The sequence below is a fragment of the Rattus rattus genome, chromosome 3 (genome assembly GCF_011064425.1).
Source record: "Rattus rattus isolate New Zealand chromosome 3, Rrattus_CSIRO_v1, whole genome shotgun sequence".
NCBI lineage: Eukaryota > Metazoa > Chordata > Mammalia > Rodentia > Muridae > Rattus > Rattus rattus.
In genome coordinates, this window is record NC_046156.1 from 61,751,617 (window position 1) to 61,863,838 (window position 112,222).

At 43.4% G+C, this 112,222-nt stretch overlaps 3 protein-coding genes and 1 pseudogene across 8 annotated transcripts; 1 reads left to right on the forward strand and 3 right to left on the reverse strand.

Moving 5' to 3' along the window:
* Positions 1-8,237: 8,237 nt before the first annotated feature.
* Positions 8,238-17,571, reverse strand: Ctsk (cathepsin K). The gene is made up of 7 exons (XM_032897739.1): positions 17,012-17,571; positions 16,434-16,556; positions 16,197-16,352; positions 14,141-14,359; positions 10,364-10,529; positions 10,067-10,172; positions 8,238-8,646 (listed from the first exon to the last, which is right to left on the reverse strand). The coding sequence occupies exons 1-7, from the start codon at positions 17,129-17,131 to the stop codon at positions 8,547-8,549; spliced, it is 990 nt and encodes a 329-aa protein (XP_032753630.1). The 5' UTR covers positions 17,132-17,571; the 3' UTR covers positions 8,238-8,546.
* LOC116896551 lies at positions 14,684-15,497 on the forward strand (annotated as a pseudogene).
* A 4,752-nt stretch (positions 17,572-22,323) lies between the features above and the next one.
* On the reverse strand, positions 22,324-79,049 carry Arnt (aryl hydrocarbon receptor nuclear translocator). Of its 5 annotated transcripts, none has more exons than XM_032897740.1 (22): positions 78,769-79,049; positions 64,705-64,816; positions 61,870-61,914; positions 55,425-55,469; positions 52,020-52,064; positions 49,068-49,281; positions 45,603-45,816; positions 44,251-44,353; positions 40,088-40,153; positions 38,982-39,067; positions 36,263-36,339; positions 34,938-35,072; positions 31,963-32,037; positions 30,778-30,929; positions 28,164-28,274; positions 27,936-28,023; positions 27,518-27,641; positions 27,244-27,346; positions 26,734-26,881; positions 24,121-24,283; positions 23,417-23,583; positions 22,324-22,716 (listed from the first exon to the last, which is right to left on the reverse strand). In XM_032897740.1, the coding sequence occupies exons 1-22, from the start codon at positions 78,791-78,793 to the stop codon at positions 22,627-22,629; spliced, it is 2,388 nt and encodes a 795-aa protein (XP_032753631.1). In that variant the 5' UTR covers positions 78,794-79,049; the 3' UTR covers positions 22,324-22,626. The 5 variants fall into 5 exon arrangements, with proteins under 5 accessions (XP_032753631.1, XP_032753632.1, XP_032753633.1 ...); XM_032897741.1 differs by having other exon boundaries at positions 24,121-24,280; positions 78,769-79,048; XM_032897742.1 differs by lacking the exon at positions 78,769-79,049 and adding an exon at positions 78,513-78,694.
* A 2,123-nt stretch (positions 79,050-81,172) lies between these two features.
* LOC116896554 (histone-lysine N-methyltransferase SETDB1-like) lies at positions 81,173-86,482 on the reverse strand. 2 transcript variants are annotated; one of them, XM_032897746.1, is made up of 7 exons: positions 86,361-86,482; positions 85,675-85,946; positions 85,018-85,061; positions 83,853-83,952; positions 83,050-83,175; positions 82,651-82,852; positions 81,173-81,487 (listed from the first exon to the last, which is right to left on the reverse strand). In XM_032897746.1, the coding sequence occupies exons 2-7, from the start codon at positions 85,799-85,801 to the stop codon at positions 81,475-81,477; spliced, it is 612 nt and encodes a 203-aa protein (XP_032753637.1). In that variant the 5' UTR covers positions 85,802-85,946; positions 86,361-86,482; the 3' UTR covers positions 81,173-81,474. The 2 variants fall into 2 exon arrangements, with proteins under 2 accessions (XP_032753637.1, XP_032753636.1); XM_032897745.1 differs by lacking the exon at positions 81,173-81,487 and having other exon boundaries at positions 82,434-82,852; positions 86,361-86,480.
* Positions 86,483-112,222: the final 25,740 nt, after the last annotated feature.

Sequence of the window (112,222 nt, forward strand, 5' to 3'; positions counted from 1 at the left end):
TCCTGCCTCAACCTCCCAAGTGCTGGGACTACACACATGAACCACGCCTAGCTTTTATTTAGGTTTTCTCTGTTGTCTGATTTATTTTTAATTCTATGTTTACAGACAGTTTTGCTATTTAGCCCTGGCTGTCCCAGAACTCGCTCTATGTCTTCCTGTCTCTGCCTCCTGAGTGCTGAGACCGTGAGTGCGTTCTTCCCTGCCCAGCCTTTTTTAAAACAAAATGCTGTAGTTTGGAGAAGGTAACTTTTGTGTTCTTTCATTATTATTTTGGGTGTTACTTTAAATTTCATTTTCAGTTTCTTAATTAAAAAAAAATACCCTGATTTTTTTTTTTTTTTTTTTTTGGTTTTTTTTGGAGCTGGGGACCGAACCCAGGGCCTTGCGCTTCCCTAGGTAAGCGCTCTACCACTGAGCTAAGTCCCCAGCCCCCTGACTTTTATATCTTGATTTTGTGTCCTGCAGCTATGTCACGCTCGCTGCATTAGTTCTGATCATTTTTTAATGCATTTCCTAGAATTTTCTCTACACGAGACCTTTCATCCACAAACAAAATAAAGCAAAGCAAAACAAAACAAAAAACCAAAATTGAGTACCTTTATTCTATAAATCCACAGGCCAGACATTGTGGTGCATGCCAGCACTGGGGAGGCTGAGGCAGGAGGATTACGGCAAGTTTGATGCTGGCCTGGGCTATACAGTGAGTTCTAGGTCAGTCTGAGTTAGGGTTAGAACCTGTGTAAAAATTAAAGGAAAAAAAACCAGGCTGGGCAGTGGCGACCCACTCCTTTAGTCCCAGCGCTTGGGAGGCAAAGGCAGGAGGATCTTGAGTTGGAGGTCAGCCTGGTCTACAGGGTAAGTTCCAGCACGGCCAGGAATACACAGAGAAACCTTAAATGTGTGTGTGTGTGTGTGTGTGTGTGTGTGTGTGTGTGTGTGTGTAATTGCTTCAGGGGCTAGAGATATGGTTCAGCAGAATGAGTTTATCCAAGTTCTATCAGAGTTTGTGTGTGTGTGTGTGTGTGTGTGTGTGTGTGTGTGTGTGTGTGTGTGTGTGTGTGTGTGTGTAATTGCTTCAGGGGGCTAGAGATATGGTTCAGCAGAATGAGTTTATCCAAGTTCTATCAGAGTTTGGATCCCAGCTCACAAATGCCTGTAATTCGAGCTCCAGGAGATCTGGTGCCCTCTTCTGGCTCCTGAGGGCACTGCATGCTCCCCGCCCGACCCACGCAAACTATAATAAAAAACCAAACCAAACCATTATTTAAAAGTCCCAGGAAAGAAAGCCTTTAAGACAGTAGGTACCAAAGTGAAGGACTGGATGACCGCAGTCCTGATAAATTCTCTTAATGATTCGCCAAGGCTTTCCAGTGGCAGAGGACGTGGAAACTCCAGGCAAAAAACCAACACCGAAGTCTCACAGAAAGACCTTCTTGACTCGGCCTGCAGGTACAAGTCAACCTGAAAGACGAATGGTGCAGTGGGAAGAAAAGACACAGACACAAGGAATGGAGCCAAGCCTGACCCTGGCCGAGAATCGAAGTTTATTTCTGTAGCTCCAGCTTATAAGCAGTTCAGCAGACAAAGCTCTTCTTGAGACAGTTCCTCTTAAACATAGACGGAGTTCCTCCTGCTGCACACACTGCTCTCTGACCTTGGCTGCACACACTGCTCGCATGGCAGCACTCTGGCTCTGCACACCTTCTGGTTTCAAGAAAGCCCGTGTAATTAAATGTAGGGCATACTATCATGTATATGTCTTCATTTCTTTCTTATCGTGCCTGTGAAGATTGTGAGAGCCAGCTGAGATTACAGTAATGAGAGCACTGGGACCTTGGACACAAAGCAATTAATCAAACTACTTTATGGATCAATAAAATCATCGAGCCATTAAATCAGTAGATGTGGGTGTGACTGCAGAAGCCAGGGCTGGAAAAAAATAACAATCTGGTTCAACGTGGCTTAGTTAGCCAATGCTGGTTTAAACGTCTAGGCAGTTTATAGTGAGCATCCAGTACAATTTAGAGAAAGGCTCGGTGAAGATAGGCCCTAGAGATAGGCCACGTGTGTCCTTTCCACTAGGGGAGGATCCCACCTCTGGTCCTGCTTCTGGGAATCTGGCCATACAGATAATACAAAGGCCACCTAGTCTGTTAGGTATGTCAGGTCCTGGTTGTGGGAATTTGGTATGGTCTGGCCCTACCAGAAAGTGTAAATTACCAGGTTATTAACCACCTACTCCCAGCCTTCTGAGTGGAAAGACAGGTTACACATCTTTCCTGTTGAAGAGACAACCCTGCGTGTTTAACATTCCTGGTCTCCCCAGTGCTTTTCTGTGAGCACAGGGACCTTTGCTCTCCCAACACAGGAAGAAGGGGAAGTATGTGTACAGGGAGGGTGGGAGTAGGTGACTGTTAACGAACAGAGCAGACTCTTCAAAACTTACATTTATTTATTGTGTGTCTGTGTAAAGGTGTGCACATACCACAATGTGTGTGTGGAGGTCAGAGGTCAAATTGGAGGGATCGCTACACTGCTCCTGCCACGTAGACCCTTGGATGGCTTGACGGTAAGTTCCTTCATTGCTGAACCATCTTGCCCACCGTAGAGTCGACTTAATATTTAAACGGTGTGTGAAGCTGCTTGGATGCTGACTTGAAGTAACTAACAGGAAAAGGTACTTTAAGCAACTGGAGAAAAGTTCAGAAATGGACTAAGTAGTAAACGATATTGACAAACCATTGTGGAGCCTGGAGAGACAGCGCGGTAGCTGAGACACTTGCTGTTTTGTAAGGGACCCTAAGTTCAGTTCCCAACCCCCATACCAGGAAGCTCCCAGCTGCCTGCAGTCCCAGCTCTGAGAATCCAACATCCTCTGACCTCTGCAAACATGCCCTCACACATACACATACTCACAAAAACAAAACAAGACCACAAAAACCCTTTAAACCAGGAGCAGGGCTGGAGGGATGGCCCAGTGGCTGCTCTTGCAGAGAGCATGGGTCCAGCACCCATGCGGCAGCTCACAACTGCCTATCACCCCAGCTCCAGAGGATCCAATGCCTTCTTCTGACCTCCCAGCACTCAAAGAGAGCACGCATATACATGAGTAAAACCTAAACAGGTAAAATAATGTTTGTTTGTTAAAGGCTAGGACCGTGGGCGGTGCCATCTCAGTGCTAAGGAAGCAGAGTGGAAATTCCCTCGTGCCCATGGCCAGCCAGCCCGGCCTACTTGCAGTGTCCCTGGCCAGTGAATGACCCTGTGAAGGAGGGACAGCATATGAGGACTAACTCACAAGGTTGACTTCTCACCTCCCACATACACACGTGAATGTGCATCCAAATGTGTGCAATCCCACCCCCTCGAGGCACTAAAAAGACTGACAAATTATTTTAAACTTCGTGTCAAAATATCAACTGTTAATTAGAACATTATTTATGACCTAGAATATGGAAAGTAACATTTGTTCAATGGGAGCTAAATAAATATGTCCTTCTTCAAACATTTTTCTTTACATTTACGTATTCGCTGTGTCTATCTGTGAGTCTGTTCTCTTATCTGACACGTGGGTCTTGGGGACTGAGTTGGAGTTGTCAGGCATGGTGACAGGAGTGCTCCCAAGCCACCTCACCAGTTCCTCAGAGGATCACAGTACAACTCACTGCTCCTACAAAAACAGTTGTTTCTGGGTCAAAACTTATTACCCCCATTACTTCCCATCATTTTGGAGGAATGCAAACACCCAAGGCAAATTAGAAAAATTTTAAAAAGATAAGATTTACCTCTGTGTTATACATTTACATACTAAAAAATTAAAGAGAATCCGTAAAAGTATCCCTTATTTGCTAGATATGGTGGTCTCAGAGGCCCACTGCCTATCAGCTAACCTAGGCCTAGTCCCGGGAGCATCTAACCTCCGTACAATCTAACCTGGGCCCAGGATGTTTTCAGCCTCTGAGACTTACTGGTGAGTCAGCTCACCCCTTTCTAGTCCTTTCTGAGCTCTGGCTGGCTGATTCAACTCTGCTGTTCTGGATCAAACTCCTCTCCAGACTGACTTGATTCAAGTCAGATTTTCTTTTGGCCTCTGAATTGCTCTGCTTGGCCTCAAACTAACTCCAGCGATCTTTACCTGTGTCTAGCTTGCTCTCTCTTCAATCTGTCTCTGTAAAACTCTCCTGGTAGAACTGCTTCTTCCCCCTTTCTGCTGCTCTACTCTCCCTCTCAACTCTACTGCACTGCTCTCCATGAATTCCACAAATCCCTGTACTGTACTCTCTTCTCCCGTATTGTCCCTTTCCTCTCTCTTCTCGTGAGAGTTGGGCATATCCTATTCTGTCACGTTTTTCTGCCACTCAATTAGACATCACTTTCAAACATGGGTGTTTCCTTCTACAAACTTATTTACTTGTTTGGAATTAGAGGTGTGTGTTACCAGTGTGCCTGTATTCCAGCCAGAGGGACTCACGGTGTGAGCCACATGATTAGAAACAGGTTCAAATATCCTGTAACAAGAATCAACAGGGAAATTCATAAAGAAATCGAAATAAGGCAGCTATGAGACAGAAATCAGTGTTTTTCAAATATATAAACATACCTATTTCAAATATACAAATATAAGAAAATTATAGGATGTATTAGAAATAACCCCATTTTAACATGCTGAAATGTAAGAAAAGCAAACTTCCCATAGAAACACTTATCAAGATGCTAGCAGGAAGCCTGCAAAACACCCCAGCATTACCTGCCACCAGGCCAAAGACCAGAGTTTGATTTCTGACACACCCATACACAGACACACACACTTTTAAACCTAAAACTTAAAAACAGAAAATCTAAAGGATAATTTTAGGCAGAAGTAAATTCTAGAACGAGATAAAAGAATTCTGTACAAATTCGTCCAATAGGGAATCAGGTATTCTATTAGCTTGTCCTCATCAGTCAATAAGCACATTCAGTTAAAAAAACATGCTCCGGGGTTGGGGATTTAACTCAGTGGTATAGCGCTTGCCTAGGAAGCGCAAGGCCCGGGGTTCGGTCCCCAACTCCGAAAAAAAGAACCAAAAAAAAAAAAAAAAAAAAATGCCCCTCTGAGGATACAGCTCAGCAGCAGAACACACTCGGGGGACACTAATTGCTTCAATTGCAATTTTGTATCTTTCCTGTCTACTAAACCTAAACTTAGGAAAGGTTTTGGAGCTGTCTTTCTATGAAGGACCCTCCCCATCTTTGAGGAACAGCAGAGCAAATGTAAAGACCAATGAAATAAAGGGTTATGTAGCAGTTTTCTGAGATTACAACATCCCATTTCAGAGGGAAGCTCATTTAAAAGACTCAGGATGTTCTAAGGGAGGTAAAACGTCCCATCCTGCTAGATCAGAAAGTGAACAAGTTAACAGTTTCAGGAAGTCCCTGAAGCTGACCAGATTTACTAGGCCCCTTACTCTTTAGATACATATACGCAATAAGGATGAATGGGAGACACTCAAACAAGCCAAGCTGCCTGGAAAGCACTCTGTAACCTGCTATGCTGTGAGCTCCAGTTTTTCAATTTATATGAGCTGTCACCCATGCTGGGGTGGGATCTGATGGTGGAGCTGCCTTTGATCATTTCAGCTCCTGTAAGTAACCTATTATCCATATTCCTCTAAGTAGCCCCAATACAACTCATTGGCTCACCATGTTGGACTTTGGTATAAGTACCTGTGCCTGTTGTTGGTTCCCAACCTGGGCTGCGTAGATGTTTATATGTCCCCAGGAATAGTGTCCCACATGAAGACACTCCTCTAGTCTCCTGCTTCCTCTTTTTGTTCATCTCTTGTTTACACAACTGCTAGAGGAATATTACTAAAATACAGATCTGATCATGACTTTTTCCCCAAAAATGTCTGATGCACACCAACTGCCAGTGAGTCTCTCTGGTACAGATTGAACATGCAAGGCTGTCACTTCTATTTCCTGGTTTTTTGTTTTGTTTTTTTTTTTCCTTTTTTTCGGAGCTGGGGACCGAACCCAGGGCCTTGCGTTTGCTAGGCAAGCGCTCTACCACTGAGCTCAATCCCCAACCCCATGCTTCCTTTCTTAGCTCCACTATGCACTTTGCATTGTTTGTGAGTGATACCAGTCCTAACAGTCCCCCAGAACATCAGTTTCATGTGATCGTTCACCCCCTCCACCCATTCTATGTGTGGTCCTAAGTCTCCATCTAAAACCTAGTACGTTAGTGGCTTACTTCTGTTGGTATGAGAAGAATACCATCCTTGCTGTCAGTGGTTGTTCTCATCGGTATTTATTACTGTTCTACTGAATTCCTGTTTTCAAATGTTCAAACTTTTTCTTCAAGACCATCTTTCTCTACAAAGGCCTGAGTTCCCTGGAACTCTTGCATGAACCAGGCTGGCTTTGAAGCTACAGAGACTCACCTGCCTCTGCCTCCTGCGAGCTGAGATTACAGATGTGTGCACCACACACTACGTTAGCACTGCAGTATTATTTATGCTCTAAAGTTTTTGGTTTTTTGAGTAGAGTCTTACTATGGGGTCTAATCTTGCTTTGAACTCCTGCTTCAGCCTTTCAAGCAGTTAAACCTGCAGGCCACGACATTCTTGAAGTTAGAACTAATTCTTTTCATCCTTTTAGGCTTAAATCTAACTTACTCTATCTCCACATATTTCCGGGTGGGTATGTAACCCCGCTATCTTGTAACTCACCGTAGATACCAGGCTGGCTTCAAACTATCTATGACCTCTGTGACATAGATTAAAGGTTATGCAATCCCCTTTGTACCTGGCATGTCCATTTACGGGACAAAAAAGGCGGTGCTGGGGTTTACAAAGAATGAAATAAGAGTGTATGGCAGGGGCTGCTGGAGAGGGGACCCAGAGGTTGAGAGCACTGGCTGCTCTTCCAAAGGCCTCAAGTTTGACTCCTAGGATCCACACTCCAGTCCTGGGGGATCTGACACACACTCCTCTGTCCAGTGTGGCAGCAGGCATGTACATGGTACACAGACTTGCATGCAGGTAAAACATTTATATTAAATTTAAAAATGTTTAAACAAGAGTACATGACAGTGAATATTCAGCAACGGCTAACTCTTCCTCATGGGATAACAGAACTAGTAGGAAAATGGGTGGTGCTAATGCTAATGTATCCTCTAGCACAGTGGTTCTCAACCTGTGGGTCACAACCTTTGGTGTGGATGGGGGGGTGTCAAAGGACCTTTTCACCAGGGTCACCTAAGAGCATTGGAAAACACAGATATTTACGTTATGATTCATACAAGGAGCAAAATTACAGTTATGAAGAAGCAATAACTTTATGGTTGGGGGGGGTCACCACAAGATGAGGGACTGCATTAAAGGGTCACAGCCTCAGAAAGGCTGCGGCCCACTGCCAGAGCAGCCATGGAGTCTAAGAATGATGACTGCTGCATCTGTAGCTCGGTGGTGCACAAGAGACCCTACAATCCCAGTCTGTGAAGCAAAGACAGAAGGATCTTGAGTTTAAGGCCAGCAAATGCTACACATGGGACTGGTTGTTTTTCTTGGAGAAAAAAAACAAAAGCTTTGACCAGGAGCTCAGTTCGTGGTTAGGCTCAGGTACGCAGTAAGCTTAGAAAACAGCATTATCTGTTTGAGACTTTGTCTGAAAAATAAAATAAAAATAAAAATAAAACAAACCCACCTCAGGAAACCTAGATTCAGAGGCTTAGGTACCTGTGTCACTTACTGCTGTGATCCTTCTGCTTCTGCCTCTGCCTCTGCCTCTGCCTTCCAAGTGCTAGGACCATAGGCACAGATCACTGTGTCCAGCGTCCCAGGCAGTTTTTTTTTTTTTTTTTTTTTTTTTGTTTTTTTGGGGCTGGGGGCCCAAACCCCGGCCCTTCGCCTCCCAGGCCAACCCCCTACCCCCTGGCTAAATCCCCAACCCCCCCAGGCAGTTTTAAACACTGAGGCCTTCTGAGGTCCAGCTGGTCCCAGAAATTTACCGTTCTCATGACACAAGTACTTAATAGACGCTGGCTAGCACCATAACCAACATAGTTTGAATGCAGTGTTCGTCATCAAATTGTAAACGAGATACTTTATTTCAAATGCAAAGAAGGAAACAGTTTTTTTTTTCTTTTTTTTTCTTTTCTTTTTTTTTTTTTTCAGAGCTGGGGACCAAACCCAGGGCCTTGCGCTTGCTAGGCAAGCCCTCTACCCCTGAGCTAAATCCCCAACCCCAGGAAACATTTTTTACATCATGTAAATTTGTCAAAGAATCATGAATAGATTTGTGCATCTCAGTGGAAGACTGAAATCTGCACTGGTGTATATAGAAGACAGGGGCTTGGGAAGGTCACCTTAGTCCTCCAGCCTGCTGGAGGACTCCAGCGTCTATCAGCACAGAGGCCACAACTCTCAGAAAATGCCCAGTTGTGTCCACAGAGAAAAGGGCCTTGGATGGAGAGAAGGGAAGCAGAGGTGTCACTCCAAAGCCACCGTTCACTTGCACCATTGAGGAAGGAATGTGAGAACAGATGGGCCGGCTGGCTTGAATCACATCTTGGGGAAGCTGGCCAGGTTGGTAATGCCACAGGCGTTGTTCTTATTCCGAGCCAAGAGAACATAGCCTTTGTTTCCCCAGCTCTCTCCCCAGCTGTAGAATCAATCAAGAAAAATAAAGCATCTTAATTTATATAGTCCTTAAAACGCTATATTTTGCTGATGTGTGTGTGTGTGTGTGTGTGTGTGTGTGTGTGTGTGTGTGTATTAAGGTGGTTTTATTTTAAGGGGTTTACAGTCAAACCAGGCAGTGGTGGCACAAGTCTTTAATCACAGCACTCTGAAGGTGGAGGCAGAGGCAGGTGGATCTCTGTGACTTTAAGGCCAACCTGGTCTACACATCAAGTTCCAGGATAGTCAGAACTACACAGAGAAACCCTGTCTCAAAAAATGAGCAAAAGTAAAAATAGAGTCAGGATGTGGAAAGAAGGCATGCCATCCAGGTTGGTCTCGTAACAGTCAGTGTTAACTGTCAACTTAACAGAATGTAGCATGGGTTGGAGATGGGCCTCTGGGAGAAGTATTCCCTGAACAGATCCTGCACTGTATAAATGGAGAAACCGAGAGAACATCAGCACGCACTCCTTGTATTCACTACTCTGCTCCTGACTACAGATGGGATGCCAAGTGGCTACAGGCTCTGGCTGCCCAGCTCTCCTTACCACGTGGGCAGTACCCTGGGACTGTTGGAGGAAGCCTTCTCTTCCTCAGTTATTTTCTCAGAATATTTTATCACAGCAACAGAGGACATGGAGACAGGTCTTAAAGATTCTAGAGATTGCTTCTGACAAAGATGACAGGCAGAGGCAGACGTCTCTGCGTCTGAGGCCAGCTGGGCCTACACAGAGAGTTCCAGGACAGCCACAGCTACAAAGGGAGACCAGGGTGGAGGGAGGCCAGGGTTGGTAGCACATGCTTTAGCCCCAGCACTACCCAGGGGACAGACGCAGAGGGAGAAGGAAGAAGGAGAGAGGAGGCAGGAGACGGAAGAAAAGAAAAGCAGGATGTAAGGGGTGTGTGAGGCCGAGCCTGAGGGACGAGCAGCCTTTGGGCCCGTGGGAGTGCTGGGACGGTGGAAGGGTGTGACAAGGAAGACAGACGGGAAGTGACAGACAAAGTGGGAGACAGATCTGGAGAGACGAAGTAAGACGAGGTTGAAGAGTTCAGGGCCACATGGAGCTCAAGGCTAAGCTACAGGAGAGCCTGTCTCAAAAATTCAAAACCAATCAAACAAACAAAAACATCGGGTCAGATGAGACCGCCAGGAATGAGCTGGTCTTCATGTCAACTAAGCCTGATGGGGCTGCGAGCAGCTGACACAGCATCTGCCCATTTGCTTGTGTGCTGCTAAGCATCTTGCCCAAGAAGCGGCTTCCAGCAAATGCTTTGGGCACTACTGTCTGCCCGACACATGCTAGCTCCATAACATGAGCCTGGAAGGAACCCTGGGAAGCTGGAGGAGAAGTTCGCTGCTACAGCTGTGGGTAAACGGCAAGAGCAGTGCCTGCTGTTACCTGTTTTTAATTATCCAGTACTTATGTCCCTTCTGGGTGCCATAGCCCACCACCAACATGGCATGGTTCACATTATCACGGTCGCAGTTTTCGTCATAGTACACACCTACAAAGCAAAACTGTGGATGAGGTTCTCGGCAGGGTGGGAGGGCCCCCATGTGACCCCCGTCTCAGGATTTACAGCTGAGACACCCTGTACTGCGGCGGCTGCCAGACTTAGCAGATGGAGTCTGACTGAAAACGAAGCACTCGATCGTCTCGGGGTCACACCCACACCTGAGAAGAGGGGGCTCTCACCTCTGCTGTAAAATTGGAAAGAGGTCAAGCTTGCATCGATGGACACAGAGACGGGTCCTACCCGAGCCACTGCTCTCTTCAGGGCTTTCTCGTTCCCCACAGGGATCTCTCTGTACCCTCTGCACTTAGCTGCCTTTGCCGTGGCGTTATACATACAACTTTCATCCTGGAAAACAAGAACAAAGGTGGAGTCAGAGAGAGTCAGTCAACTGGCAAGGGGTTCGTAAAAAATCCAACCAATGTTAGAGACAACCAACTGGTCGTTGGGTCTTAGCATCTTAGAACACTACGAAAAGAAGCTAGGTACCAGGATGTACACCTGTAATCCCAGCAATCAAGAGGCTGAGGCAGGAGGATTGCCATGAGGTCAAGGCCAGCCTGAGCTGCACAGTACAATCCTGTCTTAAAAACAAAAAAAGTGTAAAACAAACAAACAAAAAAAAAACCCTCAAGTGGTTTCCTGTTTTCTTTTTTCTTTTTCCGGAGCTGGGGACTGAACCCAGGGCCTTACGCGCTCTACCACTGAGCTAAATCCCCAACCCTCCTGTTTTCTAGAATTCACAAAAACCAACTCCAGAAGAAGACAATACTCTTTGTTTCTTTGTACATATGTATTTGTTTGTGTATTTTGTCTGTCTGTGTATGGGTGTGTGTGTGCACCAATGTGTGTATATGTACCTGTGTGTGTACACATTCTCTTGAAGGCTAGAAAAAAGCACTGGGTCCTGGGAGCTAGAATTACAAGTGGTTGTCAACTGCCTCATGTGGTACTGGGAGTAGATTAACGTTGTCTGGAAGAGAAAGCAAGTACCCTTAACCACTGAGCCATCTCTCCAATTCCTTGTTATTGTCATCTTCTTTTCTTTCTTTCTGAGACAGTATGTCATGTAGTCTAGGCTGGCCCTGAACCCACTACATAGCTATACATTGATGACGCTGAATGCCTGGCCCTTCTGCCTCTGCCTCTGTCTGCTGGGATTACCTACGCACCCCCTGAGAGACTATTTTCACTAATGCGGGACAGGGAAAGATAGTTGGTTTTTTTTTTTTTTTTTCTTTTTTTTCAGAGCTGGGGACCGAACCCAGGGCCTTGCGCTTGCTAGGCAAGCGCTCTACCACTGAGCTAAATCCCCAACCCCGATAGCTGTTTTAAGATTTATTTATTTTATGTATGAATATAGTGTAGCTGTCTTCAGACACACCAGAAGAGGGCATCAGATTCCATTACAGATGGTTGTGAGCCACCATGTGGTTGCTGGGAATTGAACTCAGGACCTCTGGAAGAGCAGTCAGTGCTCCCAACCACTGAGCCATTTCTCCAGCCCCTAAAGATATTTAAAATAAGATGTTTTTTGTTTTTTAAAAAAACACAAATTATCTCCTGCCTGTAGCGCGTGTAAGCTTCAGTGGGCAGGACGGTACCGGCTGCTCTGAGGGAGAGTTTGCCAACACCAAACCCCGCTCAGGAGACGCCCTGGCTCTCTGTACATAACTCAGGGGTGCTAGAATGAGGTAGAGCCTCAGCTGGATCAGAGACAGGATGAGCACATGACATGACATGAGAATAAACTGACCGCTAAGTAGTTTAGTTGTGACTCCAAAAGCACGCGTGCTTTGCAGTCTCACAGTATGGGATCTCATCAAGGTGGCAGCTCTTGCTGGAAATGTATTCTCCTGCACGCGACCTCAAACACCCTATGGTTGTACCTAAAAGAACACATCTCTAAATACCAACAGTGCTGCCAGCAGTGGATGGACGGTCTCAGGTTACAGTGATTGACTGCCTTAATTTCTCAAAGTCTATTTTCTGCCCCATGACTCTGGTATTAGACTGCTCAGATCAACCAGACAGAGTGGTACATCGCTGCAATCTCAGCGTGATACAAGAGGAGTGCAGTCTGTAAGCCTTGGCATTGCATGGTCTCAAAAGAGAAGGGGGGTGGGGGAGAGAAAGGCACAAATGAAATAAAGGAATGGACTTAAAAGAAAATCAGGGCCTGGCATGTTACAGACTTTGACCCCACCACTTAGAAGGGAGAGCAGCTGGATCTCTGTGAGTCCAGGCCAATCTGGACTATAATATCATGGATACACACACACACACACACACACACACACACACACACACACACACACACGCATACCAGGACATAGAAACTATTTTTCAGCAAACAGGATGGTGTAGTGTAGGATAAATCATGTGAGCTGAGCTAGAAGGGCAGCCCTGACAAGTACCAGTTCTTGCTGAGAACCCAGGTTTGGTTCCCAGCACCACACGGTATCTGTGACAACAGTTCCAGGGGATCGAATGTCCTTCTAACCTCTGGGGGCGCCAGGGAAACACATAATATATACATGCCAGGCAAAACCCTTATATACATAAAAAAATCTTCTAAAAAGACGTAAGCTGTCATTTGTTAAGTGAATAATTATTGGTTCTTTGGTATTACTTTTCTCAAATCTATCCTTAAATTGCTGAGTGGGAAATATATTTAATAATGTCAGTAAATCAACAGGGAGCAGATTAGACTTTACTTAGAGGGTCTGTATTTTCTATTTTGGGTTTTGGTGTTTTATCCCATTCTCTGTTCAGAGAGGGTCTCATGTAGTTCAGTCTGGCTACATTCAGATTCCCCAGGTAGCTTAGGGTGATCGTGAACTCCTAATCCTCCCACCTCTACCTCCCATGTGCTGGAATTCCTGGCATCCACACTGGGCCTCATTATCAGTTTAGAAGAAGTACAGATGACCAGGGAAATACTGATGAAGATGTGACTGTGTGTCAGGGGATTTCTTACAGACGGCAGGCAGGAGTAGTTTCTGGCAACAGTTTGGCATTACATAGTAAATGTAAAGATACACACGCTTCCACACCCAGGTGACTATGTTGCAAAGTAATGTCCCCTGGATTCCATCTCACACGGGGGCATGGGAAGAAAGGCTGCGCAGATAAGCAGACCTGGCCATCCTGTTGGGGGTACTGGCAAGGTGGCTTAGCTGGAAAGACTTTAGCTAAATGAGCCTGATGACTACAGTTTGGTCCTCAGGACCTAAAGGAGGAGTCCACAGAGTTTTCTCTACTTCACATGCATGCTATGGCACAGCCCACCTGGACACACACACGTACACCATTCATACAGTTACACACTAACAAAATTTATGAAATCTTAGTTTGGGTACGTATGGCAGTACATTGTGACATCTCCTTAAGTATCAGCGAGCAGCTGCCCTTTTAGGAAAACACACTGAGTGTACACTTTCACACTACATTCTCACCACTGACTGAGTGTACACTTTCACACTACATTCTCACACTGACTGAGTGCACACTTTCACACTGCATTTTCACCACTGAAACGTGCAGCTCCTCTCTCAAAGGTCCATATCACCAGGAATTCTTCATCACAGGGCTGAAGAGGTGGCTCAAAGTCTTCCAAGATGATGAGAATTTTGGCTTTCTACAGCAAATAATTCTATTAAGAAAGCAGGACAGCCATGTCTGGAACCCAGGCCTGTGACCCCAGCACTTGGAAGTTGAGGTAAGAGAAATTCAGGGTTGTTTTCAGCTACATAGTGAGTTCAAGGACAATATGGGCTACCTGAGACCTTCTCTCAAAAAAGGGGGGCAGCCTAGGATACCTAGCTGATTAGCTTGGGATACATAGTAAGATACTGTCTCAAATTAAAAGGAAAAGGGGGGTGCAGGATACAGTAAGAGAAAACAGAACCATGTCAGGGGAAGACGCAGCATAGGGCTGCACACTGCGGTGGTCTCACCTGCCCCACATACGGGTAAGCGTCTTCAGAGTCAATGCCTCCATTCTGCTGCACATATTGGAAGGCAGTGGTCATATAGCCGCCTCCACAGCCATAGTTCTCAGACACACAGTCCACGAGATTCTGGGGACTCAGAGCTAAGAGTTTGCCAGTTTTCTTCTTGAGTTGGCCCTCCAGGGCACCCGCAGAGCTGAAAGCCCAACAGGAACCACACTGGCCCTGAGAAACATACAGAGGAACTGTCAGTCATCATCCTTCACAGAGGGTGTGTCTTTCTGTTACCCTGATAAGACTTCATGCACTTTATGATGTCAGGCACAAATGCTCTTTGTTGTGAAGCCCTGTTACTGTCCCTGTTGATTAAAATTGTGACCACTGACTCCTTTAACTGACGTATAGTGGGGACTTTACAGTACAGCTCTGGAGACAGTCCTTCTAAACTCTAACCCTGACTTGGCCTCAGTCTCCTCACCTTTAAAATGGGAGTAAGTTGGACTTGGTGGTACATACATGTAACTCCATCACTTAAGTGGTGGAGGCAACAGAACGGAGACCAAAAACTCAGTCATAAACTAAGTTGGAGGCCAACCTGGGCAAGAGACCTTGCCTCAAAAGAACAAGAAAGTGAGTGATACTAAAGTTAATGAGATTCCTGTGTGCCCCGAGAGACTCCATTCACATGAGAACTGCAGACGCGACTTACGCACAGCAATCTCTCAGAAAGTGCGGCTACCATTAGCGTTTGCTCTCCTGGATTGCAGACCTTTCTCTTTCTGAGATTATACTTCTTAAGAATGAGAATTTCTCCCCCCGCCCAGGAGCTGGGCCAGAAGATGGCGGCCGCCTCGGAGCTGAGGCTTCTAGAGAAGAGTCTGGGACTGAAGCCGGGGAGTAAGTACAGCACTCAGGGCGAGCGACAGGTTCCAGTCCTACAAACAAACAATGGCCCCAGTCTAATGGGATTGAGCACCATTGCAACCCATCTGGTCAAGCAAGCCAATAGGGAGCACTTGCTGGGGAGCACTGCAGAAGAAAGGCACTAGTTCAGCAGTGTTTAGAGTTCAGGATCACTCGAGTAGATGGACACCCAGTAAGGAAGACACCAGACTCTGCTGAAGGATCTCAACTCCTATCTGGAAGACAAAGTCTACCTTGCAGGACATAACACTACCCTGGCAGACATCCTCCTGTACTACGTATGGGCTCCACCGCTTTATATTGACCTGACAGTTCAAGAAAAGGAGAAATATCTCAACGTGTCTCGCTGGTGTTGCCACGTTCAACATTACCCAGACATCAGGCAGCATCTGTCTGTGTTGTCTTCATCAAGAACAGACTCTATGCCTACTCCCACTAGGAGCCCCGCTGGGCAGCGGCAGGGTAGAAGTGAAGTGGAAAGTGTTCTTGACCATGTTACTAATGTGAACTGATATGACGTCATTGTCCCTTGTGAAAGCGCAAGCTCAAGTCTGAGTGTTTTACTTGTCCCTTAGATGAGGCTTTGTAATGTTTAATGTAAAAGTTCAGCTGTTATCCAAACAAATCACAATCAAATTACAAATCTCGCTTTTTATGAGCAAAGTTGATTTTAATAACAGTTGCAAATCAATGCTCAACCTTAAAAAAACATTGCTGTTGGTGTCATTATCTGGCTGTTCATTTTTTCATGTTTTTAAAATTCATTTTTCTCTTAGATATTTATTGTAGTTTATTTACTAAAACCTATGACAAATTATGTTGAGGAATCAGAAAGGGAAGATAGATATATTTGTTCTCAAAATATTTATGTGAGCTAGTAAATGTGGTTTTAAAAATCAAAAAAAAAAAAAAAAGAATGAGAATTTCTTGAGGATCAGGGAAGCACCTTAGATCTTAAATCTTTAGCCCACAGCTTAGTGTAAAAATGTTAAAGTAGAAAAAAACCGTAAATATACAAAATAGTGAATTAATACCGATTAATTAATTCGTTATAGAATGTGCTATATTCTTGTAGCATGAGATATACCACAGTTCAGGTCAGATTACCCCCCCCCCATTCCTGCACACAAGAAAGCACCTGGTTTTTGACTGGAGTAACATAGCCTTTCTTTCGATAGTCGATGGAGTCTGGGACTCTGCCTTCCCACTCTGGGGTATAGAGAGTGTCATTACTGAAGGATCTCGAAGGTGGCACTCTGAGTCCAGTCATCTTCTGAACCACTTCTTCGCTGGTCTGAGACAAAGGAGGACATCAAGTATGAGCAGGGACCAGTGTAAGGACAGTGGGTGGGCCCGGGGCTGAGAGGCAGCTCACCATATCTCCCAGGTGATTCATGGCCAGCTCATACGTATGGGCACCAAGAGAGGCCTCAAGATTATGGACAGAAATTTTCTTCAGGTTTTTTTCCCAAATTAAACGCCGAGAGATTTCATCCACCTACATAGGATAGTCGATAAATTTGTAGACTGTGGTTATACAGGTAGTTTTAGAAGAAACCATGTAACAAAACCAGAAAACATTTACAATCTAACTGGGGAACTATAGACACTTAAAGAATACAAAACCGTATGTAAAGCTCTAGAGAGACCAAAGAATAATGCATTACTATGAGAAGCATTCCCTAAAAGAGTGATCCCCACATACACACCACACAGCCCCATCTATGGTACCAGGTATTGGACCATCGACCCATTCCTCAGCTCCCCTCCAGCTAATACATGTGTAAAGCAGATAGAAGAACTGAAGCACAGAGGTTAAAGCTAGCTGCAGTTAGAGGATGAGGACTGCTTCCTTGGGGTAAAGCACTGAAGTGTCACTGAAGGGAATCTTGATGCTAAAGTATCATCCTGCGTCCCAGCCCTCCTGTGTGCTCCCCTTGCAGGCCCTGGCACCTTGCTGTTGTACTGCTTCCTGTGGGTCTTCTTCCACAGCTCCCACTGGGTGTCCAGCGTTTCCTCCGGGTATAGAGCAAAGCTCACCACGGGTAGCAGCAGAAACTTGAACACCCACATCCTGGTGAAAGGAATAATTAGGGGAGATTTCCACTGGCAGAAATTCACAGGTTGGCTTTGGATGTGCAAAGGTGGCAGGCAGGTTATCGGGAAAGTGGCTTTTAGCTATTTAAAAGCTATAAAAATAAATTTTCTACCAGAAAATTGTGTACACACACACACACACACACACACACACACACACACACTTAATCCTAAGGGATTCATAAACCTAAAAGTACACTACATACACACACAGACACATAGACACACACTTTCTTCATTTTAGAGCTGGCCTTGAGCTCATTATGTTGACCAAGATGGCTTTGAATTTAAAGTTCTACCCCGCTCCCCACTGTGCCAGGATTAAAAGTGTGAGCCACTATGCCCAAGAATCCCTTCTTTTGAACTATGAGACAGGGACACTTGTCTGTATGTGGAAAGCAGGGAATCACAGGCAATTCTCATGTAAAGCAGTAACAGACAGAAGTTGGGGGAGGTGCTGGATCATCTGACTTCAATCACTGTAACTCCGGGATGTTCCACCAACACTGCACATACTTTACACAACCACGGTGGGAAAGGCTCGTCAGCTCTCTTCCCCGGTATCCCCGTTAGGGTACACATGAACAGAATAAGCACAATGATGGCTACAGAGCCAGAGTTCTAGCTACAATGCGCTTCATGCTTTGCCTGCACCCAGATCTTGCTAGGAGAGGACAGGACCGTTTTGGTTCTTTTTTTTTTTTTTTTTTTTTTCCCCGGAGCTGGGGACCGAACAGGACCTTGCGCTTCCTAGGCAAGCGCTCTACCACTGAGCTAAATCCCCAACCCCTGACAGGACCGTTTTGATAGTATTTATCTATACTTTGTTCACTGTCCCTACATTTGCCCTATCCACTTCCCTTTCCACCTCCTCTCCTTTAGGCAGGAAACTGCTCTAATTTTAACCAGATGTCACGGGTAAGTCGCTTTTCTTTTTTGTTTTTTTTTCTTTCCAAACAGCGACGTGGCTGCTTTACAGGGGGAAAGCCTCAGGCGCTATGGAGATGGAGGATGGAAGGACAATATTCCGTAACGACCAAGTTCACAGCTCACGGCTCGCCAGGCATTTGCTCTGGCTCCATTAATTTCTTGTGATGGCTTAATTGCAAGTTCTTAAGTTTAGAAACTATTTCCCATCACCACCAGAGCATATGACTTGGGCAACACTGCAACATTTTTATGACTTTTGCAAAGCAGGAGAATATTCAGCAGAACATTTAGTAACTGGATTGTTACAGGCATGGAGACTGTTGTTAATTCTTCTTCCTCCCCGGGAGTCCGCTAACTCTTACACAGAACTCAGAAAGAGTGCGCTCTTGAGAAAGGCTTACAGAATCCTCTTCCTTTGCTTTTACCGACAGCCACATATTCCTTCTCATACAGACTCCTGGAGATTTCCAGACACATTTTGTTTAGCCAGAAAAGGACTATAGGCTATGCTGTTATTCGGGGAACTTAAATAATTTTGTCCCCAGCTCACAATATCCTTTCTCTTTTTAACATAAGGTTAACTGATAGGAATGAGACACTAAAGGACCCAGAAGTTAAAAATGTTACCTGCAGTTGAGAATCTGTTGTCTATGCTCTTTTCAGACAGGAAGTGTGGCTACTGTAATGGAAGACTAAGGGTGCTGGATTTATTCTGTAAGGATTGCGGAAGTCGACTCCAGCAGTGGCTGGAAAATCTGGATAAGAAAGGGAGTCAGAGATAGGATGAAAAGGGAGGTGGGAGTTAGGGAGGAAGGAACATTTGCACAGTGTGTGTGTGTACAGTATCATATGCCAATGTGGACAGCTGCTAAGTGTTCAGTTTCATCTGACTGTCCTTGGGGGCAAAAGTAAGACAGCACATTATTCAGACTGAGACTTTCGGGGGGAGGGCAGGAAAAAACACAGTCCCAGATGACTCCATCCCTCCTCAAAACGTCTTACTGACAGTTTCCATCTTTTCAACCCTTCTAGTCATGACCCACCTCCTTATCCTGAACCGTTTCCAACGTTGCGTCAGATCCTCTTCTGAGATGATGGGGGGGTGGGGAAGGGAGCACAAGGAGGGGGGATCAAAGGCTAGAAACGTAAGGCTCTAATTTAAACATTTTAAAAAGTTTGTGACTGTTGGTTATTAACCGCTTCTGGGCAGGGAGTAGTTTTTCTAACCCATTATGGCTGCAGAGAGAGAGGAGCTGCCCACAAAGTCCAGGTGAAATGGCTCAAAAGTGGCCAGAAAGTTGAGTGTGTGTGATACTGCAGTAATGCCAGCTACTCGGGCAGCTAACCATAGCTGTGGGCACACCTCTATCCTCTCAACATACACGCTGGGTGCTGGGGTAGATGTTTCCTTGTGCGGTCAATGCCAGATCACTCTACAGAGTGAGTCTGAAGCCAGCCAGAGCCATACAGTGAGATGTCATCTCTAAACAAGAGCATACTAACAAGTTCAACCTAGCCTAGGCAATTTAGTGAGATCCTGTCTAAAATAAAAATGCTGGACCATCAGCCCAGGAATGGCACCACCCACAATGAGCTGGGCTCTCTCTCTCCTCAACCATTAAGAAATGCCCTACAGGGCTGGAGAGATGGCTCAGTGGTTAAGCGCACTGACTGCTCTTCCAGAGGTCTTGAGTTCAATTCTCACCAACCACATGGTGGCTCACAACCATCTGTAATGACTCCAATGCCGTCTTGTGGCGTCTGAGGACAGTGATAGTGTACTCATATACATATAATAAATAAATTTTAAATAAGATTCTAGTTGCTTAAATGGAGGACAAAAGTAATTTACAGAAGGCTAAAAGAGGACTGAGGAACGTAACTCAGTGGTGGTCGGCTTTCCTAACATTCTGAGACTCAAGGATCCATGCCAACATAACAGTAAGGAAGACAACTGATCCAATGTAGCACTCGCTGTTTACAACCCTTGGATCTACATTAATGGATACACGTGTGACGCTACTGCTAAACTCGCAGGTGGTGGAATGTCGGATGAGTACTGTTTCGAGATCATTAAAATCCTGAACGAGGTCCAGTCACAAGAGTCTCCAAGTGCTTCCCCAAAACCCAGGCATGTGACAGGTCATCAGAGTCTGGCTTGGCCAACCACACCCACAACTCCATTTTCTTCCATACACCCTCGTGAGGGATTAGGAAATGAAGGACTTGGGGCACAGAGGATATCACCACAGATGTAGACAGCTTCTAGTTGGATTCCTGGCACACCCCAGGAGCTCTAGAATTACCAATGTCCACAGTGGAGAGCCCAGGTCCACATCTGAACTATTTACCATTCCCTTCCTTTATCTGGGAGAACACACTGAAGAAAGCCATTGGGATATCCCGCCCACAGTGGCTTCAAATCCAAGAACGCTCCCCAGCAACTTCTGCAAGATGAGACAACCCCCATCCCCAGACAGTGTGAGCAGCTGTCTACTGACTACTCATGATGTGTCAGGATCAGGTGGGCAAACGAGAACAGGAGGCTCAGTGGTCAGGGCCCTGTGCGCTCTGACTCCTGAAATGAAGACTCAACCGTGCTCTGTGCTTGTGTGTGGAGCTCATTTATGAATGTTTAGTTGTGCATGTCCGTAACAGGGTCAGGGAGCCGCAATCAACATCACACAACACAACACACTTTATAAAAGAAAAATACTTTGTTTTAAAATCTTTGCTACATGTCATTATTTTTGCCACTGTTAAGGCTTAGCACAGATGGCCAACAAGAAAAAACAATCAAAAATAAAACCCTGAAGGAAAAGCAGAACAAACCCCTCAGAGAAGCTTCTCCCTCCCCACCCTTCAAAAGCCCTGTAATAACTGTACATTATAATTCAGATCACATTTAAAAACAAGTTGATTATTAAAAAACAAGTATTTCATTGGAAACCCAACTTTTTGGTTCAGTAAAATGTGATATAAATATATATGTATACTGTATGTGCACATAGAATAAAAAAATAGCCTCCTGTCCACTCTGTTACCTGGCACCGGACTGGAGACAAATGGAGGGAAACAGTAACATTCCCTCAGCCTCTCCATGAGCCTCTCTACCTGGGCTTCTCATCCCCCATCAATACACAGAATAGATCTTTTCCACATTAATTTAATCTTTGACAGGAGCCGGTTTAACAAAAAAAAAAAAAAAAAAAAAAAAAAAAGGCTGCTGATGTAGGAGGCTCACCTGAGGACGGACATGGGTGAAAGCAGTAACCTGCTTCTATGGCTGTAATTATCAAGGGACCCTGTTGGGATTGAGTCCACCTAACACAGACTTATGTTTGTGCTCAAAAGCAAAACCCAATTTCAAGATTAGAGAAGGATTAAAGAACTCCAGACTTCAGACGACCTAAAGCTGTTTTGGTGACAGAAAGGAGAGGCTACTGTGCAGAAGGGCTTCTATTTGGTTTACACACTCATCGGTGAGGACGACTCGAAATAGCTAATCCAAGAAGTTGAGTTTCCATGCAGAAATAACCTCTCCAGAACATGTGTGACTCTGACAGAAAAATGCAGCATTATTCTTATGGGCAAGTCTGGGGTTTCTGACAGTGTTAATGTAGCCAGCCTATTTTGGTAATATCTGCAGATCTTCCCGATAAATTGAAAGCACCAAAGAGCAGCAGTAATCCAGCTTGACCACTGAATGTGTCTGTATTAGGCTAACCCTATCAACGGAAGGCTGGGTATTGGCTTACAGTTCCATTTTGGCTGGGTATGGATTTAAGTGCAGCAAAGACTTAATTTAAATACTCTTTGGCTGCAACACTAAATAGAAAAATACCTGGAAAAATTATTTTTCATAGGACACTTTGAAGAGCAAACAAAGATAAAGAAAATCTGGGACAAATTTTGCATATACTCTCTAATAGGGAGAAAACAAAACAGGAACTCAAAAGCGCTCTCTCTCTCTCTCTCTCTCTCTCTCTCTCTCCCTCTCTCTCTCTCTCTCTCTCTCACACACACACACACACACACACGCACGCACCGCACACGCACATATGCACTCACACACAAACACAAGTGTTCATGCTCTTTCTGGTCTCTTTCTGGAGACTGCTCACTTCTAAGGCTCCAGCATATACCCTACCATATTTTCATGATCCTCAGTTATGAGGATATTTCTCCCTTCCTCCTCTCTATTCAGAATTTCTATCCAAACAAGCCACAGTATCCAATTCATGGCTGCCGGATTCTTCTATTCTGCCCCTTGACTCCAGCACAAATCATTTCTGTGCAACTTCTGGTCAGAAGATATAAGGACAGGAATTCTAACCTCACCTATCCTCAAAATTTCAGAGGATCCTAAAAGCCTGTGAAATTCATTTAATTTCTTCTATAATGTTACTCAGAGAGTCAAGGGGTGAAAGGGGTACATGTCAGGGGTGAGGGAAGGGAAGGGAGAGGAACTTTTACTCTGTTTACAGAAGAATTGCTTTTAAAAACAGTGATTTCCCCACCCTATCCTCACCCCAATAGCTCTATTCAGAAAAAGGGGGAAACATAGTTAGATCAGGAAACTCTTCATTGTTGTAGGTATTGCTCTGGTCTCCCAGCATGGACAGCATTTCCTAATGAGAAAAGGTTAAACTTGGATCACATACTCTTACTTAATGAATTCCCTCCCAGCACCCACACCACCACCCACACCACCACCCTTCCTGAGCTGTACAGGTCTGGATGCCAGGTTCTCAACCTTCCCCTTCTGAGAACTCACTCCTCACCTCAGCCTCATTCCTCTGTTCCTTTCCTTCTTCCTCCTAAGTTCCTTCATTTTCCTCTTTTCTAGTCCTCAACATTTTCAACAGAAGAAAAATGCATGCCAACCTACACTATGCATCTAACATCCAGAGACTGGAATCTATCTAATCGCACTTGTCATCAACCAAACCCTTCGTTGCCTGCTTTTGGTCTTTCTGACTAGCTTCTCTAAGATGACCGCATTCAATCTTGCGGTCCTTCAAAGGAAACAGATATTCAGAGCTATAATTAGTATGTTCTACTTCATATATTTTTGTATTCTCCTATTTAAATCCATAACTACTTTGAGATGTAAATCTCTGTATAAAAGTTAAAAACTTTTCAGCAATCTTTACATGTTGCTTCACATCGGTAACTTTACCTTGTCTGGCTAAAGGGTGTGTTTATAACTGCTTCAATTACTGACATGTATCCTGAGTGTCTTCTCTCCTACATCCCTAGCCAATATATACGCCTCTTTCTATCTCTCTTCCCTGCTTCTCTCTCTTTCTGAAGTCTTTATCCACTCACTTGAAAGACCTCAGGCTGGCTACTTGGTTGTGCTGATGTTGGCTGAACATGTTGCTCATTGGAACTAGACCGGTGATGGGGCTGCTGGCCTTGCCACTGTGGCCAGACACCCACACCCTCTGCTGTCCGGGTCTGGAACTGTCCTGTTGTCTGTCCAGTCTCAGGAGCTAGAAATAAAGATACACAGAGTCAATTTATAGTTTTACTGGAGAGGAGAACCCAGCACACAACTACCTGTAAGTCAGTAATTTCCATAAGCTACCTTCTGCTCTTCTCTCCGCTAGTCAATGCCACTACTATGTCAAAACTCAGTCTTGCATTAAGTTTCATTCCCTAGATAGCACTTCTGAAGAATTCTTTGTTCATTTACATATGCGGTCTTTTATAACAATTTTTAAGATTCTTACTGTTTTATGAATGGTGAATGTGAGCACGTGTACTGTGGCTCATGGTGGAGTCAGCTCTCTCCTGTACACGGATTCTGGTGGCTAAACTCGGGTTATCAGGTTTGTATGTCAAGCACTTTGCCTAATGACTCATTTCAACAGGCCCTGTGAAAAATTTTTAATTTCAAACAGACCTGGACCATGCATTTCCTTATAATTCAGTCAGGACATAGAGTACTCAGGGGAAACAATCCTAACTACCAAGTCCTCCTTCTTTAGCAGTTTAATTTTCATGTTAACTTCCTTGTCTGCACTTACGAAAGTTGGATCCACGGTTAGGAAGAGTAGGGTAGGCAGCAGTACTGGGTGAGGCAGTGGGAGCACCCGGAAGAGACATGGCACTGAAGGAGGACGAAGTCTGAAAGTTGTTCACACCAAATTGTGAAGAACGAGTCTTGGCTGTAGCCTGAGTAGGCACCTGATAAAGCACAGGGGGACACAGAGCAAGGGGATAGTAACTGTGCACTGCATTCCTGGAAGCCAGTACTCACCAGCCACTACACTGTTATAAACACAACCCATTACCTGCCTCTATTGTATACTTCTGATTAACTCCTAATTCTTCCAAAAACTAATTTTTTTAGGCAACTAAAATAAAAGTAAAAAAAAAAAAAGAAAAGAAAATTACAAACTGTGATGATTATTTAATTAAGTTAACTGGATCATGAAACGGGAAAAAGACACTGAAGTAGAAGAGGAACTGGCTGATAAGAAGTAGAGGCCTCTCTGGTCTAGAGTAGAACAGGATATGATCAAAATAAATACACTATGCATGGGCCAGGTGTGGTGGCTCGCGCCTGTAATCCCAGCACTCGGGAGGCAGAGACAGAGGCAGACGGCCCTCTTGTGAGTTTGAGGTCAGCCTGGATTACAAAGACAGGTTTAGGAAAACGAGAGTTCTGTTACACAGAGAAACTCTTAGAAACAAAAACAAAACAAAAACGAAAAACAAAAACCAAAACTACTATATCTATCTATCTATCTATCTATCTATCTATCTATCTATCTATCTATATGAAAACATTATAAAAAATCCATTCCTATATATAATCAGCTCATAAAATTATGGTAATAGAAAGCATGTTATAAGTTTCATGTGTGTACATGTTCAACATACATGTATAGGCTAATGTGCATAAACATATGGGAGACAGAGATCAGCATGTCTTGACCTCATGTACGTGTGTTCATGTGCACAGTTGTGTATAATGGTTACATGTACACACAGATGTCAATAACACTGGGTGTCTTCCCTTATTACTTTCCACCTAATTTTTCATCATCATCATCATCATCACCACCACAACCACCACCACAATCATCACACTGACTTTGGAGACAGGGTTTCTCTGTGTAGCACTGGTTGTCCTAGAACTCATTCTGTAGACCAGACTGGCCTCAAACTCAGAGATCTGCCTGAGTTCCCTCCCACATGGTGGGATTAAAGGTTTCCACCTTATTTTTAGTGTGCATGAGTATGTATGCACATGTGACCACATGCATGCAAGAGCATGCATATTAGAGGATGACATGGAGGGGTTGGTTCTCTCTTCCCCCAAAATGGATCTTGGGGATTAAAGTCAGATCATCAGGCTTGAGAGACAAGCACTTTACCAATGGAATCATCTCTCCGGTTCCAATAGTAGAGTGTTCTCAGTCTACTCCACCCGTTTCTAGAATCTGTTCCCAAGAGCATAACCATTTCCTTCTTTACTGGAGTATCTGTGTGTTACAGAGGGATTTGGTGACAATTTAGGAGTTCATATCCATGCTCAGCTCTGTCTTTCAGAGTGCTTCTCTTTTGCTTTTGACTTTAAGCTTAAATCTGTATTTAAAGGGTCTTTTAATATAAATTCTAAATCTATCTCCAAAAGAATAGAAAAAAATTGGAAAAAATAAACTAGAAATGAAACCTTATTATTAACCTCACCAGAAGAGACTGCTGCTTGGCACAGTGGACAATGGCTTGCTATTTTCCATTATGTTTCTTTGGTGTTTTTCCATTCTTTCTTTTATCAGACAGTTTATCTCACTATGTTGCCCAGGTCCATGCTCCCACCTCAGCCTCTTCTGTGTTGAGATTAGGGCTATATACTTTGTCACACCCACTTGTACTGTTTATTAAGAAATTAGTTATCGCCTCTAACATTTTTTGTGAAATAATTCCTACAGACAGTTGTAAATACACGATTTTAAAAGTAACTTGTGGAAGACAATATATGCATGCTTGATTATGTCATTATGTCAGCAGCATGAAAACCACCGGTAGTAGCTATCTTCAACCTCACTGTACATCTTGGCTAATAAAGTCATGGATGGCCTTCCTGTGCATTTTTACACACACACAAAAGCTATAAAGAGAACAATTCTGGAGCCAGGTTTACATCTCATTCTTTTTAAACTTTAATAAATTTTTATTTATACAAGAGAAATATGCAGTAATAAATAAGTCTAGCATATTTACTATATATTGTATAGATGGATACTAAATTTTCATAAATAAATGAATATAATTGCTAATTTCCTACTTTAGGACTGAATTACATAGTCCTGACTCCAGACACGCCTGGATCGAAGCTGTCCACACTGCTGTGAGCGGGCAATGCTGTGAGCGGGCAATGCTGTGAGCGGGCAATGCTGTGAGCAGCAGCTCTGACTCAGGTGAGTCATGGAAACCACAGGCTCAGAGACTCCTCAACGTTACCTCTGGCATTTTAATTATCTGCTGCTCTCAAAAATGATGAAAATTAAAAGATGAAGAACAGGAATTGAAAAGGAAGGATCTAACAATGATAAATTTACCTGTAGGGAAAAAAAAAGACCCCAACAAACAAACAACAACATACAGGGTCAGACAGATGAGAGGGCTACCTGGGCAGAGAAACCTGGGCGGGTGCTAGAGGTCCAAGTTGGTGCTGATCCCTGGGTAGGGTTGGAGTGACGAGAAATCTGGGCCAATATCTGCCCTGCAGAAGATGACGGCTGGACAATGGTTACGGGAGGGGTAAGACCACTATTCCTAGGAGGGAACAAATAGAAAAGTGAAGGGTTAAAAGGGGACTCGGCCTCAGAAATTACGATTCAAAAGACAAATTCTATCCCTAGATTCCTGATTTCTTGGAGTGAAGGAAAACCTAATAAATTTAAAAACACAAGGAAGACTGACAGTCACATACTGACCACACAGAGAGATGGAACCTAGAGCAAGGCAATAGAATAGGTGCAAAAAACAGGAGGAAAAAGCAGCTTCTTTGTCTCACCCAGGTCCAGTAAGTTCTACTGCTTTGAAGTGACCAGAAAAAGCAAGGGAAGAGTGACACGTGGATTCAGCAGCTGAGTCCCGCAGAGCCCTGTCAAGCAGCACACACATATGGGGCTCACCTGAAATTTTCTGCCGGCCGGGGGTTAGGAGGGAATGAGCTGCCCTGGGAGAACAGCTGTTGGGTGGCAGGGACAGTGCTGGAGGAGATGCCTTTACTCTGATCTGTAGACCAAAAGGAGTTGGGGGAGGGCCATCAAGGGGCTGTCGCATATTGTTAATAAATTCCTATTTACTCATGAAGTACTGTAATTTAAGTGGAACTATGTTGGCTGGGCAATCCCATCAGTAATAATCAAACTCAGTCTAAAAGGAGTCTGTAGAAGAAACCCGCACCTGCACTGATATTGGGATAGATTTCTGAAAACCTCGGATCTCTGTCCTGCACAAAGAGACCTTCTGACTTCTCAAGGGGCTTGCTGTGTTCTGATCCTGCAGTTGCCACAGGCTGGACAGAAACCTATAAAATAAAATCATAAAAACAATCAATAATGTTCAATTATATATAGAACAAACATTCTCATTGGCATTGATACAGTTTTTAAGACTTACTTTTGTGTTTTTAATTATGTGTATGTGTCTATGTACATGAACATAATGTCTACAAAGGAGCTAATGGTACAGGGGGCTGTGAGCCACCCACTGTGGTTACGAGGAATTGAACTTGGGCCTTCTCCAAGAGCGGCACTCTCCTAACCAATAGATCATTCTGGCAGCTTCGAGATACATTTATAGGAGAAAGGTACATCCTCACCTGGGAATGACTATAGCTGGCCAGCCCATCTCTTCCTGGTACCATATCCAATTCTGTCTGCTGCTGCTGCTGCTGCTGCTGCTGCTGCCTATATGTCAAACATCCAAAGAAATTGGAGAAAAGAACTTTAAAAAATAAAACACATGCAGCAACAACAAAACTGTGACTGCACATCACCACATCCAGCTAGTGATTGCTTGAAAGGTTAATTATTTCACCATTTCTTACCTGGATGCCAGCTGCCCTGTACCCATCTCTAGGGATAAATTAGTTGTCGGACCTAGCTGTGACCTCTGGATTGTGTTAGACAATGTAGGCCGTGGTTCCTGGCTAGAGTTCCTAGGAAAATAAAGTAGACAAGAACACAAAAGGGGAAACAAGGCATGACTCAATACAATAAACTCCATATATTGATCTAAAGGTGAGCAATTACCAATGACTAAGGTGAGCTTAGTCAGTCCCATAGGTAACCTTGTAAATATTCAGTGATATATTTTTTTAAAGATTTATTATATGTCAGTACACTGTAGCTGTCTTCAGACACACCAGAAGAGGGCATCAGACCTCATTACAGATGGTTGTGAGCCACCATGTGGTTGCTGGGATTTGAACTCAGGACCTCTGGAAGAGCAGTCAGTGCTCTTAACCACTGAATCATCTCTCCAGCCCTCAGTGATATTTTTATAGAGTTTTTGTCTCATATTGCTCTGTTCGGTCTTATTGGGTCTTTCATTTATATATTTTGGTTTCTCTCTCTAACTCTCTCTCTGGGGTGTTTGTGTGTGTGTGTGTGTGTGTGTGTGTGTGTGTGTGTGTGTGTGTGTAAGAGAGAGGAAGAAAGACAGATCATAGAGTTGAGTAGGTGGGAGGATCTACCTAGAAAGCTAGAAGAAGGGGAAAGTGTGATCAGAATATATTATACAAAAATTTACAAAGAAGGCAGTGCTAGTGCATGCCTTTAATCCCAGCACTCAGGAGGCAGAGGTGGGGGGAATTTCTGAGTTTGAGGCTAGCCTCATCTATAGAGTGAGTTCCAGGACTGCCAGGGATATATAGAGAAACCCTGTCTCAAAGGGGGAAAAAAAAAAAAAAGAAAGCTTAAAATAACTTTAAAAAAGAACTATGTTCACACAATGGAATATTAACTCACAGCACCAGCAATGAATGAACTAGGAAACTAGACATACAAAGGAACCACTTTCTGTGATTTACATGGGATCTTTAAAAGAGGCATCTTTAAAGGGATAGTAAATTGGACATTTAAGACTTCAGAGGAAAGGGGAGAATAGCCAATTTTAGTGAGCTCAGGGTTAGGGTAGGGATGCCAATGCTCTGAAAATAGATGGCTCTAACAGTTGCACAACTGTGTGGTGAACTAAAAACTGTCTGTGTAATGGGTGAGATACATGGCCTGTGCAATATTCCTCAAGAAACCGTTTCAAAAGTTTAGAGCCAGCGGCTAGAGAGATGGCTCAGTGGTTAAAAGCACTTCCTGCTCTTACGAAGGGCCCAGGTTTAGTTTCTATCACTAGCATGGCTTCTCATAAATGTCACCACCTCTAGTTCAGACAAGTAGGTAGTGCACAGTCATACATGTAGGCAAAACATCCACACATACAAAGAAAACAATCTGTAAAAAAATCTAAAGAGAAAACCAAGCTGAAAGCTGGGCACTGGTAGTGCACACCTGAAATCCTAAGGCACAAGCGAAGGCAGAAGAAAAACGGGTGCTGTGCGTTCCAATGCATAGAAAGGAACAGAAATTAATAAAGGAGTGAGAGGAGACTATGCTCTGCAGGAAGCTCTGATCCACAGACCAACTCTAATCCATTGCCTGTTTTATATATAAAGATTGTAAGAGCACGGCCATGTTCTTCCTGTGCCTGTTTTCATACTACAACAGCAGAGTTGAGAGTTGCAGTAAAGATCGTACGGTCCGCATAAGGCTGAAATCTTTACTATTCTGTCCTTCATAGAAAAGTTTGCCCAACTTTGTTTCAGATGAAAATCCTCCTAGACTAGAGCAAAGTATTGGTAGATAAAACAAAATCCTGGAGCCAAGTGGCACAACCCCAGCACTCAGGGAGGTAGGTAGGTATCTGTTCAAGGCTAGCCTGGACTACAAAGTGAGTCCCTGCCTCAAAAACAAACACAAAGCCCTCCTCAAACTCCTGAAGTCGGGAAACAGCTCAGTCGTACAGCACTTTGCCTATTCTCTGTACAAACCCGAGTTTGACCATCAGCAGTACAATAAGTAAATTAACTAAGAAAAAGTAAAATTATAACTAAATAAATAAAACTTAGAAAGCTGAAATGAGAATCTATCTTAAGAATTAATCTTTGAATTTTACTTGCAATCTTTTAGAAAAAATATCGCATCAAGCATACTGCAGTGGGCAGCAGGCTGAGCAGCTCGGAAAGCACTGCCCACTGCTGCCCGTTCACACCGACTCTACCGTGAGCCAGTGAGATGGCCTGGTAGGAAAAGTGTCAGGCAATAGCTGACAACAATTCCCTGCCTGAGAACTACTTGGTAAAAGCAGAGAACCCCCCCCTGCAAGCCGTGCTCAGTGTTCATACACACTGTTCATGCCGTGCAGCTTACACATGGCCATCAGTAAATAGATATCAACAGCAACTAACACCTCATTCTCCACCCCAACCACATCAACTGCAGTAGAAAGGGAGTCTCAGACTGATGGCATTTAGTAAGTCCAAGCTGAAGAGAAGACAGGGTGATAAAACTAAGATTTGCCCCGCTACACCCCACACCCCTCATCCCACCTAGGGGTGGCTACAGGATGAAGAACCCAACCCAGGGAAAAGACTGAAGGGCACATACTTCACGTTGGTGTTGGTGCAGATAATATACTCAATTTCATCTGAATACGGGTTTTGGAAAGTAAAGGAGCTTGTTCTCATCCACAGCCATTCTCGGTTCTTAGCTCGGAATCGGAACATGACAGACAGCACTTGGCCTTTTAATTTCACCACCTGAAAGGGTTTTCATCCATCAGTGGACTTAAAAACAAAGAGAATTAAGTAATCATCTTGCCATTTCTACAACCTTAGGACGCGTGTCATTGTCTTGAAGCACCAGTCTTTTTCAATGTTCAAACGAGGAAGAGGAAATTAAGGGGGACGTATATCTATCAGGTCTCTTCCCAGAACTGCAGTCTGTAGGACTGTACAGTTGAGAGGAAGTACAGAAGTGACTGTTTCCATGTTTCCCATATTTCCCTTGAAGTCTGCTGCAGACATAATCAATAAACTGGCTTTGTAAGTTAGTACCAGGAATTCCAGGTGGGTGACACTAAATACACTTGACACTTATCAATCCCAGATCTTCAACTTAAAACAATAATTTTGGTTTCCACAAAGGCCCTGTGAGAAGTTTTGTGTTAATGCTTTAGTTCCTGTTCTTATGGAACAAAGATAATCTTTTAGTTCTCCATCTCTAACAATAAAGAGCATTAGCAATTAACAACTGTTTAATTATAATTATGTGTCAAATGCTGGCCTGTACATATATGTGCCTTATATCTTTACAAACGACTTCCCACAAGCTTCTACCTTAGTATTACTATACCCATTATATCAGTAAGGACAGTATCAAGACTTAGTTAACTTATAAAATGTAAAGAACTGTTAGCTAAAGCCAAGTCCATTTATATTCTCTAAGTATTTTCGAGAGCTCGTGCCTGAAAATTACAACTAGTTACATCTGAGTTGACTTTCAATTATATACAAAAGAATTCTGAGACAATTTTTCTGCTATACTCTAAAATAAGGTAGTGAAGCAGATATCTTAAATACTTTGAAGAGAATTTCTTGGATAAAGCCAAAGCAGAAATACCTTGGACTAGTTTAGTCTAGTTTCAGAGTTTTATACTTCTTAGAAATTAAGGTAAGTATAAAGAAAAGTATAGGATCCACAGTGCTCAGCTGAACAAGGATCAGTAAGCATCTAGAATAAACTTGAATTGATCAAAATATGTACTCAGACCCAAATCAGGAAAAATGTTACCTGCTGAAAGCTGTCTCTTAGAAGTTGTTGGTCTTCAGGATGACAAAATTCTACAATATTCTTTCCTAAGAGCTCCTAGAAGGGAGAGATAAAGGTAAAATATATACTTCTCATGGTTACCCCACCTTCCCATCTGCTAGAAGATGGAAATGTTATTTCTTGGAGAAAAAGGTAGACAGAAAGAAGAGAGAACCAAGGCCGGTAGATGGTTCAGTGAGTCCTGCCACAAGCCCTATGGCTGAGTCTATCTCTGGAACCCACACTGGGGGAACCAACTCCTGCAAGTTGTCCTCTCGACTACACTTGCACTCTATGGGTCATATGTGTGCTTGTAGAATGTAATAGAACAATTAGAAACAAAGAGACTTTTCTCACAAAATCATTTTACCAGCTCTCTGAATGATATCATTTAAGAGAAAATTTTTGCCAGGCACGGCGGTGCCGTACTCTAATCTCAGCATCACAGGTTAGGACAGAAAGGTTTCCAATTTGAGGGTAGTCTAGGAAAAGATGGGGGTTAGGAGGGATGGAGAGACGGAAAGAGCTAAACCTGTAGATAACATTAGAGGACCTGAGTCTGGTCCCTAGAATATACATTTTCAAAAAAGGTAGAAAAAAGGTAGGGGGTGGGACAGGGCAGGAGAGACGGCTCATCCTTAAAAGCACTTCCTGCATTTGCAAAGATCCCATGCCAGACAGTTAAAAGTGAAGAACTAAATTGGAGATTAACAATCCCTAATCCCACACTTCCTGTAAAGTAGATGTTATCAAGACTGTCGTAACCACCTAGAATCCAGTTCCCAGGGAGATCCAATGCATTCTTCTGGTCTCTGTGGTACCAGGTAAACCACGTGGTGCACATTCATACATTCTGGCACTCACATATATACATAAAATAAAATAAAAAATAGCCAGCCTGGTGGTGCACACTTTTAATCTCAGCACTTGGGAGGCAGAGGCAGCCTGGTCAACAGAGTGCTCCAGTACACCCAAAGCAACATAGTGAGACACTGTTTCAAAAGTGAAAATAAGAAAATAAAGTCAGGTGTAGTATATTCTCATAATCTTAGAGTAACCAGACAAGTGGATAGTGGGAGCTCAGTGGCCAGCAAGCCTATATTATTCAGCAAGTTCCAGGCCAATGGGAGATCTTGCCTCAAAACAAAAAGATGAACAGCAACTGGTGAACCCACCCTCCTGTGGTGTGCCAAGGACTTCTCATCTAAAAGGTGTTTCCAACTTTAGTACTTAGACATTAGGGCTTTGAGTTGATTTTTGTCTATGTATGATGATTTTGGGGGGTGTATATAGAATCTGGTATCTACATTACCATTTGTTAGATCTTTTCCCATTGAAATGTCTAAGCACCTTTGCTGAAAATCCAATTACCAATGTAAAGAAAAAGATTCTTTACCTACTCATCAGAACAGATCATCAGTACATTAATAGCACACTGTCTTGATAGCAACAGCTTTACAGGAAGTGTGGAATCTGGGTTTAAGCAAATGCTCCAGCTTAGTTCTTCATTTTCAAGACAACTTTTTTTTTCTTTTTCTTTTTTTCGGAGCTGGGGACCGAACCCAGGGCCTTGCGCTTGCTACGCAAGCGCTCTACCACTGAGCTAAATCCCCAACCCCTCAAGACAACTTCTTGACTGACCATTTCACATACCCATAGTCAGCTCATATAAATAACAGACCATGTAAGTCAGGGGTAGTTAACTGATATACTACTGTATGAGAATTTTAATAACCAATGCTACACTTACATTTTTTTTTCGTTCTGCCACTGACGTTTATTCTAAGAAACGTTCATGTTGTATTCTTTTTTTTTTTGATGTCCTTTCTTTTATTATTGTATATTTTTTATTTACATTTTGAAGGTTATTCCCTTTCCCAGTTTCCCAGAGATAAGGCCCTATCTCATCCCCCCCCTTCTTCTATAAGGGTATTCCTTCCCCAACCAATCCCCTTTCGTCCCCCCACCCCAACATTCTCCTAAACTGGGGGTGGGGGAAAATCCAACCTTGGCAGGACCAAGGGCTTCTTCTTCCATTAGTGCCCGGCAAGACCATCCTCTGCTACATATGCAGCTGGAGCCATGGTTCAGTCCATGTACATAGTCTTTGGGTAGTGGTTTAGTCCCTGGGAACTCTGGTTGGTTGGCATTATTGTTCTTATGAGGTTGCAAGCCCCTTGGGCTCTTTCAATCCTTTCTCTAATTCCTCCAATTCTCTAATTGGATCCCGTTCTCAGTTCAATGGTTTGCTGCTACCATTTGCCTCTGTATTTGACATGCTCTGGCTGAGCCTCTCAGGAGACATCTAAATCCGGGCTCTTGTCAGCATGCACTTCCTAGCTTCATCAATTTTATCTAGTTTTGATGGCTGTATATATATATGGGCTGTGTACCCAAGTGGGGCAGGCTCTGAATGGCCGCATTTCTTCAGTCTCTGCTCTAAACTTTGCCTCTATATCCCTTCCTATGAATATTTTTGTTCCCCATTTTAAGAAGGAGTGAAGCTCCCACTTTGGTCATCCTTCTTCTTGAGCTTCATGTGGTCTGTGGATGGTATCTTCAGTAAATTGAACTAATATCCACTTATCAGTGAGTGCATACCATGTGTGTTTTTCTGTGATATTATTCCATTAGTAACTATATAAATTACCAAAATATAGTAATTATATAAATTCTAGTTATACTAGAAAAATTAAAATAAGTTTTTAATTATCTGTACTGATATTAGTAGTAGAAACTATATATTTCTACCTACTATTTCCATATGGTTTTACAAACTATATTTCTCTATATAGAGTGATAGTCTTGGTAGGAAGTTCAGACTAGATTTTGCTAGCAAAATAGGAGCATTGCTTTTTCTGAACTGGTCATCTCTGGAATTAGATGGATGTAACCTCAACATTGGTAACAGAAAACAGAGGCCTAGGTAATAATAATGCAGATGCTATATTCCTCACCTGTGGCTGGTAGCCAACAGTAGCCACACAACGATGATCTACAAAAGTGAATATCCCTTCAATGTTATGTCTGGAGATGAACTCTGTTGGCTGACAGATGTTACTCATATCTGTACAGTTAGGAGAACTGGTTACCTAAGAGAGGAGAAATAAAAATGAACCAAAATAATACCTTTACCTACAGAAATACTTTTAATATCTTCATGAGTATCTGTGTAGATATGAAACTACCGGATTTAGAAACTTCTTAGAAATTTCACCCAGAAACGCAAAAATGTCAACCCCAATGACAGGCATAAACTCTAACTCTACTCCTACAAGCTCTCTTACCTTGTTGGTAAAGTAAGAAATGTAACCTTGAACCACCTACTTTCTATTTGGGTAGCCTGTGGTCATTATTCAGAGTGGTTCAAGTTTTTGAGAAACTTAACTGTGTTCATGAAAATAATCAAAATCAAGGGCTGGAGAGATGGCTCAGTGTTAGGAGCACTGACTGCTTTCCAGAGAACCTGAGTTCCATTCCCAGAACCCACATGGCCAGTCACAACTTTCTGTAACTCCAGTTCCAGGGCATTCAGTAATTTCCTCTAGCCTCCTCAGGCACCAGGCATGCAAGCGGTGCACAGACAAGCATGAAAACAAAACACCATAAATGTAAAATAAAAACTTCAAGATCGGGCTGGAGAGATGGCTCAGTGGTTAAGAGTACTAACTGCTCTTCCAGAGGTCCTGAGTTCAATTCCCAGCAACCACATGGTGGCTCACAGCCATCTGTAATGGGATCTGATGCCCTCTTCTGCTGTGTCTGAAGACAGCTACAGTGTACTTACATACATACAATAAATAAATTAAAAAAAAAACTTCAAGATCTTTTAAAATCTATTATAAAGCATGTAATGACATAATAAAAACCATTGTTCTTATACTGCAGAGGGACAAGAGAGGTTAACTGGGAATAGAAAAGTTAAGTACTGTAAAGCTAACAGTAACAATGTCAAAGGCATGGTGACTGATGCCTGCCTCTACCCCCAGCACCCAGGAGGCTTTAGTCCAAGGATCCCTTCAACCAAGGAGCTAGAGGCCTAGACACTACAGGGAAGAGTCATTAGCAGTATCAATAACAAAAAGATTACCACCTTCTCTCATGCTCTTGATTTTAGCTAAATCTAAGAGTGGCAATGTTTATTATAAATGCCATATTATTTTAGATCTTGAGTTTTATGCAATGTTCCTAGGTATTCACAGAGCAAAAGATAACAAATAAAATTGAAAAACATTTTTTTTCCTAAACCGCAAGGGACATAGATGTGTAGACTCATACTTGCCTGCAGCCTGCCAATGGCCACTAGGCAGAATTTGCTCCCCTGGCCAGCCTCTGGATCATCATCTGGGAGGGAGACACCTTCATGAAGAAAAAGGAACATGACTTGGAGAGATCACAAATTCAAATCCTTTTAAAGACAAGTCACTGAAGACTCATTAACACATTTCCCTGTAGAGATGCTAAGTATAAAACAATCCATTTAAAAAGGTAATCAGTAATACAGAAGGCATCCTAGACACTGCCTCATGTGTGTGCACATGTGCAATGCTGGATTACGGGCGCACACCAGCACACCTGGCTTTAACCACTTTATTTTTAACAAATTTGAAAAATGCAAGTCCCAACCAAACATTGAAAACCACAAACTTCACTTACGCTATGTGACTATGTCATACATAGAGAAGTAAACACTCCTGCCTACCCAGTGACTTTTAAAATAAACAAAAATTAAATTGTTCCCAACACCAAAAGGTATTCATTTCCACAGAAAAAGGGGAAAAGAATTTGTCCCTCATGGCATCTTTATCTCTCATTTTTATCTAGGACAGCTATACAGAAGAATCAAAGATCATACTACAGCAAATGTATGATTTCTATAGGAAGTTAACAGTTCATGTGCTATTATTCATAATATTTCATTTAACTTTTCTCAATTATTGGCTGTGTGCATGTGTCGAGTACTGGGGTGTGTGCTTTCCTTACACTAAATCTAACTCCTGATAATGATACACGGGATGATGTATTATCTCAAATTGTAGATGAGAAACCCACGTAAAGGTCAAGAAACTTACCCTAGGTTAAACTACTAACAATGCCAGAAAGCAAATGTTAAGGTTTTTCCAAATCAATGTTAATTTCTTCTTAAACTCTATCAACAGGGGCTGAGAGAAGGCTTAGTGGTTAGGAGCAGTGGCTATTCTTCCAGACCAGGCTCAGGTTCCAGCACACACATGGCAGCTCACAAGGGTCTGTAACTCCAGTTCCAGGGGATCCAGCACCCTCTTCTGGCTTATGTGTGCACCAGGCAAACAAGTGGTGCACAAACATACATACATACATGCAGACAAACACTACCACACATAAAATAAATAATTAGTAAAACTTGTCTCTCCTTTCTCTGCATTTTTGTCTTCTGTAAATCTCCATTTCTTAAGCACATTTCATAATGGGCTACATAGCATTGTTAACTGTTAATACTTTTCTGGTAGGGAAGTAATGAAGAGGGTGAGATCTGGAAAGCTGACAGTCAGTTTAAAAAGCTGGTCTTGTTAGGCATGGAGACCTAGCCTGTCATCCAGCACTTTTGAGATTGAGGTAGGAGACTGCCTTGAGTTCATGGTCATAAATCATAAACTAAACAGAAAATCTGATCCCCACACCCTACCACTTTTGCTACATCCCTTATTTGACCTCAAACTAAAATAAAGCTACTCCAGAGAAAACCTCCCTTTTAAAGTTAATGCAATCAAGCCATTCATTGCTCAAAGTTTCTCTTCCATTTCAGTTTGCCCAAATTAACTGCACTAAATACCAATGTTTCAAGTTAGGCACAGCAGCACATGCCCTTGCACTTAGCACGCAAAGGCAGGTGGGTCTCTGTGAGTCTGAGGCCAGCCTGGTCTACATAAAGAGCTCCCGGGCACCCAGGAATACACGAGACCCTGTTTCAAATACAATAAAATAAAATTCCAATGGGTTTAATTTTTTAGTTTTTGGGTTTCTTGCCACAGCTGCTTAAAGATGCAGTATTCAGTGTATACTATCATACATTTGAATGTTTTAAACCACATACAGTGACTGTCCTGTCTTGTTGTTTTTTCATCCTGACATAAACCAAATACTCTATTACTGAGCTATATTCTTAGCACTAGTAACTGAATTCTACACCATCTGCATCAGCTCAGGCCTGGCAATTTCAGGAGGAGGTTGAGGTGAAAAAACTGCAGAAAATCAGGAGTTCCAGCCCAGAAGTGAATAAGTATCTACTTTATATATGATATACGCTATAAATATAGGAATAAGCATCAGTAAAACATTTGTTTTTGTGTGTACATTTGCCTGTGTGAATTTATGGACACCATATGAGCACAGGAACCTGCAGAGGCCAGAAGAAGGTAACAGATCCCAAGAAACGATAGGCAGTTTTAAGCCAACATGTGGGTTCTGAGAGCTGAGCCCAGGTTTTCTGCAAGAGCAGAAAGTGTTCTTAACTGCTGAGCCCACTTTCAAGCCCCCAGTAAAACATTAAAAAAAAAAAAAAGTTGGGTGGTGGTGGTGGTGGTGGTGGTGGTGGTGGTGGTGGTGGTGGTGGTAGTGGTGGTAGTGGTGGTGGTGGTGGTGGTGGTGGTGCAGGCTTTACTCCCAGCACTGGGGAGGCAGAGGCAGGTGGAAATGAGGCTAGCTTAGTCTACAAAGCCAGTTTCAAAGCAGCCAGGGCTACAGAGAGACCCTGTTTTGAAAACAGACAAACCTATAAACCTATTGCTACTCTGTGATAAAGCTAATGCTGAGCTGTTTTCAAGTCTCGTAACCCACATGCTCACACGGACTATGAGATTAGTAACAGAGGAGAGGGCGTCTGTTTCCTGTCTATCTTTCTCTTAAGTTATTCTTAAGCACATTTCATAACAGGCTACATAGCACTGTTAACTGTTAATGAACGACTGCCAACTTACATAACCAAGTATACCAGGAGAGAAATCACCGCACACTTTCCCTACCTGCTGGCGGCCAGGCCTTGATGTAACCTGTGCAGTGGACTACCACAAAATGAGGCTCTCCTTCCTTCACAGAGCCAAGTCCATTCCTAGAAGAGGTACAGAAATCAGGGGTGAAATTCTACAGAGGAAACCTGTGTTTTAAAATCATTCATTTGTGTATTTATCCATTTATTACTGGTATGTATGTGGGTGCATGTACTACCTCAAGTCTGTGAAGGCCAGAGGGGAGAACAACTCTGTGGGATCCGTTCTCTTCTTCCACCCTTTTGTAGGTTGCTTCACAGCAAGTGCCTTTAACTAAAATACTTTGTTCTATTTTTCATTTAAATTGTTTTATATTTGCTTGTTTGTTGATGCGTGTCTGTATATGTCTGGGTGTGCGGAGGTCGGAGGACAACCTGTGGCAATCAGTTCTTCTAACGTGTGAGCTCCAGGGATTAAGCCCAGGTGTCAGGCCTAGGAGCAATCCCCTTTATCAGGTAAGCCACTCCAGAAGCCCCACAACACCAACGTGAAAAAGAAACAAACCTAAGTACCTTTAACATTAGTTTCTTGGATACTCAGAAAACTATCAGTCCCTGTTCTTTCCCACCAAACTGAACCAAAACACACCACACCAAACTACCAAGTTTTAGCCCCTGTTGGAGTAAAACACACAAGAAAAATAGGTAACGTACTAAGCAACGTTCTTGAGCAAGAGAAGCTTTTAAAGCTCAGAAACAATACAGGCAGAGTGGCGCGTGCCTTTGACCCCAGCTCGGGATCTCTGAGTTCAAGGCCAGCCTGATCTACAGACCAAGTTTCAGGACAGTCAGGCCCACACAGAGAAACCCTGTCACAGAAAAACCAGTCAACCAATTGATGGATGGATCAATCAATTAAATAAGTTCAGAAATATATTGTGAGACCATAAGTGACCATGAGGTAAAAGAAAAGGGTGAGAGCTGGTAAAGAAAATAAAAAACTCGGAGTTGGGGATTTAGCTCAGTGGTAGAGCTCTTGCCTAGCAAGCGCATGGCCCTGAGTTTGGTCCTCAGCTCCAAAACAAAAAACAAACAAACAAACAAAAAATTCCATCTCTTGATCTTCAATGCTTAAGATTTTACCTGCATCTGTTCCTCAAAAAGCTCAGTCTATTCATGGAAACAGGGTCCACAGAGCTGGTGCCACACCTGTCCAACAAACAGAAGATACAAGTTGCTGGCTATGAAAACCGTAACAGCAGGGTAAGAAGATCGAACTACACACTGAAAACTAGTAACAAGAAACGTCAGGCTGAGATTGAGAAACTGACTACGATTTTGTTTGTTTGTTGTTTTGTTTTGTTTAATTGGAGGCAGCACCTTCAAGACTAGGCTGGTCTGGAACTATCTATGTAGCCAGGAAGGACCTTGAACTTCTGACCCTTTGATCATTAGCACCTGAATGATGGCCCTACAGGCAGGTACCAACTTATCAGTCTTATATGGTGTTGGATATGGAACCATATTCCTAGACGGACTGACCACGTGCGTGCGTGCGTGCGTGCGTGCGTGCGTGCGTGCATGCATAGACAGAAGACAACTTAGAGGAGTTAGTTCTCTCCCCTATGTGGCTTCCAGTAATCAAATGTCTATCATCAGGCTTTCTGACACGTTTCCTTCCACTAAACTATCTATCTGTGGTTTCCAACTCAGACCACTTTTTGAAACAGGATCTTACATAACACAGATTGAACTCAAACTCATTATCTGCTTGCCTTTAAGTCCCAAGTAATGAGATTATCGGAAAGCACCATGCCAACAGATTCCGTAAATGACTTCAAAACTGAGTACTAAAATATTTCTGTGCTTGCCAGATAAGCAACTGGTCAATGGGCACAGTACGTCCTCTTTTATTTTTTATTTTTCCTAATTTTGAACTAGAGCTCACTAAGTTACCCATGCCAGCCCTGAACCTGAGATTCTCTTTCTTTAGCCTCAAGAGGAGCTAAGATTAAAGATTGGGACCACCAGTTTGAACTCCTTTAAAATTTTTAATTGACCTAAAATCTCAACTAAAACAATTCCACACACTCTTGAAATGCAGTCTCTTTACATCAGAAGTTGGTGACTGTTTTCTGTGAAGGACTAGATAGTATTTTTAGTCTGATGGCCACACAGTCTTTTAAGTAGACAATTCTGAGCAATCAAACATAAAAACAGCCAAAGTAATCAAACTGGCAGAGCTATGGACCTACGGAACTTTAATCACAGATGAAGAGCTGACTTTTGCTCTACGTATATCCACCTCCATTTGCTACATTTCATTATTACTGACCTTATTCCAGTCTTACCATGTCCACAGGACACTCTCTCCAAACCTACTTTTCTTCTTTCTCTAGTTTACTTTTTTAGAGAGAAGGTCTCACTGTGTAGTTTACACTCGCCTGGGATTCATGAGCTTCCTACCTTGGCCTCCAAGGTTCTGGGATTACAGGCACGTACCACCAAATCTAGATTGATTGATTGAGGCAAGGTCTCACTATATAGCCCTAACAGGCCTGGAACTTCCTATATAGGCCATGGTGGCCTTGTAGCAATCCTCCTGCCTCAACTTTCCAAGTGTTAGTATCAAAGGCTTACACCACCATGCCCAGTATTTTACTTGTAAGTCAAGCATGGTGGCACATACCTGTGATCCCAGCACTAGACATGTGTAAGTTGGAAGATCAGGAGTCTAAAGCCACCTTCAAGTACATAGTAAGTTCAAGGCCAGCTTTGGGTACATGAGATTCTAACAAACAAATAAAAAACAAAGGATAAAGAAATAAATGGGTATATGTTAGACAGAGTTATGTATGGATCATGTCTTTTTCAAAGTATTTTCATACTATCAATCAAGCTAATCCTTATAACAATGTTTTAAGTTTGACAGTATCACCGCCAATATTAGATGATGAATCAAAGCAACACAAGTCTTATATTATAGTATCAAAATTAGAATTCAAATCCACGGAATTCTATGGAATAAAACAATTCACTTGGGAGGCAGAGTCAGATCTCTGTGATTTCAAAGCCAGCCTGGTCTACATATATACAGTCAACTCCAGACCAGCAAGGGGTACACAGTGAGACCCCATCCCTAAATAAACACCAACATCCAGTCAACTAAAGTGACAGACCTTCTGCAGACCCACGCTACTTAGGAAACACAAATGGAAGGGAACTTGAGCCTGGACAACATAATATGACCCATTCAAAATAAGACATAGTAATCTGATTCCAACAGCTACTCTAAACTATTAAACTATCTAGTATTAAATTTTGTACCTTTGCCAGAAAAAAAATTTTTTTAATATCTTCATTTGTTTTTAGTTTGGCAGCAGTTTTGTGTTTTGCCTGTGTATGTCAGTGTGAGGGTGTCACATCCTGGAGTTACAGACAGCTGTGAGCTGCCATGTGGTTCCTGGGAATTGAACCTGGATCCTCTGGAAAAGCAGCCAGTGCTCTTGATCACTGAGCCCTCTCCAGCCACAGCACGATGCGTCTATCTCCACTATACAACCTGAACTTATTATTATTTTACTTTCATAAGTGTTTTTTCTGAGCCAGGCATGGTAGAAGGAGAAGCAGGAATTCCAAGCCAGCTGGACTTCATGAAATTCTATCTCAAAAAATGGAAAGAAAAGAAAGGTTGGGTATGTTGGCACACATCTTTGATCCGGCACTTGGAAGGCAGAGGCAGGAGGATCTGGCTCTCTGAGTTAAGAAGGCCAGCTGGGTCTACAGAGTTCTGTTCAAGGACAGCCATGGCTACATAGAGAAACCCTGTCTCAAAATCTGAAAAGAACATAGCCAGTGAGACTGCTTCTCAGGTAAAGGTACTTGCCACATGTGCCTCATGACCTACGTTTGATTACCTCAACCCACAGTGCTGAAGGAAAGAACCAACAACTTGCACCCCAACCGCCACACACATGATTCCACATCCACATATATCATGCACACACAGGGTTTTTTTAATCTGAAAAACAAAACAAACAAACAAAATACCTATAATCTCAGCACTTAGATGTTGAAGCAGATCAATCTTGTTTTAAGTCTGAATACATATAAATGGAGGTGGGGTAAGCTCTAGAGTTCTGCTGCTATGAATTAGAACACGATTCTGTATTAGTCTTCTACCAGGCAGTGTATAATCTTGAGAACCTAATGCTTTTCTTTTTTTTTCCTCAAAATGGTTGGCCTCAAACTCACAGAGATATGCCTGCCTCTGCCTCCTGAGTGCTATGGTCTAAGACAAGCAACACCACACTTGGTTTATCTGATGTCTTTTTATCATCTATTTTTATTTTCTATGCATTGGTATTTTGCCTGCATGTATGTCAGTGTGAGAGTGTAGGATCTTGTAGTTACAGGCAATTGTGAGCTGCCATGTGGGTGATGGGAATTGAACCCAGGACTTCTAGAAGAGCTGTCTGAGCCATCTTTCCAGCCCATCTGGTTTTTTGTTGTTGTTGCTGCTGCTGTTTTTAAAGGTTTATTTTATTTAGCTGTATGCATGGGAAAAGAAGGGGAGTATGTGCATGCTGAGCTCTCTGGGGAGGCTGGAGGCTTTGAATCTCCTTGGAGCTAGAGGCACAGATGGTTACAAGCTATCCGATATGGCTGCTGGGGACTGGCCCCAGGCCTCTGCAAGGGCAATATTATCTCTTAGTCTTGAGTCATCTCTCCAGCCCCAGAAGTTAAATGGGTTTTTGTCCCATGTATATGTATGTGTATGTTCATGTTGCATGTGCACATGTATGTAGAGGCCAGGGACCAACCTCACATGGTTCCTCAGGAGCTTTCCATTGTAACGTTTTAAAAGTGTGTATTAATGTTTCCCTGTATGTAAGTGCATTGCGTGCATGTCGGGATACACAGAAACCATGTGGAGGCCAGGAATTAAATCAGGTCCTCTGGAAGAGTAGCTATTACTCTTAACTACTGAGCCCTCTCTCCTGCCCCTGAAACTACTTTTATGATGAACAAAATAATAAGGTATCCTATGAGCAGTTGTGAAGAAGACAGAAGTAAAGACAGATACAAAGGACTATTAACTAGCCTTAACAGTAATCCACTGTTATTTATTCTCTTACTAAATACTATATTGTAAGTATGATAAAACAACTGGTTCTTGAAAATTAAATGTAACCCAACTGTGGCCAGGATTGTTGCTCCAGATACAAGATGTTAACCCCTCTGAGAGAAGCAGAAGCCTTGGACACTGTTTTATTCCTACCCCAACACAATCCCAAGTATCGCACCTCATCCGGCAGATGAACGATCTTCTTGAGCCCATGCACATCCTCATGGAAGACTGCTGACCTTCCTTTTTCACCGTTCCAGTCTTCAGATCCAGGATCCGCCCTGGACAAGGATGTGGAGAGCAAACTCAAGTTAATTCTTACGGGTGGGAAGGGAGGAGACCCCGCGGCAGAGCTCAGCATCCGACCGTGCCTTCCGCTTCCGTGTTTACGACAGAGATGCTTTTACCCTGCAGCCTAAACTATGTCCGTCCCCAAAGGAACCTCACTGTCAGTTCTGAAACGGCCCGGAAACTGAGTAAAGCAGGAGTAGAAACTACCAGGACTCCTGTGTGTGTGAGTCCACTCCTATGTATGGGGTCGGAAGCCAACTATGTGGAGCTGTCTCTCCTTCCCCTGTCATCAGTCTGCAGACGGAGCTTAGATTGCTGGGTTTGCATGACCCGCTCCTTCCCCACTGAGCCATTAGGCCAGTCTACAAATGATCTTCAAGTCTGGGGTAGGGTAGCGTCTGGTTTTAGAACAAGTAATTTTACATGCTAAGAAACACACACGTGTTCAAAAACTTTCTCTCCTTTATTTATTAAAAAAAAGTAGTATTTGGGAAAAAGGAAAATTAGAGAAATGAAATGTACAGAATCACAAAAGAGGGGGAAAAAAACAAAACAACAACACTAATATGAACATTTCTTTCCACTGCACAGACATTGGAGTTTCTTATGTTTTAACTGCTAATTATTTGTTTCCATTTTGTCACTTTGTATGCAGTCACTGAGAACAGATGTCATTCTCTGGCCAAATGTGACCAAAGGACTGAATCTCATCTAAATGAGTGGAGGAAAGATGACCTTGTAGAGATACAATGACAACAACCAAGTACCTTATACACTGACCAACAGCCACTCCCCTAGAATATTAAAATCTATTATCACAGAACCAGTGGGTATGAAAAAATGCCAGGTAATAAATAAAATATAAGCATAGATAATTATTTTATTATGTAGAGACGGGAAGGAAACTATTATACATTTTAATTTCCCTATTGTGTTTAAGATATTATTAAGATAGAAATTAACTTTTATAGGAACACAACCGCTGATGGAATATTTTCTAAGAATAAGCCACAGAGTAGATATTCTGCATGTGAATGAAAAACAATTATATTCATTAAGGAAAAAAAATTTAGAAGCTCTGCCAGATTCAACAAATCAATTTAAGGGCTTAAATATCTTAAACACTTCAGCAAAATAAAGACCCACCCTTCCCACCCTCCCCAACCCCCACCCTCCCTAACACGCACACCCACGCTCATGCTCACATGCGCACATATCTGCTGCCCACCCAACTCTCACCTGTTAGGGCATTTTCTGAAGTAGAAAGCTGCTCTCGAAGTTTATCCACATCATCTGGGTGCACTTGGTCATACAGTGTGCTCCCAAACCATTCAGACTGTGGCTGATTCAAAACGGGAGTCACCGAGTCAGAGACATACACCACTCGGCCAGTCTCACAAGAGACAATAAACAGAAAACCATCTGCTGCCTCCAAAATCAAATGTTTCAGTTCCTTGTCAAGAAAATAAACCAAAGTTAATAGTGAACTCCGAAAAAACATACAACTAGTCATGGGAAACAGCAAGATTCTTGGGTAACTATGCACTGCTCCACTGGAATCACAGGCTTATACCTCAATCCAAGCCATGGGCTCCTAGCCTGTGTCCACTGGCAAACTCTTCACAATGAACGCTTCTGCAATTTCTCTAAGTTGCTACTCAGTCTTGCTCTTAGTACTCAAAGAGAATGAAAAGGTTTACAATGAATGATAAGACTTCTGGAGGGGCCGGGGACTTCCGGCCTTCCTTCAACCTCTCAAGTCCTGACATGATAGCTAATACACATAACTAATAACTGGCTATGCTTTTGTTGTTGTTTTTTTTTTAAAGACAGAGTCTCATCAGACCAGTCTGAATTCAAACTTGCTACATAGTGGAGGGTGACCTTAAATTTCTAATCATCCTGCTTCGCCTCCCAGGTACAGCAATTATAGGTATGCAGCCCCACATGGTTTTAGGGGTACCGTTGATAAACCCAGGGCTTACCCACGCTAGGCGAGTGCAACATAAACTCTATGCCCAGCCTCTGCACCTGGCTGGCTGATCCATCCTCCATGTTCTCCTTTTAGGATCCTCTCACATTCCCCTTTCCACTCCAACTTATAAACACAGCCACTTCCTAATTCCATACAAATCTTCCCTCAACCTGTTCAGAATATGCTATTATTACATTAAAGGATTTAGGTTTTAATGTTTAGGAAGTAACAATAAAAACAAGAAGGAGGTTTGGCCTAATGCTGCTTGTGTTATGATGTTCATTTTGGTCCATCAAACTAGCTTTGGATTGCTCAACAAAGAGCCGGTGTCCGATGGCGGACAGGATAGAAGAGGACTTCTGAGTCCTGGGGAAAACCAGGGGGAAAGAAGGGGCTGCCAGGCAAGCGGCCCCTGGAAGGGTGGCCCAGAGCCTTTCTAGGCTACAAAGATAGGGAGCTGCCTGAAGGAGCCAGGGAAGCCAAGATAAAATATAGATTGTAGAAGATACTAACCCGGGAATGCTGGAGGGAGTGTCTGCTGGCTTTGGGGAGTTGCAGAAGCACCCAGCCACTGAACTAGTCAAGACACAGTGAAGTTAAGTCGGTTTGTCTTTCACTTACAAATCGAGAGCTCTTAGGAGGGGGCTTGCATGCAACCCACTGGGAGCCAAAGCACTTTAACTAAGTCACTGCTACAAAAATGTAATTATATCACTGTCGGTCTGAGGGCAGATTAGAGACGGTAAGGTGAGCGAGACCATGTGACACTCTCTTTTCAATTACCCTCCATCTTCACTGCACCCCACTATCTGTCCCTTCTGGACTCTCATCATCACTTTTAAGACTCAATCTCTCCACATAACCTAATAATACTACCCACTGCACCCTATAAACTTCATTTTTGCTTAGCATCTTCTGAAACTCCACTCACTCCTGCCTTATTTTCTGCCCCAGATTCTCTTCCCTTTGTTCATGTGTTCCATGTAGATACTTCCTATTCATCCTCTCTTCTCAGAAATCATACACATGGTTCCTCACCATGAAATAAAATCCACGTCCACCTCTGTACCTTCCTCAACACCACAACGCTCCTCCCCCACTTCCAAGTATCACTGAATTGCAATGTAACTCACAGCCATCTTGGCTGCTGGGACTATAGTAGTGTGTCACCATGGCCAGCACCTAATTCGTCTTTCTAGATCTATACTCTGTCAGCCTTGCTACTGTTCCTGTCACAACTCTATTTTATATCATTAGTTATTAATTTATATTATGTTTCAATCAGTGACCTTTTTAAAAAAAAATCTTTGTATTTCTCACAGCACAAAATACCTGGTTTGCCACAAAAGCAGCATAATTGGAGTTTAATAACTACCTAAATGTATTCTGAGGACATGAACTGACTATTTCTATGTAAACAGATATTAAATGTACTTCGTGGGCTAGCAAATAGACCACCCTATTTGGAGAACTTATTCCTTTCTCTCAAGTCATATTCCCTTTGACAAAAATGGTGACATAACATTGGCATTCGCCTGTATTTTCTAAAACTTCCCACAGTATCCCCACATTTTACATGTGTATACTTATTTCAGACACGGTCTCATGTATAACAGGAGAATGACTCCAACTCCCAATCTCCTACGTCTGCCTCAGTGCTCAAACGATGGTCTATGAGTCACCACATCAGGCTACCATACACAATTAAACACGGGCTGGGATCGAATTTGGGGTTTTCTGTATTCTAGGTATGAATGATCATATGTCTTTTTATTTTTGAAACAGGGTCTTGCTATGTAGCTCTGCTTGCCTGGAACTCTGTAGACCAGGCTGCCCTTGTCTTCCTAAGTACTGGAATCAAAGGCATTCACCACTATGCCCTACCCGATTATGGATTTTTAAATTGAAATGTAACTTGTCTTCTCTAGTCATTCACAGTCAAGTCTAGAGAGCCTAAATAAAGTTAGATAGGCCACCATTGTGTGATTGTGTGTGTGTGTGTGTGTGTGTGTGTGTGTGTGTGTGTGTGTGTGTGTCTATATATCACACAGACTATTGACAAAGAAGCCATCTCTCTTCCGTAGGCCTCTTCCCATCCTCTTTATTATGGTGTCTTACTGCTCCCACGTTTATCATATTTGTATTTAGCTCTTTCTTCTGCCAATAGTGGAGACTGAACCTAAGGTCTCCAGCGCAGGTGAAGTGCTCTGCCAATGAGCTACAGACAGAACTCCTAGATGGAGTTCTGTCTGTCCTTTCTGTCTTCCTCACAGTATATTAAATGTAACAAAACATGTCATGGAGCAACAAGGATTGCCATTGCAAGTTGCTTCAGGGCTGAGGCAGATTCTTCCCATGCTCTAGAAACCTAACCCAAGGAACCCAGTCCATGAGTATGGTGATCTTGCTGGAATCACACCTTTCTTTCACTGCACAGGCTGTATGTGTAAACCAAGTTCTAAAATACCCAAAACCTTAAATAAGTTCTCACAACTAATTTATTTCTCACTTCCCCATATTTAATCAGCCAAGGGCTAAACTTCATTTTTCCATGTCTGATGTTTCCTGAAGCTGGACATGGTGGCACATGTTAGCAATATACCGAGTTGCATGTCAGCCTGGGCTACATGAGACCCTCCCCCTAAACAAACAAACAAGCAAACAAAACCACTAACTTAGTCCAAAACTTTCAACAGATATACTCAGAGTCAGTTTCAAGGCCCAGAGACCTGATCAGTGAGGAAGGACGGCTTGTAGGAGCCGTCAGTGGATGTGTTGCCCGTTCCCCTCAAGGACTTCATGTGAGAAACAGCCATGCGTAAGATGGTTAGCTTGTCTGGTTTTCGAGCCAGGGCACTACAGGTAGGTACCATGTCTGACAGTTCTGTGATGTAAGCTGTCATCTTGTTCCGTCGCCGCCGCTCTATTTCACTATGATTTTCCCTGTATAAAAGAGAGAAAGAAGCTACATTCTAGGTGGTCATGTATCTGGCCCTTCGTTATCTGGAAGTGACATGGATACCTGGCCAGCTGCTGAAGGACGTAGTAACTTAGGTTTGATGATGTTCAAATCTCAGAAGCCAAGCAGGCCAACCTCATGCAGAGTAAGCATGAAACAAACTAAGAGTCTAGACAAAGAACAAATAGAGAATGCCTCTCCAGTAAACACTTCCATTAAATTACACTTCTTCAGAGTAAAGAAAGATTATATTTTAAGAAATATGAAAGCCAGGTGTGGTGGTGCATGCCTTTAATCTCAGCACTCAGGAGGCAGAGGCAGGTGGATCATTGAGTTCTAAGGCAGCCTGGTCTACAAAGTGACAGCAAGGGCTACACAGAGAAATCCTGTCTCAGGGGTAAGGTTGGGAGTGAGTGGTTTTTTTTTTTTTTGAATGTTGACTTCACTTACTTAAGTTCCTAAGGGGAAATTTCAGCTTCATTGACTACATGTTTTATAGTTAAAACATTTGAAGACTATAAAATAAAATGACCAACTTTTGCCAAGTAGGTGAATCGACAGTTATGAAAGAAGTAACAGCAGAAGGGACAGACATGACAGCCTATGTTCACAATTCCAGCACTCAGAGGACTAAAGCACAAGAATTTTGAGTTTGAGGTCAGTCTTGGCTATACAGCAAGTTCCAGCATGGACTACATAGTGATACCCTGTTCCAAAGATCCAGATGAGGCCAGGAGTGCTGGCACATACTTGTCTGTAATCCCAGCAACTGGGAGGCTGAGGCAGGAGGATCACCATGAACTTCAAGGTGAGTCTGAAGCCAGCCTGGGTTACATAGCAAGATCGGTCTCCAAACTATCCATTCCTCCCACCCCTTTTTTAAGGAAGTAGAAAAGCAGCAGCCACCTCAGCCTGGTAATTTAGCTCAGGTGGTGGAATGCTTGTCTAGCTCTGGGTCTGATTTCTAGCAGTCATGAAAACCTGTGATTCCAGCACTTGAGCGGATAGTTCCTTCTCAGTTCCATATCAAGTCTGGGCCCAGCCTGGAATACATAAAACTGCCTTTAAAACAAAGTGGGAGAGGGAAAGAGAGGAAAAGCCAGGGTGATGGCACCCACCTTTAATCCCAGTACTCAGAGGTAGAGGCAAGGGGATCTCTGTGAGTTCTAGGACACCCTTGTCAAAGTAGCTTATGACATTAAGATACAGAATTGGAGTATTTTGGAATTTTATTTGTTATACTAATGCACAAAATTCTTCTCAGGGCCTGGCAGTGCACTGAACGTTAGAGTGTTGCAAGTTCTCATGTGGGCCCCATGCTGGGCAAAGGGTACTGCGGGAAGAGGAGTAGAGTAGGGAAAGGAACATCAAAAGCACAGAGATCAGGGTAGCAAAGATCTCAAACGTGAGGCAAGACTACAACTGAGCCGTCAAAGGAGTAACAACCTAAGTGTGCATTTCAGATGGGCACTCTGGGCAGCTGAGAGGCTGCTCAGGGTCCTTCAATGAGGATGCCTTGAAGGGAAAGCCGAGAGAGACCTGGGCTTCAGCTCCCAGTGAGCAGTTCGGCCTTCCCATCTTCATCTATGTCTCTTACCACATATGGATCTATTCTGTAGAGAAAACAAAACCACAAGCCCTCACACCAGCTGGCTTTCTCAGAGCTGCCCTCCTCCCTAGGGCAGTGCTTTCCAGGTCTCCTGAGCCCTGGGTTAAAACAGTCACGGAATCAATTTGTGGCTCAGCTTGAAGGAGTAATACAAGAGGACAATAGTAAAAATATTTGTATTAATGTTACTAGACCAACTCAAAGACCAGAACAGAAAAGTTTGGACTTAAAGCACTATTTCTGTATCGTGGACAATAGTCTAAAGAGAACTAAAACAGGTCCCAAAGTGTAGCTCGATGAGTGGCGGTGTTCTCCTAAGCTACTGTAGCTGCCCAGTGAGAGATCTGCCTCTGTTTCCCTCTTCTTCTACAACTGTAAACACATGCGGTTATAAACCCACACCTCCTGGTTAGTGGGTTCTGATGATAAAACTCTGGTAATCACACTTGCAGAGCAAGTACTTTCCAGACTGAGCTATCTCTCCAGCCTAGAAAATCCATCTTTTAAATAGCCATACCAAGGTAGCTAAAACTTTCCTCAGAAATTCTAAGGATTCAATCAGTTCTACTGACACAGTAATCTAGATTGTGACTCTACATTCGGAAGTCCAGAGTATGTGTCATGGCCTAAATGCTGGGAACTCTGGTAATTAGGGTATTCTGATAGAGAGCATGTTCCTGTTACAGCGCCAGTGGACAGCCACATTATTTCTAAATCCTTTTCATTCTGTGGAACTTAGTGATGAAGTAAAGAAAAAATAAAAATCTTAAAGAATAGCAATTTATTCTTCCCTCCAACCCCCCAGGTAGGGTTTGGTTTCTCTGTGTAGCTTTGGCTGTCCTGGAACTTCTTTGTAGACCAGGCTGGCCTAAAACTTACAGATCTCCACCTGCCTCTGCTTCCCGAATGCAGGGATCAAAAGAGTGAGCCACCACACGGCCTAATTCACCCACTGCCTGATGGGAAAGCCAAAGTTCTTTTTACACCCCAGCTGTAAAATCTCATGTCCTCCTCTGCCACAGGTAAGAGGAAATACAGAAAGGGGAAGAAAAGATGGGTTAGACAAAGGTAAGATGGCAGAATCTGCTTCATGCTAAACAACACATCTCGTACCTGGCAAGTCTCTCTTTATCCGCAGAGCTCTGCTCATCATCCGACCTAAAAACAGAATTGACGAACTAAGCGAAAATTAAAATAAAAAGGAAGACAGGAAAGAACAAAGGGTAGGTGAAAGTGAGGGAGGAAAAATGAAATGCAAATGGAAAGGAAAGAAAAAATGAAATGGATACAGAGAAAAGGGAGGAGAGGGCCATACACGTAGGAGCCTTGCTGAGAATCTGCAGAATCATCTTTTTGTAAGGAGTAACTTACAAGATGAAAGTCAAGGCCAATTAGAAACTAACATAAGGGGTTGGGGATTTAGCTCAGTGGTAGAGCGCTTGCCTAGGAAGCGCAAGGCCCTGGGTTCGGTCCCCAGCTCCGAAAAAAAGAACCAAAAAAAAAACAAAAAACAAAACAAAAAAAAAAGAAACTAACATAATCTCAATACAAAAACACTTTGTGAAAGATACAGAGTAGGAACAAGAAGCAACCAGGGAATTCAGAATTCACTCTTATAAACTGCTGCCCATCTGGGAAGAAACTCTTAGTCACATTCGCTATTGCATATTACTGACTAAATTACACAGCTTCAGACAACTGATTACAAAGATAATTTCCTAACATAAGCGCACACACACACACGCATTCACACATACACACACATACACACACATTCACACACATACACACATACACATACACACACATTCACACACATATACACATACACATACACATACACATACACACACAAAAATGGTCAGCAGAAAAAGCATAATTAGCTGTGGTGGTGTTCAACTTTAACACCAACAGTCAGAAACAAAGGTAAATCATTTCCATTTCCTGCAGGTTCCAGAAAAGCCTGGCCTAGTGAGATCTTAATTTAAAGAAAGAAGACAGGATAGACAGCACAGAGGTTAAAAGCACACATTGTTCTGCAGAGGATCTGAGTTTGGTCCCCAGCATCCATGTTGGACAGTTCACAACCGCCTGTAAATTCAATTCTGGAAAGTCCTATAAGCCTTCATATGCACATACCCACATACATAAGACAACCAACGAGTGTCTAAAAGCAGGATCTTAACAGGTCCCAGCCATGTATGGATCATTAATTCTGTCACTTTCTCTAACACAGTGGTTCTTCTCAACCTTCCTAATGCTGTGACCCTTTAATCAGTCCCTCATGTTGTAGGGAACCCCAGCCATAACATTACTTTTGTTGCTACTTCCTAACCATAATTTTGCTATTATTATGAATTGTAATGAAAATATATGATATGCAGGATGTCTGATATGTGACCCCTGTGAGAGGGCTGTTTGATCCCCCACAAGGAGTCACAACACACAGGGTTAAAAAATGATTTCCCTATATTCATTTACTAGGGCCATGGCCACATTTCTGGTCCAAGCATTCATGATTTCATAGCTGTCCTAATAGTTCACCAGCTTCTATCTACCCTCCCTCTTTCTACCTATTACTTACCTACTACCTACTTATCTGTTCTTTTCAATCAACCCTATATACTGCCAAGACTGTGTGCAAGAGATGACTACTCTTCCTGATATTTCTTCGTTCTCTATATCAGTGGTCCTCAAAGTAGATCCCAGTCAGGCAGGTGCAGCAATGAATAAATACTGTTAATAAGAACCACAGAAGACCGACCAGACAGACTTCATGGGTAAAGGTGATGCTACTGAGTTTCATCACTGGGACTCACGGGTAGAAGGCAAGAATCTACTCCTCTGAGCTCAGTATGTGCAATGAGACACACACACACACACACACACTCACTCTCTCTCAATACGTGGAATGTCACACACACACACTCTCTCTCTCTCTCTCTCTCTCTCTCTCAATCAATCAGTCGATCAATGTAATAAAACCTTAAATAAGTATTCATTGGGCTATAAAAACAACTCGGTGGGGAAGTGTGCCTGCTGCTCTTCCAGGAACCTGACGTCTTCCTTTGGCATCCAAATTCATATGAATTTATACCCATTTATCTAAAAAATGGTATAATCTACACAGGCACACATAATTAAAAATAAAATAAAATATACCATTTTTAAAGTAATCAATTAAATACAATATTTAAAAATAGTTACTCATTTTTGAGGCAATTACAAATTCAATTGTGTGTGTGTGTGTGTGTGTGTGTGTGTGTGTGTGTGTGTGTGTGTGTAAGGGAAAAACTTTCAGGATTTGAGCTTACAGTATTGATTTATTTATTTATTTATTTCCAGTGATTAGCAGATTTATTTATACAGGAATAAAAAATCCTTGCCAAATTTAATGAGGGGTTAAATGTTCAGTTCAATTTTCTTTCCTTTCTGTCCTTGTTTTGAAAACATAATACCAGAAAATGAGGGGCCCAAATACCAGCACAGCTCCTAAAAAATGAGTGAATTCTTCCCTTTGAGCTTTGCCCTTATGCCAGCCCTCTACCTGTGCCTTTTGGGTGTCTCTCCAGGGACATGTCGTACCCAGCTGGGTTGAAGGCCTGGGGAGAGTGGTCAGGGGCACAGCTTATACCTGCAACCTGACATCTTGGCTCCCCAAGTAAGTAATTAAGTATGTATGTATGTATGTATGTATGTATGTATGTATGTATGTATATATGTATGTGTGTGTGTATATGTGTGCTTCTGTATATACGTATGATCATGTACATGTAGATGTCAACAGAGGCCAAAAGAAGATGTTGAGTTCCCTGGAGCTGTCGTTACAGGTGGTTATGAGCCACCATGCTCACGCTAGAAACCAAATTCAGGTCTTCTGCAAGAGCAATAAGCACTCCTCCCAGAGAGACACCTCTCCAGCCCCATGACGCCCTCCCCTTTTTTTTTTTTTTTTTTTTTTTTTTTTCGGAGCTGGGGATCGAACCCAGGGCCTTGCGCTTGCTAGGCAAGCGCTCTAACCACTGAGCTAAATCCCCAACCCGCCCTCCCCTTTTAGTAACTTACAGCAAGAATTTTCTAAAAGTAAAACCAGTATAAGAGTTGAGAATGATTACTCTTTAATAAAAAGTAAAATTAGTATATTTCATAATCTTCAGACAGTCATTTAAACAAATTTAAGTTTGGTATCCAGAATAAAAACTCATTTAAATGAAAAAGAACATTTTCTATAAAAATGCTTATGTATTTGTATCAATAAATATACCCGGAAGTCTACAGTCTGTACTCCTGTAGATACAATATACACATTACTAGAACTTGCATACATGAGAGAAGCATTATGCTAAAAATATACCACCAGCTTCAAGTCAACTGAACATGCATAAAATAACAGGCTGTTTCACTTTTCAGAACAGGCAGGAGACTAAACAGGGAAATTCACTCTCACCTAGGTAAACTTGAAGTCCAACATTTAGACTGCTGGACCCCATAACCAGCACAAGCATTCCGGTACATTACCTGGCAAACCGCTCTTTGTCGTTACACATCTGCTCATCATCACATCTGCAAAGAAGGGCAGAGAAAAGATTAATTTAAACCCTTGTACTTACATCTACTCTACTCTGAAATAAAAGCTGGAAAGAAGTAAAAACTGCCCAACAGGGGAAAGATATCAGACAAGCATCACGCAGCAATGGACACTAACAGCATGTGAGAGAGCAGTGTGAGCTGAGCCGACAGTTACGATTTCTGTTATCACACACAGATGATGTGACAAGCACATGAATTGTCTCATGGGTGCCCTGAGGTTGGGAATGTATTTGGGGGCTTTGTTTTGGGTGGGGTTGGTTTTTTGAGACAGGGTCAGCTATGTAGCACTGCCTAGGCTGGCACTCACTCTGAACTTGCAGACCTTTGCCTCCCACGTGCTAAGATCACTGTGTTTATCACTATGCCTGGCTCAGTTGGTTTGTTTTTTTAATTGTAGCTTTAAAAAAAACAAAAACCATAAAACAGTGTGGGTCTATTTCTCCCATGTTCATTCTTCCGGGAAACAAGAATCATAAATGCAGGGTATTCGTTTATCCCCTTAAGATCCGGCTTTAGACTGGGTGTGGTCGCACGCACCTGCAGTTACTAGATACAGAAGCAGAAGCAGCTGGGGACAGAACATTTAAGCCAGGTGTAGTAGGTTGGTCTGAGCAACAGAGCAAGATGCCACAGGGGGTGGGGAAAGGGAAGGAGAGAGCCAAAGCCTCCAAGGGTCAGGGACCACTGTATAAGAGGGGACAAAAAACAATCTGAGTTAAGAGAAAGGGCGACTGTTGTGGAAGACTGTCTTTTGAAATGACATGACCAATGCATTCCTGAATTCACAAAAGCTGTGGTTACAAAACCTACACAACATCCTAGAGGATGCAGAGGAGGAGCAGAGGAGTCCACAAGGCCACAAACCCCCTTGAGGATCTATAGTAGTTAGCACAGGTACACATACATATTTAGTTATAGCTGCTGGGAGGGTTTTCCTCAGTGGTGTAGCCCTGAGCAAAGTGTACGGGTTCCTGTAAGTAAACACTCAATCATTCACACCCACGCAACACGCATGAAACACTGAGGTCCACTCCAACAGAAGCCATGAAAGTTGAAGAGGAACTAGTCTGGGAAGAGGAACGGGACTGGTGAGAAGAGAAGTCCCAGGGTAAGGGGCAGGACATACAATGCCTTATATACATGTTTGAAAATATAAAATGGTGCACAACTAAACCCAGGCATGCAGGATGCAAGTTCAAAGAGAATCACCACAAGGTGGAGGTTAGCATGGTTTACATAGCAAGTTTTAGGCCATCAAAACCAAACTTGTGTTTACAGCCACAGGGCAGATATGGAGGTGGAGAACAACTTTCAAAATCAATGCTCTCCTTTCAAAATGTGGGCTCCGGAGAGCCTCAGGCTTAACAGCAAGCACCTCACCCACTGAGCCATCTCAATAGCATTCTATGCTTCACTTCTCTGTGTATATTTTTTGAGAGCCACTCAGGCTTAATTTGAACTCACAGTGATCCTTCACATCAGCGTTTCAAGTATTGGGATTGTAAGTATATGCCATCATACTTAGCTCAAAACTAATGAATTTAGGAGTTAGAGAGATGGCTCAATGAGAAAGAGCATTTGTTGTTCATGAAGAGAACTCATGTTCAATTCTCAAACCCACCTGGCAGCTTACAATTGTCTGTAACTCCAGTTCTAGGAACCAGGCACACACATTGTGCAATATACATATGTAAGCAAAACAAACATATAAAAATAAAAATTTAGGGCTGGAGAGACGGCTCAGTGGTTAAGAGCACTGACTGCTCTTCCAGAGGTCCTGAGTTCAAATCCCAGGAACCACATGGTGGCTCACAACCATCAGTAATGAAATCTGATGCCCTCTTCTCTTCTGGTGTGCCTGAAGAGCTACACTCTGTGTGTGTGTGTGTGTGTGTGTGTGTGTGTGTGTGTGTGTGTGTGTGTGTGTGTGTGTGTGTATAAATATGATAAAAATTTAAAAAGTCTTAACAAAAGCTCATATACAAAGTTTTAATATGAGCAATCAAACCTTTTGAGCTTGTGAGGCAAGTGACCCTGAGCTGTCACAATAGTTAACTTTTAAAGTGGCACCATATTATCTTCCATTGTGACGGTACCATTCATTGTACATTACCACAACTGCTCCAATACCTCCGCTTCTCTAGCAATTTTGTTATTTTCTGGGGGTTTGCTTGTGTCTTTCTGAGACAGGATCTCCCTGTGCTGCCCTGGGTCCCCCTACCCACAGGAGGCTGGTAGATATCAGCTTCCAGACTCAGCTCCTATTTTGTTTTGGTTTTGATAGTGGTCTCTGGGACAGAAATAAAATGTTATCTCAGTATAGCTTTGACTTGTGCATCTCCTGAATATCTCCAAATGATTAGCAATGCTGTTCTTTGGAGAAATGTCTATCTATGTCTTTTGGCAATTTTTTTCCTTCCACTTTTAAATTTGCTTTTACCCCCTTTGAAAGTAATCTATGTTTGGTATAAAACAAACAAACAAACAAAAACATTAAATTAAAACAAGACTACTCCCCAGCTCCTCTACTGAAAGCAAGTTCACCAAGGTCTCAAAGCTGCTGGCTCCTGCCTTCCAGGGGACTCCTACCATTACCCTAACTGTGGTATACAAACAAGCAAGGATGCTGTATTCAAACAGCTACGCTCCTCCAACCTGGCTTCCAGGTCTTTGTACTTACCTTTCCTTTTCTAGGAAGCCTCTCTAGCTGATGCCCCATCTCACTTCCTTTTCACCACTTCAGCCTAAAGATGAAATGTGTCCTCCCAAAGGCCTTGAGACCCTCAGTCTAATGCTGGCCTTCAGCTAACAGCAGTAGTCTGAATACCCCCGTCCTACTGAAGGAATCTCATCTGTTTAGCTGATTACTGTCCTCCCAACAAGAGAGGCAGCTCATGAAGAAACAGACATTACTTGAAGGAGTTGGAAAATGCCTCAATGCTCTGAGAGTCCACTAACTGTTCAGATTAGAAAGAGTAAAAAACAAATACTGTGTTAGGGGTCACAGCTTTAGTCCCAGATTGGAGAGCAGAGACAGACAGACCTCTGGAAGTGTCAGGCCTGCCAAGCTACAGAGTCATACCTATTTACAACAAAACAAAAAACAAGTGTGAAGCAGGGTATGGCGGCTTGAGCACACAGCAGGTAGCACCTCTGAGAAAAGAGGCTGTCACTGTGTGTAAAGCCTGGACTACACAGTGATTCCCGGGCTTGATCGGATTACAAAATGGATTACAAAATGGAGATGGTGAGGTTATTTTTTTTAAAGATTTATTTATTTACATATGTGAGTACACTGTAGCTGTCTTCAGACACACCAGAAGAGGGCATCAGATCTCATTACAGATGTGGGGATTTGAACTCAGGACCTCTGGAAGAGCAGTCAGTGCTCTTAACCACTGAGCCATCTTTCCAGGTCAAGATGTTTCAATAGATAAAAATATTTGCTGCCAAGCCTGCTGATCTGAATTCCCAGAACCTACATGGTGGTGGTAGTGGTGGTGGTGGTAGTGCTGGTGGTCTCTTTACCTCCCAGCTGTGTGAAAAATGCTATCTTAGGGCTGGCGAAATGGCTCAGTTATTAAGAACAGTTGCTGTTTTTACAGAGGACCTGGGTTCAATTCCCAATATTAACACGATCCCAGACCTTAGTAGGCCAGACCTTAGCACAATTGATTCCTTGATAGAAGATCCATTCAAGTCGTGAAACTCAGCATGTATACAGCACTACTCGCCAAAACTAAAAGGCCTAATCCATCTAAGTCTATAGTTCTGGGAAAGTCTCTAAACATATTAACCTTACTTTTTGGCTTCTGCCGTTCTGCCTCTGGCTAACTATTCTTGTTAACTGAAGTAAGCCAATACCCTTTTGTATTTAAAACTCACTCATGCTACATTGGGATCCCAAACACCAGTGTAGCTGCTGGTAGGCTAACAGACTTTCTATTGGATTAAATCCGTGTTCAAGCATTCTCTGGTGACTACTCCATAACACCAACACCCAGATGGTAGCTCACAATCATCAATAACTCTTAGCTCTAGAGGACCCAACACCCTCTTCTGGCCTCTGCCAGCCCCATATGCATGTGGTAACCCAACACACTTGCAGATAAAACATCAGACACATAAGATAAAAATGCATAAATCCAGCAGTAACAACAAAGTCTGCCTAGTGCCAAAAAGTGAAATCTGTTTTCCTTCTTCGCACTTACTAAGATCCACTAAGTATGCACAAGAATCACTTTAACTGCTGTGCTGGTTGGTCTCTGTCAGTCTGACACAGACCTAGACATCTGAGAAGAGGGAGTGTCAACTGAGACAGTGTCTCTATCAGACTGGCCTGTAGGCAAGCCAGTGTAGTATTTTTTGGTGAATGATTGATAAGGAAGGTCCATCTCACTGCCTCCCCTGGGCAGGTGGTCCTAGAGACATCCAATGGGAAGGCAAAGGCATGGTGGCAGAAGAGCTGAGAGCTCACATTTTGTCCCACAGACAAGAGGCAAAGAGCACACTAGGAATAGTGTGACTCTTAAAACCTCAGAGAATGGGGTTGGGGATTTGGCTCAGTGGTAGAGCGCTTGCCTAGTAAGCGCAAGGCCCTGGGTACGGTCCCCAGCTCCGAAAAAAAAAAAAAAAAAGAAAAAGAAAAAAAAGAAAAAACCTCAGAGAATGCCCCGTGACACACTTCTTCCAACAAGGCCACATCATACCCTTCACGAAAAGGTCTACCAACTGGGAAGCAAGTACTCAAACATACAACCCTATGGTGAACGTTCTCATTAAAGCCACCATACCATCTTAGGCTATATAAGGCAGGCCTGGATTACATGAGACCCTGCCCAACCATCACCATTTATACACACGAAACCTATAATTCCTGCTACCTAGTCAACATGTACTGAGCATGACAGAGTAGAACATTGTCAAATTATACCTTCTAACACCTACGTCCTTCTCTAGCCCTCTACAACAGTGACTCGGGACACGAATACACAAGCTGCTCTGGCCGATGAGACATTAATGACAGTCAAAGGCACAGAAGCAGAGGTCTGTGACGCTCACTGAGACTTGTGTGCCCTTAGTATTACAGCCATCACCACACTCCCCTGTTTTAAGGCAAGACAACGAGGAATGGGAGAAGTGAAGAGGGAAAAATGGAGATGGAAACAGAGAGAGTTCAAGTGAGAGAGTGCAAGAGTGTGCGTGTGTGTGTGTGTGTATGTGTGTGTGTGTGAGAGAGAGACAGACAGACAGACAGAAGTGCAACTGTGACAGTCGAGTATAACTGGACCAGGCAGCTGAGCACAGTCTTACCATGAACCCAGGCAAGATTAAATCAATTCACAGATCTGTGAAAACTCATCAGTGTTTTCATGTTCCATGTTTGTATACATATGCATGCTATATGGGTATAGGCACAGGTCTGTGTGGGTGCACATGTGTGTAGGCGAGCATGTATGAAGAGGCCCAAAGTTGATGCAGGAAACGTTCCTTCTCCTCTCTTCTACCTGACTCAATGAGGCAGACTCATTCAATCACACCTAGGGCTCAAGGGAGGGATGGGAATAAAATAAGTCACCCTCACACCTGTGAGTGCACGTACCTGTGGGAGCACATACAGGTAGAGGTCCAAGGTTAACGTCAGGAATCCTTCTCTATCACTCCACTCCTTTATTCAACTACATAGGATTTCTCAATCAAATTCATAACCTACAAATAAAATTATTCTCCATGCCAGCTTGCTCTGGGGAATCTGTCTCCACCTTCCAAGACTGGAAGCAGGCACCAAGCCCACTCAGAGTTTATGTGAGATTTGGGGATCTGAACTATGGTCCTTAGATTTGCAATGCCAAGGTCTTAACCACTGAGCAACCTCCCCAGTCTATTTTCCTTAAGCCATGAATCAACATATGACTATCTTAGAGAAGGTCTTTTAAATTTTCTGTGCCCTGCTCTCTGAAGTATTATCTCTAAAAATAATAAAATGCCTGAAGCTGTCCTATAATATAAGGAAACACGGTGTTAAGATGAAGCATATTCCTTAGGATAAACACGCATAAATGGCCTCTTTGGCACTAAGGACTGAACCCAAAGCACAGAAGGCAAGCAACCTTCCAAGCCACATGCCCAGCCGCTGATCTTACAGTAATTTCATGGCATTTAGTTATTTGTTAGGGCAATATGAGCTCATGCCACAGCCATTATGTAGAGAGCAGAGGACTGTTTACGGCAGTCAGTTTTATCCTTCAGCAATGAGTTTAGGTATCAAACTCACCCCATGCTTGGCTTTAGAAGTGCTGTTACCCACTGAGCCAACCAACCAACCCTCCAACCCACTGATCAGAAGTCTCTAAAAAAAAATCAAAAATCTTACCTCAAAAATTTACTGTTCACTTCTCCTTCATCATCAAAATCCAGCCTGGGGAAAGGCAACAAAAGATATTCTAAGTCTATTGATAATATAGAACCATAAGAAAGTAAAACTATTAACAAAAGATGCCTATGTACTCACCTAAATAGAAGGAAAAGAAGTGGGCAGAAGCAAAACAAAAAAGGGAACAGCAGCAAAACTGATCCCCTCCACCAGAGATTTGCATACAGTAGGCATGTACTATAACCAGGATGGGACACGAGTATAAACAGCTCCCAGGGTCTAAGATGCAGCTCAGCTGACAAGTACATAAAGCCCTGGGTCACTCTCCAGTACACTATGAAATTGTACATGGTGGCTCACACCCACACACCTGTAATCCTGTCCCATGGGAAGTGGCAGCAGGAGGATCAGGAGTTCAAGGTCTACTTTGGCTATGCCACTGAGTACAAGGTTAGGCTGAGCTACGTGAGACCCTGCCTGAAAAACAGAAAACTCCTAAGATCTATTTTTCATTTGTATGGTCCAATCTAAGCCTTGTTAACAGTTTTCTGAAACACTTTTTAAAGCATTATTACATAGAGGAAAGAAGACAAAAAGTTGTTGAGTCTAAAAATAAAATATACACTATAGTCAAGGCACTGTGCTAAGTGGCCAGCCTTGGTGGCACGCACCTTTAGCTCAAAGCACTCATCAAGTAGAAGCAAAAGGATGATAAATCCAAGGCTAGCTTAAGCTGCATAGCCAGATCCTGTCAAAGAGAAGAGAGCAAGAGCACATGCCACACAAAATATTGTGAGGCATGTGGTAAAAATAAAAAATACCTCAGGGAGCTTTTCAGCCCAGACAATTGCAAACATGAAACAAAAGGCCAGAGAGATAACTCAGCAGGTTAAAAAACTTGCCATCAGGGGTTGGGGATTTGGCTCAGTGGTAGAGCGTTTGCCTAGGAAGCACAAGGCCCTGGGTTAGGTCCCAAAAAAAAAAAAAAAAAAAAAAAAAAAAACTTGCCATCAAGCCTACAGGCATGAATTGGATCCCTGGGACCCAAATAGTGAAGGAAGATTTCCCACAGCTTGTTTTCTAACCTACACAAACACAGAGAGTGAAAGAAGAAATAAACGCTAATATATAACAAGTGAGCATGTGGGCAGGGTCTTCCTACCATCCTTTGAGACTGTCCTGGAAAACACTATGTACACCATGCTGCCCTTGTGCCTACTGCCTTTGTCTCTCAAGTGCTGGCATAAAAGACATGTGCTACCACACCCAGATCTAGTGGCACTTGGTTGTAGTCTTGGAACACAGGAAGCAGAGACAGGAGAATCATGAGTGGGCCAACTTTGTGTACATACTGGATTCCAGACCAACATGGCTACACAACAGAACTGTCGCCAACTAGGAGTGGTGGTCACATGCTTGTTTCCAAGCACTTAGGAAGTGGAACCAGGAGGAACAGGAGGAGGACAGCCCGGCTGAGTCCACAAGAAAGCTATGTCAAAATAACAAAATCAAACCAAATAGACTTTGTTACAAAACAAAAAAGCAAACACTTTTTAAAATGTGTTTTTAATATTGAAGAATTTTTTTATTTTTTTATTTTTTTCAAAGATTTACTTATATGAGCACACAGTAGCTGTCTTCAGACACCAGAAGAGGGCATCAGACCCCATATTACAGATGGTTGTGAGCCACCATGTGGTTGCTGGAAATTGAACTCAGGACCTCTGGAAGAGCAGTCAGTGCTCTCAACCACTGAGCCATCTCTCCAGCCCTGAAGAGAGCATCTTTTTTTTTTTTTTTTTTTTGAGAGTATCTTCTATGATTTTTATAAAGATTTTATTTTATTTCGTGTCTATATGGGGATATATGCCCATGTGAGTGCAGGTACCCAGAGTCTGGAAAAGGGTGTCAGATCCCCTAGAACTAGATCACAGATGGTTGTGAGTCACCATAATGGGTTCTAAGAACTGAATCCAGGTTCTCTGTAAGAATAGTGAGCACTCTATGAGCTGGAGAGAAAGAAGGCTCAGAGAAGAGGGTTGGCTCTTCCAGTGTTCTGCTTGCATGTATGCCTGCAAGCCAGAAGAGGGCAGCAGATCACATTACAAACAGTTGCGAGCCACCATGTGGTTGCTCATTCATTCAATCATTTTAAAGTTTAATATTTTGTGTGCTTTAGCACATGTGCATATGGATACCACACTCATGTAGAGATCAGAGGACAATTTGGTAGAGTTAGTTTTCTCCTTCTACTTGTATGTGGGTTCTGGGCATCAACCAAAGGTAACTAGGCTTATGAGATACCTCATAGGCCCTAAAGCAGCTGTTCTCAACCTGTGGGTCACAACCCCTTTAGGAATTGCATATCTGATATAGTACATATCAAAGATTCACATTACAATTCATACAGTGCCAAAATTGCAGTTATTAAATAGAAATAAACTTATTTTATGTGAGTACACTGTAGCTGTCTTCAGACAAACCAGAAGAGGGCATCAGATCCCATTACAGATGGCTGTGAGCTACCATGTGGTTGCTGGGAGTTGAACTCAGGACCTCTAGAAGAGCAGTCTCTTAAGAGTGCTCTTAACCACTAAGCCATCTCTTCAGTCCTCATATTTTTCTTTACAGCTATATTTATACTGAAATTATACCAAGAAATTTACGTACAGTGGCGAACCTGCATAAAGAATAATCCAGGGCATGAGTTATGTGACAGCAGTGTAGTAAGTAACCAATAAAAATGAGGTCAGGAATAAACAAGAACCAACAGCAGCAACTAACAACCAAGTTCATGGTACAAGAGAAACATGAATGCTATCTATTTAAACTTACCCTGACCGTCGCTTAATAGCCCTCTGGACAACAGCTCCTCCACCTTGAATCCCAGGTCCGGGATTTCCAGAAGCAATGGTGGGACCCAGTGACGGCACATCTGATGTCATTTCTGTCAGAAAAGAATATCGTCAATATCCTCAACAATCAATGATGCTGGCTAAAAGAAATACTCATACCAGGGGTCATCAAGAACCCATGCTGCCAACTTTGATGACCATAACTCAATACTTAATTTAATTCACACATGGTAGAAAGAGAGCACTGACTCCTAAGTCGGCCTATGACCTTCACACATGCACTGTGACATCCCACAACCTTGCTCACAAGTACATAGGAAGGAAGGAAGGAAGGATGGAAGGAAGGAAGGAAGGAAGGAAGGAAGGAAGGAAGGAAGGAAGGAAGGAAGGAAGGAAAATGCTCAAGCCAAGCCTGGTGGCAAACATCTATGTAAGGTTGGAGAGGGGAAATCATGAGTTCAAAGTCAGCAATAGTGACTTTGATCTCAGCACTCAGGAATCAGAGGCAGGCAGATCTTTGAGTTTAAGACCAGTCTGGTCTTCAGACTAAGTTCCAGGACAGACAAAATTACACTGAGAAACCCTGTCTCAAAAAATACAAAACAAAAAGAGTTGAGTCATCGTACTGTACAGTAGATTTGAAGCCATACCAGGCCACATGAAATTGCTTCAAAAACCCCACAAAAAGCTGAGTGTGGTAGTGCATGCCATTAACCTAGTACTTGGGGAACAAAAAGAGGCAGATCCCTGAGTACCAGGTTAGCTTGGTCTTTAGATTGAGTCCCAGGGAGCAAGAGAGGCTACACAGAGAAACCCTATCTTGAAGAAAGAAAGAAAAGAAAAAATATTTAAGCTATGGCTTAATCGTATATTAGAAGAATCAGATTTTCAGAACAGGTCATTTTAAATACAAAATCATCAAGGTTTTAGTTTAAAAAAAAAATCACGGGGCTGAGGAGATGGATGGCTCAGCGGTTAAGAGCACAGACTGAGGGGTTGGGGATTTAGCTCAGTGGTAGAGCGCACAAGGCCCTGGGTTCGGTCCCCAGCTCTGGAAAAAAAAAAAAAAAAAAAAAAGCACAGACTGCTCTTCCAGAGGGCCTGAGTTCAATTCCCAGCAACCACATGGTGGCTCACAACCATCTGTAATGAGATCTGATGCCCTCTTCTGGTGTATCTGAAGACAGCTACAGTGTACTTATATATAATAAATAAATAAATCTTTAAAAAAAAAAAAAAAGTCACTGGTCATACAAAAGAACCAGGCAGGTGTCAAGAGAATAGTGTAAGGGAGTGCAGCTAATAGATGTCAAAATTGGGGTTGGGGATTTAGCTCAGTGGTAGAGCACTTGCCTAGCAAGCGCAAGGCCCTGAGTTCAGTCCCCAGCTCCAAAAAAAAAAAAAAAAAAAAAATAGATGCCAAAATTAAGACAATACTGATGTTAGAATTATCTAACAATAGCAATGAATATCCTAGTAAGAGCACCAGTGGAAGGGAAGCCCTGGGTCCTGTTAAGACTGAACCCCCAGTGAACTAGACTGTCGGGAGGGCGGCAATGGGGGAGGGTGGGGAGGGAACACCCATAAGGAAGGGGGGGAAGGAAGGGGATGTTTGCCCGGAAACCGGGAAAGGGAATAACACTCGAAATGTACATAAGAAATACTCAAGTTAATAAAAAAAAAAAAGAATTATCTAACAAAAGTTTTACAAGTAGGCCTGATAAAAATTCTTCAGCAAGCAATTAAAAGAACATTTGAAACAAATGTTAAACAATCTTAGCAAATAAAGACATAGAATATGGGGTGAAATGGAAACTTTGGGAAAAAAGCTGTAAGTGAACCAGGCACAATGACATCTCTATAATAGTTACACCTGAGAGACAGGCAAAAGGACTGCATGTTTGAAGCCAACCTATGTTATCTAGCTAGTTTGAGGCCAGCATAGCAAGACCGTCTCAACAGCATGGGGGAAAAAGTGTGCCTGGGAGGGGAGAGAGTGGAGCTGTATATATGTGTATAGATATATGTGTCATTCAAATAAAAATGTCCTATTGTCTTATCAACAGATCATGGACATCAATGAAAATGGGCCAGAGCACCAGAGAAGCAAACAAAAAATAAACCAAAAAACTAATCTGAAATGAGAGAAAACAAGTTGGGAACAAAAGCAAACAGAAAAAGAAAACCTGCCAGAACTTCAGACACCACTGGGGCTACAGCAAAAGAATCTAACATTTTGTCACAGAAGTCACAGAAAGAGATGAGAAAGAAAGCAGGGCTAAGAAATTAGGGGAAAATTGCTAATTTTGACAACAACTATAAACCTACAGAGTCAAGAAGTTGCAAAACTCCAAAAGAGAAACCCATTCTAGCACACACTAATAATTAAACCTCTGAAGTCAGGTTTTGAGGGCTAGGAAGATGGCCCAATAGGTGAGGTAGCTGCCAAGCCTGCGTCAGAGACACAGGACCTACACAGCGGAGACAGAACCCATGCAGGCAAGCTGTCCTCTCCTCTCCATTCCCTCATCAAGATGGGCACATACACACTCTCAACAAAAACTAAAGAAAATTTAGAAAGAGCCAATGACAGGAGCTTCAAATTAATCCAAAACTAGCCTTTGTCAACAGGTAAGCTGGGGTTAGGGAGAAATGTCTCAGACAACAAAGTGTTTATCACACAAGCATAAGGAGCCGAGTTCAGATACCCAGCACGGATGGGAGAGCTGGAAGGTAAGGCCAGTAGACAAGCTGGTCTCCCAGCTTAGTTTACTTGGTAAGCTCAAGGCCAATGAGAGACCTTGTCTCAAATAACAAGGTGAACTACTCTAAGGAACAATACTTGAGGTTGTCCTCAGATGTGTGTGTGACACACAAGTAAGAACTTACTTACATAAACAAATTTGTAAATCATTTAAAGGTAGATTAACATCATTCAAAACTGTTACTCATTCCTTCCTGATTCAAAGCTGATAAAACTAGACACTACGCTAACAACACTAAGTGCAGTAAGTTACTTTTCCTTCTACCACACTTTTTTTCTTTTTCTTTTTTTTTCTTTTTTTCGGAGCTGGGGACCGAACCCAGGGCCTTACGCTTGCTAGGCAAGCGCTCTACCACTGAGCTAAATCCCCAACCCCGTTACTTTTCCTTCTAATCTCACACACCCTGAGTCCTAGGCCACCTAGAGCAACTCTTGACTGATTACAAACCTAAATCGAGTAATATTAGTATTTCCATCCAAGTGTAGAGCGTCTTGTCTGTAACTGCAGCATGCAGGTGGATGGCTACTATTCAAAGCCTGGGCTACAGTGTGAGATTGTCTCCTAAGTAAGTTTGCACCCAAAGCCCTATTGGCACTGAGAGGAGGACAGTTTGGTGATGGGCTCTGAATACCTCAGTTCTTCAGTGAGTCCACCTGTTCTCCAAGATGTCTTTTTCCTCCTGTTCTATTTAAGGATGTGACTTTTTCCTTTTTGTTTTACAGCTCCTTCTTCCTGACAATGCTGAGATCTCCAGCTTGCCTGCCCTGCGTTTTCTTACTGACTCTAGTATAAACCATCCCTTCTAGGGGTTTTTCAAAGGATTTATTTTTATTGTGTGTGGGGGAGAGTAAGGGTTATGTGTGCATGCACATGTGAGTGCAGTTGCCTGCTGATGCCAAAAGAGGGCACTGTACAGTCAGTTGTGAGCCACTTGATATGGGCATTTGAAACCAAGCTCAGGTCCTCCGGAAGAGTAATACATGCTCTTAACCACTGAGCCATCTCTCTAGACTCGAGTCTTTTATCCATGAGATGAACAACTTGCTAAAGGGACCCGCCCTGTGTCACAGCATGGGGCTCCCAGTATGGCTCAGTCAGTAGAATACATTCCTAGCATGCTAGAGGCCCTGGGTATATTGATGCACCCTTATAACTCCAGCACTCAGAGGCTGGAAGGTCAAAGTCATCCTCAGTTACATGAGACTCTGCCTCAAAGAAAGAAAGAAAGAAAGAAAGAAAGAAAGAAACAAACAAACAAACAAACAAACAAACAAACATCCATCATACACACACTAATCAGAGTTCAAATCCTAGCAACCACATGGTGGCTCACAGCCATCTGTAATGGGATCTGATGCCCTCTTCTGGTGTCTGAGGACAGCTGCAGTGTACTTATACATACCCACTAATCAAAGAAAAGTGGGATTGCGACAAGCTTAGAGGCTATGCTGGATGGCTTTATGACAACTGGACAAAGCAGGAGTCACTTGAGGAGAGGAGTATCACCTGAGAAAATGCCCACTAGATTGGTATGCAGGCAAGCCTGTGGTACGTTTTCTTCATTAGTGATTGATATGGGAGGCAGCTCACTGTAGGCAATGCCATCCTTGGGCTGGTAGTCCTAGGTGCTGTAAGAAAGCAGGTTGAGCAAGCCATGGGAGACCAAGCTAGGAAGCTGTATTCCTTAGTGGCTTCTGTCTGAGTTCCTGCCTGGCCTTTCTTCAGTGATGTGATGTGTGTGGAAGTATACGCTGCAACAAAACCCTTCCTCCCCAAGTTTTTTTGGTCACATATACTGTTTTTATCAACCGTTCAGAAACCTTAACTAGGACAGAAGTCACTATTGCAGAGACCAATGTGAGCCCTTGCTTTCCTAAAAGTAAGATGAAAGGCTGGCGTCTCTGCCTTCATTTTGTTTGTCCTTTACGACTGCTGAAGACACAGCTAGGTCACTGTCTTGGATCTGTCCTCGAGTCACCTTGGATTCCAGCAAAAACAAGATAAAGAACTGAAACCACACCTTAGCTGAGCCAGCATGGACCACTCGCTCCCCAGGTGAGAACAATCACCTGCTGAGAGCAGACTACACCCAGAACGCACTATCTTGCAGGAGCCACAATGGACCTGCCCAGCAACAATCTAATTCGTCCACCTAGCAGGACCTGAGACAATGAGACACTGTGTCCAGGACTGACTACACCTCTCGCTTGCTGCCCTAACCGTTCTATTTAAACCTAGAGGACTTAGGGGTCACTAGACCCTTCTATCTGTTCCTATGCCAATGTGACCACAAAGAGTAAATCTCTGTTTCATCATCATTAGCTGTCGATTCATTGGGTTAGGTGACTGAGCTTAGCCAGGGGACACTGAGAGAACAAGTTTTTTTTCCCTAAAATTGTGCTTACAGGAATTGTTATATATAAAAATAAATCAGATAAAACAGCAAATAAAACTCACCTACACCTTAAGACATTACATAGTGAGAATCCACCACCAATAACACAGCAATGAACATATACTAAACAAGACTGGACAAAACGTGCTGTAAAATATAACACAACTAAAAGAAAAAAATATATATATATATATATATATATCTGGAGATTTGAACAGCCTTCTCTTAACAACTGAAAGAACAGTTAGAAAATCTGTTTTTAAAAAAAAATGGAAGAAAACGTCGTTACTAGTAGTTTAATACCTGAAGAAACATCGCACACAAAACAAAGATACACGCTCTTTTCAAGTATCCCTGAAACACACCAAGAGACAGACAAAATGAGGATCCATAAAACAAGCTTTAAAAAGCCCAGAGCCAGGCAGGGTGGCACAGGACTTCAATCCCAGCACGAAGGAGGCCGAGTTCAACTCCTGTGGTCTACAAAGCAAGTTCCATACAAGTCAATACAAGTACAACAGAGAGAGAGAGAGAGAGAGAGAGAGAGAGAGAGAGAGAGAGGTGTGAGGATAGGAAAATCTCTACGAACATGAAAAACTCAACACAGTTAAGGAATGAGTCAAAGTCTCAAAAGAAAACTGTTAAAGCTGAACTCATGTGAATGAAGCCAAGTAGTGCTCTTGCAGAGTTCTTCAAGCCACCATGCTGGGATTCTCACAAACACAGGTAACTCTTGCTCTAGAGGATCCTATGACCTTGTCTGGTCTCTAAGGGCACTGCACTCAAGCACATACACAGTTATGCACAAGTACATAAAACAAAAATATGCATAGAGCTGACATGGTGGCTTAGACAGTAAAAGTGCAAACTCTGATGAATGTTCCACCCTAGAACCTACAGGAGGATAAAAGCTGTCCTCTGTACATGCCAGTACCTACCTCTCTCTTTCTTTCTTTCTCTCTCTCTCTCTCTCTCTCTCTCTCTCTCTCTCTCTCACACACACACACACACACACACACACACACACACACACACACACACACACGTTTATACAAACACACACAAACATTCATACCAGGATTCAGAAGAACTTTGTCAGCTCTCTTAGCTTGGCCTTGTGGGTAATGGCTTTGTTAATTTCCCATGGGTCTGTAGCCTTGGAGACCTCAATATGGCCATGCGCATGTCAACAATGCACATTTACCCAGGACTTCCCCTGTTCCCTACACCTGGAAGCTCAATCTGTAACTCCAGCACCAGGGACCCACAGGCACCTGTACTCATATATACATATATACAATTCAAAATAAAAATAAGTCTTTAAAAAACAAAATTACTGGGGCTGGGGATTTAGCTCAGTGGTAGAGCGCTTACCTAGGAAGCGCAAGGCCCTGGGTTCGGTCCCCAGCTCCGAAAAAAAGAACCAAAAAAAAAAACAAAATTACTAGGTTTGGTGGTGAATACCTTTCATATCAGCACATGAGAGGCAGGAGCAGGTTAATCTGAGTTCTAGACCAGTCTGGTCTGCATAGCAAGATCCAGGCTCGCTAGAGCTATATAGTAAGACCCAGTCTCAAAAACAACACACCAAAGTTGCTTGTCTACACACACACACACACACACACACACACGTGTGTCTACAAATTTGAACTTAAGGTGTACTGATATCAACCCACATTAAAAAAAAAATGGAAAATACGGACTACCCCTTCATGGAAAATGAATATAAATACATATGAAAAAAAGCAGTGACCCGAGGGAATCTTCTGACTAGAATTTACTTGCTTTGTCAGTACTGTAGGCCTGTAATTCCAGCACTGAGAAGACAGGCAGGGGAATCATAGACATTCACATGAAATTTTAGGCCAGCTAAACTACACTTGGTCTCAAAGGACAAAACAAACAAACAAAAAACAGGTGTAAGCCACCACGGTACCCAGCTTAGAAACCCTCTGGGTTGGAGAGAGTTGGGGTTTGCAATGGACTAGGGATTAGACTTGGGATCTTATGCCTGACACGCAAGGGTTCTTCTAACTAAGCTGCATCTCTGGCCCATTTTTATTATGTTTTTTTAAGACAGGCCCTCCCCTAGCTCTGGCTGACCTGGAACCCATGTAGCTCAGCTAGGTATTTGCCTGGCATGCATGAAGCTCCAATCTTGAGCCCAATAACCCTGGAGTGATGGCACCTGACTATAATCCCACCACTACAAGAGGTATAAGCAGTAGTTTCTAGAAGTTCAAGCCCTACCTTAGGATAATAAGATTAAGACCAGCATGGTATTTGAGAGCCTATCTCAATCAGGAAAAACTTACTTTGGTCATCCAACTATAGTAAAAAAGAAAAAGAAAAAATTTAAAAGTTAACCATGGGGTTGGGGATTTAGCTCAGTGGTAGAGCGCTTGCCTAGCAAGCGCAAGGCCCTGGGTTCGGTCCCCAGCTCCGAAAAAAAGAACCAAAAAAAAAAAAAAAGTTAACCATATTTTTGTTTTTGGAGTCAGGGTTTCTCTGTGTAACAGCCCTAGCTGTTCTAGACTCGCTTTGTAGACCAGGCTGGCCTCAAACTCACAGAGATCCACTTGCCTTTGCCTCTCAAGCACTGGGATTAAAGGCATGCACCACCATGCCTGGAAGATCTAAAGTTTTAAAAATTGTAATTTAAGGAGAAAGTAAATAGAAGAAACTTTACAATACAGAAAGTAAGAACTACAGAGCTATCTCGGGTGAAGAGCACTGGCTGCGCTTGCAGAGACCCATGTTCGACTCCCAGCTCCCACATGGTGGCTCACAAGCATCTGTAACTCAAGCTCCAGGGGACTTAAAGCCTCCTCTTGTGACCTCCGCAGGTTCTAGCCCATGTGGTATACAGACATACACTCAGGGACACATATACACATAAAGCAAATATTTTAAAAATAAACAAGACAATGAGTAACCGACAAAACAATCAAGTATAGCCTGGACACAGAGAAATAATAAATGCTTAATAAATATGTTCACCGGGGTTGGGGATTTAGCTCAGTGGTAGAGCGCTTGCCTAGCAAGCACAAGGCCATGGGTTCGGTCCCCAGCTCCAGAAAAAAAAGAAAAAGAAAAGAAAAAAGAAAAATAAATAAATAAATAAATATGTTCACTTCTTCTCTACATTTGTTTCCTTGCTGTAAAATGGAAAAGTTATCATTCTGTTTTATTTGTTTCTATTTTAAGACAGGGTCTCTCTCACTGTACAGTTTTGTCTGGCCTCAACAATCACAGATTTTGAGGGCCCTGAAGCCCCTCAGAAACAGTGCTGTTTTATTTACAATGTACACTCCCAGATATGTACCTACTGAAGTCATCATGGAAAATGGACAGCATTCCTGAACAATGGATTTAGCAAGTCATGGAAGGTCATGCCTATAATCCTAGTACTGGGGAAGGTGAGGCAGACTCATGAAGCCCAGAAGTTGGCCTTGAACTCACTATTCAGCTGAGGTTCTTAAACACTCAGGAGAGATGGAGAGCTTAAGTCTAGCCTGAATCACATACCCAGAGCCTGTCAAAATGGCAAATCAAGCAATTCAACCAGGTTATACCTGCAGGGCCCACAGGACAGTGGGGGAATTGGCTCAGACTCCACTGAGGTTAAGCCCTACATTTTCAAAGGGGTGTCAAAGACATTCTTTTATTATTAAAACATCTGGATGAAATCAGTTATATAGTTGATAAAATACTAAAGAGATAACAGAAACATTTTTCAAGATTCTTTATAATATTGTAACATCGAAAAACTTTTCTCTGTTTTATATTTTAAATGACTTTACTTCGTGGGTATGTTTTGCCTGTGTGACTCTATGCAACACAGGCATGCTTGGTACCCATGGAGGCCAGAAGGCAGCAATAAATCTACTGAATTACAGCTGTGGGGAGCACCATGGATGTGCTGGGAACCAAACCTAAGTCCTCTCCAAGAGCAGCTACTCTCCAGCCCTGTTTGGTTACTGATACATGGCCACCATGCTCAACATAAATCTTTATTTCTTAATTTCTGGAAAAATAGAAAAGATTTAAAAAATTGGTACAACAAGTCTACTGCATAAAAGTACACCAACTGAGGTTTCTTTCCAAAAATGTCAGCCACTGAATATGTAGTTCAGTTGGCAGAATGCTTGCCAAGCACGCGTACCAAGCCCTGGGGTCCATCCACAGCACAGTGTAAGACAGGCATGTTGTGACTATAAGAGATAGCATTGAAATCAGAAATTCAAGATCAAGGCTGGAGAGATGGCTTAGGGGTTAAGAACACTGACAGTGCTTCTAGACGTCTTGAGTTCAAATCCCAGCAACTACATGGTGGCTCACGACCATGTGTAATGGGATGCAATGCCCTCTTCTGGTGTGTCTGAAAACAGCTACAGTGTGCTCACATACATAAAATACATAAACCTTTAAAAAAAATAAAAGAAAAAAAAAGTCACTCTCAGTGGCATAGTGAGTGCCAATCTAGCCTAGTCTAAATGAGAATTGCCTCAAAAATAAAGTTTAATTGCTAAGTTAGTAAAACAGTTCATTCCTTTAAGAAGAAGGGAGGCGTGGGGGGACAAAGATAGATCCTGGGAGCTGGAGAGATGGCTCAGTTGTTAAGCAACTTGCTGTTCCTGCATAACACATGAGTTCAGTTCTGAGAACCCACATTAAATGGCTCATAGCCACCTGTAATTGCAGCTACAAGAGAATCAATGCCCTCTCTGGCCTCCGAGGGCACCTGCACTCACAGGAACAAACCTACAGGCATAACTATGATCTTCTGAATGAGAATGGTCCCCACAGGCTCCTAGGTTTGAATTCTTGGTCTACAGTTAGTGTTAGTGTCTTGAGAAGCATTAGGAGGTATGGCTTTGTTGGAAGTAGTACAGCCTGCTGCCATGCTGCCAGCCACAATGGTCATGGAAAATTCCAAGGGTAATAAATTGATGACTCTCTTAATTGCCATGTTCATGTCTTTTCATGGCCACAGAAAAGTAACTACCACACCAATGCATGATTTAATTAAAATCATTTTTTAAAAACAGTAGGGCTGAAGATATGACCAGCAATTAAGAACACTGGCTAATTAATAATAAAGGGCTTGGTAGCTCAATCAATAAAGACTTGGCAGTCAAGCAATAATGTCCTGAGTTAATCTCCAGAACCCACATAAAAAGACAAGGCATGGTAACGTTCACTTGTACTTCCAGCACTGGTAAAGCTGAAACTACCAAGCAGAAGCTTATCCTCCTTGGCACACTCCAGGCCAGCAACAGATCCTGTCTCAAAAAACTGAGGTGGGGTGTGGATTGAAGAGATGATTCAGTGGGTAAGAGCACTTGCTACACAACCTTGAGACCTGAGCTTGGATCCCAGAACCCACATAACAAGTCTGGCATAATCCTGCATCCATCAGTAGTACCCGCATTCTGGGGTCCAAGACAGGAGGAACGCTAGGGCTTGCTGACTGTCAGCCTAGCAAAACGCACAAGCCTCAGGTTCAGGGGGAGACCTGGCCTCAAAGAAATAGGGCAGAGTGACACAGTAGGATGTCCACATTTAAGAAGAAACCCTGCCTCAAAGGAATAAGGCAGAAAGTTATAAAGGTGGACATCCAATGCCCTCTGGCCTGTGCACAAGTGTACATTGAACATAGTACATTTCCCATCATATATCCCTCCAGTCATGAATCTAATTTTCCAAAATTCAACAGTCCAAAACACATTTGACACAAAAGGGTAAGGGAGGAAAAGCAACAACAAAAAAGGTAATATTTTATGACTTAATTATCATGTATGTACTGAACATGGGATCAATAAATTAGAAGAGATAGAAGAATTCTCAACATGGAAAAAAGAAAAGCAGTCTTGAGCTAGGAGTTTGGCCCCAGGAAAGAAAGGAAAGACGGATGGATGATAAAGGGAGCACAGCAGTGGGTCACTCTCACTGCGTGTACAGTTCTATGCTTGTGTCTATAATCCCTGTACTTCAAAGGCTAAGGCAAAGTTGGCTACATAGGGATGTCAGCTACAGCAGGAACCACTGGGTTCTCTGCTGTCACTAACAGCAGACTAGAACTTAAGACGACTCTTAAATTCTCAGATTAATTCTCAAAGGTTTGTTAAGAACCTACTCCTCACCTTTTTAAATTTTTGTTTGGTTTGGTTTGGCTTTTGGTTTTGAAACAAGGTCTCATTATATAGCATGGAACTGACTTTGACGGCAGAATGGCCATGAACATAAGATATCCCCTTGCCTCTGCAAGGACTGAAAAGAGTTCCAGCCTGGTCTCCCTGTTTGGTAAGAAGTACCCATGATGACTGCTCCAGGAGCCAGGCAGGTTACGCAAGGGGTTGAGAACATACCCTTGTACTACAAAGGCAGTTGTGGTGAGATTTCTGGAAAATTGCAGTTCTATAGTTTAGGAAAGGTGAAAGGACTTAAGCACATATATTGTCTTCAGCCGAACTGTGAAGGGGCTCCTTTCCCTTCCCATGTGCCCATGTGTCTTTCTATCCTGCAAAATGGAGAGGGCATCTCCAAAAACCAAACAAAATGCAACCTCAGAACTGAAGAAGGAAGCAATCAAATAGCAACAAATAAAACCAGCCATTTCTACGTGATGACTCACACCTTTACCAGCACTCAGGAGGCAGGGGCAGGCAGACCTTGAGTTCAAGGCTAACCTGGTCTACAGAGTGAGTTCCAGGAAAGCCAGGGATACACAGAGAAACCCTGCCTTGAAAAACCAAAGTCAAAACAATCAACTGCTTCATTAAAAAGGATTCTTTAATCTTACTTTTAAAAAAGTTTTGATAGGGGTTGGGGATTTAGCTCAGTGGTAGAGCGCTTGCCTAGCAAGCGCAAGGCCCTGGGTTCGGTTCCCAGCTCCAAAAGAAAGAAAAAGTTTTGATAGTTTATATACAATGGCACATGCCTGTAATTCCAGCACTTGAAGACAGAAGACGACCATTGCAAGTTCAAGGCCAGCCTGAACACTGCAGGCCAATCTCTCAAAAATCCCCACTTGGAAAAAAATTACTATTTCTTGCTCAGAGACTTAAGCTAATATTAATAAATGAATGCCTGGCCAAGAGACTATCCTTCTGGTAACTTGTTTAAAATCAGAACAAATATGGTGGCTCCACCCACAAGGCTAGAAAAGCTTCTGGCTTGCTAAAATTTATTTATCTCTGGCACTTAACAAGAAACACTTTGCAATCTGAAGAGTTATATAAGGATTTTGCAACATGTGATCAGTTCGAAATCTTGTTTACTCTAATCAGACATGGGCTATTTTACTACGAGGTCTGATTTTCCAACATTTTTCAGTTGTATACTTTTATTCTAGAATTTATCAAATATTCTAATAGTTTCCTGACAATTTACTCCATCTCCATGAAAAAAAAATTTAAGATTTAAAAAAAACTGCTATTCAGGGCCTGAAAGGAAGGTTCAGTGGTTAAGAGTGTGTTACTCTTATAAAACCTATTATCAGTTCCTAGTATCCACATTACAGTGCTTACCACTGCCTGAAACTCTAGCTCCAGGGGATCCAACACCCTATTCTGGACTCCTCCCATACCTGCACTCACAGGTAAACATTATATACATAATTTTTATAGCTTAAAAATATTTTTTAAAAAACTGATACTGGCATATAATCTCTATGAATTTAAAGCCAACCTGGCCTACATAATTTCTAGAGCTATGTAGGCTCGAGCTCCCTGCGCGGGCGTGCTCTCTCTCGAGCGAGAGCGCTCTCTCTCTCTTTTTCTCTCTCTCGGAAAAAAAAAAATGCTGTTTCCAGAAATAATGGGAAAACTGTACATTTGCAGTGATGTGATTCAGCTTGTGTGTGTTATTGTATGTGTGTGTGTGTACCCTGTTATTGTAATATAATATCACCTAAGACATTAACTAAATAAAATTTAAAATTTCAATGTGAAACAACAGAGACCAACACTACACATACAACCCTCCCTCCAAACCCTTGTTCTGGGAAATGATGGATTTACTTTGTTACAGAATGGCAAGGTAAATTAGGCCAACTAAAATGAAATACTTCCTAAGATGTAACTGTAATACAGTAGAAAGGACTGGACAGTCAGGTGGGATAGGTCACACCCAGTATTTCCAGTAGTTGGGAAGCTGAGACAGGAGACTGCGGTAGTTCAAAGTCAACCTGGGATTAGAGTGAGATCCTGACTCAAAATAAGATGAGAGACAGACAAACAAGCAGGCGGACGTTTGCAAACAAACAGCACAAGACATTTTTCTGAAAGAACAAGAATTGCTCGACTTTGATCTAACAAGATTTAAACCTGGGTTCTGGACCTGTCCTGAACTATAACCATTACCCAAACCCCTGCCTTCAGCAGCAAGACACGAATAACTATGCTAAAATGTGTAAACCCTAAGTTTCAAAGTATAGCCCGAGGGGGAGTCGGGGAGGGGGGAGTTACAAGTCACAAGAATTTGAGCAGATTCTCAAAGAACTAAGTTTTCCATGTAAACCTTTCCAAGTGTAGACTCAAGACCTTATAAAAACAACAACGTGGCCCCGTCTACAGCCCAGATTACTCTCGCAGTTAAACCAAGTCAGTTTGCCCAGTTACTTACTTGGGCATCAAGGGACATCAGCTGGCAGAAGGTTAAAAGACCACACCACTCCCTAACACCGCAAGCAGAGTGGAGGCGCCTGGCCGAGCACTGCCACTACTCCAAAAGTTGGCGCACAGAGCCCCCAAACACCCGTCACCCGTTCCCCAGCTCCTCCGGGCAAGGCGCCTCCTCGACACCCCTCCCCCAACACCCGAACGCCACGGCCCTACAGCTCTGCTTGGCTCTCCGTACTTGTCAGTCCTTTCTGTCTCACCTGGGTTAGCTGTAGTCGCCGCCATGGTCGAGGTGGCACCGTCGCTGCGCCACCCTCAGTGGGAGGGGCAGCCGCCACCGAGCTGGGGGAGGGGAAAGACACTCTACAGAATCGGCACCTTACCGCTGCCACCGCTACCGCGAAATCCAAGATGGCGGATGCCCAGCCCCCCCCCTCATCCTGGGGGAGAAGACACGCCCCATACCATGGGCGCGGTCAGTCTCTAGACAGCCTCCTTGGGAAAACTGACCAATAGAAACAGTAAGTCGCCATAGGGGCTGGGCTAGTGACTAGGCCAGTGAGTCCAGTGACCCGAGTTGGTGCTAGGAAGCCAGAGCTAGGAAGCCTCCGACCAGCTGTTTCCCTAATCCGGCCTTCATAACCAAATTGACGTCAGTGAAGTGCAATGAAAAAAACCGAGCATTTTACTAAAACGTTTCCTTTCCTAGTGGGCTAATCAGCATATGCTTCCTATAGATGATTTGTTATACAAATTCTCTTTATATGTTCTAACATGTCAACTTCACATAGTGATCACTAATCCTTTCTAGATAGTTTTCCTTTATGAACTTTTGTCACCAGTAAAAGTTTGATAACTAATTTTTAAAAGTTGGCTCTGAACATGGTAGGAAAAAGCTGGGTGATTATGTGATAGCAAAGATTTCAACATTCAAAACAAGAGACAATAAAGAATTTTTATTAAAACAAGTAATCCAGCACTCAGAATGGAGACTGGCCTGTACTACAAAATGAAACTAGTCCCGTTCTCCATGCTCCAAAAGTGGGGTGTCCTGTGTCACAAGCTGTTTACAAATGACGAGGTGATAACCACAGAATTAATGTCTAATTATAAGAACTGAACAATTCAGGACAGATACTGTAGACTCAAAACACCATGAGACAGTTCTATAAGAGAAATATAAACAAAGCAGGGCTAGTGGTGCATACCTTTAATCCCAGTACTCAAGAGGCAGAAGCTGGCCGATTTCTGAGTTCAAAGCCAGCCAGATCTACATAGTAAGTTCTAAGACAGCTACATAGAAAGACACAATCTCAAAAACAAAAAACCAAAGACATGAAACAAAGGACACCTTGTAAGTTAACCCAGTAGTGAGAAGTAAAGTAAATGAAACTAATACTCAAATGCTATTACATTCATTCCCAAGGACATGTGGATGGGGGTGGTGGTAATTTTGTCCTTTGACACAGGTCTCAAGTAGCCTAGACTGACCTCAAACTCACTATGTATATGAAAATGGCCTTGAATTCCTGGTTCTACTGCCTCTCCTTCCAATGTTAAAACTATAAGCATATGGCACCTCCCTTTGGCTTGTTGTCAAAGACTAATTCACCAAATATTTTAAAATTTGCCATGAAGATGACTCCACTAGGAAGTTATACGTAGCTCCACCTAACATCCCAAGATCCAATGCTCTGCACTTACACAAGGACTGCTACAAATCACCTTCAACCTTCCTCACACCACAGCACGCATCCATTCACACACACAACCTTCCTCACACCACAGCACGCATCCATTCACACACACACAACTTTCCTCACACCACAGCACGCATCCATTCACACACACACAACTTTTCTCACACCACAGCACACATCCATTCACACACACACAACCTTCCTCACACCACAGCACACATCCATTCACACACACACAACCTTCCTCACACCGCAGCACGCGTCCATTCACACACACACAACTTTCCTCACACCACAGCATGTATCCATTCACACACACACAACTTTAAAAACACTTAGAAGTAAATAGAACTGACAAGATGGCTTCTTGTTTGTTGGTTGGTTGCTTTAGGTCATTTGGTAGAATGGTTGGTTTGCTTGGTTTGTTTAGACGTTTTCTTGGGGTTTTGAATAGTTTTATTTTTAATTATATGAATGTGTGTCTGCATTTACGTCTGTACTCCTGAGTGCAAGAACACGACTAGGCAGACAAGTCAGATCCCATCTACCTGGAGTTACAAACAGCTGTGCTTCTTTCTTTAGCTGATTTGCTTGCTGAAAGAGAAACTCAATGTGTAAGGCTGCTCACTTTGAACTCCTGGAGAGCCTCAGAACAGGGGTTACAGCCAACTGGGACCACAGGCAATTAACAATTCATACTCTTATGAGACAGGGTCTCACACTGTCACTGAGGTTACCCCGGCCTAACCATGTAGGCCAGGCTATCCTCAAACTGGAAGTGATCCTGGTACCATAGCTTTACTACATGATTATAGGTGTAAGTCAACATGCTTATTATAAACTAAATTTTTAGTAAAAAGTAAAAAAAAAAAAAAATTTAACGACGACTTTATTTTAGTTTGGTTTTTCAGCACATGGTTTCTCTGTGTTAACAGGTAACAACACAAAGCTGTGTTAAGTTGTAGAACTTAATTTGTAGAGCAGGATGGCATCCAACTCACGGAGATCTATTGGCCTTTACCTCCCGAACACTGGGATTAAAAGCATGAACTACAATTTCTTATATTCAAGTGTGCTATCTAGATGGCACGTTTTGTTTTTGTAAATTTGACACAGGCTGGGACCATGTGAGAGGAGGAAATGTCATTGTGACAATGCCTCCAACCTGGCGTTGTGATGCATACCTTTAGTGAGCAAGGGGAGGGTGAAGCACATAGATCTCTATCAGTTAGGCCAGGTTGGTCTCTACATCAAGTTTATGGCCACTCATTCTGAGATCCTGTCACCAACAAACAAAAGACTCAATTACACTGGCCAGTAGACAAGCCTGTATATTTTCTGGATTAATGATTAACATGGAATGGTCCAACGGATGGGTCGGGGGACACCTTAAGCAGGTAGTCCAACATTGTATAGAAAAAGCAGGCTGAGCAAGCCATTAACACAATATCAAAAAGCTGCATTTCCTCACTGATCTCTGTTTCACTTCCTAACTGAATTCCTACCACAGAGGTGAACTTTAATGCCTCAGTGGACTTTAGGGCCTCTCAAGACTCTTGGGCCTGAAAGGCCAAGGCGGGTGGAGCTGAGAATTTCAAGCCAGCCTGATCTACAGAGCATGCTTCAGGCTACTCAGAGTTATGAGACTCTGTCACAAAAAAAAACTGTTAAGATACAATGAATTTACCTAGTGGTGATACACCTTTAATGTCAAAACTCACTCGGGAGACAGAGGCAAGACATCTCTTTGAGATGAAGGCCAAATTATAGTCTACAGAGCAAGTTCCAGGACAGCCAGAGCTACAAAGAAACCCTGTCTCAAAAAACAAAAAACCCAAACTGAAAAAAATATCCCAGGTATGGATTTTTCTATTGTATTCCTATGCTACCGTTTAATCTCGACTTCATTCCTTCCCACTGCATCATTAGTCTTTATTAATCTCCCAATTTCCATATTTTTGTCCTTAATGGTGACAAATCTCTCCAATTCTGGCACTAAAGAGGTACAGCAGGAGGTTTGTGAGTTTGAGACAAATCTAGGATACAGAAAGAATGCAATGGAAGCATAAGTTATGAATAGAGATGTTGTCTTAAAAAAAAAAACAACAAGGGGGTGGGGATTTAGCTCAGGGGTAGAGCGCTTGCCTAGGAAGCGCAAGGCCCTGGGTTTGGTCCCCAGCTCCAAGAAAAAAAAAAAAAAAAAAAACAATAACAACAAAAAAAACAATGACATGGAAAAAAAGCTAACAGTGAAATGCTGACCACAGTATAAGAGATGGGCACCGGGGTTGGGGATTTAGCTTAGTGGTAGAGCACTTGCCTAGCAAGCACAAGGCCCTGGGTTCAGTCCCCAGCTCCGGAAAAAAAGAAAAAAAGAAAAAGAGATGGGCACCATGCTCCCAGCCCCTACTCCTCTACAATCTACAATCCCTGTCTGGGTACCTGAGCTTGTTCTTGACGTTAGGGGTCTCAGCTACAATGCCAGCATAAAGCCAGACCTGATTTCCATCTTTGTATTTGGCCACCACTCGACTGCCCACAAACAGCTTGTCAGCAGGAGGGTGGTAATCATAGGCAATATGGTTCCCAGACAGCAGACTCTTTCCTTTGTTGTCAAATTTCACTTTGTATTTCTTTCCTAGCCCTGTATAAAAGAAAAGACAAACAAAATTAAAAAAAAAAAACAAACAACCAAACAAATCAAACCAAAAGCTGTTTCCTTTCTACGTTTAGTCCTGGGTGAAGCACAGCAGACAAAAGCAAAGGCTGTGGGAAAGTCAGCAATGGAGGCCCCCACAGGCTGCCTTTGCTTAGCCCTTCCTCCAGCCTGGACATACATACCCACAGTCTGGATGGCAATGAGGGTGCATTTGTGCCACGTCTTAGTCCTCTTCTTGCCCAGAATCCGCATGCTGACTATCAGGTCCCCATCTTTGCTCAGTTCTCCAGACACCTGACCCAAGGTTCCTATAAACACGGAGTTGTTATAAAGAGTGATGTCAGGGGTTGGACAGGGAAAGGGAAGGTCCAGAGGGCAGGAAAGTAGGATGGGGCTGTAGCTCAGCGGCTGCCTTGCCTGCTCAGGGCCCTGAATTTGAACCTCAGCCCTGCATACGCCTGGCATAGTTCATGGTGTAATCTCAAGTACTCAGGTAGGGAAGGCAGGAGGATCAGAAGTTTAAGGTCATCCTCAGCAACACAGGAAACTCAAGGCCAGCCTGGGATACAAAAGATACCATCTCAAAATCAGAAGGCAGTGTAGAAACAGAGGAGACTGAGGCATTCTGTGACCATTAGCCACTTTTGCTAAACTTTGGACAGAAGAGGCAGAAACACAAGACAACCAACTGCTTATGCGGACAGGAGAAATGAATACAGAACATCCCCACGACTCTACCTCCGTTGGCGTACCCTACCAGCCTCTGCCACAGCCAACTATGGCCCACTCCTTACTAACAGCAACTAACAACGGTTAACGGTTAGCCTGAGCCACCACATCCATCAGTCACCTCAGACTGACTGTGGACATAAAACTATGTTAAAAAGAGACTGGCAAGTCAAACAGCACTGTGAGAGGCAAAGCTGTCAGTAACATTCCAGAAAGAACTCACGTCTCATCTATGCAGGTACTCCTCGACACTAACCTTTATGTAGATCTTGAGAACTGCTTTTCTTATTGACAGCATCCATGAACTTCTGGACATCTTGAGCTGATTTTCTTAAGGCAGCCATAGCTTCACGAAGCTATAGGAAAATAGAAAAGAAAAAAAATTCAGTTTCATGAGTTAGACACAACGTGAGAAGACACAAGAACTTAGAGACAGCCCTGACCTAACATGCAGTGACCCTGGGTTTGGATCTCTAATACTGCAAAAAAAGTAAAATAAAACAGGAAAAGAACATTGTCTGAAGAATTTGTCTCCAACAATCAAAATAAAGGCAAGTGTATTTTAAGTCCTAGGGAGAGAGCTCAGTGGGTAGAAAAGCTTTCTGGGCAAGCACGACTGCCTGAGTTCGAAACTCCAGCACCTATTTAAATAAACCATCCCGGTAGTTTGGCTAAGAATAGTCTCACAGGCTCATCTTCCAATGCTTAGAACCCAGCAAATGGAACTGCTTGAAAGGATTATAAGAATTAGGAGGTGTGGCCTTGTGGGAGAAATGTGTCACTGGGATGGACTTTGAGGTTTCACAAGCCTATGCCAGACCCTGTCTGTTTCTCTCACCCTATGATCAGGATGCAGAGATAAAACAGTGACTAGGACAGTCAGCCACACCTTTGAGTGACCATGAGACCATGCTACAGAGAGAAGACATAGGCATCACCACAGCCACCAGTGTAGCTGCAAGAGTAAACTTGAGATTGAATTAGAGTACTGTCTCAAGGGAATAAGGCACGCTTGGTGCACGCACACGCACGCGTGCACACACACAAACCCCATACAGATATACAAACATACAAATAAAAGTGTTCTGGAACAGGTAGTTACTTTGCAAAGTTAAAAGACACTTACAAATCTGCCTCGGAGGTCAATTTTAAGAGCCATTTCTATTTATATATCTGGGATGAACTCTGCTACGCACCAGTCAGTAAACATGACTCAAGGCGTATAGCTGCTACAGCATCAGGTGTCGTCCTCCACTAGGCCCGACTTACTGCCATTGGGCTGCTTGGCCATTGAGTTCATGGGGATCTATTTCTACCCAAGAAGCATCAGGGCTACACATGTAGCAATGTTCAAATATTTTTTTACAAGTGCTCGGGGATTCAAACTCAGGTCCTCATGCTTACAAACCAAGCAATCTTACCCATGGAACCATCTGCTCAGCTCTGCTCCCACTTTCTCCGCATTCTGGTAAAAAAAAAAATAATAAAAATTAACCATTAAAGAACAAAACCACCTGGGGTTGGGGATTTAGCACACTGGTAGAGCGCTTGCCTAGCAAGCGCAAGGCCCTGGGTTCAGTCCCCAGTCCCCAGCTCCAAAAAAAAGAAAAGGAAAAAAAAGAACAAAACCACCTTTTACATTGTAAAACCAAAAAAAAAGAAAGAAACAAATAAGTAAAATTGGTAGGGTCACAGTTACTGGTAACAAACATGCTTCTGCCTCCTGACTGCAGACACTAAAGACATGTGTCACCATGCCTAGCTGAAACTTAATATATACTTGAGAAAAGAAAATAGCAACATTCACAATCTTCACTTCCTGGGGATCTTAGTAAGGAAGTTCAGTACAGGAGAAAGACAAGGGAATTCAAGCCTTTAACCTACCTACTGCTGATCACATAGCAGCTACCCACGAGGGAAAAGTGTTCGTTTGCAACTCTGCACTGGAAACTCAGAGGAAGTGTAAGGTCCCACATGACTGAATTGGGCAAACTATAAAGTGCTTAGGACAACGACAACAACGATCACTCCAAGGACGATGCAGATGGACATTTCCTTCTGCTTCCATGAACCCTCACCTAGATGCATCATCAAACAGCCGATCAACATAAGCCACCTCAGACTCCTTCTGCAGCACCCACGTCTCCAGCTCTGCCAGCTGCTTCTTGCGCTGCTGTATACAGTCCATCTTTTCCAGTTCTTCATCGATGAACTGACGAAGTTCCTCCATAGAGATACCCAGCTCTTCAACCACTGCCTGCTGCAGCTCAGCAATCTCTGCAGAGTCCGCCGCCGCAGCTGGCGCTGCAGCCAAACTCATGCACCCAGGGAGGGAGGACATGCTTTCGCCCTGTGCGGGAAGAACAAGACGCGAAAACAACTCTAACCTCGACTCAGGCAATTCTGTCTCCTAATAAAAGGCCCTCCTATCCTGCAAACTGTTCTCTCCCCTCCTCCTCCAGAAGATGATCCGGAGAGTTCCCGGGGAGACCCTCATCCTCACACACACAGACCAAAGCCCTGAGGAAGAACTAAGAGCCGAGAGAGACCTTGGGGAACACCAACATGCACTAGGGAGCCACCTAAAACAGTGTTTCGGAAAGCGGAAGAATGCTTATCAACAAAGGAAGGCGCTTCTGTGGAGCTATCCTGCTCCTTAATTTCTCTCTAACACACTGCCTAACCCGAAGTACCCCGTCCACCTGGAGACAGTTGACCCGTAATGAACTAATTCCAACCGGGTTCTTTACTCCTCCCTTCTTACGGAGTTTTGCTTTCCTGTAGAAAGTTGCTTTTAAAAACTCCTAGGACCATGCGACAGGGCAGCTGCACAGGGGAGGGGTTCTCGGCTGCACCAGGCCCTGGAGTCTACAACCAGCAAAAAAGAAAAAGAGGAGAGGTCTTTCCTACATCAACAGAGCGAAGCTTGAAGCAATGGCGACCACCCAACAGCCACACTCCGAATAACGCGCACAAGGGTCTCGGCCGCCTGAGCCGCGGAGGAACCGAGGAACGCAGCGGCCTCCGGCCGCCTTCTCGCGCCTCCCGCACGCACCGCCTCACGCCCACCCGCGGCCACCGCCTTAGGCCGACCCGCCCCCGCCTCGCTTCTCTCCCGCCAAGTTTCCACACACAGCCCTAACCTCCTACAAGCAAACCCTCCCGGGTCCACCTCAGCCTCAGCCTACCTCAGTCAGCCCGCCCCACAACTCCGGCTCCCAACTGCAAGGGCCGGGTCTCACAACAGCGACCCCAGGTTTTACTCCAGGGCTCCGCCTCGCCAAAACCCACGCAAACTGAAGGGAGAGACGGCGGGGGAGGGGAAACAGCGTGAGGAGGCAAAGGGGGATGGGGATGGGAAGCAAAAGGAAAGGCCGGAAGCAATGTGGAGCGTCCAGCCGACCTCCAGGACTGTAGGCCGAAGGTTTCATATTTCATAGCACGGCGCTGAGGAGCAGGGATTGTGGGAAACTGAGACTACGCATGCGTGAAGCAAGACACTTCTGGCTAAGGGACTGGTTGCACCGACAGGCTTTGTCAGGAACATTTTATAGAGGCTCCCTACCCCAGTATTGGCGACAATGGTCCATTTATGAAAATTAAGGGTTTTTTGGGGGGGTGAGACTGGGCATCTGGGAATATATAACATATCTGTATGTATGTATATATATGTGTGTGTGTATACAATATATATTATATATGCACTTATATTTTATACACACACATATATATTTTAGTAAAAAAAAAATGGTTTTTAGCTAGGCATAGTGGTGCATGCCTTTAATCCCAGAGGCAGAGGCAGGTTGGTCTCTCTGAGTTTGAGGCCAGCCTGGTCTGCATAGTGAGTTCCAGGACATCCAAAGCTACACATGAAGACCCTGTTTCAAAACAAACAAACAAATATACATATGTTTTTAGTTCTTTAATTTTAGACCTAAGTGTGGACCAGTTTGACTCCATATAAGGTTAAAAACCACCTTGTTTCAAGGTAAAAATAAATTCATTTCTGTTTTCTGTGAAACTTGGGTTTGACCAAGTCTTGACACATTTTCTAGAATTTGACATATCCCATGCCCTATACTCTAACTTCCACCCTGATAATATAATTTTGAAATGTTTAGTCAAGCTCCTCCATAACCAAGCTTCCTCTGGAAATTCCCAACCCTTGAAAACCTCCTAATCCTGATTCTTTTTTTCTCAAACACTGCTTTAGGGAGACAGCCCTATCTAAAATTAAACTTGCATAATTTGACCATAGAATTTGGGTAACAGTTTTTATTCTCATTCAGTGTCATTAAAACCCTATATATATGTCTGTGTGATGTTTGCTTGCCTGGTGCCTAGAGGTCAGCAGTGGTCAACAGATCCCCTAAAATTGGAGTTATAGCTGCTTGTGAGCCATCACATGGATGTTTGGCAGAAGCCATCTAGGAAAGGCTCTGGCAAGCAAATGGATTTCCTGGAGATGGCCCATTGTTTTTGCGTGGCTGTGATGTGTGAACTGAGAAGCATGTGCCCCAGAGACTTCATCCCAGGATTGTTTCTCACTGCTGATATGCCTTTCCTGCCACTATTACATAGCTTAATGATTTCCTGGGTACTTACCTACTCTGTTGGGCCTATTTCCTGAACAACCGATATGAATACTTACTTTCATGCAACAATGCTGTTTAGACAAATTGGTTGTTTTAATTTAATTTAATTCCTGATAATGGTTTTATAGAACTCCCAAATTGATCCAAGTAATCTCAAGCCCCCTACAGAATAAAAGCAGCGAATGTAAAACCTCCATGTGTCATGGGCTAATTGCACTAGGAAAAGAAACCAGGCTTGGAACAAATTTATGATCAAGGAAAACACTCCTTCTAGGTTAGGAATGAAACCACTATCTAGAAACAAAAGGTCATCAACTGGAGATGGACAATTTATTGTAGGTGCAAGAACAGAAAATAAAAGATCGACTAGCTTATTTATATAAGACTTCAAAATAATAAGACACAAGGCAGAAAGGATATGTAGCGGGGCTGGGAGTAGGCGGACAGGTTGTTCTTTGGAGCAACTCCCAAAGTCGTGTGTTGTCTGGAAATGAACGGTTCAGTTCATAGGTTAGCAGTGGCAGCTTGATCCTCTTGCGAACACTTCAGATACACTGAAATCCAGTTCGGTAGTCAGGATAGCAAACAGGAACTAGCAGCAGTGGCATGACCTAGCAGAGGCAGCCAGGCCTCAGCCTCAGCACAAGTCATCAGGAGAGACCAGAAGTTCTCAGCTGTGCTTATCTGCCCACAAGTGTTGTACAGCCAGCTCTGTTGCAAGCCAAGCTCAGCCCCCATCACTGTCCATAGAATCCTTTTGTACTCTTTCCAAACATCACCTGTCCTCCAAGGTCTTGCCTCAGCATGTGTGTTCATCTGACATCACTCTGCCAATCAGTCAGAGTCCGCAGAAGTGGCAAGAAACTGCAGCACACCACCAGAAATTTTTGGATGCATCTCTCTATATGGAGTCCCAACAAATGGAGCTCAATACGCGAATGTAAGGTCGACTAATACATTCACATCATTAGACAAGAATCCTTCATCATGTGTCCTGTGTCCTTTCACATGCTTGCTTGACAAAGCCAACTCAGTCAACCAGTTCTCCAGGGAGGGAGCAAGGGTTAAAAAGAAAAAGACAATTAGACAACACCGTAGCATGACCCCAGCCAATTCTGAGGCTGAAGTGGGTTTATTTATTACCAGTCTGCTTTTATACCATTTTAATTAAATGCAGATAATAAGGTCAGTTCTAGGTTAAGGAACAAACAGGCACTAAACACAAATAGTCAAGGAACAAGCAAGGCAATACACAAAGCCCTGTGATCACTGTTTCTAGGGCTTATCAGGATGACCACGCTATCTGAGCCTACTTCCCTGTCCTAGCCCAAAGTCAAATTCTTGCCTGAAGCCTACTTCTTTGTTGTAACCCAAAATCAGATTCCTCTCTGAGCTACTTCCCTGTTCTGACTCACTGTCAAATTCTTGCCTGAAGTCTACTTCTTTGTCCTGGCCCAAGGTCAAATTCCTGCCAACATTCTAGAAGCAGCCCTAAAATCTCTCCACACTTGTTTTAGCAGAACATCCTCTCTCCTGCTTCTGTTTCAGCAAAGCATCCCTTCAGGAGTCTGCCTTAGCCTTTCACCTGTGTCCATTTCAGCTAAAGGTTCCTTCATGTGTTTGCCCTAGCAAAACACCATCCAACTGACTTTCCAAAGAACTCTTAAGTTTCCACTTCATGCTTCACTTCTTTTTTTTATTTCCCGTTCTCTCTGGATCACGAAAAGTTAAGGAATTCCTAGCCTCTCATCTGGCCAGTGAGGGGCCTCTAAATCAAAAAATAAAGAGCACACTTAACTAAGTTTCTTTTCTTAATGCTTGTGCTATCAGCAGGAGTTAATTACCAGAAGCCATCAGTTTTTGACCCTAGAATAGCAAAAGAGAGTTAAAGAGCCAAAAGTCAGCAGCTTTTTGGCCCCTGCTGATACAAAATATCACCTACCTTGCTGCCTTCCTCAGTCTACCTGGATGCTGAGCTGAAACTCAGCAGGTCCTGGGACCCAAACCCAGGTCCTCTACAAGAGTGACAAGGGCTTAAATGACCACTGAGCCATCTCTCCAGCTCTAGTTGGAGAGGTTATTTTTATCAAAATAAAAAAAATATTATCTTTATAAAAAGTAAGTGAGTTCATTTCAGGAAGATGGAAAATACAGGTAAACAAAAATAATTCATAATTCACTGAGATTATATGGCCTCTCCATGAGTTTTTTTTTTTTCTTCTTTTTTTTTGAAGCTGGGGACCAAACCCAGGGCCTTGCGCTTGCTAGGCAAACGCTCTACCACTGAGCTAAATCCCCAACCCCTCTCCATGAGTTTTTATGGTCATCAGTATAATACAAAGGAACTCTTGTCATTCACATATATTCTATATTACTTTGTAACCTCTCTCATTTTGTATCCTAGCAGCTCATTTTTTAAAAATATTTTTATTTATTTTATTTATATGAGTACACTGTCACTTTCTTCAGACACACCAGAAGAGGGTGTCGGACCCCATTACAGATGGTTGTGAGTCACCATGTGGTTGCTAGGAATTGAACTCAGGACCTCTGGAAGAGCAGTCAGTGCTCTTAACCACTGAGCTCATTTTTTTTAATAAATAAGTAATGCTCTCTTATTAAAAGCCAGAGAATTAGTGATTGGTTCCAAATCTAATAAACATCAAGATAAGAGATGTAACTAAACCCACTAACTGCAAGAGCTTCAAAGTAGGAGGACAGTTTAAATATGTGAACAAGGGGTTGGGGATTTAGCTCAGCAGTAGAGCGCTTGCCTAGCAAGCGCAAGGCCCTGGGTTCGGTCCCCAGCTCCGAAAAAAAAAAAAAGAAAGAAAAGAAAAAAAGAAAAGAAATAGTGAACAAAACACTAGTAAAAAGAGTTATATCGCATGGTAACATCAGATAAGGTAGAAACCAAGGCAAACTCCATTACATAAGGGTAAGGACGGTTTCAGTTAGCCTTCCAAGGTGTTGCTCTATGCTTGTCTCTCATATTCTTCATCTTATCCGTTTCACCCACTTCTCTCAACAAAACTTCCTTGCTTAAATGTCTGCTATGCATCCCCTTTAAGCCCCGGAGGATCTTCAGTCTTTCTGTAAAGGTTCTGTTTGATATTATTTTCTTTTTTCTTCTTTTGTGGTTCTTCCTCCTCTGGATTTGCTCAAGCTTTGGCTCTTTCTCAAGGCTTGGTTCATAGAACCTCCATTTTCTGTGTTTCCTTTCTTTGATGGGGTTTCATCTTGTGTGTTTCTCTTGCCTTCTTCTTTGCTCCTTTCTGCCTATTCATCTTCAATTACTTCCAGTGCAGAACTGGTCTGTGGCTTTCTCCACTGTTTTAACATTGAGCGTTGCAAAAGAGCAATCTTGCAGACTGCAGGATTCAAGCAAGCTCTCTTTTCTTTATGCTGGCCTCACATGAGACCACATACAGAGATGAAGGGAGCTGGTTCCCAGATGGAAACCCCATGTGCCTGTGTCTCAAGCCTGTAGAAGCCAGAAGAATGTCAGATCCTCTGAAACTAGAGTTACATACAGTTCTGAGCTGCTATGTGTGTTGTGGAAAACAAACCCAGGTCCTATGCGAGAACAAGGACTGCTGAACACTCAGCCACCGTTTTAGCCCCAAAGTGTGTTTCTTTAAGGGATAGTGGGTCTTTTTTTTTTTTTTTTTTTTTTTTTTTGGTTTTTTTTTTCGGAACTGGGGACCGAACCCAGGGCCTTGCGCTTCCTAGGCAAGCGCTCTACCGCTGAGCTAAATCCCCAGCCCCGGGATAGTGGGTCTTATTGATAGGAAGCAGCATGGGACATAACCTATCATAATATCAACACTTTGGAAATGGAGACAGGAGAATAAATGGTTGACATTAGCCTTGCCTCCCTAGTGAGTTTAGTTTGAGGCCAGCCTGAGGATGAGAGAGAAAAAAATCAAAAATTTAAAACCAGCTACACAATGAGATCCTCTCAAAGAAGTAAAGAAAAGAAGGAGGAAGAGGAGGAGGAGGAGGAAGAGGAAGAGGAAGAAGAAGAAGAGGAGGAAGAAAAGGAGGAGGAGAAAGGGTAAAGAAAAGAAAAGAAGGGGGGTTAGAGAAATGGCCGGAGGCTGATGAAATGGGCTCAGTGGTTAAGAGCACCGGCCGACTGCTCTTCCAGAGGTCCTGAGTTCGATTCCCAGCAACCACATGGTGGCTCACAACCATCCATAATAGGATCTCCTAACCGGCCCGCTTGAGTCTGTGTTGACGATAAAATCTGTCTCTGCTGAAGGAAGGGAGCGAGAGCAGGAAAGCGCCTGTGGTGTACAGCACACTCAACCTGCCAGCGTGATCAGGCTTGAGCGTTGCATAAATAAGGAATGTGGGATGGAGCACAGTGAGGCAGCTTCTGCGTTCATGAGCGAGTTCACACTGGACACACTGGGGAAGGATGCTTCATACTGCCCCACCCCCGTAGGAGTCAGAGCCATCGCACTGCTCGGATGGCGTGCAACTGAAAGTGTACGGATTGTTTACTTCTGAGTTTTCCGTTCAATACGTTTGGATCATGGTTGACTGCAGCCTAAGGAACTAAAAACCCCAGAGAGTGAAACATGGGCCAGCGAGACAGCTCCATGGGTAAAAAGGCACTCAGTAACTAAGGACTCTTCTAGCCAAGTCTGATCTAGCCTAAATATGATCTCCAGGACTATAGTGAAATCGTAACAAAGGGACAGTAGTTATTTTTAGTATATATGGATAACAACACTCATGCACACTCAAGGCTCTTCTGTCAAAGGGCATGGCGTTTGACTCTTACTATTTTTTGTGTGCGTATAATTGTAAATGTGTTCAAGTGAGAGTAGTCAGCATTGTCTATAAGTTTACTTTAGCTTCATGACAAACTATCTTAGTGAATGCTGAATCCTGAATGCTGGGACTAAAGTCATGCACCACCATGTAGGGCTTCCAAATCCATGATTTGTAATATCAGAAAAAATCATTAATATTTTCTCAGAGGGAGTTACAGCGATGACTCAGTGGTTAAGAGCACCCAGAGGGGCTGGAGAGATGGCTAGGTGGTTAAGAGCAATGACTGCTCTTCCAGAGGTCCTGAGTTCAAATCCCAGCAACCTCATGGTGGCTCACAACCATCTGTAATGGGATCTGATGCCCTCTTCTGGTGTGTCTGAAGACAGCTACAGTGTGCTTATATATAATAAATAAATCTTTAAAAAAAAAAAAAAAAAAAAAAGAGCACTCAGTTTCTATTCCCAGAACCCACATGGTACCTCAGAACTGGCTAGGACTCTAGTTTCAGAGGATCTGATGCTATCTCCTGACCCCTACGGATTACTGAACAGGTGCGGTACACACAAGAGAGAGAGGAATAATTTTTTAAAGATATTGTAGATGATACAAGTCCTTGGTCATCTAGAGTTTATTTTCCAACACAAGATAAGTTTCACTATTCATCACACAGGAAAAATGACTTAACACATTATTGAAAACATTTCAAACCACATCCAAGTGTTGCAACAGAATTAGTAAATTCTTTCCAGAGCTTAAGGCAACTGAACCCAACTCCTACTTCCTCTCGAGTTGAAGCATTCAACTTTCGAGTGACTCTGTGTTCTCACCCTCCCCAGGGTGTTCTTACACTGCAACTGCACCCCCACTCTCACGCCCTGACACTCGTCAATCTCTGTTCTATCGTCACCAACCCTTTCATCTTAACAGCCAAGCGTTGTCTTATTTTGTTGAGACCCACCTACAGCCTACTCCTCCCCTTTTCCTACCAATCAGGCTAGAGGTTCCCTTCCTGGAACTGACTGGCAACTTGAATTTACCCACATGCTCACTGTCACCTTCTCCGGGTGGGTGGAGGCATTCCCCACGATCAACAACAGGGTTGGCTCAGGCAGTTTCTGATCTTCTCCTCCAAGTCCCTCTAGTCAGACAGTGGTCCTGAATTCATCTCCCAAATTTCTCAAACTCTATCTAAAGGCCCTAGACATCCCCTGGCATATTCTCTACCAACCCCAGTCTTCAGGTAAGGTAGGAAGAACTAACCACTCCCTAAAAACCACTCTTGTCAAACTGTCACAGGAACTTCACCTTGCCTGGGTAAAGCCCCTAGCTCTGGCTCTTTTTTTTTTTTTTTTTTTTTTTTTTTTTTTTTGGAGCTGGGGACCCGAACCCAGGGCCTTGTGCTTGCTAGGCAAGCGCTCTACCACTGAGCTAAATTCCCAACCCCAAGCTCTGGCTCTTTTTAGGCTACAAGCTCTCCCCAGGCAACCTCTTTTTTTTTTTTTTTTTTTTTTAAGATTTATTTATTTATTTTTCATGTATATGAGTACTCTGTAGCAGTCTTCAGACACACCAGAAGAGGGCATCAGATCCCATCACAGATGGGCGTGAGCCACCATGTGGTTGCTGGGAATTGAACTCAGGACCTCTGGAAGAGCAGTTAGTGCTCTTATCCACTGAGCCATCTCTCCAGCCCGGATGCTGCCCTTCTTAATGCCTCTTCTCCTCGTTTTTCTGGCTTTACTATTTGCTCCCTGCCTCATTAACCTTGCCTTCACACTCCTTCAACAACAAATTCAAATGAATTCTAGGCAGTCAATTCCTTTTACAGGACTACCAGCCACCGTCCACAGAGGAGTCTGATTCCAATGACTATCAAGTCGGTCCGAAAGTCAGCTGCACCCCAAAATTGATGACGCCCCAAAATTGTAGACAGCAGGAAGCAGTTTAAAAGATCCAACACCCCAGTCCCCTTTTACCATCAGTTTCCCCCTCCCCCCTTTTCCTCTCTTTATGATAAGAAAAAAAGGAGGTACATTAGCATGTCTTAGTCAGGGTTTTTATTCCTGTACAAACAGCCTGACCAAGAAACAAGTTAGGGAGGAAAGGGTTTATTTAGCTTACACTTCCACATTGCTGTTCATCACCAAAGGAAGTCAGGACTGGAACTCAAGCAGGTCAGGAAGCAGGAGCTGATGCAGAGGCCATGGAGGGATGTTACTTACTGGCTTGCTTCCCCTGGCTTGCTCAGCCTGCTTTCTTATAGAACCCAAGAACACCAGCCCAGGGGTGGCACCACCCACAATGGGCTCCCTCCCCTCTTGATCACTGGTTGAGAAAATGCCTTACAGTTGGGTCTCATGGAGGCATTTCCTCAACTGAGGCTCCTTTCTCTGTGATAACTTCAGCTTGTGTCAAGTTAACACACAAAACCAGCCATTGCATAGCATCAGAAGCTGTTTACAGCCAGCCTCTGAAGCCTGCGATGACATCACCTCTAGGCAACAGGACCCACCTGCATCTGTTGCCATGGCAACTGTCGCATGCCCTGTGCATGTGTTATCTGTGTTACCTGTATCACCTGCTAGTCATCACCTACATTACCTACGTCATGGCCCAGATAAAAGACACAGACCCCAACCTGTCTCCTCTCTTCCTTGCTTCTTCCCAACTTTCAATAAAGACCTCCCAAAGTGAGAACTGTGCTGGCTTGGTATGATCTGTCCAGGAATGCACTGCTTTTCAACTAACAACGTGAGCCCCTAAAAAGAAAATGAATAAAAAGTAAATTTTAAGCTAAGGTGGTGGCACACAGTTTTAATCTCAGCATTTAGGAAACAGAGGCAGGTAGCTTTGTGTGAGTTCCAGGCCAGCCTGCTCTACGTAAGGAGTTCTAAGCCAGACATAGGGCATTCCAGGCCAGCCAAACCTATATAGTGAAACCTTGGCTCTAAATCAATAAATAAGATACATTTCAAAAACAAAAATCCCAGCAGCCAACATCTCCTAGGTTCTTCTTCATTAAAGCTAGGCTTAACAAATTCCCAAGTGAGGTTAATTCAGAGATCCACTGTGTAGCCCAAAAGGCTGGCTGCTGACCCATACTCCACTACTGTGAGGCTTACATAGGAGGAATTATCTGCATATTAGCCTCCGCTTGCTGTCTTAGTCATTGTTCTATTGCTGTGAAGAGACACCATGACCACCACAAGTCTTGTAAAGGGAAGCATTTAACTGTGGGCTTGTGGACACTTTCAGAGGCTTGGTCCTTTATCATGGTGGGGAGCATGGCGGCAGACATGGTGCTGGAGAAATAGCTGAGAAATCCTGGTCCACAGGCAGAGAGACTTTTGAAACCTCAAAGCCCACTGCCAGTGACAAGCCTTCTACAAGGCCACACCTCCTAATCCTTCCCTAACAGCTTGTCACCTGAGGACCAAGCATGAAAATATATGAGCCTATGGGGCCCATGCTCATTCAGACCACCACAGCTACCCACTCCTGGCAGAGTTACGTAAGTATTCTTTTTTGCTGATCACGGCTCCAATTCAATCTAGTGGATCATTTTCCTACTCACCACGGGAGTGTCGGAAACTTGATTCTGTTTTAGCTGAAGTATTCATGAACCCTCTGCATTCAGTGTGCAGGGCAGAAGGGACCCAGCAAATAACCTCTCTGCTTTCCTAGGAGGGGGTGTTAAAGAGAGAGAGGCTGCCAAGAGGAGGGGACTGACCTAGCAACAGACAACAAACCTGGCCTCTGATGTCCCAAAGGTAAGCACTGCCCACGTCACCCTCGCTGGGTAAAATCCCAGGAATTCTGAGTTTAGCAGCGCCTCTCATAAGCTTGAAACATGGGAGGAATTGCTAGAGGAAGTGTAGAAGTTTGTTTTAGAAATGGAAACATTCATCTGAGGAAGGATGAGCCTCTTGGCTGTGGCCTCTTTTGGATTTAAGGACATGCTGTAAGAAACTTTCATTATCTCTAGACAATATGTTGCGTGCCTGTATTCTCATACTCAGAAAGCTGAGGCAGCACGATCAGTTTGGGTTTTGGGCCATTCTAGGCTACACAAATATACTAGGCCAGCCCAGGACTACAGAGTGCAACCCTATTTCAAAATACAAATCCAGGGGTTGGGGATTTAGCTCAGTGGTAGAGCGCTTGCCTAGTAAGTGCAAGGCCCTGGGTTCGGTTCTTGGCCTGGGGGGAGAGGGGGGAGAAAGAAAAAAAGAAAAGAAAAAAAAAAAGAAAACAAAATACAAAATCCAAAGTCTCCACAATTATTTCTTCACCACCTCTCCCTTTCAAGTTATTACAGCCACGAGAAAAAGCAGCATTATAAAAGGAAAAGAGGAAGGGGTGGAGGTGTGGTATGGTGTGGGGGAAGAGAGTTCATCTGTGGGCCCATGCTGAGGCATTCCCTTCCCCTGTTTATTTAGGGCATGGAGAGGGGAGTTGAGGGGGTAGTAGAGACAGAGGAAGACAGAGGGTGGGGATAGAGAGGAGTAGAAGCTGGCCATGAGCACATGGAGAGAGGTGGGAGGGGGAATGCGGCAGGGGAAAGAGGGGGAAGAAGGTAAGGGAGCAGGAGGGAGAGGAGATGGGGGGGTCAAGCAGCCCCTTTTATAGTGAGTCAGGCACACCTAGCTGTTGCCAGGTAACTGTGGGGCGGAGCCTAAACGAAATGCCAACATCTCCCAAGGACTGGTAAACTACTGCAGATGGCGAAGATGAAGGGACCTTGGAAGAAAACACAGGAAGCGATCTTTCTGTAGGCTGACTTTGCATGAGATCTAAATATCTTACCATTGCAGGACCAAGGTCAACACTAACCAATATATTCACATCTCACCTTCTTTTCTCTACTCTAGTCCTGAGCAGTGATATTTGGGTCAAATGAAACAGTAAGCTACAAAAACAAAACAAAACAAAAACAAAAAACTACAATAGAATCTCTCTTGGGAAAACAAATTTTGACTATGCCATTTTTAATCCTTTATCTATCAAAGAAATCCCCCCCCTCTTTGAGATGGGGTTTCATTCTGTAAGACTCACTGTCCCTCACTATCTAGGTCAGGCTGGCCACAAACTCCAGGTGAACCTCCTACCTCTGCTTCCTGATGCTGGACTACAGGTGGCAGCCAACATGCCCTTCAAGAAAAACTATATTTGCCTGGGTGGTAACTCACACTGGGGATTTAAGCCTTCAGGAGGCCAGAGTAAAATTCCTGGAAATATGAGGCCAGCCCTACTGCACAGTGAGTTCAAGGCCAGCAAAAAAGACACATAGTGGGTTGGGGATTTAGCTCAGTGGTAGAGTGCTTGCCTAGAAAGCGCAAGGCCCGGGGTTCGGTCCCCAGCCCAAAAAAAAAGAAAAAAAAAAAAAAAAAAAAAAAAAAAGACACATAGCAAACCCGGACTTAAAAGCCCTCTTCAGGGGGTTGGGGATTTAGCTCAGTGGTAGAGCGCTTGCCTAGGAAGCGCAAGGCCCTGGGTTCGGTTCCCAGCTCCGGAAAAAAAAAAAAAAAAAAAAAGCCCTCTTCAGGCAGTGTAAATAACAGAAGCATTTCTGTCAGAAAAAGGCTCCTCAGGAGCTCGTGAAACTGGTTCCCATCTGCCAAAAAGAGCAATTTTTTATAACTCTAGCAGATGGGCACCTATCAGCACATCATGGCTGCCCTTCAGGCTTCCTCGGTATCACAAGTACCTGTTACCTCTTTCAAAGGCCATGGCAGCATCTGGTCTCCAACTCTTGCTATCCCCGCTAGTCACCCCCAGTCTCCCTCTCTCACAGGCAGCCCTGGCCATTTCTGGCCTGCTGGCCATGTTCATCCTTTCTTTCTTCATTTTAGAGACTTCAGATGCCTCTATCCTCGCTCTCATATCTAATAAAAACTTGTACCATGTCCTTTAGGAGCAGCCACATTGCAGTTTCTTTACAGTTTTTTATTTTGTTTTATCTTGAGACAGACTGTCACAGTGTAGCCCACACTGGGCTGCAGCTTTTTCCTTCTTTTCTTTTTCTTTTAAGATTTATTTATGTTTATGAGTACACTGTAGCTATCTTCAGACACGCCAGAAGAGGGCATCAGATCCCATTACAGATGGTTGTGAGCCACCATGTGGTTGCTGGGATTTGAACTCAGGACCTCTGGAAGAGTCAGTGCTCTTAACTGCTGAGCCATCTCTCCAGCCCCTGGAGCTTCCATTGTAAAATTCATTTGTATCCTCCTTCCTCTGCCTTGGAAATGCTTGATTAAAGACATGGCTTCCAACAATTTGTTGGCTTTTTTTTCCCACTTGACAATTTATTTAGATCTGAGTGTGGTGGTTCTCACACGCAATCTTAAATTTTAGCTGGTTGAGATAGGCACGTTACCACAGGTTGGAGGCTGCAAGGCAAGTATAGTGTTAGGACCAATGTTGGGGTTTAAGTCTCTGCTCTCGTTCATACATAACACACCAAGCCAACATGGTTCCACGCGAAGAGGTTTAATGAGAGAAGAGTAGCAGAGGTGATAAGTAAAGGAGGCCAGCCATGGGCATGTGAAGGGAAGGGAGGAGGAGGGGAGTAGGGACAGGGACAAAGAGGGCACAAGAAGAGGAAGAGCCAGAGAGAGCAAGAGGGAGAGGAGGGGGCAAGCAGCTCCTTTTATAGCTGGCTGTTGCCAGGCAACTGTGGGGCAGAGCACATCTGGCTGCTGCCAGGTAGCTGTGGGCGTGGAGCTTAGACAGAATACCAACATTTCCCCATTTTGGCTTAATTAAAAATGAAAAATTAGAAAGGCGATAGTGGAGCAGGAATAGGATAGTCGTGATCTCTGACTATTTTCTACTTGCTTTGGGGCGACGTGTCTCCAGGGAACCAAGGAAGGAGTATAGGGATGTTTGTCCAGTCTTGGAGTTGACTGTTTCCTTGTTGTCCAGGGTCTGTGGAACCATATGAGGAGAGGTCAGAAGGAACAGGTCTAATAGAAACATCTGTGTCTGTGAGAGGAGACTGAACATCTGGAGGTGGCTTCTCTGGAGCTGTCCCGGGTGTAGTAAGCACCTGGACTTGACAAGATAAGATGCTGGAACACACACACACACACACACACACACACACACACACACACACACACACACTATAGGCAGAGAATAAGATTAAGAGCATTTGGGAGAAAAGAAAAATGTTCTTTTTCTTAGATGTACATTTGAAACCCTTTGGAACAGGTCCTAAGTGGGAACTTTAGGCAGATGTACTTATCTGGGTGGAGTCTATTTGGTCCATGAGAGGTAGGTCTGAGTGGGTTTCCTGTGGCTTATTTTACAAAAGAGAAAACAACGTGAGTTAACAACATGAACATTCTTTAAGATAAGCTTTTTGTGGAGCAGAAGGAAGAATATGTCCTACAGAACATGTCCTAGATGTCTTAACACAGTTTGCCATGACAAAAAGACAGATAGAAAAAGCAGTTTCCAGATCCTCTTTGGAAAGACTGTTTGGCACCAGAGGGGTCCTGGACCTCCCAAACTCAGGGGTCTACCTGAGAAGCTGGTAAAGGAAGCAACATGTCTGTGATAGTAGGTTGGCTGGCTCGAAGGAGCAGAAGGGCTGCTGGCGAGCTTGAGTTTGGGCAAATGGGGGGGAACAAAACAGAGGCTCCCAACTTAGCTAGAAGATCCCTTCCCAGTAGGGGGACAGGGCGTGTTGGCACTACCAAAAAGGAATGGGTGAGAAGTACACCCCTAAAAATGTAACTAAGCAGTGGGATTTGATGAGGAAGGTAAGGTTACACTTTACCCAGACAATGGGGAAACAGGAGAGGGAAGTGGGTCCCCAAAACTCCGTTAGGACAGAGTAAATGGCCCCAGTGTCCAAGAGGAAGGAGTTGGGCTACCCACATACCATGATGGTTACCCAGGGCTCTACTGGTAATGGCAGTGGTCAGGTCCAGGGAGCTCAGGCCCCTTCATTCATCCATTGCCAAGCCTAGGAGATCCACTGGAGGGTTATCTGGACGTGATGTCCCTCTGTCCTGCACAACACGAGCGCAATCAACAGCCCAGTGTCTGTCCCTCTTGATGGCATCTAGGACATGGACATGGCCCCTTGGCTTGTGGAAGTTAGGGAAAGCCCTTATCCAATGACTTGTCAACATACTTGTAGCAGGATCCTGGTGGTCCCTTAACCTCAGAAGGCCATGAGTATTGGGCAGTGCCTGAAGCTGGTCCAGCATATGGCATTTTTGTCCGTGAGCCTTCTCATCACTTCTCTGGTGCACTTTGAAGGCCAGCGCCAAAACTTCTGCCTGTGGAGTTAGGGGCCCCCTCTCTAGCTTTTTAAGTTTGTCTTTTAGGTCGGGGAAGTTCTGGGAAAAGAAATAGGTCATCAGAAGTTGTTTACCTTCTGGGTTTTCAGGGTCCAGATTAGGGTATTGCAATAAAGCCTTTGTAAGGCATTCTAAAAAGTGGGATGGGTTTTCCTGTTTTTCTTGAATGTTCTCTTGTACTTTTTCAATATTCACTGTCCTGTTCCCAAACTCACCAGTGTTCCTCGGGAAGTCAAGACAGGGTAGGGATGAAAAATCACAGTGATGGGGAGGCCTCCTGGACTGACCAGCAAGTACCCAGGACACAGGTTACCTCAGCAGGATGTCATGGGAAGGGAAACACAGAGAGGGGTTAGACCAAAGGTATATGAATGTTTGGGCATAAAGAACTTTTTTTTCATTTACCAAACTGCTGGTATATGTATGAAAATCCCATAAAATTGAGGAATTCAGAGTGCCATTATGTGGCCATTTCGAGCCCTTATCTAATGAATATTGGGTCTAGACATTACTGCATAAGTGTATCCATTTTGATATCCTCAGGTGAGGCATTAATTTTAATTTTAATTAGTTTTGAAATTCTCCAAAAGATATTCTAATGGTGTATTTGGGGTATGGTCCAAGAGAATTTCCCATTGGGGGAAGTCACCAATAATTCTCATCGGCGTCCCAGGAAAAATTAATGGTTAATTTCTTTTTTTTTTTTTTTTTTTTTTTTTTTTTTCGGGGCTGGGGATCGAACCCAGGACCTTGCGCTTCCTAGGCAAGCGCTCTATCACTGAGCCAAATCCCCAACCCCGAAAAATTAATGGTAACGTAGCACTCTGCCAGGCCAGGTGTCTGAGTCGTCACCGGAGGCTATAAGTGACGGGTCCCGGACCCACCAGAAAGCGTTCCTATCCAGGCCCGGGATTTCGTGTCGGCTGCCAGAGGGGGAGTGAGGAACCGCTTTCGAGGGAAACTCTGCCCAATGATCAAGGTCCTATTGTGAATGTTAATTAAGGAAATTCCTGTGATCTCAGAAAAGCTGTCCAGGCTTTATTTGGGAAATTGGGGTCTTCCTTGCCAACCGGAATAGACCTACCAATCTGCCGGAGTTTGTGCGGAAATTGTAGCTGCAGTCTGGTAGCAGGGAAAGTGGAACTGTGTGGTTGATGAAGGCCTGTCTAAGTGGCAAAAGCTGGCACAACGTGGTGAACCACGGAGGACAGCAGCACACAGAGAAGTCGGCTTGCAAGCCAGCTGAAGCAGAAACTGAAGCAGTAACTCACGTGGTGAAGTCCTGAGTCTCACAGCAACCAGCAGGTGGCGGTGTCCAATGCTGCAGTGGACACAGTTGATGAAATGGCGGGACGGGACGTGCGGTGAGTGTGTCCTTGCCTCCTCCTTGCCACAGCCCAAGCCGAGTGACCTCGGACTGGGGGCCGCTACGACAGGAGCAGCGGGTGCACGGGAGCAGCGAGTACTCGCAGCTCCATCCCTCCACACCTCGGCTCCGCACAAGCACGTGACGCCTACTGTGACCCAGGCTCCTGGGCCCAGGGTGGGTTGGGGGCCTTGGTGGGCAGCGGAGGCACTTCGTGGGAAAGGCCTATCCTCCACCCTGAGATCAATGGAGGCTTGGCGCCAGGCCACGTAGGCATGGGAAGATCAAAAACCGCAAACAAGCCACCAATGTTAGGGTTTAAGTCTCTGTTCGCACGCAGACAAAGCACACCAAGCCGACATGGTTCCACATGGAGAGGTTTAATGAGAGATGAGTAGCAGAGGGGATAAGTAAAGGAGGCCGGCCATGGGAACCTGGAAGGCTGGGGAATGGGGAGAGAATGGACAGGGACAAGGAAGGCAGGAGAAGAGGAAGAGCCAGAGAGAGCAAGAGGGAGAGGAGGGGGCAAGCAGTCCGGTTAACAGTCAGGCACAGCTGGCTGTTGCCAGGCAACTGTGGGGTGGAGCATATCTGGCTGCGGCTAGGTAACTGTGGGGGTGGAGCTTAGACAGAATACCAACATACAGTGTGATAACCTTTCTCAACATAGCAGTGGCAAAAATATTTATTTAATGTTGTACCTAAATACTCACATTTTCTTTATTAAAGAGACATTTGTGCAGGGGAATATGGGGGGGGGGCAGTAAGGGGGATGTATGGGGGGAATACCCATATGGGGGAGGGGGGAGGGGAGGGGGGCTTATGGACAGGAAACCGGAAGGGGAATAACATTTGAAATGTAAGTAAAGAAATATACCTAATAAAAATTCTTAAAAGGGGTTGGGGATTTTTGCTCAGTGGTAGAGCGCTTGCCTAGCAAGCGCAAGGCCCTGGGTTCGATCCCCAGCTCCGAAAAAAAAGAAAAAAAAAAAAAAAAAAAAAATTTTTGAAAAGGGGTTGGGGATTTTGCTCAGTGGTAGAGCGCTTGCCTAGGAAGCGCAAGGCCCTGGGTTCGATCCCCAGCTCCGAAAAAAAAGAACCAAAAAAAAAAAATTTTTTTTTAAAAAAGAGAGACATTTGTAAACATTAGGTCCTATGAAACCTAGATCTCGCACATAAAAATAAGAGCCAAGGGTATTTTTATTTTTACTTTTAGGGAGAGAGGACAGGAAGCCATGAGCCTCATAGCTCTCAGTGAGAAGTCTTAGTGGGTAAATGAGAAAGTCTTTGACTCTGGGTCCAAGAAGTCCAGTGTCGTAGGTGAAGGCAAATGGAGGGGATTCCATGCATTCAGGTTTCTAGACACTGCAGGGCTCTCATCTCTGTGTGTTTCCCTCAGTTCCACCACCCTGACCCTGCCTGACTCAGAATCTCTACTTATGGCCCTTCTATGGTCTCTTCTTCACAATGCAAACATTCCACTGTCTCCAGTTCTTTCAGTCTCACCCACTGAGACTCATTTCAGTTAGCCTCCCTGAGGTGTTTTCAACTGCAAAGATCTTGCTCTTGGTAACTCCTAAATTCCAGTCCCACAAAATGGTGTACCTCCTGAGCGTTTTGTGTGAGTACCTTTGATTTGTTTGGTTGGTTGGGTTTTTTTGTTTGTTTGTTTTCTTTTTTTCGGAGCTGGGGACCGAACCCAGGGCCTTGCGCTCGCTAGGCAAGCGCTCTACCACTGAGCTAAATCCCCAACCCCTTGGTTGGTTGTTTTAAGACACAGTGTCTCTGTTTTGAACTCACTATGAAGACCAGGTTAGCCTCAAATTCAAAGATCTACCAACCTCTGCCTCCTCGGTGCTAAGATCAAAGGCCAAGTGCCACTCCTTTAATCCCAGCACTTGGGAGGTAGAGGAAGGCAGATCTCTGTGAGTTCAAAGCCAGCCTGGTGTAGAGTTAGTTCTAGGATAGCAGGTACATGGAGAAGCCCTGTTTTGGCTTACAACAGTGAGGCTCTTAATGTGCTTCCGTCCAGAAGTGGTCTATAGGTTCCCCCCTTAACTTAGGTTGTCTGTGCAATGACATGAATTCACAGAAACCAAAGAATTGCATTTTCAGTTATCTTGAGCAGATACTCTTTCTATGGCTGACAACCAGGTCATTCCTCAAAGCAGGCTGACCAACACTTGCCTCTCATTAGAGTCTGAGGCACTGATGATCAAGCCGCCCCAATGAGCTAGCCTGGGGAAAAACAAAACTTGAGCAAACAGAAGCTTGAATTAAGGCAGATGTATAACTGTAATTTTATTTTTTTATATCATCTAGGCAAAACCTACTAGTAAGCCTCTTATCTTTTTTTTCTTTTTTTCTTTTTTTTTTTTTTTGGAGCTGGGGACCGAACCCAGGGCCTTGTGCTTGCTAGGCAAGCGCTCTACCACTGAGCTAAATCCCCAACCCCCTCCTCTTATCTTAAAGTTATGTTAGAGTAACAATTTTGAGGCTGGGACCCTTAAGTTATCTTACCTCCCAGTGATTTAGTATTTTCTGAGTAAGCTTATTAAGAAATGCATTTTAATTATTGTTAAAGCTCGCAGTATTACAGTATGTCACCTTGGAATTCTTTTAGCTATTGTTTATTTACTATACCTTTGGGTATACTCTGAATTTTCAACCTTCCTATGTCATTAAATTTTTTTAGATTACTTTACTTTATGTGTATGAGTGTTGTACCTGGATATCTGTATGTGTATCCCATTCATTCCTGGTGCCAGTGGAGATCAGAAGATGATGTCAGATCCCCTAGGACTGTAGTCAGCGATCACTGTGAGCCACTCTGTGGTTCTGGGAACCAAGCACGTGCCCTCTGCAAGAGCAGCAAGTACTCTTGACTGCTGAGCCTTCTCTCCAGCCCCAGCCTTCCCATGTCTTCAGGTATAGATGATGTAAAAAAAAAAAAAAATAGGGCCTTTTTATATACCCCATGCTTGAACTTGCAACCCTCCTGCCTCAGACACTTTTACAGGACTGAGATTGCTTCTCTACAATGTCACCACGCCTGGTCACAGGTGGATCTTTCCTCCTCTCCTTTCCCATGTCCCTTTAATCAGCAGACAGCTGAGCCAGGCGTGGTGACAGGTGCCTGTAAGGCTAACACTGCGGACCGGGGCAGCAGGGTTACAAGTTTGTTGCCAGTTTGAACAACAGTGAGTTCAAGTCTGGCCTGAGCTACACACTAAGACTGAGCCTCAAGACAACACAAAAACAGCACAAGGCTGGGGCCGGAGCGATGTCTCAGTGTTTAAGAGCACATTGCTCTTCTAGAGGACGCCAGTTCGGTTCCCAGCAGCCATTCAGGTGGCTCACAACAACCAGGAACTCCATTTAGGGAATCCAATGCCCTCTTCTGGTCTCCTTGGGCATCTACACATAAACACACACACAGGGACACACACAAATAAAATACAATAATTTTTTTTTTTGAATAGCACATAACTGCTCTGGGACAAAACCAAAAGGTTGACATTATTATTATTGTTGTTGTTGTTGTTGCTGTTGTTGTTGTTATTATTATTGTTGTTGTTGTTGCTGTTGTTGTTATTATTATTGTTGTTGTTATTATTATTATTATTATGTGTGTGTATGCATGTGCACATATCGTATGAGCCAGAGCTCCCCTAGAGGGAAGTACAGGTAGTTGTGAGCCACCTGACCTGAGTACTAGAATCAAACTCAGGCCCTCTGGAGGAGCAGATAAGCCATCTCTCTAGCTCCTGCCATGTTTTGATTTGGCCTGACATCCAACATTCCTTTATATTGGGAAGACTTTCCTTCCTGTGACTCTTCGAAAGACAAAAACCTCATCACTACTCTAGAAGGTAGAAGGCTACAGAGGTCAAATGTTCCCTCTTTGACACCCTGGCAGAGAATATTCTGGTTCGTGACCTGGCCTTGACCAGTATAATGCTCTCCACAGAAGGGAACATGAGATGACACAAGGTGACACAGCTTATCACTCAGGCTTGGCAGCAGCAGCAATATCCTCGGAACCAGCCATGTCTCCTGCTGTCACTGCCCTGACCAGACCTTTTCTGAGCTCACACTGGCTGGGTTTCCTCATATTTGGCTTGGCTTGGCTTCTGCTTGCTTAGAAGTCGTCTAACTATCCCTCGCTGAAACCCGCTTTATTTCTTTCCAATAAATGTCTTTTCCATTAATTACAGGAGACTCCATTTCCATTACTCAAAATTAGGAGTCCTGGTTCATACAAAACGTTCCTTTGTCCTGGGGAGTTGATTGTGAAGTGTAGCTTTTCTGAATCCACAAACTCCTTGTTTTGTGGGGAGCTAATGAAGTCCTGAAAGTCACGATCTAACCCAGACTGGCCTGAAAGTCACTATGTAACCCAGACTGGCCTCAAACTTGCTTTGATCTTCCTCCCTTGTCCTCCAGACTGCAGAGACTGCAGACCGGTGTAGACACCAATGAGAGTTCAAAGTAACACAGAAAGAGAGGCTTGCAAAGGACCATGGATTCACTTGGCAGAAAGACAGAGCCTGGATGTCACCCAACTATCTGTATCTCTGAATTCTAAAGTTAAACTTGGTCGGAGCTTTTGATTGTTATTTCGAGTCAGGATCTTACATAGCCCAAGCCAGCATCCAATCCTCCTACCTCTCTGTCTACCTCACTATGAGTTTAGGGCTTTGTCTGCATAGTGAGTTCTAGGATAGCCAAGGCTACATAGTGAGGCACTATCTCAAAAACAAACAGAAAAAAAGGAAGGAGGAGGAAGAAGAGGAGGAGAAGAGGAAGGGAAGGACAGAGGGAAGGAGGACAAGGAAGGAAGGAAGAAGAAGGCCAAGCAGGCTAGGAGGAACCCTAGCACGTTAACCCCTCGCACTCTTGAGGCAGAGGCAGGTGTGCCATTATGAGTCCCAGACCATCCTGGTCTGCAGAGCAAGTTCCCAGGACAGCCAGGGCTACACAGAGAAATGCTGTCTTCCAATACCAAATGAAGAAAGAAAGAGAAAGAAAGAAAGAAAGAAAGAAAGAAAGAAAGAAAGAAAGAAAGAAAGAAAGAAAGGAGAGAGAAAGAAAGGAGAGAGAAAGAAAGGAGAGAGAAAGAAAGGAGAGAGAAAGAAAGGAGAGAGAAAGAAAGAGAGAGAGAAAGAGAGAGAGAAAGAGAGAAAGAAAGAGAGAGAGAGAGAGAGAGAGAGAGAGAGAGAGAGAGAGAGAGAGAGAAACAAAACATAGATAAAGCCAAATGCAGTGGCATACACCTTTAATGTCAGCACTCAGAAGACAGAGGCAGGTGGATGTCTGTGAATTCAAGGTCAACCTGGTCTACATAGAGAATTCTAGAATATCCAGGTCTATATAGAGAGACCCTGCTTAAAGCAAAACAAAACACTAAAAAATAAATATAAAAATAAATTTAAAAAAGCCTAAATAACAAAATAGGAAAAAAAAATCAATCAAATGTGGAGAGCCTTGGAACCTCACTGAGATTGGAGGCAGGGGGTGATTGTTGCAGGACCTTGATCGAAGCCTGATCTATTCACACTTACTAAGATCACTTTGTGGTTTGAGGGAATCAGCGCATATTTAGGGAATTGGAGTTTGGCATCTGATGTCCCAGAGTGCCATGGTAGCAGAGAGCTTAAAGAGACAAAGATTGAGAGGAGAGGTATTCTGGAAGAATACCCAGGAAATGAACAGATATACGGCATGCACTGTTGGCAGTACACTAAACTTGGAAGGACATGGATGAGCAGCATGGCCCTGTACACGGATGACACGAACCAGAGAGGTACTTTACCTTTAGGAAACACTGAGAACATCTTTTCTAAAATCCAGATGCCCTCTCGCCGTACTTGAAGACCAGGCTGGCCTCAAACTCACATTAAAGGCATGCACCACTACTCCGGACTAATGCTTAAAGTCTTAACAAGAGCAAAAAGGCAACAAACAGGAAGGATCTGGAGGAAGAACAGTAGGAAAGGGAGAAATCAAGTCATCTCTATTTGCAAACGACATGATCCTGCTCTTGAAAGGTCTTAAGAAAACTCTTAGATCTGATACTTTAAGCAAAGTGATATAATACAAAATCAATATACAAAAATGAGTAGTTTTCAATATTCTCATACATTCAAATATGAGTAGTTTTCAATAATACACTTCCCCAAAAATTGGGCTGGAGAGATGGCTCAGTGGTTAAGAGCACTGACTGCTCTTCCAGAGGTCCTGAGTTCAATCCCCAGCAACCACATGGTGGCTCACAACCATCTGTAATGAGAGATCTGATGCCCTCTTCTGGTGTGTCTGAAGACAGCGACAGTGTACTTGTATATAATAAATAAATAAATCTTTTTAAAAAATAAAAATAGGGTTGGGGATTTAGCTCAGCGGTAGAGCGCTTGCCAGCGAGCGAAGGCCCTGAAGGTTCGGGTCCCCAGCTCCGAAAAAAAAAAAAAAAAAAAAAAAAAAAAAAGAAAAAATAAATAAAAAATAAAATAAAATTACCTGGGAATAAACCTAAAAAAGGAGGCAAAATACTGCCACAAAGAAAGCTTGAGGACACAGAAGAAGATCCTAGAAAATGAAAAGACCTTCCATGAGCTAGTATTGTAAAAATAGATAGATTACCAAAAGCAAAAGGTGTCTAGAGCCAACATAATCCCCATTAAAATCCCAATGACCTCCCACATAGACCTAGGAAAAGGATTTCATTTGGAAGCCACATCCCAGCACTTGAGAGGGTCAGGTTTTTTTTTTTTTTTTTTTTTTTTTTTTTTTTTTTTTTTTTCCCGGAGCTGGGGATCGAACCCAGGGCCTTGAGCTTGCTAGGCAAGCACCCTACCGCTAAGCTAAATCCCCAACCCCAGAGGGTCAGGGTATTAAAGTCACCCTTCCTTATATAGTGAGTTTCAAACCAACTTAGTCTACATGAGACATTTTTTATAACAAACAAGAATCATTTGGGGGGAGGAGTTGCCCATTGGTGGTGGTGCACACCTTTCATCCCAGCACTTGGGAGGAGGGGGAAGGTGAGTTGAGGCCAGACTGGCTACAAAGTGAGTTCCAGGACAGCGAGGGCTACACCAATAAGCCTGTCTCAAGAAACAAAAACAAAACCAAAACCAAAACCAAAACCAAAACCAAAAACAAAAACAAAAAAAATCCACCCAAATAATCAGAGCAACAACAAAAAAACCATTTGGGAAGAGAAAACGGTCAGAATACTTCACTTAAGGAGTTGGTTGTGGGGGGTGAGGTAAGATTGCCATTACAGAACTTAGGACTTTGTATGGAAATCTCAAAACTAACGAAAAACGGGTGTTTGGAGTAAGGAATCATCACAGTTTAGATCACAAGGGAAGCACATGCCCTTGCTTGGAAAGATCGAATTAGAAAGGATGCTGGGTTTGTGTGGCTGGCCTCTGTGCACTGATGTTTACCCTGCCATCTTCATCTTCTGGCCATGAGGAGGAGCTCCAGGACAGCTTTCTCTCAAACTCTGCAGCTCCATTTCCCTTTGGCTAAGATATAATTCAGTCTTTTTCATACTGTTCAAAGCTTAATTCAGCATCTCACAATCTGAAAGTCCCAATTAGGATTTGGTTTTCTCTTTTTTAGTTGTTGTTGTTTTCTTTCTTTTTTTTTTTTTCCTCTGAGATGCAGTTTCTCCGTGTAGCCCTGGCTGTCCTGGAACTTGCTCTGTAGACCAGGCTGGCCTCAATTCCCTGTCTCTGCCTCCCGAGTGCAGGAATTAAAGGTGTGCATCACCACAGCTCAGCTTCTATTCTGTTTTACTGCTTGGTGGTTGTTATTTTTATTCTTGTTTTTAAGATTTTAAAGGGCCAGGCGGGGCTAGAGAGATGGTTCAGTGGTTAAGAGCACTGACTGCTCTTCCAGAGGTCCTTGGTTCAATTCCCAGCACCCATATGGTGGCTCACAACCATCTGTAATGGGATCTGACTCCCTCTTGTGTGTCTGAAGACAGAACACATATAAAATAAATAAACATTTTTTTTTAAAAAAAAATGCCAGGCAGTGGTTGCACAGACTGTAATCCCAGCACTTGGGAGACAGAGGCGGGCAGATCTCTTCGAGTTCAAGGCCATCTTGGTCTACAAAGTGAGATCCACTCAAACCTTCACATAGAAACCCTGTCTCAAAAAAATTAACCATGAACAAACAAAGCCTTAGCATGTGTGCTTGTGCTGTGCACACACAAGAGTGCATTCGCATGTGTGCATACCATAGTGCTTACATGGAGGTCAGAGGACAACATTGTGGAGGCCGTTTTCTCCTTTATGTGGAGGATTGTGTTCAAGTCCCCGGGTCTGGGTGTCATTGCCTTTACCCACTGAGCCACCTTACCACCCTAGTTTTTGTTGTCCTTGTTTAGTTTTAGCTTTGTTTTATTTTAACTATGGCTCAAATGGAAAGAAATGCTAACTTCTTGTGCTATAAGGGGAGAGGTTTGTGTTTTGTTTATAACTCTCTGTTTTGGTTGGCTGAGACAGGATCTCGTGTCGGCCCAGCTGGTCTCAAGCTCGAGAGGTAGCTGAGGATGACTCCTGACTCTCATGCCCACTCCAGAGACAGTTTTCTCAAACAAGCCTTTAGCTTTACCTATGTGTGACCAGAAAGCCGGTTAACCCTCTCCCAGACCCTCCGTTGGCACTCGCTTCTCTCCAGGTTCTGGTAGTTTCTGTTTCAGGTTGAGGTCTTTGGAGTTAGTGATCTGTACATGGTGATAGGGATCTCAATACATTCTTTTGTATGTGGCCATCCAGGTTTCCCAGCGCCATTGGCCAGAGATGCTTTCTTTTTTCCAGCTTTGTCAAATATTAAGTGGCCGAAGTTATGTGTACTCACGCTTGGGTCTTGGACTTTGTTCCATTGGTCTCCATGTCTGTTTTTGTGCCTCTACCAGATTTTTTTTTTCCCTGAGCTGAGGACTGAACCCAGGGCCTTGAGCTTGCTAGGCAAGCGCTCTACCACTGAGCTAAATCCCCAACCCCTCTACCAGATTTTTATTACTCTGACTCTGTAATGTATCTTGAGACCTGGGATTGTAATTCTCCCAGCATCCTTTTCTGTTCAGGATTGTCTTCACTCTCCAGGGTCCTTGAATACATTGTCTTATAAAATTTAGGGTAGTATTCTAATTCTGTGAAGAAAGAGGTGAGGACTGTGATAAAGGTTGTGTTGAATGTGTAATAGCTATAAATAGAACATCATTTTCACAGTCCTGCCAGTGCACGAGCAGGGCATGTCCTCCCATTGCCTGGTGTCTCTCTCTTCAGAGATTTAAAGTTTTCACTATAGCGGTCCTTCACTTGCTTGGTTAGGTTTATTCCTAGATACTTCATTTTCTTTGAGGTTGTTGTACATGGGAGAGTGTCCATGATCATTTCCGTATGTTTACTGGTGGTATATGAAAAAGCTAATGATTTCTGCAAGTGGCTTCTGTTTTCTATCACGCTGCTGAGTTGCTGAAGTTGTTTATCGTTTGTAGAAGTCCTTTGGTGGAATGTTTGAGATCTCTAATACACAGTAT

Bases quoted from the DNA above. Each gene is read 5' to 3' on its own strand.
- Arnt (XM_032897740.1), bottom strand. From the start codon at position 78,793: ATGGCGGCGACTACAGCTAACCCAG. The intron at 44,354-45,602 runs GTGAGAGTTGGG...ATCCTTGTCCAG, and splicing joins TTCAGAAAATGCCCTAACAG to GGCGGATCCTGGATCTGAAG. The intron at 28,024-28,163 runs GTAAGAAATGGT...TTTGACATATAG, and splicing joins ACAGGGCAGCTGGCATCCAG to GCAGCAGCAGCAGCAGCAGC.
- Ctsk (XM_032897739.1), bottom strand. From the start codon at position 17,131: ATGTGGGTGTTCAAGTTTCTGCTGCTACCCGTGGTGAGCTTTGCTCTA. The intron at 16,353-16,433 runs GTGAGCTGCCTC...CCTTTGTCTCAG, and splicing joins TGAATCACCTGGGAGATATG to ACCAGCGAAGAAGTGGTTCA. The intron at 8,647-10,066 runs GTAACAGCAGGC...TTGATTCTACAG, and splicing joins TACTGGATAATTAAAAACAG to CTGGGGAGAGAGCTGGGGAA.
- LOC116896554 (XM_032897745.1), bottom strand. From the start codon at position 85,801: ATGAAGAACTGGAAAAGATGGACTGTATACAGCAGCGCAAGAAGCAGC. The intron at 83,176-83,852 runs GTTAGTGTCGAG...CCGTGTTTATAG, and splicing joins TTCTCAAGATCTACATAAAG to GAACCTTGGGTCAGGTGTCT. The intron at 82,853-83,049 runs GTATGTATGTCC...TCTTTTATACAG, and splicing joins CATTGCCATCCAGACTGTGG to GGCTAGGAAAGAAATACAAA.